The following is a 113,909-nucleotide window of genomic DNA, read 5'->3' on the forward strand; positions in this document are numbered from 1 at the left end:
CACTGATGTGCCTGTCTGCACACGATAAAACAAATGCTGATAAGTTGCAAATGCTGTTCTATCTCAAGGGCTGCTGGTTGCTTGAGAGCTGTATGTATCCGAGGAGTTCAGATTGATGCAAATTGCCAGTCAGCCTGATCGGTGTAAACAAGAACTCTGACACCAATGTGGGAGCAAATGAAGCCTGCACACTTTATTTATTCATTCATGCATTCAGTCAGTGTCATGTGCGACTCTATACTCATAAACAACAAGCAAGCAATACTCAGTCATTTTCAAAACATAAGCATTGGAATGTTTGTGCATTATAGACCATTTATGTGAGGCAGCCCAGTGCACAAAAGACAACATTTGACTAAATAATTTAAAAAAAACACAACAGCAGCTCCGGAAACATTTTAGCAAAAGTGACTGCAAGAAAGTAGAAAACAAGTGAAATGTAACACAGCAAAGTAAAAACAGAACATTTCACAAAACACATTTACAAAACCGAAAGCGATGACATCACACAAGAGGAGAGTGTACATACTTTGCTGCTGTTGTTTTATTTTTACACTTACCGCATGGCTCTATGGATGGCACTGTCGGTCTGTCGGTCACTCTTTTCGAGGCTAAAATATCTCTTAACAAATTTTGGATGGGTTTGACAGACATTCATGTTCCCCAGAGGATGAATCCTTCTGACTTTGGCGATCCTCATCTTTTGGCGTTTAGCTAAAAGCCTCGCAGATAGCGATAGCGCTTGTTAGACATTCTGTCTTTGCTCTGTGAAATGCAACTTTCAGTTTTTGGGGAAAATGTTGTTTTCTTCCACCATGTTTACAGTGCTGCAGACGCAGCGGAATACCAGGCCACAGGGGGGATGCAGTCATGTCTATTTGAAGTGAACTCAGCAGCGTAACCTAGAAGATGCTGAGTAACACCATGACTGGGGTTCCTTGTTGCGGCCAGCACGTCCCACTGTCTGAGACGGTAATGTGATAGGACGAACAAAATACCCTTGAGAGGGCTGGACACACACACGCGCACACACACAAACAATTACGCCTCTTCACATTCACAGTAAGGGTATGATTATTGGATACATTTCTTTCAGCTTTGAGAAACTCAACTCTTGGACTCTGTGAATGTGTGTCTGTCCGTGCTGCCATTGTGTTCCTCCGTACTTGTGAGTGGGAGCAACTCATTGGTTTGGTGTACATTACCCTCTGTTGTTAAACTCTGAACCAAGCTCACAATTATCCCCATGCATATTTCATAGAAGCCCGATGACAAGAGTGCACGTATCCGTTACTGACCTGACTGCTACTGCCTCGCCTGCTCTGACCACAGGAGAAAGATTAAGTTGGAGAGGGAGGAAGAGTCGACGGAAAGGAGAAGGAGGACGATGATGAAGGGTGTGACACAATGACAGGATTAAGTGGTAACTGAAGAGAAGATAAGAGGAGGAGGAGGAGGAGGAGGAGGAAAGAGGTAGAATCGCAAGAGAAGTGGTGACAAGCTGCAGAAACCTGTGCCATGTGAAGATGATGGATTCCCGGTAACAGATGACATATCTTTGGATTAAAGATGCTCCAGAGCAAGCGGGCGTCTTCGGTGTCTAGTCACTGACGGTGCGGCTGTGATGCATTTCCTTTCCCCACTAAGGTATAAAGCTGGTTTATTAAAAAGTGTGGAGGAGACACACTCGGATGAATAATCCCACGCATACAAATGAAGCTGAAATCTGTACGGCTGACATTCAGGTGAGAGCGCTTGAAGTTTGGAGTGCACTGATGTGATGAGATGTGATAGAGTGTGTAGTGAATTGAACAAACAATGCATGCGATTGTAACGGAGAGAGTACACAACTGCTACACGATCACAGATGTCCTTTCCTGCAGATAATAATCGCTGGAGGACGTACATCTTTAGTGACATAACTTTATTCTCATGAAAGTACTTTTTGTGGCCTTATTTTGCATTTCCTCATGTATTTATTTTTATTTTTATTTTTATTAGTATTTTTCTCAGAGCAAGCTTTTCATTTGAATGTTATCGCAGTCTTTTGGGAAATCATTTAAACTCTGACTCATAATTTAACAAAGTTTAATTGCCAAGATCCAATCTGACATTTGCTTAAAAATATGTAATTTACTAAACTTATTTTTTGAGCATTGAGATGTATTAAAATGCACATTTAAAAAGCCCTATTGAGACTTCTTCTCTATTATGTGAGCATATCAGCACTCAATATCTAAACATTACTCACAGAAACATTGTCCCAAGCTCATGATTTGTTGTCGCTTTTGTTTCTTTTGCAGGACTCAGCTGAGGTTTCAGGGTTTCCTTCCACGTCCGTGTCCCTCCACTCAGCTCAGCCATGTCTGATAGCGAGTAGATCTCATCCAGACCAGCACACACATGCTGCTAACTGGACCCCACGAGCTATACACTATCACGCCAAAGAACATGAACCCTAACTTTGAACAGACTTTGCATTTCATTGCAGCTACCAGTATGGATTCGCAGGTCAAAGCAGGCAGCACCAGCGCTTCTGATGCAGTTGTTGCGTCACTCTATCCGTCCCTAGAGCACTGGACATCAACATCTTTTCAAAGTCCAACCAGTCATGAAGTATTGAGTGTATCGTCTCTGGTCCCTTCCACAGTCATCACACTCATGCCTCACTATGGACCCTCAGCGAATGAAAACTTATACCAAGAGCCTCCATCTTGTTCTAAAGTAACCCCAGACCCTCAACTTTCAGGAACTTCCTCTTCTCCCTTTGGTTCCTCAGAACCTCAAGATCAAAGAACCCTGTCTTCTCCACTTCCCTGTGCTGATAATCCCCAGGTAGTACAGCAGAGGAAACCGTCAGATGGAGGCCCACTGGAGGAGGGATCGGTAGTTCTCATGATACCCAAAGCTGATGAAGAACAAGGTAATAATTCAAGGGTTTGACCCAATGCTTTAATCCAACACAGTCTTATCCCACTGAACTCAAACACGATTAAAACGTGTATATATGAGTGAACCACTACATGGACAATGAAACATTACACTCACATGTGATAGTTGACAGTTTCATTAAAAAAACATGGGCATTAATCTGCTGCTAGAACAGCGCCCACTGATCAGGGAGGGCTTTCCATTAGATGTTGGAACGTGCTATCTTCACTACACGGCCCAAAGTACGTGGAAACCTTTTGGTTTTGTCCCTTATTCAAATTGATTAAAAACTTTATGGGGCTGACTGGAGCTGGAGCTTTGGTGATCCTCTAACTTTTCATCTGGCGCCGCTTTTATGGATGGAATAAAATTACAGATCCTTTGAGGATTTAAATTTTAATGTGGTGTCATAATCCAACCTAATGTTAACCGTAATCTTGATGTGGCACACTGATTAACAAGATCATTTAAAAACGGAACTTCATGTCATAAAGGTTGCCGAACCTAGACTTTTAGTCTAATCATTGTTACATCAAAATAATAATCTTATACATATCTGTGACTCTATATCTACTGCTGGCACCTTTTAATACAGGTTTGTGCAATTCAAGGTGTTTCACAGAAAACACAGAGGTCACTTTGTTGCGTCTGAAATGAACAATAAACACACACTGGTGGTCTGCACAGACTAGCCTGTACAATCTGGCTACTCTTGTCTTTTTAAGTGATGACATATAAAGTGCATTATCTTTTGTAGTCACAATAATAAACAGCAAAGATTTGTCTCAAGATTGCACCGTCTACTAAGCCCTGTCAGTTCTTCGAATGTATTGGAGGCGCTCCTACTTCATCTCCTGTCAAGATGCTACTGATACAGAGTCCCCGGCTTCATATTGCACTCCAAGTATCTTACCAGCATTTTCCCTTCAAGATAAATCATTGCTGCTGTCCTTATAGGATTGTTTCCATTGTGTACTGCTCTCTCACTTCTGGAGTTGTCTGCAATTTCTTGATATAAGCTGTTTTTCAGCCTCCCCCACAGAAAGCAGCCTTGACCCATTGTTTCCACAAAATAACAGAGCCATCCATATGTTCCTGACTCCTGTTCCCCTTTCTAAAGTGGTTTCTTATCAGCTCTTGGACAAGATAGATACATTAACGTTTCTCAGAGTTTCACCAAAACACAAAGTGCTGAGGAAGCTGTTTATAGCCTCAGTAATGACATCATAATGTGACAGAGAGCTGGTGTGCAATCTATTTTATTACTATTCAACCTCAATGGCCTTTGATGATCACGGTATTTTTTAAAGGACTCATGGCAGTGGATTCCTTGCACCAACCATGATTGGGTTGAAAAAAAAGAAAAGATTATGTGTCAATTTGTCATCCTTTCCCAGCGACCTATGATATTAAATATCCCCCTTTGGGTGTATCGTATGTCATTTTAATTGTGCTAATAACCAATGCCGTGTCCTCCATGTTGACAGTTAGCTCTATTTAATGAGAGCTAATGATCTAGGTCGGTAGCTTTTGGCAAGGTTGCGGATAGATGCCACATCATTGTCTTGCAATTTTACTTAAAATGTAAATTAGCACCACATAGCAAATCAAAGTAGCCTACCATGCAGCATGTTAAGCAGTTCTTAGTGTCTTTTTTTCCCCTTCAAACTCTGCCCTAATCCGATCTGTTTATTGCTTCATGAGTTAGAGAGAAATATAAATAATTAAAGGCTTTTGTCTTATTGTCATTCATTTGTTTTAACCAATCCACTGTGTCGGCTTCAGGCGCAAAGTGGAGGATAAACCCAGCTTATCAGTCTGACACACTTTTCTCTTTAGTTTGGTACACGTTGTTATATATTATATATTCAAAGTATACAATATGTCACAGCATGGAGCATCAAATATAACTTATACAGGGATCTCTGAGGCGAAGAAGCATATTACTTTCCAGAGTTCACGATTGGCTCACCTTAACATTTACCTTATGCTGCCATGAGGCTTTTATCAGAGAACTAGTGAGAAGTTGCACATTACACCAGCGCTCGTCCGCCTCAGGTGGCTGTCAGTCAAGCATAAAGTTGATTCCAACATTTTCTTTTTTTTTAACCTACAAGGCATTGAATGCAGCTCATGCTTTACCTCAAATTGTGCATGTGCTGTGTCCTCAGTTCACTCAGGTCCTCTTAACTGAGCCTTTTGAACAAGCGTTCTAACAAAAGCCCTCCGGCAGCTCGCCTCTAAATGCTAGACTGACCAGCTCAGTCGCTTGTTTTGGGAAATGACTTCCATCACACCTTCTCTGTCGGGCATTCTCCTCCACCGTGTTGAACACATTTTGTGATGTGTGTATATATACTGTATATATATATATATATGATGCTGTTAGTAGTGTAATTGTGCAGGCATGTGCTAGACAAATAAAGTCTACACTAGCAGACTCTATATTGGCATAAACTATTCCAAGTTATAAATCATTTAGAGCTTAATAGTGAGTTTCACCTCGTTATTTAGCTGTCTGGTACATACATTTACTGTTTTCAGAGAAATAACTTTAAACCACTGTACACTACCTGCTCAACTGACAATTAATGCTGTTTAATTATTTAGACTGGAAATATGTCAGCTTTATTCACAAAGTTAACAGAACATGCTAAGACGTTAGGCTATATGACCAAATCATTACAGTTAAATTAGCATATTTGGATATTATCCACTCAGACTACACTGCATTAATACTAATAGGTTAACTCTGAAACATACGTACTGTAATGTAAATATTTACATAAAGCATTCCATACTTATTTAGAGCCTGTAAACTGTATTTTTTTGTTAGTTATGTTATAGCTTGTGATGCTACAGTGAATTTGCCTCAGAGGGCTTTACAATCTGTACACATGCGTCATCCTCTGTCCCGGGACCCTCACATCAGTACAGGAAAACCTGTGAGGCAAGAAAGCACAAAGACTGCGGGGAAATAGCAAAGTCAGTAATGTGCGCTAATGGGACAGGAATTCATCCAGAAGGAGAGAGAGAAACAGAGAGAGGAGCTCAGTGTGGGATGTCCAATTAGGACTTTGTAGGTGAGGAGAAGGATTTTAAATTATATTCTTGATTTTACAGGGAGCCAGTGCAGAGAAGCTAATACAGGAGTAATATCTATTTTCTTAATTTTTGTTAGTACACGCGCTGCAGCATTCTGAATCAACTGGAGCGATTTAAGAGACTTATTAGAGCAGCCTGATAATAAGGAATTGCAGTAATCTAGTCTAAAAGTAACAGATGCATGAACTAATCTTTCGCTTTAAGACAGGATGTGCCTGATTTTTAAAATGTTACGTGTTAGGTGAAAAAAGGCAGTCTTGATATTTGTTTTATCTGGGAGTTAAAGTACAAAAGATAACTCCGTGATTCTTTACGGTGCTGCTGGATGCCAGGGCAATGCCATCCAGAGAAACTGTATCATTAGATACAGTTTTTAGGACATGCTTGAAAGTTTAGTGAGCGGGTTGGTTTCGTCTGGCTTGATCGATGGATATAATTAAGTATCATCGGCAATGAAAGTTGTGAAAGAGTTCATGAAGTCATTTCTACTGAGGTCTATGTGACTCTCTGTCAGCCTGGCTACAATGAAGAGAAACTGGGTTCTTATTTTTCTCTATTTATGATGAGCAATATGCTGCTCTGGCACTACGGAGCGCCTGCTTATCTTATTACTTTAGTTGATTTCTTGCAATGCAACCTGATTTAGTAAATCTTTTTTTAGAATATATATATGGTTTAAAGATGTATTTATTTATTTTTAGACTCAGTGCCTCAAGCCTGTTCCTCCCGTGAGCTGCTGCTGATTGTGAGCTTCCTCATCATCATCAAGCTGCTCATCGCCTCTGCTCTCTTAGGTAACTGCACCTCATTTTAAATGAAATTCGGAGAAAATCTAGCTTAATGGGTTTTATACATTCAATATGCCAGTCAATATGTCCTCTCTCAAACGTTCTCCTGAATTCAAATGATTCATCAGGGAAAATGAGAAGTTAAAATTGACGTCCTTATTTATAGAGCCGGTGGTCATTTTGAAAATCTGGGAACCTGTATTGGGTGTTATGATCATTTGTATTCTGTAATTTAATTCTTTACTGTTTAAGTAAACTTAGTGTGTCATGACACTTGTTTCCTTCTCTCTTGAAATCAGTCAAGTTCCTGGTATTCCCCTCTGAGTTTGGTGAATCGTCTCCTCTCTGTGACGTGAAGGGGAACTGCAGTGTCCCAACTCAGCCGCCGTTTCTGTCTAAGAATCCAGTGAACCAGACAGACAACATCACTGCAGGTACAAAATTAATATACTTTTTGTAAGAACACTGATTAAGGGCTGTGGGGGATTCTCTGCTTATCTGTCTTGGACAGGAGATTATTGCACAATACATCCATCTGCTGTCTGGCAGATATGGCCACAAGCCATTGCTTTACTGCAATATCACCATCATTTAAACGGCTAGTATACTTTTACTGAATTCAACTATCTTTGTGGACGGATATGAAGCTAATTCTTACACGTGTTATTGCATGTGTCCGATTTTTTTTTTTTTTTCATTTGCATACATCCCGTCTTGTTCATCTCGCACCCAGAATGCCCAGTTCTGCTCAGTGATGGCCGGCGTATTGTTGGGGGGACGTTGGCAGCCAAGGAGAAGTGGGTCTGGCAGGTCAGCATGCACTGGAGAGGGAAGCACGTCTGTGGAGGAGCCATCATCTCCCCTCGCTGGGTCATCACTGCAGCTCACTGCTTTGTTGAGTAAGAGGTTGGACATGGGGGAGTGGAAGTAAGAAAGACGGGGAAGCGCAACCAGGCAGTTACACCCTGTCTGCATGTCGACAGTCCTCAGTAGAGAGGGCTGTACTCCAAATTCATTAAATGCAAGTTAATTCCATGTTTTTATCTAAATCAAGAGCAGGAATGAGAATAAGTGAGAGCAAATCAATTCCCCCATCGGTGCATTTCGCCCGGTCTGCACCAAGAACAATAGCTTTGAATGAAAATCACAGTTCTGTCTGCAGGGCCTCTCTACTACCCTTGAACAAGTATTTCGGATTTTGGGCAATCAATCATTTTGAGCATCACTTCGTACTAAAAAAAAAGCTCATTAAATTGAAGTGCTGAAGGAAAAATAAATTATTGTTGACCAGATTTGAGTGCAGTTTGGGTGAGAAACAGTGAGATAAAGTAATTGCATTTTAAGGATTTGTAGTGTAATTTCCTGCTTGAAACTGTCAACGCTGTATAAACGCTCAGTTTTTGAAACCTCTTTTTGACACCTCTGAATACAATTTACTTTTTCCAATCTAATAAAATAGAACATTTAAAGTGGATGTACAACAGCGTGTGCTTGGCTGGCAGAACTTACGATTTCATATAGTTTTTTGGACTCACCACCTGGACAAGAGAGGTGTGTGTGCGTTTGTGTTTGTTTAGTGTTACGTTTAGTGTTGTTTCAAGTACTTGTTTCCACTGCAGTTCTAATTTGATAATCAGCAGTATATATATATATATCAAGATCAGACATCATCAAAAGAAAAACAGCATGACCATACAGTAGATAGCTACACAATCCCTCACAGTAGAAAGACAGACATTGATCATTGCACATTGATCCACTTAACTCGAGCTCAGACTACAAACGTCTGTGTCTCCCTGCTGTTCCTGCAGGAACAACATGCTTGCAGTGGCTGACTGGCTGGTGGTGGTGGACACGGTCAGCATCGCAGACAACTCTCTGGGGAAACGCTACAGAGCACTGCAGGTCCTCTACCACCCTCGCTTCAACAGATACAACAATGACTATGACGTGGGCCTGCTGCGCACCATCACTGACATGGACATGAAAGGTTAGAGGCGGTGGCTCCATCTGTCGGCAGGGCCCTGCAAAAACACATCATGTGTCATGTTACTTTAATGCTGGAGGGTTATTTGCCTTTACGTGGATAGAAACATTCCAAAATAGGCCTCGCTGGCAAGAAGTGGTTAAAGTTAAATGATAAGGACTTGATTTTATGTTTTAAGAAAAAATAGGGAGTTAGGAGCTATTGAAGAATGTGCAAATAATGACTACCCTAAAATAGCTGATACCATTACTGCCAGAATCCATAATTCATTATTGTACATAATAAAAAATATATATTTATTTCTGTAGCAATTTTCTAAAACAAATGTTTATCATTTGCGTTTCAGACAATAATGTGTTGCTACTAAACCTTTAAAAAAAATACAATCAAGGTTATGGTGCACACCAACTTCCTGAGGCTAACTAGTTACTTTTTTAATCTTAGCATAAATCATAAAATATGATGCGCCTGTCTTAGAAGACATTAACTACTCGTGGCACGGTTTGCTCATTGTCTCCACCATCTGTCTGTTTTTACCCACCGTGGACTGGCTGGGCCTGAATATTTGAACATGCTGGTGTAACATATCCTTACATCACTGTATTTGCCATCAATCTAGTACCACCAAATAAAAGATTTAATTTCATAGACATTTGACACATCATTGATTGTTTACATATTAAAATTCTTCAACCTTGATGTAAACTAAATTACATATTTAAACTGCATAAAGTTTATACCAATAACAAAGAATATATATATATATATATATATATATATATATATATATATATATATATATATATATATACTGTATAAAAAATATTCATTTGGTTAAATACAGCTTACCTGTGTTGATTATTATTTCTTTGTAACAACATTTCTGTTTGAAGACATGTAAACCTATATAAACAGTCCAACAAGCAACTTATATATTTGTACAGCACTTTTAAAAGCCAAGTTAAAACCACCACACAAAGTAGAATACAAAAGACAAAGTCAGCTGTAAAAATGTCACATGCTTGTAAAGAAGGCAAGAGCAGTGAGCGTAGAGGAACTTGAAAACTTTCCAAAAATGGCGCCGTAAGAGGAGCACTAGTGTTAAGCTTTAGGTTATTTATTTAGGTTCTAGGCTACTTGATCAGTTTTTATATTACTTATTAGTTAAGCAGTTCTGTGTAGTTTTTGTATTTCATAGTAAAGGATCTCAGCCCTCATCAGCGTTCAACAATACAACCCAACCCCTGTGTAATATGCAACTTTTATTATTGTTTTGATGGATATTTGTATTGCTTCTATTTTGCTGCTATCTGTATTATATATATCGTATGTTTTTTTTATATTTACACTTTATTTTCTTTCTTCGGTGGAGTGTCCCAGTGAAGGCATTTCCCACGACTTTACTTGTATAACAGGAGAGACAATAAACAAGTTTAATCTTGCAACTGAGAATACAATACGTGGTCTCATGACTGTCCTGTGATAGCTCATGACTGTCCTGTGATAGCTCATGACTGTCCTGTGATAGCCTTTATATCTTTACTGCTTTGCTTATCAATCTAAGATTATATTACGATCTGATTACTGTGTGCTGTTTGTAGGTGGGGCGCGACCGGTCTGTTTACCCAGTCCGAGCGAGTCCTTTCCTCCTGGAGCGGCCTGTTGGATCACAGGCTGGGGATTTATTCATGAAGGAGGTGTGTTACACTGACTCAAACCCTCTGATTGTGCTTTTTTTTTGGGGTGATCCCACGTCCTGTGGTCCTCATGGTTGTGCCAAACAGTTAGGGGATCTAAAAATAATTTAACTCCACCAGCCACCCTTAAAAGTTTTAGCTCTAAGTCATCACATCATCCCCAATGGTTATTGTCGTTGCTTCTACTCCAAGAAGCTGTAAAGAATAACTGTACAGCAAAAATCAGGAGCTACATTCAACTACATTTAAATCAGTAAAGGGAACAACTTAAGACACTGTGTTTCAGTTCAAGAATATAGTTTAGATACAATTTCCTTCTGGCATATTAGAAGTTCTGATGCAAAGATACTTGAGAAGAAACATCATTTAAATGATCACACCAAGTGAAAAGCAGACTTGTAATTTGCTCCAGGCAGCTACAAGGCCTGAAGCAGCTGCTTCATTTGCTTTTAGGCTTGTCGGCTGCAGTCCGTCTGAACGATTTTACACAAATGAAAGGTCATTTTCCTAACCTCCCTTTGACTTATCCACTCACATCACAATTACTGTCTCATCTTTCTTTCCTCCTTTCTCTTCCTGCTGCCTCTCTGTCAGGCTTTGTGTCAGATGAGCTCAGGCAGGCTCAGGTCAAGGTAATAGCTCAACCCGTCTGCTCCCACCCGAGCGTCTACGGCGTGTACCTAACTCCTCGGATGATTTGTGCTGGCACCATGGACGGAGGCGTGGACTCCTGCCAGGTGATACTCCTCACCCAGTGATATAAAAATCTCCTTATCAACCTACCTGATACAGATTTAGGAGGAACATCCTTTTAACTTTACAATAGATTACGAAAGCAAGTCTTGCATCATGTCTGCCACCATTACAGGGATTGTTCACCTGAAAATGAAAAAAAATACATATTTGTCCTCTAACCCGCAGTGCTGATCAGTAATCTAGATTGTTTTGGTGTGAGTTTCCTAGTTTTGGAGATATCGGCCGTAGAGATACTTTCTCTCTAATATAATGGAACTAGATGGCACTCGACTTGTTGGGCCTAAAGACAAAAAAAAAATGTTTGAAAAACTCAAAAGCAATGTCTGTTGTGAACAGTTTCGTGCAGGATCTACTTTCTTTCGACTGAACTGTTCTTACCAACTGTATCACCGCACAGTAGGAAGCGTGCATCAACTCAAGGAGGAGGCTCATCATCGCGACACAGCGAGGTGCTAATGTCAATGGCGTCCTCCTCCGCTGAGCTGTAGCGTTAGCTAGCTTAGTGGTGCAGTTTGGTAGAAAAATAGATTCGTTTTTTTTTTTTAAATAGTTCCTGCATGAGACTCACAACAAGGTCTGCGGCTTATCTTGAGTAAACAGGTCATGATTTCTGGAAAGAGACATTGCTGTTGAGTTTTTCCAATTTGTTTTTTTTTGGGCACAAGCCAAGTGCCAAGTAGTCCAATTATAATCGAGAGAAGGCAGACATCTCTGCAACTAAAACCTCCTAAACTAGGCAAACGTGCACCAAAACAATCTGGATTAATAAATAGCACTACAGGTAAGAGGATGTATGTGTATTTTTATTTGTGGGGTGAACTGTCCCTTTAAGGGTGCAAACATTGTTTAAAACTTGGTGTATGATGTTTGGTAAATGAGTGGGTCTTGTTTTAAGGGAGACAGTGGTGGACCCCTGGTGTGTGAGACAGCCAGTGGGGACTGGAGGCTGGCCGGGGTGGTGAGCTGGGGGGAGGGCTGTGGACGGCTCAATAAACCAGGCGTCTACAGCAGAGTGACCCAACTGATCACCTGGGTTAAAGGACATATGGAGGTAATGTATAAAGGGATCCCCCTCTCTGTCTTTCACTGTATTCACTGTTCAGTGATTACATAGTTTAGTTATATCTGTGTCAGGTAAATTGCATTGTTTGTGTCCTGCTCTTACATTTTTAAATGGAAAGCATATCAGCCAGTGCCCAAAATGTATTTTATTTTGAATCAAATATTATTATTTTATTCTAACATTATATTATATTATGTGCACCTCCTTCACAATATCCAATGTTCAACCCAGGTTAAATTTTAAACAGGTTGCACAAGTGTTGTTGAAATCAGTCAACAGAAAGGACAGTAAATACAGGTATTGGCTCAGTAAGACATTCTGGGTGCCAGCAATGGATTAATGGTTATACAGACAGTGGGCTGTAACTTTGTATGCCTTGCTGGATTTATTTTATTAAACTATATTTCAGGCCATGCTGTCACTTTTCTCTTCTTGCTGCAGGACAAACCAGAGGAATTGGAGACCACAACGGCCGTTACCGACACCTCACAAGGACACTTATAACTGAAGACAATTGACAATAAAGAATCAAATCGCCTGTATCTGCTTGTTTTTTATGAAATAAAAAAACAACTGAAATGGGTATATTGTTATGGCAATAGGCTAAAAAAAGTACACATATCTTTGTCACAATTTTCCAAAAATAATTAACAAATATTAGGGGTGTCATGTGTTTAAAAAAAATAAAAAAATATTCTAAAAACAATCGGTTTCATTTATCAACTCTCACATATAGATCAATCAACAGTCACATAGGCCACTGCTGCAGTTGACGCTACTATATCGTGCACGTGGTGTGAACGTGCGTGCGTTTATGAGCGCGCACTGGTGATGCTCGTGCACTACAACAGACCTTCAGTCTATTAGGCCCAATCCCAATGTCCCCCCTAAAGCCTCAAACCCTGAACCTTCAAGGATTTACTGACCTCACCTGGTAAGTGGTTGAGTGTGAGAGACTGTGAGGGCTTGAAATGGTGTAAATAGGAATGGGACAGCAAAATAAGATGTACAATTGTGGGTATTTATTTTATACTTTGTACTCCCTGATTTGAAAGTCTTCCAGGCGCTTTCCTCACAGCTTGAGAGGTAATTCATATAATCTATTTACTCATTTTTGTCAAAACAGCTTCAATGACAAAATCAAATATTTGATGGATAAATAAATAAATATCCTCTGATTTCATGTTTGTTTTTTGTTCTACGTTTAACCCCTAATTAATGTTTCTGAGTAAATTGAATATGACAGGCTGTGGCTGAACACACGTGTGCCATCCTCTTTGTTTACCTTTTTTACGTCTCCATGCGTCCACTGGTTACCCCGTGTTTAACGTCACATTGCAATGATTTGTGGGTAATTCCCTTTGGCAAAGTCTGCATCTAATGCTGACTTAAGGAAAGGGTGCATAAAGGAATCAACATGTCTGCCTAAGCAGACAGACCTAAACCCTCACGAACTTTGCGGGAGCGCGCCTCAAAGCCCGTGGGTGGAGGGTGGAGATTGGGATTGGGCCAAAGGTAATGCCTCCGTGACTTTGCTGTAACCGTTAAGAGGTTAAGTGTGAAGAGCAAGGCTTCTTCTCCTCGCGCAACAACTGTCAGAGCGCGTCGCTTCCGCGTCCAGCGTGAACCCTTAAAACGAATCTGAACTGTGACTTTTCTTGGGGTGGGGGGGGGGGGCTACTGTTACAGTCTCATATCTGCAGCCTATCGGATTCCTTAGACACTAGCCATTTGTCCCAGTTGAGATAAAACAAAAAAAACAAAAGATATAGTCAGGCAATTACTATCGCGAACAAGAATGTGCTCGGTGATTCGCAGGGTGAAGCCGGTCCAGCTGGCTCAGGCTGTCACGCTTCGTCTCCGAGCCAACACCGAGGGCTCGGCCGACAACAGACGTTGCCGTCCGGGTATAAGTGCTGGCATTGTTCCGCTACGAGCGACCAGCAGATCGTACTGCTCCAGGATGGCGCTGACTGGAGGACTGCTCTTCAGACAAGTATGTGCACGTTAACGTCGTTTTGATACAGTTGACGTTAATGTTTTTGCTTCTATGACGTTAGGAAGTGAGCTAAGCCGAGCTAGCTAAATGTTAGCTCAACGTTCACTAAACTACTTGTCGTGTTGTGGCTGTAACATTATGGCACTACTTGTCGTGTTGTGGCTGTAACATTATGGCACTGCACTGGGCATGGAGGTGTGCGTCTTGTCCAGCCTGATACAGCGTTAAAGCAGATGACTGTTTCTGAGTTGTTTATTATTGCCTTTGGATGCAGCAGTTCCACTTACTCGTTTCTTTCTACAACAAGCCAGTAAGAGGACCTTGAGTTGAGACTTATCAAATAGGTATTTTTGTGTAATTACAGGTTTCCTCTTAAGGAGTTATTGAACATGTAGTATATCCTGTTTTTTATCACTAACACTGCAAACTTTACAACTGGAAAACACACATCTTTGTGTGTTCCACTTCATAAAAACGTATCTTTCCTCACTCTCGCTATCTCACACACATACAAACACACCCTACCAGAGGACGACAGGGAGTACGTGCACTACCCATCCTTTGTAATTTACTGCTGTGTCACTCCTTTGCCCACACCTGTTTTTTTCCCACCCAGCTGTTTGAGTTGGAGAGCAGCACCTACACCTACCTGCTTGCAGACACAGAGACTAAGGAGGCAATCCTCATCGATCCTGTACTGGAGACTATTGACAGGGACCTGACGCTCATACATGAACTGGGGCTCAATCTAAAAGTGGCAGGTATATTGATTAACCTCCTGTGGTTGTAGCGTTATTGTATCACCCTATAAAGTCAACCAACGTTTAAATATCAGTGTTCCATCTTCGTCAAACCTCACTTTTCCCAAGACTATGAACTCCGTGAAGTCAGGCTCAGAGACAACTGTACAGTGTAGGTTGTGAGTTACTCATGTCAATAGACTTCCAATGCTGCATAGAATCATCACAATATTAACAAAATTTTCTAACATCGCTATGTGTAACACAATATGGAATTACGTATAAAATGACACGGGTGTTCAATGCGATGGCCTACATGTCATCACAAAACTATCCTACGCATTTCTATACTTATTATTGATTTGTTGCCATGCCCTGTGGGAAAACATATCTTTTTCTTTGTCGGATAGTAAACACCCACTGCCATGCGGACCACATCACAAGCACTGGGCTGATGAAGAAGAGATTGGTTGGTCTGAGGAGCGCAATCTCTAAATTCAGCGGTGCCTCCGCAGACATCCAGCTGTCAGAGGGAGACAAGATCACCTTTGGAAGACATGTAAGAAGAACACACTACTATTAGTACTACTATAATACGCTTAAGTATCACGACCAGCTTGAAATTCACAAAATCGGCCCAAAAATAAAGACAATCTGAAACGACTGCACGAGAGTCTATGGAGCAGCCTGCTATGCTGTGATTGGTCAGTCTGCTCTGGAGGGGCAGGACTTAGCGACGGGGTCAGTTGCTTGATGAAGTAATTATTACATGCCTTGGGTTGATCTCTGTCTCTTGTCCCCCTGTAGTATCTGACGGTGAGAGAGACCCCGGGACACACTGATGGGTGTGTGGCGCTGGTGTCGGGCGATCAGAGCATGGCCTTTACTGGAGACGCTCTGCTCATCAGAGGCTGTGGCAGGACAGACTTCCAGCAGGGTAGACTCACACTTCTACTTTGCACTTATAATCTCCTATCAAATGCAATTCTTTTTTTTTTTTCTGGCCCAAAGAGAAAGCATTTATTTGTGTAATGCTGCTTGAGGAACACCAGAGGGCAGTATTGTGTCTGCTTTCTTTTGGAGTTGGTGTAACCTTAAAAATAAAATGTTGTCTCTCTAATTCAGGCTGCCCTGAGAAGCTCTATGAGTCAGTCCATCAGAAGATCTTCACTCTGCCGGACCAGTGCCTCGTCTACCCAGCACATGACTACTTAGGTTGGCTCAATGAAAACCCACACACCTGAATGTTTACCTAACATCTGTTGTAAAAACCGGTTGTGCAAATAGACCGATTTTAAGTGATTTTAAGCACCAGCATAGTGTTGAAAAGCCGTTGCCCGTATATTCCAACCAACACTGATGTGATACACATGTTGTTACACATGTACAAAGTGCAAACAGGTCAAGCTTTTCAGACATACCTCTCATAATACAAACAATACAGTATGAAAATACTCTTATAGTATTGGCAACAAAGTACTTAAACTTAAAGTACCAAAAGTAAAAGTTTGTATTATGCAGAATGGCCCAAGTATGGTACTTGAGTACATGCACTTCGTAACTTTCCACCACATCCGTTTTATTTTGTTGCTACTTTGATACTAAATAGATCAGAAAAATGACTTTCTTCAGGCTGTCAAATATCCATCAGAAATTATATTTGATGCACACTGATTTGTTTTAGCTGATATCTGATACAAATTGATATACTGTATCAGAGTATATCTGCCAAGAAGTATTTACAGTGTATCACATTTAGATGACATATCGGGCTGCATCTGTCTTTGTGTTTCAGGTCAGACTGCATCGACGGTCGGTGAGGAGCGCAAGTTTAACCCGCGCTTGACCAAGAGCCTGGAAGAGTTTGTGAAAATCATGAATAACCTGAATCTTCCCAAGCCTAAAAAAATAGGTATCAAAAAGTATTACACTCATGCTCTGTTGGGTAACATAACTCATTCTTGGGCCAAAGTAAATTACATTTTCAAGGTTGTAACACCTCAATGCACAGACTCGCACATAAATAGTTGAAATATTTTCTTTTCTTTTCTTCCTACTCTGCAGATACTTCAGTGCCTGCTAATTTGGTTTGCGGAGTCCATGAAGTCTGAATGTTCTGCTAACGGGAGGATTTTATTTGTATTCTTATTCTCTTGATTTTCACCTTTTATTTGACGGATGACAGAGATGGGAATGACATGCAACAAAGGTACTTTAGGATGTTGCAGTTATATGACAGAAAGTGAGGATTTTAATCAAATCAATTACACATAGAATCAGAATCATTAATACTTGCCAAGTATGTGCACATAGCAAACATATCCAAGTTTGTAGATCAGCAGAATTAACCAAAAACTGCTTGCCGTAAAGTGCTTTTCTGTGTGTATTTATGTAAATGTAAAGATATATATTTCATAGCTGTCTCTATTTGGAGCGCATCTAATGACATCATCGTGATAATGCTTCACATTAAAATACAATCATCTCTATTTAAACTATATTAGAAATGAGATCTAAATATCTGTACATGAGGAAAGAATATTGTAAAAAAATGTATTTTGATTACATTGAAATGTGAATTTGCGACTCTATTCAACTGTGTTATTATGAGAAGGAAAAGCTCAGATGGGAATGTTTCATTCAAGGTTTGGTTTGGTATTAATGAATGCTTAACTGGGACTATTGAGTTCTACCAAATGGCCTTTCCAGTGACTCTGGACCCAAGGCCTCACACACACACACACACACACACACACACACACACACACACACACACACACACACACACACACACACACACACACACACACACACACACACACACACACACACACACACACACCACTCAGACTACTGCCAACCTCGGCCTTTTGCATAGCAGGAAAATCAAACTACGCTATTTGCATTCAGAATCCCAGCGGGCCAAGTCTCAATAGACAACATGCCATTGTTTGTGCTCTCATCTGTTCCTCTACATGTTTAATAGACGAGAGTTATTGACATGTGTATCATTCTCTCAGTAAGATATGAAGAAGAGTATCCACGACGAGTATCAACACAGTGCAGTCTGCATTCAGCAGCCCATCAGCCGGTAAGACAGGTTTGTTTGGGAGTGTCGGCCACATGCCTCTGCCACAGAAGCTCATGTGATAGTATGCTGTAGGATGCTGTTGGACTGATTACAAGCTTTTTAAGGGCCAGTATGAAAATGTTTACTGTTGGGCTGTTTTTGAGTTCATCTAAATGCAACTCACCAAGCGACGAGTAACATTACGTGAAGTCAAAATATTTCTGCCTCTGCAGTGTAGGTTATGACCTTTTACTTACCCCGTCTCAAGTGAGTACAATAGTGTGGCGCTATAGAGTACCGTTACACTATTTTGAATGGATTAAGAGCTCTTGAATGGACCACAAACTACCATTCAGAAGCAGAAAAACACAGACAAGAGTTGGTTATTTTTGAAGAACATAATCGGATAACTTAATTGTCTAATATTTCAGTTATTTTGTTTGGTGATGGTGAGGGAGGATCCTTCATCATAGCAGTGGATGTGGCTGTTTACTAGTAAACTGGTGCCTGGCGCCGATTTGACACGCTGGATCGCACTGATACTGACCTTTATATGGCAGAGGCAGTATCGACCACGATGTGGCACATCCACATTACATACAGCTACTTTATCAGTCATTAAAAACAATTCCGTGTGTGCTCCATTAGTACATTAATTAAATCACAGTTTTTAGAGCAGCAGCTCCTAACCTCATGTTAACTTACATAAAAAGGATCCGAATGAATTTGACCCAATGAGGTTTACTGATTTTAAATTGAGGAAATAGAAAGCGCTGTTATCAGCTCGGCCTTCGGTATCAGGTTGGATTGGCGTATCTCTGTTTTTAAATAAAAAGGCCAACTTGTCCTGATACACAGTATATTGGTGTGCTGTATTTAATCCGATCCTGTTCCTTTCAGCTTCACTTTGTGTTCTTTCGGTGGGTCAATACGTGCATATCTTTGATGTTTTTGTGGGAAAATGCCTGCAAGGTTTTAAACTCCTCAAAAGATGCACAGCAACTTTGTTATAAATAAAAGAAGACGACTTGTTTATGGATGAAAGAAAGTCGGTGGGTGTTGGCTGGTTGCAAGTTAATACTGTCAACACACACACACACACACACCATCTACCAGCTGTCTCTGTCAGCACTTGAGACAAACAACATGATTTAGACCGCCTCCGCCTCACCTAGTGTCCCCACCGACAGACACCTGCATTGTTTTCTTTTTAAAATTCAAAACAGGAGGTGTGTGTGTGTGTGTGCGACCGTAGTCGCCTTCAAGCTGAAGATATGTTGCTTTAGAGAGACAGTGGTATCCCTATAAAATGTTCCTATTCACTCAATCCGGTTTTGCTGCTGGGAAGCGAAGTTGCCAGCTGTCCTTTCACCCAGTCTGTGTCACCCATCTGCCGACCCTCTTTCAGCCCACTTACACTGTGCCACCATGAACCTGCTGCCCATTCTCCCTCACACCGTCCACATGTCACTGGAGAGAATCTATTACACTACGAGCTCATTCAGAGAGAGCTATAAAGAGGCCAGTCGGGGCGATGAAGCCCTCAGAGTGAAGAGCAGATTCTGCCCAACAGACCTGAAAGAAAATACTCCCATAGGGACTGAAAGTGTATCTTTGTATACGTAGGATTGAGTCCAAAATGTTTTTTTTTTTTGGTATTCGGACATAATTCAAAGTATTACTAACATTTGCTACATATATTGACATTGCTGTGGTACTCCATGGTACGTTTACAGTGACTGTGTAATACTTTATGGTATTTTAATCTCTACTGGGATCAATATAAGACTGCTGGAGGGACTTACACTGTGACTCATATTATGTGTACATACCCTCAGTCATCCAGGTCACATGATTTCTAGTCGTAGTAAGTCACATTGCCTTGATGGTCATGAAATACCTAATAGTATATTTTACTTTATATTATTACTCTACTGTCCTATGGGGACGTTTGGGTAGTTTGATGTATTCTATAGTAGCATTGTACAACTTTATAATGCATTTTTATCATCATGATTTTTCTTTAAATACTCACTGAGTGAATTTATAGTCTTGAATGTGTTAACACTGCATTAATCCTGTGTTGTTAGGGGAGAACGGGTTTAGTTGTTACACCCCTTTCCGGCCCTGTCTCCTAAAAATGACCTTCCCATACAATAAAACTGCAAGGTGAATTACGTTCCGAGGGAAACTATTTAGTCGTGGATTACGTTTGCTTTGAGGTATCACAAAGAGAAAGGGTGTTGGTGGGTATAAAAAAACACAGACCGTACACTCAGCAGACTGCTGTTAGAGCCGATGTGAACCAAGCAGGTAACTGAACTAGTTGTGTTACCTAAACTTAACAAAGTAGAAGTTCAGTTGTATGGGAATTTAATTTAAGTGGAGACAGGATTGCCCATTCCCTGTTTGCACATCAAGAATAAGCAAAGCTCACATAGTTAGCTTATTCTAAATCTTAAACACCCTGCACATTTGTGGTAAACACACAGATGACTTCACCTTATTTGTCAGTAAATGTATTTAATGCTCTCAAAAAATGTCATAACAGAACAAACAATCTTTCTGCTAGCAATCCCACAATGCAATGCACTGCATTTTATCAATGTTAAATTCAAGGTGGTGCAACTCTACAGCCGTGAGTGATGATGCAAAATGACGATTGTATCTGAAGGTTATCTGCTCATTAGTGTAAACTTCCAATTGTCTATCATATAGGGAGTAGTGAATGAGAGACCGATTTACGCAGAATAATTTAAATTGTGCAGAGTTGTGTGTATAACTTGGAAATTTCCAATGTTGGCACCCTTCAGTGATAGTATCAAAAACACAAGTTCATCATTGTGTTAATAAACTCTAAACCCAAACTCTTACTGTCTTCCAAACACATTTTGGGAGAAATTCTGAGAGCGAGGTCCAAAGACACCTCATCCTGTGGTGCATATAGTAAAAGTCTTCAGGCTTAATTAGACAGCTGTGATCCAGGTGTCAAAGGTATTTGCAGGGTTACAAATCGACACTTGAACGCCATGCCATGCTTTATTTGACCCCGTGTGTTTGTGAAGTTTTACATTGCAACATATTGTACGAGTTATAAATATGTCGATTTTTGTAGGGCTGAGCTCCCTAAACCTCTGTATAACTCTCACTGCAGAGTAAAAGGACAAAAAGTCCTGAAAAACAAGAAACATTCTAAACACTCACTTTACGATTGTCACAAGAAAGAAGCCGCCATGACACCTTCAAAATGAGTGTTTATCCCCTGAGGGGTTCTCTCGGACATAAACAGGTCTGGAAGCAGTATAAGTACATTTATTACTGTTGTTTGGAGGTACTTGTACTACTTCATTCTTTTTTCTCCATTCCTTCTACTTTATACTTCTGCTTCACTACAATTCAGGGACACATTTTTCACTTTTGACTTGACTCCATTGATTTGACAACTTAAGTAACTCTTTGTGATTAGTAATACAAAGCAAAATCAACAAATTCATTTAATATGGTGTTTCGTTCGGTTAAAGTAACTGTATTGATTCCTGGTCATAAACGGACAGATTTCCAGCAGTACAGTAATTAAAATCGGAGGAGTAATGGTTTTAATGTCAGTAGTGGAAGAAGGCAGCTCAGGATTGAAGCAAATTACTTTTGTTCCCTTCAAATGTGTGAAAATATTGAAAATGTTTCAAGTGACCCCAAGTCCCCCCTACTCTATATTATTAAAAGATTCCCATGGGAGCTTGTCATGAAAAGTATTTAATTGGCCTTTTACTTGACAGCGTGCTGGCAATATGCCGGAGTGACTCTTTAGCTGAGCCGCTTCACAATGAGAAAAGCTCCGTCACTTCCCAGAATAGAAATCCCATTTCGGTGCAGGGACGTGAACGGGACTCCTCTTACTGTTTGTCCGTACAGCACGGGAGCCGGCGGTGAAATTTGCTCGGGCTGGAGGAACGCGGGGCTTTTCTTTTACGCCCACCACACAAAACACTTTTATTAGTCGGCCCCCGCCTCCGTCGTCGCCTTCCTCCTCCGCGCGTGCTTTCAGTTCAACCTCACCTGTTGAACAACAGCAGCAGCAGCAGCAGCAGCAGCTCTCGCTGCTCTGTCAGTTGTTCCTGGGTGGGATTGACTCAAACCACGTGAAGATAACAAAACGGCAGAAAGTATAATATAACGTGTCTGTCAGCCTCACAGCAAACAGTCGGCGAGCTCGAACGTAACGCGACTCTGACTTGAGCGTCTCAAAGTGAAAGCGCTTTAAAAGTTTCCTGAAGTGACGTTTCGCTACAGTTTTTTGTATTTTTGCCGCGTTTCGTCTCTTTAATGTCGCCCGGAGTTGCCACTATGTTTTGAATGAGGACCCACAGCTTTCAACCCTCAACGTTTTCCAGGTAAGAGCGGTTGTTTGCTTTCATTCTTGTGTTTTGTTGTCATAACCAAATCAGCTTCTCCCACCTCCAGACTACTTCCACAAAGCTCGCGCAGGTCCTGGTGTAAATAATACATCTCACGCGAGACAGAATGTTCAAGTGAGGTGGCCCTGACATTAACGTGTTAAATGACATGGGGACGTTGTGAGTCCCTCAGTTTTAGACTCAACTGCGTCTACTTTTTAATCCCTCTGCACCCAAAACAGAGCAGGAATTAATCCAGCTTCCTGATTGTTCAATGCATTCTCAAAGCAAACTGCCTGAATCTAAATCTTTGTCCGTGAGTGTAAAGTAGTCCATTGATTCATTCTCAATTATGTTTTTGTTCCAACCTTGTCCCATGACCAGTGGTGGACTCAGGATGTCTGAGGGGCATATGTGGGGGAAAAAGATGAATAAAAAGGGCTCGAGCTACATGTGGTGGGAACCAGCCTGCAGAAAGTGTTTTTAGCATTTAGAGCAGCGTTGCATCTTGTTTTCTCCAATTAAGTGCACCCATTAGTTCACTGCATCTTGTTTTCTCCACTTGAAGAGCCGCCTAAGGCACTTTATCATGTTGTATCTACCGTAGGGGCATCCAAGAAGGCACTTGGGGGCACCAAGGGGGTTATAATATTAATAATAATAATTCTACCTTACATACATTCCCCCCTTTTTGTGTACACTGACCCTGAGATACGAGAGAGGGAGTGTGGGTTGAGAGAGTGCCTCGGGTTTGGGAGTGTTTGCTGTGGAGGGACTTCTGCCTTTTAGTTATTGTCGGTCACACACACACACACTCGCGTCTTGTTTTGACTGTCTTCTGGACAAATCTGTGTCTGAGCCCTGCGTCCCAGCCTGTCATTAATGGATCACTCTCTTCTTGCATCACGAATCCCAAAGATTAACTCGGGCCTAATGAATCTGTGTCAGTGCGGTTAAACCAGTACTGATGCCAGGAGTTACTTCCAGTAGCAAGGATGGGGATTTATTACATGAGATTTTCTCACGGTAAACCTTCAACTCTGCATTTGTTGTTTCCATCAATGAGATTCTCTCATGTTAAGGCCTGATTAAACCCTACAGGTGAGTATGGCTTAAAGGGAGATATTTGCTGCATTTCAGTTGGGCTGCAACTAATCACAAGCCTTTTTCACAGCAGATATTTTCACTTGTCATAGTAGGAAAGTCACAGTTGTTACTTATAACATTAAAATATCCCAGTAAACTACAGCAGTAAGCCAGCATGCACAATACCAGGACCCTGAAACTGCTTCGTCAAATCTTCAAACTGCGTCTTTTGTCTGAGTCGTCCGAAGATATTCTGAGATATCAAACAGACAAGAGCAGAAAAATCTTCACAATGACACATTCCCCCTATTTATTGCCTATTTATTATTAATTTTCTTTTCACAGGAAAACACATTTAAACATTTGAGCTTCTTCCATTGGACCTGCTGAACTTGTTGCATAGTTTTAAGTTGGAGTAAAAATGGCGACAACAGAAGTGGGACAAGATGTTGATTTGCACCCGTAAGTGCAACATGTGCTGAGGCAGCATTGCATTCTGGTAAATTGAGGCTACTCGTAGGGATGGATATCGAATCTCAGTGTTTCTTTTCTTTGTACAAACCAAAATCTGATCATAAACTCTACTGGATGCTAGCATATAATCTGGTTTACTTATTTCTTAGATTGATAATGGGCTACCTGATTGGAATCCTGGCTTTTTATTATTACTTTAGATTTTATTCAAGCAGTTCTTCAAGTTCTTGTACGGCAGCTTTTGTTCGGACAGCATGTCATTGTATGGTGTTGTTGGCTCTAGCTTAAACAATCAATGCCCAGACCTTTTTATTATTGGTGCTGGAGCCGATATATCCCGAGGTGTACAGCTGATGATTGCATAAAGCTGCCGTTTGTAGTCACGGCATAAACATTTCACACATCAGCTCGTCCACAGGAATGTAGAAAAATGTATGTTGCTGGTACATTTTCCTTGCATGCGTCACATGAGCTTCACTAAACAGCATCTGTGGTTTTTGTCATATGTGTTGCCGCCCAGGTGTCAGGTTTGGTTTGGCCCTTTCTCCTCTCACTGTGACAGCTGAGTGACAGCCAAAACTGGCTCCTCTCACCTGCTTTTCCTGCTCACAAACTTGTACGGTGACGATAGCTTCCTTGTCCTCGGCGCAGAGCCGGCAGAAGCCACACAGCAGCAGGTCCAGAGGTCGCTGCCGGGCAGTCCTCAGCATTTCATCTGTCAAATGACAGCGTGCCCTTTGCCTGCATGCAAGAACAGGCCCATAAATATATCAGTTTTTATCTGTTTTGAGGAAGCAAATCTAGTGCAACATTTAAATATATATATATATATATAGAGGTTGACATGATTTACACATGCTGCTGCAGCCATTATTTCCCCTTTCATACAATCTAGCAGAAACCAATTAGTCTAAAATGAGACGTTATGTGTTTTGCAGCAGGGCAAAAGGAGGGACTTCAGTGTCTCAATTTTGACAATAAAAATAGGAAAATGACTTGTGCTCGCTGGAAACATCGTGTGCATAAGATACTAATGTGATGATGTCAGGCCTGCTATTAACCCAACGTTATAAAGACTGGAGGTTTGGTCTGTTAGCCTTTAATTGTGGCTAATTATAAGAATATGTGACTTCCTAGTAGTTCACGTGGCTTAATAGCTGGCTTTGGTCTGATGGCTTCTGCAGATGAGAACTAAAGAAGCACTTTGACATCTGGACTGTGGATGCCCCTCTGGTCTGTATCATGCCACTGTGTTTAGGGCAATGCAGAACAGTGTGTTGTGGTGAACGTGACTGATTTCATAACTTGCTAATCCTCTGAAAATGTTTGCGTCTGTAAACCTAACGTGACAGTCAGGTGAAGCAGAGGTTTTATTTTTCACTGTTTTCAAGGTCTGGTCAATACATCGACACAGTTTTTGCACACGAGAAAATCGTACAGACAGACGTGTCGAATAATAAATTCTGACTGTGAAAGAACCAGAAGCTTCCTGCACACTGTTGATCTCTCCATATATGTGTTAGATTTACCGGATGAAATGTCGCAAATATAACGAGTACAACGGATCCACAGTGTGCAGGAGGTTTTTGGTTTGGTCGGTTTTCACGGGAAACAAAATGGAGTTCGTGGCGAGATCAATCTTTCCCATATTGTGCCAAATTGGAAATTGAGCTTCAGCCCACAGAGCTAACACACATCAGCTATCTACTGTTTGCACTGCTGTGCACAGTGACCCCGAGATTAGTCCCCGTTAGTATCAAAGCTCAGTTCCTCTGTGTCACTCAGACCCACTTCTCGCCACATTATTATATCATTCAATTCTACACAAACCTCCGTTGATATCCGATAGATTGTACGTTTAGTTTGAGTGAACTGAGAGCGGCTTGACCTCCGAGCCCGGCTTCTGTGGATTAATCCGGTCATTGTACGTGGGCCCCTCTTTACGGGGCAGTTCTGCTCACATGCTCCGTGTGTGACATGTTTGTGCCTATACTGCCCTGGTATTAAACGCATAGTGACAGGCTGTAATCAGCGTCCACACCCACACAGAGCATACCACCGTCAGAGCTCTTTTGTCCTGTGTGTTGCTGATGGAATATAGCTGTTGTCGGTGTTGACTTTATGGGTTTGTGTACACAATGCTTAGCCACTCTTTTCCTTTTCCGTCCTGACCGGGACGAGGTCTTTTCAGAGTACTACTCTGTTATTTTCATCATTTGGGAGCTAAAGTATATGCTATGGTTTGTTTGTGTCAGTGAACAGACTGCTCGACGTGTCACTTGTTTGAAAAAGCGCTCGCCCTGGCTCTATTTCTGTATTCATTGGTCAAAACTACATTATTAACAGTAACTGACCGTTAACTAATATCCCTCTTTATTACAGCCGAAATAATTGTAATATAAAACATCACAGTGCACAAATCACAGAAAGTTATTACTCGAGCTGAGGACGTTTGGTCTGAAGAAATATTCTGCAAATGAATATTTCTTCAGACCAAACAATTACACAATTATTCAATTCAATTATAACATCACATCGCTAGTATACCTGGACAGTGTTTGAAATTTCCGACCCCACTGTCAGTGGTGGAGTTGCATTGTGGGTAATGTAGGTTAGACAATGTACTTCAATATATTGCTGTCTCTCTTTAGAGCAAGATATTTTCATATTGGAAAATATTTTTTCACGACACAATATTTTTTCAAACACACGCAGTGTGTTTCACGACACACTGCGTGCTTCCAGAGTTGAGGAGGATTATTAAAGTTTTATTTTGTCAACATCTCAGCTGTTTATGTAACAAACAACATGGCAGCTAATGTGATGTTCTGGTTCAAATCCATTGGTGTGTCTGTGTGTGACCACTGTCTCTGTAGGAAGTGGGTTTTCTATCTTTGATATCAACGCACAAAAGAGACCCTGATGAAGCAGCAGCATTGAACGGTGTTTGCTTGTACTGGATTTAGTCGCTCTTCTCATGCAGCAGAAAGTGTTTATTGACTGACTTGTATCTGGATTGTTTGAACTCAAACACACAGGTGATAAGAATGGAGAAGGCTGAAACTCCAGTGGAGCCCCGGAGTGAAAGGAAGAGAGACGAGCCGTTGCTGATTTGAGCTCCTGGTGAGACAATATGACACGAGAAGCATTCTGCTGCGTTGTTGAGCACATAACACTGGTCTGACTGTGACTGTGTGTTGTGGTGAGTCAGCTGTTGCCGGTTATTGCTTATCTGTGGTTGATAATTAGCACTGCAGACTGATACGGAGTGCTGAACTCTTCTAGGTTTCAGTTTGACAGTTTCATGTCCTGTGTTACCTCTCGTCATTGCATAACTCGTACACACACACACACACGCTCTGTTCACTCCCTCTCCGCTATCTTATTCTCCAGAGGCGCTCCCCTCCCCGCAATCAAGCCCAATTATTTTGGGCACAAAACTGTGTTTTGTTCTTTCCATCCGACTCTCAGGCTGAACTCTGCCCTCCTTTTTTTTTTTTTTGTGCTTATTTTTTTATCTGTAGTTGTCTTTCTTACCGTCTCCTACTGTCTCCCTCTCTCTTGTGTTTGTTTAACCTGTTGTTTGTTGCATTTGACAAACCACTGTGTTAACATGAACACGTGGACTTTACTCCTGCATGCGCCCCTCACTCACTCACTCACTCTCTCTCTGTCTCTGTCTCGGCTCCGTGGTGTTGATAGTGTATCTGAGTGGACTTTAGCTGGAGGTCAGATAGCGAGCGCCTGCACTGACGTCTGTTTGGAAATGAATGTAAGTCGGTGTGAAGTTCTCTCTGCCTTGTTTTCCCCAGAAGTCGTCAGATTTTTACCGGACACAAAGTCAGAGAACACCGTGGAAATTGTTAGAAGTGGGACAAATGATCAATACAGTCATTTGTTTCTCAAACGTTTTTTTTTCTGAAAACTCACTTTTAAGAAATGACAAACAATCGAGAGCCAATTCACAATGGGCCTTAGAGTGAATTTGTTTGTAAATGAGCGTTCCCTGAACATCTTTATTGCCATTTCCACATCACCTCATATTTCCTTAAACCAGCCATTTTAAAGAGATGTACGTTTGATAAATCAGAACTTCTTTTTTTGCATCCACTATTAAAAACACATCCACATGTTAAATGCTTTATAAATGATGTCCTTGACATTTTACACTCCACTTCCTGACGTTTTTTCTTACCCCCCCCCCTCTCTCCGTGTCAGTGTGCCAGTCGTTGTTTGGAAGCCCTCACTCATATCTCGGCTGTATATTTATCTCTGTGCTCCCACTCCGCCTGCATTCCCTGCAGCCTAATAAGGTCTGGATACAAGGAGAGAGAGGGAGGGCATAGAGGGCGAGGGAAGATGGTGGGAAAAGGTTGGACAATAGCAATCAAAAGTATTTTCCCACAAAATAGTTTTAGGTCTGTGTGTGCGTATTTTAGTGTAACGAGAGAGCACACAGTAGACCTTTAGGTTGACACGTTGTAAAGCACTTTGATGCAGAGCAGTGTAAACACTATGCAGTGGTGTTTGCTCTGGTAAATGCACATGAATGTGACCGACGGAACAAAAAAAGTACGACATAAAAGTACTTCAAAGTCGATCCTGATGTGCTCCAGTATTTTTGTGGGCAATGTCTCCTTGTAGTATTTCATTGATTGTTGTCTGCCGATGCACATCAAAAGCCTTCAATGAAGAAGACTATTGTTCATCATGCTTTGAAACACACACACACCAGAGAGCTTAAAACACAACCACAAACCACTGCCACATCCTGAACTCTGCCCTCTCTTTCGCTATTGTTTCCTCTAGTGTTTTCTCCATCACAGGCTGGTTTCTGGAAGCCGGGGGGGGATTTCTGTGTTTTAAAGTGCTTATGCAGTTACTACTCAGCTGTGAAATCCCCTCTGTGAACGGTCACCCGATCTCTGATACGCCTTCAAACATGCAGCAGATTACATTACCACTATATTCACCAAAGTAAGTCGCTCTCATTAACTGCCTCACCTGTCTTTTTTTAAGAAATGCCCCAACATAACATGGAGAGCACCAGGAGCCCGTGGCAGCAGGGGCTGCGGCCGCCGTGGATCACCAGAGTGGCCGGAGTTCAGAGCCCCGCCTCCTCGGGGGCGGAGTCGGATACGGAGAGTAGCAGCACGGAGAGTGAGCGGGTAAGTGAGTGAGATGAAGCCGTTGATGATGCTGATGCAGCTCTTTTATGCCAAACGATGGGGTGTTGGGACATGAATTCATAATCTGTAGCTGCATGTTAGAAGAGATATGCATCTCGCTCCATGCAGTTGAACCAGTGAATCCTCCCCCATTACTAACTTGTTTACTGTTTTATTAAAGCTTGCATGTGGTCACCTCATCTACTTTTCCCTCTTTGTTTGTCAGTTTTGCATTAAAAAGCTGGAGGTGGGCTCACTGAGGGTCCTGCCGTCGTCGCCCTCAATGCTCCGACAGCGAATCACAGAGATCGACCAACAGAAGGAGGAACTAAAGATCGAAGTGAGCATGTTGGACGTTAGTGGCCCAATCAAAGACGGGCACAAAAACAACAACTGATGATTCAATTTGCCGTAAAATGTATAGCAGACTACTGAATGACTTAAAGCTGAAACAATTAAATGATAAAGCTTGCTAAAACTAGTTAATCAATTTTGTGGCTAATTTATTTTTTCTGTCATTTATTTAAAGCAAAAATGCCAAACAAGCGTTTGATAAAAAATATATAGAATTTTACAGATATGATTGTATGAATATCTATGGTTTTTGGACTGTTAGTTGGACAAAACTAGCTATTTAAAGATCTAACTTAGCTCTACCTTTTTTTTCTGACATTTCATAGACTTAAAGATTAATTGAAGAAAAATGAAAACTTTAGATAAATGAATGTGAAAGTATGTTTCAGCCCTAGAATGAATTTAAGAATATGCAATCTTCATCAGCTGTTGCAAAACAGGTGGTTAAAGTCATACTTAAATCTCTGTGTTACCTAGATATCTTTAAGGAAGCGGTACTCGCGGGGACAAGTCGTGAGACTGTTTATGCAGAAGTGTTTTTAAATAGTACGATTTTAGTGAACATGCATGCGTTTGGGAAGTGGTGAGCATATGTCTGGATATATTACTTCACATAGTTTCGCTGCTAAATGCTGTTTTACTTCAGTTCAACAAGACTTTCTCCGTTTTTTTTATTATTTGTTCACCATGGAGGTGAACTAAGTTTTCTTCAATAATTTAAGGTAACACAGGGTGAGTAATTGGTCATTTTGGGGGTGAAGTATTCTTTTTAAGGTTTCCTTAAGGGTTATTTTAACTCACTATGACTGCTGCTACAAATGAACAACCAAGACCGTGTGTTCAAGGAAACAGTGAAATGACTTTGATTGTGTTTCTGCTGAAGTCTGCACATCTCAGTCTCCAAGCCGTCTCCAAACATCGACACGGTCACGGTAAAGGAATGCATGTCTCTGACTTGCTCAGGCTCTGGTCAATATGATTAAGCTCCGTGGTGTCTGCTGTCCTTTCAGCTGCAGCTGGAGATCGCCCTGCTGCAGGGAGAGCTGCAGACGGAGCAGACCCAGCTGCACAGACACACACAGAAGCTGCAGGCTCTACAACAGGAGGTCAGACAGAAGGAGAAGCACAGACACACCGGCAGACAGAAGGTATCCTGTAATGTAATTCATATCTAAGGTTTTCACTGGTTACGAATATGCTGCATTTCTGATGTGTTTTCCCACGACTGTTCTTCTGTCCTCATTAACGACCAACGGAATAAGAGTGTTGATTGTAATATTTCAACGACTTAACATTATGGAATGCCATTTAATTCATTATTAAATAGATAAATAAACAAATATGCCTATGAAATACACCCTGAAGTAAATAAATGAGGCTATGTATATATATATATATATATATATATATAAATATATAAATAAAATCAACAAATGCTGATATGAATATATAAATAGGTTTTTATTTAAACAATAATTTAAAGGACTATTTTTCTTTATTTCAGGGGACTTTTATTTCATAATTCCACATTTCTGACCCCAATAATGTAACAGACAAAAGTCCCCTGAAATGAATAAATGTCCTTTGAAAAACGTCCTTATTGTAATAAAAACATATCTCCTTTTTATATTTTTTAATTATGTTGACGCATTTATATATTATACATTTATATATGTTTTACTTCATTTATATACCTCAGGATTATTTTCAAAGCCATATTTATTCATTTCATAGGCTTTTTTGTTTATTTACTTACTTACTTTTATTTATTTTCTTATTTGGAGTGAAGTTTTGAGTACACAATCACAACAGAAAAAAGTTGTCTAAAGGATTGATACGTAGAAATGTGTGGGCTGAGTAATAGTCCACTAACATCAACACAAGATCATGTCAATGATAAGTCGATTCCCATGAAATGGCTGTTGGAGGAGAGCTGGTTTAAACAAGTTGTCTGCAGTCATTGTCTGCAGAACAAACTCTGTAAACACGGTTGGGAAATTGAAATAGTTGTGGTGGTGACTCTACTCTTGCTTTACCATCTGTAACTCTGCAGGAGCGAGAGAGTCTGGAGGAGGAAAGACGGAGGGTGGAGGAACTGAAGCGGAGGTGTGAGGAGAAGGAGAAACTGATCCCCAGTCAGCCAGAGAGCCAGAGAGAACAGCTAACACTGCAGCTGCAGAAGGTGAGTGGCTGAGCTGCACACAGCCTCTTTAAGAATGAAGCAACATAAGAAGACGATGGCGTCTTTAACATATTCATGTTTCAAAAAGTTCAGCTCGCTCTTTTTCAAACTGGTCTCGTTAATGTGATTGCAATTCAACGTGTGTGAATAAGCACCCTGGTGACTTTTACGTTAAAGGTCATCGTGGATTCAGATAGAACTGAATGCTGTCAGATTAACGTACACTGCAGCAGCACAAAGTAAAACATGCAAAAGAAAATCTCTCTTTCTAAGACCACTGGAATGCATTTCATCTGATATGCACAAAGAAAATATAATCTGTTTAATTAACTGAAGTTGTTGAGGAGAAACTATTTTACCCCCCCCAGCAGTGCAAATGGGGCAAAAAAGGTTAAAACCCCGTACAACAACAGTAATAATCTGCCAAATATCACACTCACTTTATTCATGTTGAAATAAAACCAAAGGAACATTAAAGTAAAAGACACCCATGTCTGAATCATCACTTTAACAGATGGAAGATGTCTGACATATGTCTGACACATTCCTCGTTCGACAACGGAAACTACTCATTAAAAAAATGTATTAAACACAAACATGACAACACAAGTGATCAGTGCAGCTGTATCTGGCTGTTTCCGAGACATTTTGGTCAAACCAAGAAAGGAAAAGAAAAGAGAACCAGCACAAAAATGCTTTTGAGAGGGTTTAAGTTGTGAATTGCATATTTAAAAACACAATCGGCTGCCCACAGCTGTAACTCCAGATCTGAAACTTAATGTCATGTGGTGAACTATCTAATCTTGCTGAACTTGCTTATTTAGGAGGAAATGCAATAGGTGACGTTGTTGGCAGCGACCCAATTGAAATCTAAAACTGATACTGATACTTGCTGTGCCTCGTTGGCTCACGACAGGGTGTCTCAGATGCAGGGTGTGTTACTGTGGCACAGCTTCTGACTCCTACACATAATGTGGTTTTTTGGTTGCACAAAAGTATGATTGTTCAGTACCTGTTTAACCTGATGTGTCAACGGTTCAAATGTGTACACACACACACACACACACACTATTCTCTGAGAATGTGACAGAACAAGATGGGAGACCTACTTGTTTTAAAAGCTTTGTTCAATGACTGGTTTGGATGCAGTCCAGTTGCCGGTTGTTACTTTATGTTGTGACAGGACAGATTTATTTGGAAAGATCTTTTTAGAAACTGGTTTGTCTAAAATTGCGTCACAGAGGAAAAGACACACATGCGCACAAACAGGGAACACATGCACAAGAAGAAGAGCGCAGGTATTTTGGTTATGTGTCAGTGAGGCTGTACAAGTTTTACTTTCATTTGTACTTGCACTTTTATACACCAACCCATATTTTGACTCTTTGAAAAAATGCACTTCAGGTTCATTTTAGCATTAAAGTAATAAAACCAGTGCTTGTATACACGAAGTATCGCTAAATACGGATTCCCAGAAGTTCAATTATTTATATCTTCTGTCTATATAAAGTGTTTGATTCTGTACTTAGATAGCTTCTACCTTGAGGCAACATCTGTGTGTTGCTGCACACAAACTCATCTGGCATTAAAGTAAAAAAATAAAGAATCTGGAGATTTTCTTTAAAATTACTAGCCATCTTAAAATAAACACAATATTGTACTTTTTGGAAAGACTTCACTTTTTAGTGAATATTGGAATTATCACTATTTTCATACAGAATATTTACACCATTAAAACAACTTTGTAAAATGATTTTAGTAGCTGTACTGCAACTAAAACATATTCACAGATTAGTTTGGGGGAGAGGTTAAATGACAAAGAACTAGCAACAAAGTGTTGCTCATCAAAAATCTGAGCGCAGTTTATTACCCATTAGAAAATGTATTATCCAGCATTTAAAAAAAATGAACCTACAGTACAAAATGAAAACAAAGGCTGTCACAAACTGGTCATATTAGACTAATTGCTCGGTTCTGAATGCAGGAGAAAGAGGCGATGGAAGCGGCCGTTCGGACCTTTGACGACTGGGAGTTTCGTGTTCTGGAGCAAGAGAGCGGCATTGATGAGGACGCCGCGACCACGGCGGAGGAAGAGAAGGAGGGGGAAAGTGATAGAGACATGGAGAAGGAAATCTCTCATCGGCAGCATGCCATCAACACCTCGCAGGTAAACCACAACGTGCGGTAGAAGGAATTCCCCCGAGAACTTCACAGCTTCTCCTGACGTGTTTTACAGGTTTGCAGCTTCTCTGCATGTCATGTGCTTCATCTAAGTATGTAACCCTGCAGGCTGACATGGGATTAACCCTCCAACAAACTTCCCTTTAATACAGACTGACGTCAGACTTGTACATAGAGCAGGTGGACAAAATAACAGGAATAATAAAGTCCAATACAGCAGCCCTGCAAAGACATCTACAGTTTGACAAAAGATGTGTAAAGGTCCAATTTACAAGCTCATGATGTGTCCGAGACATGTGGTGCATTTGTTTTGGAAAATTGTGAATTAACTTTTAACAACCTCTATTCCTAAAATCTTGAAGGATTCTCTTGCACAGCCACCCATCTCTCTATTATTTGTGTCCATTAATTGACACAATAGTATGTATATTGATGAATGGGAAGAGAAACAAACCATCACAGAGACCCAACAGAAACATTTACTGAAGCTGCTTTTTCTTGCTGAAATGTTCTGCACCATCCTCCATTTGTAAGCATCTGAAATTAATCTTCTTCTTTGCAGAGTTAAATTAAGGAGAGGACAGACCAGAAAGTGAACTTTTAAAGCCACAAATCTGAGCTCCTCCTACAGTAATCACAGAGTTGTTGGCAGTTATCAACAAAGCTATAAATCTTGCTCAGATCCTATTTTTGCTCTGCAGCACAGTTAAAATCATCACTAATGGCTTATTGGCCCTGAAGGACTCACAACCACATTATTTACAGTATGCCCATGCACACATACACACATACACAATCTCCTCAACTCACAGCCCATGGTTGGTACTGTAGGCTAAGTCTTGCCCTCCTTCCACCCCCACCCCCTTAATCTTGACAAGAGCATGAACTCTTTTCCTCATTCTCACCAGCATCACCCTGACACTGTCACATGACTCTGTACATCAAGCCTAATTACATCAGAGGCCACCATGAGCGAGAGAAATCAAAAGAACAAGCGGAAAGGAAGGCAGAGCAGCGACAACAGTGGAGAAAAGTGAAAAAAGATTAAAAACACGAGTATTAGGAAAGTTGTTCGGATAAAATGACAATTTAGGATTATTTTTATTTATCTGTGAAGTTATATGTGAAGAATTTATTAGCTGTATCGGACTTGAGGATTTTGAAATGGCAGAAAACTACTGCTTATTATTTACAGGTTGATTTTAAATGATACAATTAACACAAAATATTCTTAATAAAGTACAAAACATTTAAAGACAATAACAACAATAGTGTCACCATATCATGCGACTAAATAAAAATGATCTATCCACGGCAGTCGCCATAAACTTAAAACTCCGTTTCTTGGAAGCAGCGTGCATGAAAAAGGCCTGTGATCGGCCAGACAGTTTTAAACAGAGTAGGCTTGATTGGACGCACCAGAAAAGGCACTCTAAATGAAGAGAAACAATATACCTCCACATTAATCTGATTTACTGTAGACACCAAGATAATGATTGTTAAACAATTCATTCTGCAGCTTTGTGATGGAGGGAGTCAAGAAAGAGAACAATTTGGAGACAGTAAAACTCTTCAGATTTGGATTCAAACGGTAATTTGAAGAGGCCTGGAACATGTTGAGCATAATAAAACCCAAATGTATAACTGAGACATTAGTCATTGAGACATTAGTACCATAGTGTGTTCTTTGTCTGGATAGTGATTTATTGACCTGAACATATGTTTTCAATGTCTTGTTGTGTAGGGAACTTTGCACATGCTCGTCCCACTCATATTTACAAAGACACCACAATCGAGTGCTTCTCTGAAACGTTGAGGAGGTGAGAAAGAGCCATAAGTTGTTTGTTTTGAGGAATAATTCTTTGACAGTGTTATCGATCTTTTGTAGTATTAAAAGGACTCATATTCTACTTAAACAAGGTGGTGCTTTGAGCTGAATGCTAACATCGGCATGCTTAAATGCTCACAATGACAAAGCTATAATATGCTCATTTATTTATTTATTATTTGATGAGGATGTAAACCAAAAGATTGGACAAATTACAAACGTTGACGTGATGATGGCGCTGAATAAAAAGTCAGAAGATCCTCATAGTTTTAGCAATTCATCCTGAGAGGGACATGAATGTCTGTACCGGTTTAAAAGCAATCAGTCCAATTGTTTTCAAGACATTTAAGTCAAAACCAACGTCATAGTGGTGCAACAGTGAAAGTCCGGGGATACCCAAAGTAAGAGGGATTCATCCCCTGGCGACCATGAATGTTTGTACAAATTGTAATGGAAATAGTTGTTGAGATATTTCAATCTGGACTACAAAACAGATTACCATCCATGGAGCCATTTACCAGTAGCATGGATAAAACAGGGTGGGTAATACATGATAAAAGTAGCTTTATTGACAAAACTCTTTTGTCATTCTCCCGTGTCATGAGTCCAAATGTCCGAAAAACATGTCTTGAATCTCATGTTTCTAAATCATTTCTGAAGCCTCCACAACTGCGAGCAGCTTTTGACTTGTGATCTTCGTTTACATTCTGACAGGAAGTTCCAAGATGGCTGTTTTTTTCCGTTCACATGTCCAATTCCACAAGAACACATGGAAATCGACAATAGATTAGATGGTGAAAATAACATCGAAATTGTTCCTCAATTAGCTGGAGTATGTAAGAGGAGGAGCGCAGCTTGGGAGAAGAAGAGGAGGATTGTGTGAGAGGGATGGTAGTTGACTCAGCTGCAGTGAGGCCAGATGACAGCTCCTCTCTGTACCCTCCGTCTGTCTCTGTCTGTCTCTCACTGTGTCATATTTGCTGTCCTAAGGTGCTGATTTATTATCAGACCGTCATTACTCTTGAGTTCCCCTCTCAGCCCTGCTGTCACGTGTCCCTCTCGTGTCTCTCATTAACTTGCAAAATGGATGTTTTGATTTGCATCGTGTCCCGGCTCAGGAGATCAACTCGGCTCGTGGGCTCCGCACTTGCTCGCACATCGGGGATGTTTTCACCACAACATGATGAAAAGATTAAGTAGACTCGGGCCAGCCCAGATGAATCGGATACAGCACATGCCGTTTCTCTTGAGGAAAAGAGACCATATGGCCGTCCACGCTGACGGGAATTATGTTGTTGTGAATTTCCAGGAGCGAGTCCAGCAGTTACAGAGACAGCTGAAGGAGATGGAGAGGGAGAACGAGCGGGATCTGAACGCCTTGAGGAAGGAGAGGAGAGACCTCGTCCACACTAATCAAACAGTAAGATTCATGATATTGTGGTCTATCACTATTGGCTGAATGTTTACTGGGATTTATTAGAACACATTGCATTGTTTACCTGGTAAGTGGTTTTCGACAGAGAGAGAGATCTACATTTTCACATTGCCTCATAATAAGTTGGAAGTTAGTGATTTATTTTATTTGATTACTATTACAATTGTTACAATAGTGATTGATTTCAGACACAGCCTTGGGTTGCTAAGCTTCATAACATGTTACTGTGGACAGCCCAACCTGCCGTGCTTTAACAGTGTTTATTATGAATACTCACAGATTTGACTGAGCTAAGACTTTAGCACACAGCCAGTGGCTTGCCTTTGATCTGATTAATGGCAGCACAAGTTGAAATGAGGAGGAGATGAGATCTGGATGAGGAAAATGCAAATCAGACATGGAGAAGAGTGAGAGAGAGCGAGAGGGAGGGAGGGAGGGATAGAGGGAGGAGTAAGCTATGTGAGGGAGGGTGCTGCCTTTGTGAGTGTGTGTGTGTGTGTGTGTGGACATGTGAGAGGGAGAGAAGGCACGCTGGGAGAAGTTCCACATCCTTTTGACGAGCGGTAAGCCATAAAAGAAATATGCACTTAAATCGATCCGTGCGGCCGACTGGTGTTATTATTGCGTTTGTCAGAAAACTGACTGAATGTTTGGTTCATCTGCTCTAGTAATTGAGAGAATGGGGGAGGTCAGAAGGGAGTGGCAGTACAGAGGAGGAGAGAAAGAAGAAGACCGTGTCAGACAAGTGTGTATGACTACATTATGACCTCGTGCAGGATGTGGTTCACTTCTGAAACATGTGCGGTGAACTTTTAATACTGAGACGTGGTTGTATCGGATAGAAAATGACTTGTGTAGTGGATAGTTTGGGCAAAATGAATCTGATTTGGGTTTCCTTGTTGCAGAAAGGGACATCATCAGTAACTTGTTGTATAAGTCTTCACTGCCCACACATTCGCTGTGGGTATGGACTGGTGTAGAGCAGCGAAAGAGACAGATAAGGGTTAAACTGTGGACTGCATGTGGAGAACTGAATTGCTCGTGTGTTCGTGAGTCAAGCAAAGAGGGAGGGTCAGAGGGAAAGATAGAGAGGCGATGATAATTCTTTCTTTTTTTTTTTTAACTCATTACGATCCCTCTTTAGAAGTGGAGTTTTAATTCTCAGCCAGATGTGGTATGTCGAACGCAGCAGCTTTCATTAGTCACCGTGTTTGTCATGTTCCCCGCCGCTCCAATTCATTTAAACTGTTACCTGTGCCTTCCAGTTTTCCCATTTCAAATGAAATTTAATCTGGTCCTACAGGTTCTCAAAGAGAAGAAGCCGCTCACCGATTGGTCCAACGTCACCGGCTCGGCCCCCTGCATGATGTCACTTTCCCCTCTGGCCGTTCACAAGCCTCCTCAGGTGTGCAGCGTGTTGCTGTGGATACAGCACGTGTTAACAACTAACCGTTTCGATTCATTTTATTATTTATTTATTTTTTTCTCAAGGAAGCTTGATTTGGAAAAATGTGTTAGTCTAGGAAATGTTGAAAAATGTCCATCGCAATTTCCCAGAGAGCTCCTTTAAAACGTCTTGTTTCGTTGAAGATACTTTAAAACAGTTTAATGTCTCGTAAGAAGGCCAAGACAACCAGCATTTATTTACATTTTAGAGGCAGGAAGCTGTGCACTTTTGCATAATCGATTATAGAAATAATTGCAGATTAAACATCTGTCAATAAACTAATTGTTTCATCGCCTACTCGCTTCAGCTCTAGTTTACAAGATGAAGTAAAAATGTTTTCCAATTTTATTTAGGAACCATGCAAAGAATCGGCCAGTTTGCCCAGAAGACGGAGCTCGCATCGCAGCAACAAGCTCCACGACAGGCCGCTGTCAGCACAAGGTGAGCTACCAGCAGCCACCTTCTTTCTATTCTCTATTGCGCGAGCGCCACGATATAGAACAATAAACACTCTTTCTCTCTCTTCACTCATTTTGTCTTGACTGTTTGTTCAGTTCCCTCCCTATTAGTCAAATCAAAGGTGTGTCAGGAGAGACGGCAGGCTGTTATTACGTTGGTAGAAAGCAGGATTTTCCTGTACAGACCGGATGAGCCAGTGAAAGAGTCTATATACTTAATGTCCTCAGTAGTATCTATTTTTCACACACACCAAATATCCTAGTAGCCTGATCTACAAGGTCACGTCGCGTCTTGCCAGGTGTGCTTCTCCTGAGTCCGTTCCTGAAAGCTGTAACTGAAAATTCTGGAACAAATGTGATTCATCGCACTACATTTTGTCACGCCAGATCTTATATAAACTTGTTTGCGCTGACCGATGCATGTTTTTTTTTTTTTTTTGTTCTTGTGTGTCTTTCTCTGTCTCCTTCCTCTCTCTCAGGGCTGGTGAGGACGTTTTCAGACAGCCGGAACCCTGAGGCTTTCACTTCCCCCCCCCCCCTCCCATAGGCTCAGCAACGGCCACAGCAGCAGCCATAGACATGGGAACAGCAACGGCGGCGGGTTCCTCACTCCGTGCAACAGCGCAACAAGCTCCCGCGCTGCCAGGTCAGCAACTTCACTGCATGTTTGATGAGCTCTTTTTTTTTTTAAAAGAGAGAAATGAAGTGTAGCTTTTTAATATGCTTACTTCAGCATTTACATGCAACAGTAAGGGCATTTTTCGTAGTTTGGGCCGGCATTGGTTGTGATATCAATGTGCTCAACAAAGTAATTGTTATGGACTTGTCTACCAGATCTTAACAAAGTCTGACAGGTTAACAAACATGAGCAGTCAAGACGATCAGGTAGATGGAGAACAAGCCCAAATCGTCCAATCCCAGAAAACAGACTACCTAGGAGTAGTTGAATATTCTGGCCCAGCCCTACTTATTTTGTGATAAAACTAAAAGTGAGCAAACTGTAGAAGTCTTTCATCAGTTATAGTAGGATAAAATATGTTGATTTACACATTCCCAGATATTGTCTTGGTAAGGTCACCGTTATCATTAGGGATAAGAATGATGGCCGAAACGACAAACATTAGAACAACCAGAATAAACTTTTTAAAGAATTTTACAAATTGTGGCTCAGGAACAAATAATATCAACAAATCGACAATGAGGTGTGGACCCTCAGAGTTTAACTGTCTATGTTCATAACTAAAGCAGCAGCAGCAGCAGCAATAGTTACTGTAGTTGAAGAGTATTGACTTAAAGGGAGTCACTAAAGGGGAATAGTTAGTGTCAAATTTTTAACAAATGGATATCACTATGAAACTTACCCAGTTTATTACTTGTATTAAGACAGTTCATTTTTGCATAACATGTTTTCTGAAATGGTATGTTTAAATATGCAAATGAGGCATTATCTATTGCTATTAGTAAGTAGACAAATATACATACGCAAATAGACAAAGCAGCAAAACTAACATGTGTTTTCTTTCACCAAGTCTGAAAACGACTTATAGAAGCAAAGTAGTAGAATCTCAAAACTGACCAGTGCATTAAAGACAGAATGTTTTCTGTTGATTACACAAGCTAACTTCTGAAATGATATTCAAAGTTCAAATATAATTTAAATTGCTTTGATATTTTGCCTACATTGTACTGTGTCTGATTAATAATGCTGTGGGTTTACTGTAATTCCAGGTTTGTTTAGTCAAAGCAAACACAGTCGATGTGCTAGATGTGGAGTTTTGGACTGATCTCAGTGGCATGTTTGTATCTCAGGAGCAGGACTGCACTCCAATCACACGAATAAACACTGACATTGCAGTTCTGCTCCTGATTTTTGCTGTGTCATACCCTTCTCCACATATTAGGGTATCTCAACCTTAACTGTGTTTAGCCAATGCAGTTATTTTTTATTGATTTGATGAATCCTCCTCTTCCTCTCACAGCCCGTCTCTGTTGGATCTTGTGGAGATCGAGAAGAAACTGAGGGAAGCCAAGGCAGAGAGAGAGAGGCTGCTCCGAGAGAGGGTGAGTCACCTGCTGTGGGAAACGCTCGCCGGCACCTCTAATCGCCCGCGACACACCGCATTAGACACGGCTGTCTGATCACTGACACCCACTCAGCTCGCACATGATGGAGATAACAGCCAGCAGATGTGTGGATGTTTGTAATACATGTTTGCAGCATTGGCGAATGCCAATACTGTGAAAAAATGTTAAGCCAGATGACTGTGTGTTAATGTGAAGTTTTGAAAGGGCATTGTTCACTTTTCTCTCTTTGGACACTCGTATCAAATAATTCATCGTACATACAACTGTTAGAGCGGTGTCGTCTTTCTAAATTCTTTACCCTGAAATAAGTCTTCACATTGTATTCAAAGATGATGAGCTAATCATTTTCAATGTGTGCACCCAGGAAGAGCGACGGTGGTTGTTGTTGGAGGAGAGAAAGCAGAAAGAGGACCAGGAGACCCCACAAAGACCAGAGCCAGAGTCAGAACCAGAATCAAAGGAGCAACCAAAGGCCAGTTCTCCCCCAAACTCCCCAGAGGTATGTATGAAATGACAACCATATGGTAGTGATCAAGATATTTTCTCAGCCCCCTTCTTTCTCTGAACAATGGACAGTTAAATAACAAAAAGGACAAAGATGGATGCAGTAGAACCACAGATAAAGTCTTGTTTATTCCACTCACCTTGTCAAAATCTGCCATTACCTACATCAGCTATTCTCAAACTGGGCCGAGGCCTCAGAGCGACATCTAGTGGGAGGCTGGAGGTGTTACCAAATGGTTAGATTAAATGATCTGTTATGGTTGTACACAAAGGTAGTTACTTTTCTAACAGGGTCAGATGTGTTGTGTTAGTAGCAGCTAATGTAGCCGTGAGCTGCTAGCCTGATGAGGAGTGTGCTGCAGGGGTCTCTTAAAGTTTCTCTTCTTTCTAACTCCACACTTCCAGATTTCTTCTAATTTTCACACTTTGCAGTCTTCAACTTCACGGAACGCTTTATACAACAGATGCAGCAGTACTCCCTAAAACCTGTAGACACACTTTGATGTATTCGATTTGTGGAATTCCCCTTAAAGGGTGGAAACGTAGTTTTCATGGGACTTTAAATTCCACTGCATTTCTAGATTTCATATTTAATTTAAATAGGATTCTGATTTCACCATCATTTTGTTGTTTGCCAGAAGTAATAATGAGTGGAGCAAATTCAAATTCATCATGTGCACTTCAACAGTTTAATCTTAGAACTAAAAACGATCAAATAATGCATTTTTGTAAGTGTAGCTTACATTAGCAAAAGAGAACTTAAGTGATGTACACTGTACTGTGGTGTCCATATAGCGTTTATTCCTGAGCGCCAAAAATGTTCTGTTGATTTCACTGAAGCTCCTCTCCAGGCAATCCTCTGGTTGGAGTTGATGGTGAAAATACAATGTCAAACAAACAGATAGTAGGCCGAATAAATAATGAAAAGAAAAGGGCCGATACCAGTCTATCACACATCGGCGTTTTTATAGTGTGTGTGGGACCAGGAAAAGGTTAAGCAGACACACATTTACATGCATGCACTAGAAAAGCACAACGGATCTTTTCAGGCTAAACGGACATGCTCAGTATCATGATCCCTAACGATAAAATATGTCTCATTTGATAGCAGAAGGACGTCCAGCAGCACAGCCTGCCCCTCTTCCTCTCTCCCAACTTTGACCTCCGGGCCCACGTGGAGTCTCTGGGTCACGGAGTGTCCGGCTGCACGGACCTGCGGCTGACCCCTCGACGCTGCGCAGGCTTCCTGACCAAACGAGGGGGGAGGGTGAAGACCTGGAAGAAGAGGTGGTTCCTGTTTGACATGGACCACAAACGACTAGCCTACTATACAGGTTAGACTGTCAGGGAGAGTGGTGTGTACACATACTTATTGCTTGTTTGCATGAATGTGTGTCACACTAACTCGGTAATGTTGCGTCAATAACATTATTTTTCATCTTTATCCTCCATTTTTTTTGTTGTGCATTCTATTGTATTTCCCTGGAAAAATAGTTTAATTTAAGAGAAAACTATTTAAAACTGGCTATATTATTTACTTATGTGTAACTTCTTTATGCAGTAAAAAGAATGAGGACTTAAGATGATTATGAATCATTTTTTAATTCATAATAAAGTTGCAGAGTAGTCGTATCTTTTATGACTTTTATTTCCTAACTTGTTTCTCCCTTTTTGCTGCAGATTGCGATGAGAGGAAGCTAAAGGGCGTCATCTACTTCCAGGCCATAGAAGAAGTTTACCTTGACCATCTACGAACGGCCGCTTCTGTGAGTTCTAATGCACCAACACACCAACTGACTCAGAAAAATCTCTCAAACCCTGTGAAGTGATTCATCCGGCAAGGGTCTGTGCCACATCTCTGGACTCTATAACCCCGGGGCAACAATTTGATGAATGCAGTTTAAATTGGATTTCTGGAGTCTCAAATATGATGTACAAGCCAGTTTAGTTGAGTCATGATCCCAATCCCAAAAATAAAAAAGGTTTGTGCCTCAGAAAACATACATGAAATACAATATACATTTTAACAAAGAGACTTTCCCCTTCAAAATGTCTTAGATGGTTTCATTAAAATAACAGTTTAACAGAGGTAAAAAAATGATTCAATGTTTCTCAAAAACAGCAAATTATATGAACTTTTATTTCTTCTTTCCAGCCTCATTAATCATCTCACGAGCCCTCAGATTTATCTTCTGACCCTTTGAAGAGGCCTGAGCCCTAAGTTGAGAACCACTGAACTACTAAACAGTATATTAAGTCATTTAATATATAGAATTATAAAAATAATTCTTTCAAACTAAAGCAGCCTTTTCTGCTTCTGAGAAAAATAAAGACAGAACCGTGAGAGCAGGAATGATAAATAACGTACAGAAGATTTGTCATCAGTCATTTATTTTTAATAACTTTTGAGTTTCGAGTGAAAGAATGCAGAATCTCGATGGTGAGATTAGTGACCTCTTGAAACAGTCTTCAGTCAAAATGCTTCTTCTCCCTCATGTCTTTGTTTTTCTACTCTCACTGTTATTATTGTCACATCATTGCTCGTCTGTCCCTTCTCTTCAGTCTCCGCGGCCCACTCTGACGTTCTGCGTGAAGACGTACGACCGCCTTTTCTTTCTGGTGGCTTCCAATCCAGTGTCCATGCGGATTTGGATGGACGTCATCGTCACGGCAACAGACGAGCACAGCCGTTATTGACCTCTTGCATAATTGCCTGTAGAAACCCTCGAGTGAAGCCACTGAGCGGACAATGCAGTGAGACATTTCACTCGGTCCGAGGAGCTGGTTTGGCTGGAGATCCACCTCAGGCTCTGATTCTGCAACCCGGACCGACGGATCTGTGGAAGATTGTGCGCTGCGGAGGTGCAAGTGGTTCGAGATGCCGGACAGATGTGCTCGAATCACAGCAGGGGAAACTGTTACTTGATGTGGCGGCAGAGGTTCACCCGCTGAACCGGCTGCAAACCACAAGGAACTTAACACACCCGGTCTGCACACTGGGAGTCTGTTACTGGGAGGTTTCACTTCTAACCCTACCTCCCCCTGCTGGTCATAGTCCAGCATCACAGGACTGGTGTACAGTACACTACACACTACAACAGGGAGTGGACACAATAATAGCAACACTGTACAATATAATGCAATCCAATAGAACAACCCGGCAATAAAATGTTGTGTTGGATTGTTTTATATTGTCAGCTGTTTCCACTAATATGTCCATATCATGTATCTTTGTTTTATAAATTACATTTTCATCACTTAAGTTATTATTTGGAAATTTATATGGGTTTGATATGCAAATAAATGAAGACATACACTGTTATGAATGCACTATTAAATCATGTTTATTCATAAAAAACGTTTGCTCTACTTTGCTCTTTTTTTTTCTATGTATATATTTATTGGCATCATCAAATAATAACAAAAGCTCCCAAAAGATATGTTACATTTATTTTTCAATCTTTCATGCAGTCTTCATGGATTAATATGTCCTTATTTGGTACCTTTCTTCGCATTTTTCTTCCAGTAGTGCTTCTCAAGATATGTATAAAATGTCAACAATTACTAGTCATTAGTTCGGTGTCGAGTGCCCTATTGTTCCTCCCTTTTTAAATGGAGTTTTAACCAAATATCTCAATATACATTCTTCCGAGATATTAGGGAAATCCCATCCAACTCACAGGAACCTTATGTCCTGCAGGAATATTTACTGTAGAAGTTTACAAACCATTTCCCAAAACACTGTTATTTTCTCTATTTTCTTATTCCCAAAAGATATATGAGTGATCTATATCAAATGATCCACACACTCTAACATACCTGGCATCTCTGTGACTTCTTACTTGTTTTCTTATTTGAGGTATCTGAACACTATCGACTATTTCCTTAACGCAGTGTGCACATTGCAGCACCAGTTGAACGATAAGCTGTTGTTCTTTTATTGACACGCAATACAAACCAAACTTTTTTTTATCATAAAAAGTAACCAGATAAATGTGATGTTTGTCTGTTGACTTTCTTTTGTTTTTTTGTTAAATATGAGAAACAGTTCACTGTATAAATCACATTTATATTGTATTACAACTTACTTGGAGAACATTCTTGTGTGATTCGCTCAGAAACGAACTGAGGGGACTATACTACAGTAATACATACTGTAGTTTACAGAGAGAATCAACACCCTGTTGTGCTGATCGCCACTCCCCAGACACATCTTTAAAGAGATGTGCCATCCAGACACACCACCAGTCTGACATGACTCAGTTGTTGGATTATTACCGCTGACCCTTCAATGCTGGTAAAACCTCTATTTGTTTCAGACACATAGAATCAAGTATCAGTACTGCATATACTGATCAAGTCAGGAGTTGTGTATTTAAATCTCAAATATGTTGTATTTTTTGGCTATAAGGTAAGACCAAACTTTCAGAAAACTAATGATAGCAAGCTGTGAAATGTCTGACTTACCTTGTTAGTTCATGCAGTAGATGTGTACATTTAAACTCAAGTACATCAACTTAAACAGTCTTAAACTATTTCAAACTACTGGTATTCGTAACATCTTTATCATTTGCCAGATTTGCATACTTTTACTCTGCTAAATTTCATCTATTTTCTCTGCTATATTACTTTCCATTACGTTATTTAACACATTTACATTTTTTATAATCCTTTATTTAACCAGAAAGACAAAAATATAAATAGCAATATCTTCTGCCAGGGAGTCCTGGTCAAGATTAAATACGCCTTTCAGCTCATTCCAAGTTTGCTGTAATACAGTTGATGATTGATATGTTAGTAGTAATATATAAGAAGTCAACATCTTCATGTTTGCCTCCTCATTTGATAAACTATCAGTGGAGAGAAGTGCATTATTCTCCAGCTACAGTAATATTAAACTGTCCCACACGTTAATGTAATAATGTTAAAATAATTCTTCTTTTTTTTTACCACAAATACCTTTGTTAGTTCACTACATTTTACTCAATTCATTTTTCTTAAATTCTGAATGTGCAATATTTATTTGAAATAAATATAAACTGTGGTATTGATATAATCAAGTAAGTGCTTCTGTGCTGTTAAACATGTTCACAGGCAGGGATAGTTTAGTAACCACTTTTACTTTGTGTGACAATAACCTAATCTAATTTCCCCATTAAAACAGGATTTATTCTGCATTACCCTGGCTATTCATATTGTAATAGTAAACCGGAAAATAGAAATTAATAGATATCCCTTTGTGTCCAGTACTGTACCTCTCTGTAGGATCATCAACCTGACATTGAAACATGACCGGTGCTGGAAAGGTTCTCCTCATATGCTGTCTACTCCAAGGTCGGCTTTTCCACATATTGTTGGCACATTTACTAGGCTACTTGTTTGAATTCTTATTTTTCTGTGAACCGTGGCAGATAGTTTTATTGTCGCTATTGCTTCACCTCAGGTAGCTTATGCCAACACTTTGAAGCCTTCCTGCCTCAGACGGTAGAGGGACTAAGTGGATCCTGTGTGATGGTCCCCTGCGCTTTCAGCTTGCTCTCGGGTTGGGATCACAACCTGGATGATTCCTGTAAAGCCATTTGGAAGAGAGGCTGGAGTCGAACGCAGGTGTTTGACTCCAGCCTCACTGGAGAACACGCGAGCTTAAACGTCCTGCAAGGAAACCTAACGGGCAACCTGCGGGAGAAGGATTGCACCACCGTCTTCCACAACCTGCCGTGGGACCATTATGACAGATATTACTTCAGACTGCAGTGTGACAACAATTTGAAGTTCAACTTTCCAACGAACGTCCTTATCACCACCCAAAGTTTGTGGAATGTCCCCTGTTACTCTTACACATGTAAACAAACCCCACATCCCTTTGGTATCTCTCTTGCCATTTCCTTGTTGTTTTTTTTACTCCTCAGGTTCAATGCCTAAACCGGCCATAACTCCGTCCAGACTAGAGGTAGAAGAAGGAGCTCCAGTGAGGTTGCAGTGCTCGGCTGTAGCTCCCTGCCCCGTTCTTCCCCCAGCTCTGACTTGGACCCCCGCTATGGGTGACACTGAGGAGAACACAGAAACTAAATCTGTGACCTCTGTTATGAACTTCACCGCTTCTTACCTCCACAATGGACAGAGGTTCTCGTGCACTGCTCTCTACAACCGACAAGCTGGCAACAGTGACCTTCTGTATGAAAAAAGTTTGACCCTCCGTGTTCTCTGTGAGTAGGTTTCTCTAGATTTCTGTGAGATATTTGTATATTATGGAAAGTACACATTCAATTCATTGTCTAGAGCTAGATGAGAAGATTGATACCGCTCTCGTATCTGTTAAATATGAAGCTACAGCAAGCGGCTGGTTAGCTTAGCTTAGCACAAAGACTTGAAGCAGTCTAACAGCTAACCCGGCTTTGTCCGAAAGGCAACAAAATCTGTCTTAAGCTCACTAGATTTTCAAAATTCTCTTCCAGATCCTCCAAATAACACATCGGTCAGCTACTCCGGTCCTGTGAAAGAGGGCAGCTCAGTGACCCTGACCTGCAACACCAACGCAAATCCAGCCGTGGACAGTTTCACCTGGTACAAAGTGGATGGAGATCAGGTGACAGCAGTGGGTTCGACGAACAGGCTTTCAACTACGGTCTCCGAAGTGGACTGCAAATTTTACTGCCAAGCCAGTAACGGATATGGAAACCAGAACTCATCCACCACTCAGATAGACGTACAATGTAAGTTAGAGTGAAACAGAAACACGGATGACAAATATTGACCAGCAACATGGACTGAACCCATACTTGTGTGTCTTTTTTTTTCCAGTTCCTCCCAAGGAAACCACAGTAATCGTCAACCCCAGTGGTCCCATACTGGAGGGCAGCTCTGTTTCTCTGCTCTGTAGGAGCCGTGCGAACCCACCCGTGACCAACTACACCTGGTACAAAGATGACGAAGAGGATAAGGAGCCTGGATCAAGCTGGGTTATAAACAGTGTTGACCCGAGCCACAGTGGTGACTACCACTGTGTGGCAAAAAACGAGCTGGGAGAGGAAATGTCAGCACCGACTCAGCTGGACGTTCAGTGTAAGTTGATTTTTCCACAGTAAAGACATTGATTTACACTGATGACAAACAACAAAACTTTCCAGTTTGTTCATATGCTGAATATGGCTCTACTGTTTATCCAGCTGTGGCCACCCGAGCACGATCTGAAGCCAAGACTCAGAGCGCTGCACGACAGTGTCTGGACTGTGGACAGTAACACATTGTTGCATCGCGTGACAAAACCTCAAAATGCTTTCTATGTCAGTGGTCCATCATGACTGAGCTCTGTTGTATGACCACATGTGTGCTAGTGTGTAAATGTATGTGTAGATGTTTTTGTTTGGTTTCTGTCCTTATTCAGACGTCATTTCCAGAAAATGAAAATGTTCTCTCTCCCTTTGAGTTTCTCTGCATACTTGGTGATTTACTTACTTGACTTTCTGCTTCTCAAATTGAAGTTCATGTTCTCGTAAACTCTGACCAGTGCAGCGCTGTTGTCGTTGCAAGAGATGTGAGTTTTTGGCACCATATCTGGTTGTGTTTGTTATGTCGTAAATCTGAGTCCGCCATCATAACTGGTCTAGAAAACCCTATTTTGTTTCACTCCAAAAGGCCCCAAAAGGAAAAATGTGAATATTGTCATAATCTCAGTATCATCCAACACTCTTATTCTGAAAGGTATCACATTGTGTGACACCAACTTAAGGTACTGAATCAAACCATGAAATTACAAATCTTTACAGCCCAAAAACCTGTTGGGGGGGGGGGGGGGGGGGGGGGGGGGGGGGATTGATTATGTATTCCCATTTAAACTAGCAAAAACCTTGGATGACTAACACAAACACTCTCTTTTCAGATCCCCCAAAGAACACCTCGGTGTCAGTTGACCCCTCTGGTCCAGTGCTGGACGGCAGCTCCGTTACTCTGACCTGCACAAGCATCGCCAATCCAGCAGCAGTTAACATCAGCTGGTTCAGAGTGGCTGGAAGAGAAAAGGAGGTGATGGGCTCTGAGCGAGACTTCACTTTCAATGTGACCAAACTCTCGGAGGATCAGTACTACTGTGAAGCTCTGAATGTCCATGGAGCTGAATACTCAGAGCTCGCCAGTTTTGATGTCACATGTGAGATTTATGTATCTATTGTTCATTTTAAGCCTTTACTTTTCCCAACATGTTTGACAAAGCGTGTACAAATAGCCAATTGCCTTTTTCCGTCTCAGTTGCTCCAGAGATTCTGCCTTCTTCACGCTGTGTCAAGATTTTATCCCTGATCCGATGTTCCTGCGACAGCCAGGGGAACCCATCTCCCTCCCTGATTTGGGAATTGGCTGGGGAGGCTGTCAATCACTCTGCCGCCATCCCAATCAAGGAAGTTCCTCTTGGGAGTGTGGGTCTGAGGAGCCTAATCACCCTGTACCGTCTGGACGAAGGCATGCCCTCTCTAGCCTGCCTCAGCATCAACTCACTGGGCTCCCACAGTTTCGTATTCAACGTGTCCTCCAGCGAAACTCAGCTAGGTAGAGGAATCTGCACGATGTTGCATTTGTATTTGGCTTTTCTTTTGTATGATCTGGCTCTCTCTGGTTTTACTGACTGATGTGGTTTGTGGGGACTTTGCAGGCCTCCATGCTTTGTCTCTATTAATCGGATCTTCAGTGGGAGCCCTGGGGATGCTGCTGGTGTGTGTCCCGCTGTTGCTATTCTTTTGCAGGTGAGAAGCATGAAAACACAACTGAAAAGACATGCAGCTAACCCCCTTAATGCTTTACTGTCAACAGGACATTTTGGAAACTGGTTTCAAAATGAGACAAATGCATTTTGAGGTTGTCGTCAGCGATGTGACTTCAAGTTCAGTGGGCAACCATTGCTGCCACAGAACATTGCTAAATACAACCATTAAATAGGAGACTTGTACATTACTGCACATAAACTATTTGCTTTTGTGTTGGTTGTAGGAAAAGGAAAAGAAGCCTTTCACCAAAAAAGGGATTAGTGGACACTTCCGACGTTTTAGTTGCTAATGGGGTGAGTTTACGTCTTACAGTTTCATTTCGGTGAAAACATACAGACGCATGAAAACAGGAACCTTCACACATCCACTATTTAAAGTACCAGTCAAAGATTTCAGGAAATAAACCTGCAGTTGAATGATAGTTTCTTCTCTGTATGTCATGAATATCATTAAAAAGTCAGAGTATATAGTACGCTGTGAAACCATAATAAAAATTCATAGTATAGTATGTTATACAAAATGTCATATGAATGTTAAAGCATAGTATGCCACAAAAATGTCATCATGTACTATGTCATTAAAATTGCATAGTACAGTATGTTATAAACATGTAATAATAGTATGCCATAAAAATGAAATATATGCCATAAAAATGCCATAGTATTTGCATAGTATAGTATGCCATAGAATGTCTGTCATTAAAAAATGCCATAAAAAAAAAAAGTCATAAAAAGTTTATTATACTGTGAACAAAATCTAGCCGACTCTCGGGTGTATTGTTCAGTCTTACTTAAAAGATATAAAGATGAAATGTTGACTTAAATGAAGGGGATGCAATCTAATTGGGCCTAAGTGTGTAAAGAGAATTACTGTCTCTTCTCGTCTCCATTACTAAAGTACATCTCTTGTTTTCTTGTAGACCAACTCATCAAAAGTGGATGTGATTTATGACAATAAAGCCATTCTGGAAGAGGAAGGAACAGTTGCGGAAGATACTGTTCACTACACCAATGTGGACTTTGCTGAGCTCCAGGCTATGTCAGAGGGGAAGCTTGGGGAAGGCGAGATCAGAGGCCTGGCCTCCAAGACGGATGAGTATGCTGAGATCCGTCTGCACTCCAGAGGAAGCAATGAAGGAGACGCAAAGGAAGAAGAGACAGTTGCTGACACCTATTTGGGAAAAGGGAAAGACACTGATGGTCTCATATGATCGGTCAGTGAAAGGGTTATGGCTTAACTTTAAAGGAAATGATATCCAGGAACAAAGAATTCTGGTCTTCAAACAGCTACAGGACTCTACCATGTCAGGAGAGCTCGGTCTGCAGCTGTGGAGGTAGAAACTACTGCAGACGACTTTATTTAAATGAGTAATGCCACACACTTGTGGCTTCAAGTTTAGATCTCAACTTGTGTCACTGTAACTCTTTTTCTTGTTTCTCTTTACAAAACAAAATCACCGTGAAATGAACTTAATTTAGTAGGTAGTTACCCCACAATCAACCATAACAGTAAATGTTTCCTTTAAACTTATGACCTTTATTCTTCTGTGTGATTCAATACTATTGATGAATGCTGCCACGTTTATCATGTTACTGTTTGTATTTCATATTCTAATTGTAACTCTTGTCTCACAGTTCTGTTGTTTTTATCTAAAACCTTTGTGCAGAGTGAAGATGTCACCACTGAGTATGTCACACGTTTTTTATTAATCACTTTGCATTTGTTTTCTCTTAAAATACATACATATGTTTGAGCTTGATTGTAAAAAGAAGAAGCTATTAAGTTGGCAGTTATACAAGAGCTGAATAATTCAAAGCGTGTTATGAAATGGGGCATTATGCATGTGGTGCATTGTTTCAAAATGCATATTTTGGAAACACGCCTCAGTAAAGGAACTGCTGCACAACATTACAACATTAAAGCCACGTCATCTTGTACTGTCCACAAATGTCATAGTAATATCAATACACTTTACAAATATGTTCATTGCCCATGCATACTGTTTTATAGTCATAATTTAGGTGCCATAGGTTTGGATTAAGCTCAAACATTGGTCACTTACAGAACATCAGAGTAGAGTGATAAAACCCTTATTCATCGATTGGCTGTACCTCTAAAGTATCTCAACTATCTCAAATTTTGACCTCAGAGTACTGTGTCTCATCTTCATCAGAGCTGCTGGAGTCTCTGACGGCTCGCTGATGTCCAGGCTTTGCCTTGAAGCTCACCTGTGAATAATTGATCTCTACTTCATCCTCACTGGTGTCTGTGTCATAGTTTATTGGATTTGGAGCTCTGGCTGCGCTGGCGTTCTCGTAGTCCGGCCTTTCTTCATTCTAGGAGAATAACAGAGATTGTCACCCAGATCATTTGTGTCATAACTTCTTATAGTATCTGGATTTTATGCCAGCAAAAATTCATATCAACACACATGTAATGCTTGTGAGGACTGGAAGATGTTTTCCTTGCTTAAGTGATTGTTTTTTTAGGGAATTAATTAAATTAAAACAGGAAACATCTTCTTTGCAACAGTGTTGTGGACACACCGATGTGATATACAGGACATACTTCTTCTTTTCTAGATTTTGAAAAGTAGCATTCCTCTAATTTATTATAAGAGCAAGCACAAAATAGATCAACCATCAACATGATTTAGACATTATTGCCATGATAACACATAATAAGTATTTGGTTCATAGGTTTCTGACCTTTTTAGGAGGCTTTTGCTTGGACACCTTAGCATACACATCATCTTCCGCCTTTGCCGGACGAAGAATTTTGTTTCTAGAATAACAAATACCATCATATATTACATATATTCGCCATGTATTAATACAGTTCTTGTTCTTCTTGTTGTGTCTTAAATAAAAAACATATTCTCACTTTTGCTTATTTCCAAAGTCTAAAGAAGCGTAGTTGAGAGAATCGTCCTGTGTGTGTCCACCTTGCTGTCTGATTATTTTTTGTGCAGGACGACCCTGAGCGGAGACAGACAGAAGACATCAGTGAATGTACTGTAACGAATGAATGGGTTAATTCATGCCTTGAAGAGCAAGCTGTAGGTCCTCTGGTCATTCATTGCTCCACAATACTGAATGCTGAATGCTTTCTGTTCTGAAAACCAGTGAGGACAGAGCTCCAGCACAGCGGGCAAAGCAACTTCAGCTTGATCATTGAAAGACACATCCGGCTCTCTAAAATAGAGCTACACAAACAACAACGGCCAATGCAGATGTTTGCATCGTGGTTTTGCTAACACTAATATTTGTGTTTTATGTGTCTAACTGATATTGTATGGATGCTATAAAAATGCTAAATGCAGTCTTAGTATTAGTATAGTTTTTTAGTAAATTCTTCCATATGCAACTGCTTTCATGTATTGTTTTTTGTGGAATTTTAAATTGCTTGACTCACTTGTTGTCCGGAGGGCAGATTCACAGTACAGTAAACGCTGTTGATGTTGGATGCAGGCCTGTAGAACAACAATGGCGACAGGAATAAAAACATGCATACTCATAATAAATGACAGGGAAGACTGTCATTGTGCCATTTGTGTCTGAAGGTTCTTAATTAAATGGATGCTTTGACTGCAGCATGAGCAGCAGCATCCAACTCTCTGTCCCACAGAGTGTGCCTTGTCCTGAGTGGGGACAGTGTGTGTGTGTGTGGCTGCTGTCTTACGTGCTGTCTGGACGAGGCTGGCATCGTTGGGCATTGGGACGGTGCGTCTGGTCTGGCAAGAGGTCATCTCTGCTCCTGAAAGGCTCTACCATACGGGGGCCGCTCACCCGATTCCTCCCCCCGGCGCCATTCCACCAACCCTGAATTGTTGTACACCGACACACAAACAAAGAGGGTCAGTTTTTTCTGGATCCGTTCGATAAAAAAGTAGAAAGAATTGCACAAATGAGTCATCACCAGAAAACCAAAACAGGGCAGGGTGTTTGTAGCTCCTTGTTGCTCTAATTTCTTCCTCTTGTGTCTGAAAACATAGAGGGACATGATGGTGGTTGTATACACCATTTACACATGCCAAATCATCTGTGAAATGTATTTGTTTTCATACTTTACCTGTAGACGACGGCAATCAAGAAAATGATGAGCACAATAATAACAAAGAGGATGATGAACAGGGTCTTCATTACGTTTCCTGTCGTTAGAAAAGAAAGCATCAGTAGACACAGATGTGTGAAAAAGAAGTAAAGTTTTAAACAGCTGTGATTTAGTCAGATGAAGACACACGGCCGTGAAATTCACTCACGTTCAAACAGACGGACTGGCTCAGACGCTCTTTGATTTATTTCATTTTTTGCGATGCAGTAGTAGGCTCCCGGTTGGTCTGAATACACTGTGTAGTTCTGATGGTGAGACACCTTTTCATCCCTTCCCTCAGCCTTCATCTTATGCCATGAATATTGTGTGACTGGGGGCTCGCTCTGACTGCTGCAGCTCAGCGTCACAGAACTCGTCCCGTCAGGCTGCTGAGGCTCTGCTACTGTTGTGATCTTTGTGTGCTTTGGAGCATCTAAGCAGGGAAATTTAGGATAAAATGATTTACTCAATATCTAAGTGTTCATAGATCATACAGCAACGACGGCACAAATTAAAAAACAATCGAAAGCTTCTGTGTGTAGAGTTAGAAAATGTCTTTTTGGCATCCCCCAGTGGTGTTTTTTAAAAAGACACTGTGGCAAAGCAATGAACCGCCCACACCATTTAACATATGCCACAAGAACAACTGAAAGATGCTGTAACCTCAAATCCTCAAAACCTACAAATCCTCAAAAGAGTGGCTTTAGATGTACTTATAGTAAAATTTCAATTGTTTACATTTTTCTGCAATTGAATAAATAGAACGCTATAATTAAAAAAAAACTGTTGTGCTTGTTATTTTTACTTGGGGGGTTTTGAGGCCAGACATGTGATTTAAAGAAATGTGTCAACCAACAGCAATTCTCTACATCACATTAAACGGTGCCCTCAGAGTTTTAAAAAAAAAATCTAATAGCGCTATGGAGCAATGTTTTTGCGGTGCACTTTCCTGCCAGGTTCCAGGTTTTTTCAGTGACCGTGAAGCTGATAGCGCACCAAAATATGTAACAATGCGCTAGAAAAAGGGAGCCAATGTGGATCTAAACAGTGACTTTCAAAATGATGGAGAATTCAACACGTTTACGAGAATGTGTGGATTCACAGTGTGTTTTGGGGAGAGACACTGAATGTAAACGTAGCTTTGTTTACAAGAAAACTCTACAAGATACCTCAAACATCAATCTTTAAAACAATTTCCATATTTTTATACATCTGTGTGAAATTGGCTTACATCCCTACAGTAACAGACAGCTTAATTCACATGTTCTGCTTTGTGTCTGAAACTTAAATTAAAATGGTTGTGTGTATTTTCTGTGTCATATTCCATCTAGTTTGAGGGTTATAGAAAATCTAATCCAATCTAAGGACCCACTACATTATCTTTTTGCGCTCAGCCCAATCTGTATTCACAATATTTACAATAACGTCTTGTATCTCCTAGTGTGTCTTTGCACCATCCTGAATGCATCAGTCTACTCACACTGGACTGTAACCTCAGTTTGCTTTGAGGCTCCAGTTCCGATGACATTACTGGCTTCACAGATGTACAGTCCGCTGTCGGACGGACTGACAGAGTTTAGAATGAAGGTTCCCGTCTTCTGGAGGATTTTACTCTTGCCGTCAGTCATCTTCATCCAGGTGACAGAGGTCACAGGTGGGTGGGACCGAGCGCTGCAATCTAGAGTCAACGGCATGTTCTCGACCACAACAAGGGCAGGCTGAGCTTTTACGGTCACGTCTTTGGGACAATCTGCATTTACCAAAAAAGATCGTAAAAAAGAAGTGAGTCCGGTATAATGGACGGCATAGTTATTACCATGAAATCAAGTTGTTTTTCTTTTCATACTGAGATTGAATGATTATAACTTTATGAAAATATTTGGTTTTGATGATTTGTTTGATCAGCAAAGAGACAATGTAGCACTACTGAATTACTCACATTCCACCACCAACTTCCTCTGCTTGCTTGTCTTTGAACTTTCGCTGTTTGTGGCAGTACAGGTGTAAAGGCCTGTGTGGGTTGAAGTTACATTAAATGCATGCTTGAGAGTGTTGGGGGGCTGATCATTATCAGGTTGAGTGACATGCAATTGTGAAGACTGATGATTTGATTCGGAAGTCCATTTCAAAGTAAGCATCGAGGGTGGGAAGCTTTCAACAGTGCATCCGATGGTGATGAGCTGACCCTCCCTGACCTCAGTATCCATCGACAGCGTGGGCTCGGTGGGAGCATCTGTAGAGAGAAAGCAGCTGTAAGATTTTCAGGAGGATTCATTCATTGTTTAACATATTATAGCAGCAGTCCATGAAGAGGAGGTCAACTTATGTCTAAAGAGCAGTGAAGAGTTTAAAATTTCAGGTTATGCACTCATGTCTGTCTGTTGAATAGGGCCACAACTATCGGAAATTTAGCTTAGCTTAGCACAAAGCCTGGGAACAGATTCAAACAGCTAGCCTTGCTCTGTAGCAAAGGTAACAAAGATGGCCAACCAGCATCTCTAAAGTCCACTAATCAAGTTATATCTGTTTTGTTTTTCTATTTGTTTAGATTGTTTGAATCAATCAGGTGTAAATGCTGATTTTCTAATGATTAAACTTGATGTAGAAATTTAAAAAACATACTTAAATATCACAGAACATAGTCAGCATTACATAATTACTTACAGAGTACGTCTATGCACACTGGCTCACTATCGTCCCCTGTATTGATGATGTTGGTTGCATTGCACATGTAACAAGCGTCATCTGTTCTTTTTACTGTGCCCAGGTGTAGTTGTTCATTTTTAGTTGTCGTGGACTTCCACTGTGAGGAGTCAATCTGTTTGTTGTTCTTGTTGTATCGGTACCAGGAGTACCTAGACGGCGCAGGATTGGCGTCAGTTTTACAAGAGAATGTAAAAGAGTTACCAACTCCCACACTTTTATCATTTTTACTGATGGTAATGGTTGGCTTCCTCGGGCCGTCTGAAAGAAAGAGTTAACTGTTAGCATGCTTTCTGTGGTGATACAGTCTGTGGATTTATTTCCTTTTCTCTGTCACGATCAACTCTCTGACACACATGCAGCACAAGGAGCTGTGAAACTTACATTCAACTTTAATTTGAAATGGCACTGATACTCCAGTTCCCACAGTGTTAGTGGCTTTACATGTGTAGGAGCCTCTGTCCTCGGGCTCGATTCTCTCAACAACATACTGCTGCGTGTGCTTCTGAGCAACAGCTTTCCAATCTTTAAACCAATCATAATTGTGAGGTTGTGGTTGTGGTTTGCTTCTCTTCACATTACATGTCAAAGTCATTGTATTTCCTTGTCTAACTATGGAAGCAGATGACTTCACCTCAACTTCAGGAACATCTGAAACAGAAGACTTCATTATTTCTTGAGGCTGAATCACAATGAGAATCCTCAAAGATATCTGTAATGTACATCAACTTAATAATTATCGTTCACGATTTTACTTTTCTTTTTTTAAATACCTTAGGAAAATGTCCAAAACGTAGAGTAGTATTAGAAGAGTTAAAACTACTGAGAATCAGAAGCACAAGGAATTAAGGAAAATTAAGGAAAACATAAGAAATACTCACATTTCACGTTAATAATGACTGGATTTGATTCTCTTTCCCCCTGTTTGTTTTGAGCTTCACAATGGTATTCTCCATTCTGTGACTCTGTAATGGATGCGATATTCCATACTGCCCCTGTTCCAATTACTTCCTTTTTATTTTTGAACCACGTAAAGTTTGGTTCTGGATGTCCTTTGGCGGAGCAAATGAGAGTCACAGTACGTCCTTCCACAACGTTTTCAGGGCTTATTTTAGCCGATGCGTCTTTGGGAGCATCTGTGTAAACACATTCAAAACAAGTCAGGAGAAATCAGTCAACACTCAGCAAGATTGGGTGGATTGTTTACAGAAATGAAATATGAATAACAATAGAGCCGGAGTATATATATCCTTCTCAGATACAAAATGTAAAGGTGCATGCAAGTGCAATCGGCTGCCAAAAATGTTTTTATATCTTAATATTATTGCTGAAAACCTCAAGACAGAGTAATTCTGCGATCTAATTCTGATCCTAAAGGAAGGAACATTTAAAAGTAGCACTTTTTATACTTAAGTGAAAGTAGGCCTACAAAAGTATTAGCATCAAAATGTATATAAAGTACAAAAAGCAGTCAATGTGCAGAATGGTCAATTTCAGAATATGCATATTATATTGAATCAAAATGAATGATGCATTAATCTGTACATCACTTTAAAGTTGCAGCTGATAAAGGTGGGGCTTATTCTTTTTACTGTATATTCAGCTGGGTTACTTGTGAATTTCACCAAAGGATCAATAACGTTTTATCTAAGTTACCGTCCATCACCGGTAACGATAGACAAGACATCAATAGACTCCATTCGTCAACTTACATTCAACAGTTAAACTGATATTGCGAATCAAATATCTGTCTGTGTCATCTGTCTGGCATGAAAACGTCTTCCCATCATCCTGCCAGTTGACAGTAAAACTGACTGTGGTTCTTTTCTGGTTTTCATTATTGTGTCGAGCCGCTGAGAGCTGAGTTGGAGACAAACCTCCAATTTGTGGAAGACATGAACTCAAAGTGGAGCATGTGAGGGTTATAGTCTCATATTCTTTTACGACAGCCGGTTTCTGAAAAGTGATCAGGCACGGATTCTCTGAAAATATATAAATGAGGCAATATCAGCAGAAATATCACAGTGAATACACAGAATAGCCAGTGTTAGTAAACTATGATTAATTCAGTACAAATACATATTATAACACTCATTATGCCCGTAGATACATGTATCATATCATCTATCATTGCATCATTACTAAGGCCCACTGACATACAGGAGGAGGAGGGAGAGCTGGCCCCATTCTGATTCTTTTATATTTTTGAAATTGTTTACACTATGACATCATGACTCTTTCAAAATGTTTTGACATCCTGTAACTGTTTTCACAAACAATCTTTTTTCAATTCTTGAAATATGACTGGTTTCTTGTAAAATTGTAAATATGTTTTTGAATGTGTGACTTGTTTTTCATGTAATCAAGACTTTAATCCTGCAGCAGAAGGACTTTTAACTCTATAATTATTGGTCTCAAAATATAGAAAATGTATTCTTGACTTTTTTTTTTTAAACATTGATCATATTACTGAATCTCAACTCAACCAAATCAATCATTTCTGCCTCCAGACCAGCTCATCTTTTAATATTTGAATAACTCATTCATTGCTATCCATTTTCTGAAAACATCTTCCAGTATTCAGTATTACCTTCAACTTCTAGCCTCACTGGTTTGGTATGCCACTTTTCATTTCCAACAAATCTGAAAGAATAGTTTCCATTGTCAGTTTTTTTCAGATCGCAGATTGAAATACCGCACTTTTGTGTGGTTGCAAGATAATCGCTCCAACTTGAAGATGGAGAACCGATATATTTCACTCTGTCTGCAAAGCCTGCACTGACAGGACGTTTTGTGTTATTCGTGCTGTAAATGACAGTGCCAGTCAAAACTTCTTTATCCCAATGTCCATCCTTTATCCAAAACCAGTATGCATCAACAGCATTCATGCTATAAGTGACTCTGCATTTGATTTCAATGCAGGACCCCTCTTTAGCTTTCAGGGGAGTGCCATCGAGTGTGAAGAAGGTTTTTTGGCCAGAAGAAAAATCTGTGATGGTGAAAACACAAGTGGAAAAGTCATAAAGTAAGTGACTTACATTATTTAATACAAATCTTCTTAAAGTATACATTGTTATCACAGTGGAGTAATACAATTCCTACTTTTTATTATTGCCAGAAATACCAACCACCCGACTGTCTGAGCATTCATCGTTGTGTGGCACTAAAGCTTGATATCTGAAACACAAAAACAAAACAAAGAAGTTTGTGTACATTATTGTATCATCGTAACGCCATAGAGCTGCTTCTTCTTTTTTACTCTGTAAAGTAGCCTTGATACCAAGTATCAAGGCTAGGTTTTTAGTTATTTATTCAATGCAAATCAGCTTCTCTCTCTTCTTCTTCTTCCTCTTTTTTTTCTTTTCATTTTTCAAGTTGTTTGAGTGTTCTGCGTTTTCTTCCTCATTTCAAGATTGTTGGGAATCCTCCAGCAGTGCAAACATAAAAGCGATCTTATCTTTCATAACTTGCAAAATATCATTATGTTTGAGTAAGAAAAAAAATGATATTAGGCAAAATATTAAGGCTCCATGTTGTTGTGATTCCCAGCGTAGTTGCAATTATTGTGACTTGATACATCAGAAGCCAAACATTACATTTGAATGGTTTACTGGTTCAGTTTCTTTTTTCTTTCAAACCTGAAATAGGACTTGGAGGAATGTCAATGATATTTGACATCAGCTGTTTGTTTCAAACACTTTCTTTTCTGCTTCACCAGGCGTACATTTAAAGAAGACCCATAATACACTTAGAGAGCAAACAGTACAATTAATTTATTTTACAAAGTTATTTATCTCCCCAAATATGTACACAGTGTTTTAAAGGCTTCATATACAGTAAATACTCCACTTACACATGCCACTGTATGCTTGTGCATACAGCAAGAAGGTAATTTGCTGGAGAAAGTTGAATCCAAATCACTGATAACTTAATACATTTTCCCATTCAATGAAAAAAAAAAATACTTCAAAATCATAACTCAACTCTCTCAAGACACAGACATCGTACCACCTTGATGATTGAAATAAACCTTCACAGACATAGATGACGATTTTCTGTTATATTATAGTCAAATAAAGGAAATATTTTGGACAGAAAGATGTAAAAATAAGCTTGTTCTTACCTCAGATGATCCACTTAAAGCACTCTGTAGCACACACCATCCCTCCTACAGTAAGAATAAGATTAAGAAAAGGAAGTTTTCACAGTTGACCTAAACTCTTGTAAAATTTGCATACCCCATCATGCAAGCCAGAGAACACCATCTTTTATAGTTGTACTGATGAAAATATTGTAGTATTTTCTCCTTACACTTGCCTGCTGCATGCATCTTCCTCTCACTTCCTCTTTAATGCTTTTTTTTTTAATAGTGAAAGTTACGGTTCAGGGAGGGCCAACTCTATTACTGGCACTGATCAGCACTTACAGTATTTGACATCTATCTGTAGGATGCATGCTTACACACTATTAACAATGTCCTTTAGTACTTCAAGCTCATCAAAAAGAGTGAAAACTTTTCAAAAGTGTTCTGAAGTACTGTGTAAATGGTGCGTTTCTCATATTGCAAACATTAAAGTAAAGGGAAACCACACATAAACAGGAAACCTTACACAAAGACAAAAACAACAGACTTCACTTCCCCTCCCTAAATGCAGCAGCCACAATCTTCTCGGCATCAGCCGCCATTTCGTCGATGGCGCCGTTTAAAGCTTGCAGCATGGCAGTGAAGGAGCGGCTGGCAGAACGGGCATGTCTGGGCATCGCCATCTCCACCAGCTTCGACGAAACCGTGGCCAAGTCCTTTTCTGCCGCCGCCAGACGCCTTTTCACTTCCCCTTTAGTGACCTCCACTGACAGAACACAGGTCCGCAGCACTTTAAGTCCCGCCGGTTCCATTCCTCGCTGTCGGGCCAGTCGCTCGACCGATTCATCATCCAGGCACAGAGATAATTGTGCTTTGCTTAGAATCCGCACTGCTACACTTGAGTCCACCATGGAGGCCACAAAGGGAACGGGGATAGCTGACACCCCGCCAGATAGCGAGGCAGCTGCCCATACTAGTGCTTTGAATGCCTCCTTTTTCTGGGTGACCAGGGTGGAGGTAAGCGTCGGGAGAGCCAAGAGAAGTGCGTGGGCTCGGATCTCTGGAAGGTCTATTCCCATGTCCTCCAACAGGCCGGGGAAGTCAAACTTCTCCAAGGTGGAGGGTCGCACCAGGTAGACTTTAGGCAGTGCCACACCCTGTGATGTCAGCGCTTCTAAACTGGCTTTCCTCTTTTCTTCTAGGTTTGTTTCGGTGCCTTTTTCTGAAGCTAAGAGAATAAAGTACACTGTTTGTCGCTGTTGTGACCGGGCCTCGAGAAACACCGCCACGCTGTTGGTTTGGGGCGCCTGGTTGAACGTGATGAAGACGGCGTTGTAGCGGGCGAACTTAACTCTGTCCATGTATCCGTTGGGTTCAAATGGAGAGGTGGATGGAACAGGTGGCAGATCCCACAGGCGAAAGTCAGGGTGTTTAGGGCTCGGGTAGCCTGCCACCTCATCCGGGGCAACGGGGGATTGAGACGGCGCTGCTCCATCGTCCCCCGAACTGAGGCCACGTAGGGAGTTTATGAAGGTGGCCTTTTCATCCCCACGGTCCCCTATCACAGCTAAGTTGATCCGGCTGATCAGGAGATCTTCCACTGCATCCTTGACATCTGATAACTTATTGTGCTCTATGGACTCTTTGAGGGTCTCAAGGAGGTTCAGGCTTCTGAAAACATCAGCCATTTCTGTGGAAAGACAGAGATTGATAATATACTGTGACAAACAAAGCATTAAAACTGATTGACTTTACCACACTGGTAAGTGTAACAATAGACATGATGACATCTAACATATCAATAAAAATAGATAAAAGTGGCAACTTTTCAAATGGTACTTTGCAACATAATCCTAGAATAAATCTTAAAGCTTATTGTATTTCTCGTGTAACTGGAAACCTGCTTATTCACCACTGGTTAAATAAGAAACAATAAAAAAAGAAACACACCCCTTGTCCAATGGGATGGGTGCTGGATCAAAGAAATATCTAACAGAATTAAAACAGATAGATCTGCACATCAAGTACCTCCCGTTATAAGGCTTTTTATTGCTGACAGCAATTTATCTGTTTTAATTCTAGAACACATTTTCAAACCTGTAATGAAGGTTTCACACATAAAAGCAAATATCACAAGCTAAGGTCCGTGTACAAATCATGAAGTGAAAGGTTAGAAATGCATTGCTGTCAGTTATCAGTTTTACTCTTTTTACAGGAGTTCAGAAATTTTGCAATTTTTAAAGCAATCAATTACAATTATTTTTCTGGCAATGCAAAGTTTCGATTCAACACAACACTGCACATATACTCACCGGCGGATCTGGAGGAGAAGCAGCCCTGCGGGTGAAGTATTTGTTCTCAGTTGTCAAATGTTGATTCTTCGGCAGCTCTGAATTCTGAACCAGCAGCGTCAGGTTGATCTATTTAAAGGTGTCCGTCCAGCTAGTGGAACATTCTAATCCTGTTAGCTCAGCCTTAATCCAAAATCACTTAAAGCGCATTCATGCACACTGTGCGTGAATGTAAAGCTATCTGCTTTCATGTACAAGAAGGCACACACATTCATGAGCGTATAAATAAAGACACAAGCATAATTAATGCTAGAATCTTACATTATTATTATTACAGGTCAAATCTTTACTAACAAGCACAACCGTTCTCCAGACAAGAAAAGATTCCACAATTCATCAGTATGACCATATAGGACCTTAAAAAACATTTACTACTTTTGTTCTCCTCACTGTCCACAATGATGAGATATGGGGCAGCCTGATTGTCGGATAGTTAAGGTGCTTCCCACATTGTTCAATTAAACCACGGAAATGATGAAAGACTACCTTTTTGTAATTTTGGTATGAAGACTTGTGTAAGGTTGGAAAACAACCCAGAAAGCGCAATCAGCAATGTTACAGTTTCATTTTCTTTTCATTAACATTGAAAGCTGTTACACGGATTTGGTGTTTCTCCACACAGGCCTTACGAAGGCATTGACCATAAAGAGGAACAACGAAGTAATAATTAAGTTGAGGGATTTATGCATACTGTATGTGAGACTCTTATGAGTAAAGCTGCACAGTTTAGCTTTCTTCTCTTTTTATTTTAAGAGGAACCCAGAATGCAAAACATCTGACACCTGGTTGATGTTTCGGGTGCTATTTTAGGCTCACATCCTCTTACACAATGGTTTCCTGTCTTTTTGAAAGCAGAAGAGTTGTGAGTTCAGGTTTACAGTATGTGAGTTCATTTTGAAAAACAAAGCGATTGGACTTGAAATCAAAACCTAAAAAATGATCTAAAGGCCAATATCAGATGAAATGAAATGTACACAGTGATGTCAGCAGCGTGACTCCGCTCTAAACAGACTCTTCCTCTCAGAACTCTTCTACCTCTATCCTCTTTGTGGAAACAACGTTAATGCAAAGTATTGTCTCCTCTTGTTAGACTAACACAATTCCATGCAGTTATAATCTCACAGTAATATGCATCATATATCCTTTAGGGAATTTGTATCTATGGCAGTTGCACAATCAATAAGAAAAAAAGATGCTGGTCATCTTGAGACACATCTTGTGTCACAGAATGCGTTCCTCATTTTAGCTTCAGCTTTTTTGAAAGCACTTCTGTATTTGTATAATGTGCTGAGGTATGGCATCACTGTATTTTCAGTGTCTCTGGTAACTTCCTGTTCTCACATTGGGCTCCTACACTTCGACCATATTCAGTTAATTAGCTCACTGCTAATACTGAGAGTAAGGTTGATTTCTACTATAAAGTATCAACAAGAACTGTTCTGGAGAATATTTTTGAAGTCACATTAAATTGTTTATTTTTTCTCTCTAAAGAATTAACGTAAATTCTCCTCACCAAAATGATGTACACAGAGTGACTCTGACAGTAAAATAAAATAACAGACACGTTTTCTGTTGCTGGAATGAGCGTTTATTTGTCCACAAAGCTGAAAAGCAGTAAAAAGAACAGAGCTGCACTTGCAAACATAAGGGCACTAGTGATCCAGCAGAGCACTTAGGATACAGACATATTACCACTGAGAGGCATCTCAGTTTAAATATTTCATATAAAAGCATTTAAATAAGCTATTGTCAAACAAATGATGGAAATATTTAGGGTTCAGTGTGTCACCCTGCAATTACTGGACAACTCGGTCACTTTACTTCATGAGCCACAGCTACACATATTGTGGCTTTAAATAAAAGTTCAAAACAAAAGTGCTCTTTGGTACAAAAAGAGCTGCATTGCCCCCTCAGTGCGCGACAGTACCGCGTTATTATGAATTCCACTGTGTAGCTTTCAAGTGCTAGGATTGGCCAGATGTCGGCGGTTTGTTCAGGTCTCCTCTCCTTTCTGCCACGACCCCTTTAAACACACCTCTGCGTAACATCTGTCTGCTTCTTTTAAGTTATAAATCTGCAAGTACTGACAACAGATGTATTCACACATCCATTTCAAACTTCTCCTCGTCACCTACAAAGCTCTATATAACATGGCCCCCTCTTACCTATCTACACTACGACACGTACCCTCAGATCATCGACTGCAAACCTCACGCCCACAACAAAGGACCGAGCACTGGACCCGGGGTGACGGGGCCTTTTTCCTGCTGCTGCCCCACCCTCTGAAACTCTCTTCCCAATCACATCCAGACTTCAGGTTCACTCCCTTGCCTAAATCACTAAATCACTCAAAACACACCTTTCCAAGTCTTCTTTTACCATTTAACTTGTCTGTCATTCCTGCTTATTTGTATATTTCTATGATGTGTGTTTTTAAATATTTCTCTCTATTTCATTCCCTTTGGAAAGTGTCTGAGTTTTTTGAAAAGCACTTATTAAATAAAAAGTATTATTATTATTATTTATGTTTAATTTTCAATGAATATGTATACACGCTTTCCTTTCTGTAAAAGGAAATCTACTTCGGCCTCTCACACACACACACACACACACACACACACACACACACACACACACACACACCAGCATCACATCTAAAACATGAGTTTCTGCACTATATCGACCCTCTCTTGCACTAAAGCTCATGTTTAATGTAATGCTTGTCTCACTGCATACTATGTCACGTCTGTCTACGTTGAATCACCTGTCGTGTTTTTGTCTTGCTTCCCCCAATTTAAAAAAAATGAAAGAAACTAATTGTTAAGTCACTCCACCAAGTCACACAGTCCGTCTATCTCGCCCATTATTTCTTTCACATTTGAGTACACGGCCACATCCTCACCTCCCTCCTCCTCCTTTGGCATACTCTCTTTTGTCTCCTTATCTTCCCCTATCATCACCTCCTCCTCTTCACTGCCCTCCACCATGTCACTGGCCTGAGCACCATCGTCTTGTCTCTCCTCTGTTTCTTTCTTCTTATTAATCTCGGCATACTCTGTATCTGTGGTCTCTTGCGTATCCTCTGCCCCTGTGGGACTCTTCCTTTTCACCAAGGAAAAGTCGATGTCAGAGTACTCCACCTCTCTCGGTTCCACGTCACCGTCAGGGGCCGATTGCCCAGCAGCCCGAGCTCCTCCTTCAGATTCCTCTTGGCCATGGGTCCCATCGTCTTCCACTCCTTGACCAGCGCCGATCTGTCAGGTGCAATTCAGAAATTAGAAATCATCTGTCAACTCTAAATCCAGGCTACAACTGGTTCCTACTCAAATCTGTAAGGTTTGAAATTGTGCTTGAAACACTTAAAAACTGAAACATGAAACTATTTCATCCGTAAGCCGTTAAAATGATCATGACTGTTTTTATCTTCATTGTTAAGAGAAGCTGCTGTGCGATAATGCAGCGCCGTCCTTTTAAAATCAGTCTATACTTACAACCGCATTGCGGTGCAACAATAAGAGCACTCCGACAGTGTGAAAGTAGGTGAAACAAAAGAAGAACAATAGCAATGCATGTCTCCTCACAAGACTAATCTTTCAGCAAACATTTAATTAAAATGTAAGTAATATATTGTACACAGTAGTAGGCAGCTGTGTTAACATAAATACCAGTGGAACAGCTTGAGTAGTCACCATCTTCAGAGCCTCAGCCATATTACCAGAGTTCTTCCGTTTATTTCTGGTGAGAAAATTAAGTAAACAACAACAAATGTTACAAATTTACAAGCAATAATTATTTAATTAAAATGACTCTTAAAAGTGTTTTTTTTTTAAATAAAAAAGGCCAAACATGTGATCTGCGTTGCGTTACCAAAACACTAAAGACACAATCCTCACAAGACAATCAAATTCAAGCAAGTGTCCAGCCTATGCAAACTGATTATGTATACTACATTTATATATTCATATATTTATATATGCCTTTATTTTGGAAGGACACATTAAAAAATGTTTGCACAATATCTTGGAATAAGGTTAGCATTAATTAACATACGTATCATGATTTGCTGTAAAATGGATTGAGTATGCTAAAACACATGTGGTCCTTAATGACATGAATAATGCCGAGAATGTTTATAAAAAAATAAAATAAAATAAAGAAGAGGAATGCATGGATGTCAAAAAGATCAAATATATTTAAAAAGGGTACCTGCAGCATTTCATGGTGAAGCAGCAGCAGATGGTTGCTGAAAGGAGTATCCCCATCAAAAACGCAATGATGGCTTGCGGCTGTATGAAGGTTATTAAAAATGCGTAGAGTAGATCTGGAATGGAGAGGAACGAAAGTCGTGATTGCTGCTGCTTCATAATAAAAATATATTTATAAAAAAGTATTGAAAATGTCATAAAGTAGTGGTCTAGAGTCGGGGAGGTTTTGTATTTTTTAAAACTTACCGTCTTGTTTTAACTCATTTATTCTGACTGTGAGGTTATTCTTTGCTTCCCCAATTTCATTGCTGCTGACACACTCAACAGTGGTGTAGTCGTGGTGTTTTACAGACACAGTGGAGCTGATGACTGTGGTGCTTGACTTATTGGTGATGACAGAGTACTCAGTGTGAGTCTCCAACATCGGCCATGTGATGGTGGGTAAAGGAAACCCTTCACTGATGCACACACAGGTCAGGACCTCCGACTGAACCTCACATGCAGAGATACTTAAGAGCTTTGGAAGAACTGCAAACACAAAAGAAGAATCTCAACAACATAGCAAAGAATAAAGAAAAACAATATGAACATCTTTCCATCTACAGCCGACTTACATTTCACGTTTACTTCAGCAGGTGTAGTCAGAGTGGTGATCTGGTGCTCTGCTGTACAGATGTACTGTCCAGAATACTCTGCTGTCACATTAACGATGACAAGAGCAGCTGATCCGGTGTCGTTCTGCAGGACGATTACATTTTCACGTTGCACGGTTTTGTTGGAGTTAAGTTTGGTCCAGGTGATAACAGAAGGAGGGAAACTTTCAACACTGCAGGTTAGATTTAGAGCATCGCCCTCTTTAACTGTTGTCATTCCGGTGATCACAGGTTTCTTCACATCTTTAGGACAAAATTTTGGACAAACTGTTAGAATTTGTCTGACAAAATTATTATCCCAAATATGTGGCTCCAAGCTGAGGCTGAAAACCACCTCAATAATTGTGAAACCTTTTTCATAAAATGATTATGTTGGTTAGAGCCCAATATGTAAGATAACAACTCCATCCAGACACAACAGATAGTATTAAAATAGAAGAAAAGCTGTTCACTTTGTATTAAAGGTATAATATGTCGTCACATTGTCAGTTGCTGTTTCCAAAGACAGCACTCAAAATGTGCCCTTTCTGCATATGTGTAAAATCCAACACACTTTAGAAAACCATCAAAAATGACTAGACAACAAATATTAGATAGTAAATAAGGTGAGAATGAAGTGCAGTGTATGTGTTATACTCACAGGTCACATTCAGAGTCACTGTCTCCTCTGTAGTGATGTTGTTTGTGAAGCTGACCTTACAGGTGACGTCGGTGCCGTGCTGTTCAGCTGAAGAGTTAAAGGTCAAAGTTGAGCTGTGTCTCTGTGTGACAGCAGTCAGATCCTCAGTATGGACAGCAGTGATGTTTCCTGTGATGTGAGAGTCCTTCTCTCCTGCTCCGCTCCACGTCCAGGTGATTTTAGGACCAGATCCAGAGCAGAGACCAGGAGCAGTGCAGGTCAGTGTGGTCTGCTGTCCCTCTGTCAGAGGAGGAATCATCACTGTGGGCTTCTGGGTCAGACCTAAAGGAGAGCAGTCGATGAGTGGAATCAGGTGAGCAGCCTGAAGGTCACCATTCACTGATGTTCAGGCTAAAATAATCTGATACTTTGTTAAACATCTTGATGGGGCAATAAGTCAGAGTTCTATCAGGAGTTTTATTCTACTGTTTGCCCACAGAGGTTGACAAATGCCAAACATTATTTCATTATTATTCCATTAAAACTTTAAATACATTGAATATGTTGAATAGAATGAACATCTTCACTGTATGTATTTGTTGTAGCTCTTCATACCTTTAACAGAGACATTTGCTCTTGGAGAGAATGTAAATCCATCGTTTTTCCCATTTCTCTGAACTCTGAATTGATATGATCCAGAGTCTGACTCAGTGACGTCATTGATGATGATGCTGCAGTTCTTCTGTCTCAAGTCAAGCTGCAACAGTGAAACTCGTCCCATAAACCCAGACTGAACTTTGTTGTTGTTGTTAGTGTGGAGTATCACGTCTGAATCACCACATTTTGTTTTAGATGCTTCACATTTGTACCACACCATATGTTTGGGTGTAAAGTCATCAGCAGTGGTGAAAGAACACGGTATCACAACACAGAGTCCAGCCTCTGCTGTTATTTCTCCTTCACTGAGAGTGATACAGTATCCTCTGTCACAGTTAGGTTTGCTCCTCACTGATGCACCTGTTAATAGAAACAGTGAGACAAAAACAGGGACAGGAGACATTTAAATCTTGATAATACATGAATTGTTATGTTTAATAAATTCTCAAGAAAGGCTCCTACTCGGACTGTTTTGTTTTAAATAACTGCTGTTGTAAGCAAAAAAACAAAACTTATATTAACTTACATCCAACATATTTCTTTACACATCATTTTGGTGAACAAGTCAAATACTGTAGTCAATAGATGCTTTGAGTAAAGCTTCTAATAAAGACATATATCACAGCAAATTGTATCTATTTTGTTCATATCTTTTATTGTTGGCATCATAACAAGATTATAATAAAAGATGCATACCTGGGTCAGCAGTGATGTCTCTCACAGAGAAGAGCAGAGTCGTCCAGATGAGAACAAACATCCTGATTCTGATGATTGAGACAATCAGTGTCTTTTCCTTTCAGAAGTACAAACATTCAAATGTTTAACTTTATGAAACCGGAGCAGAAAAATCTTGATGGTTGACAGCACAGATTTAAATACATGAGGTTGCAGGTTCAGGTTGTCTGTAAATGTGGCTAACATCATCTTCAGGGTTGTGATTCCCACAAAATGTTTTATTTCCAAGAACTTTTTAATATCTTTTCCATAAAACTGCTCAATAAATAAACAGAAATGATCTGTGTCAGCTTTATCTATAACCCCTCCCCCAACCACAATGAAATGCACACAACAGTAAGTAAATAAGTAAACAAGGAATTCTAAAAAAACATTTCATGACATTAGTAAGGAGTCAATGGCTTCTACTGTTTCTATTTACTATTAAAAAGATGATTTAAAAAGCAGGGTAAAGGTTGTGTTTTACCTCTTTTTGTCTTGTTCTCTTCTCTTCTCACCACAGTGATCTCTGCTGAGAGTCTCTGCTCTGAACTGACTCTTCCTCTCTTCGTCTTCCTTTTGTCACTCGTTCCTCTTTGTGCTACAACAATTTTAAAGGAAGTTTCTCTTCACATTGCTGGCCACACTCACACATCTCTAAAATGTGTGCATATGTTGATATAAATATATACTGTGTATCAAGTTGATAATGTGCAACTTTAACGCTGAATAATAAAACGTGACTGTCTTGCTTTTTTTTTTCTTCAGGACTGTAAATGTGTGAGGAACTCTGAGAAAGGGGAAGTACCATATGTGTTTGAGAAGATTGTGTCACCTTAAGAAACCAAATATCTCATCTACCAACTATGCTTCTACATCGTAATGCACAAAACAATACATACATGTGCATATAGGATGGTGAATGTGCTTACATGTGAATGGTCTGTACTACAACTGCCGTCTCTAATAAAGTGCATGAAATACCAGCAGATAAAAAAATAAAATATTTGTTTTAATCCTAGTTCTGAATTCAACTGCAAGAAGCTCCATATTTGTAGCAGTATGGTTTTTATGGTTTATTGTGTAACAGTTGTGTTCTCAGAAAAGTCTCTGAAGTGATTATTCATTTAAACATTGCCTTACATGGCATCACTGTATTCTTTCTAATAACGTCCTGTTGACACTTTGAGATGGTAGATTATGACTATAACTATATTTAACTGGCTTCATATTTGTCCTCATCTGTTTCTATATGTCTGCATATTCAACACTCACTACAGAACCTGTCAACATTGCAGAATGTATCAGAAGGAAAAAAGGTTTTGTTCTCACGGAAAACTCATGATTTCATCTCAAACATACATATTTAAAAGAAGCCAAGTTGAACCCTGTAACATATTAAAAAGAGAAGTAATCTATGACTTCCTAATTTGTCTAAATTAGAGACAAATTGGGTCAAACATTGTATCAGTTTGAAAAAACAGATCAATCCAAAAAGCTAAATTAAATTAAAAATGGCATACTGATCTGCAATTTGTTGTTTAACAATTCTTCATATTTTATAAAATAATGAATGCATGAATCCACACCAGTTTAAAGGAGAGTGTAAATATTTGTATTAACATGCATATGTACATCAACATTTCTGCAATTGTTGTTCCTGTTCACACTGGCCCTGAAGACATCCCATCATAATTCAATTCCACTGTAATAGATTGAGACAAAATCTACAGTTTTGTGACAACATGCATCATTAAATTCAGCTGAAGCTAAAATGAAGCTTCAGCTGTCTGAGTTAGAAAGCTCCACATCTACAAAAGCTCTTTTAAGTATGAAATGTGCTCTGTGTTACTACCCTCCACTGCAAATCAGCAAAAAGAAGGTTCCCTATCTTTTACACTGGAATTGCTTTAGGAAGGGATTAATATATCTTTCAATATATATTCCAGTATTATATTGAGACAGAATTGTCAACATTTCAACCTATCCTTTGAGTTTCTTTGCTGCAGATACTTTAAATGAAAATCAAACAACATTAATACACAACAGCAGCGGTGCTTTAAGCTAAATGCTAACTTACTTACAATACAATGCTAGCATGCTATCATTTGCTAATTGGCATTAAACAAAACATACAGCGGAGTCATTAGTTTTGCAGGTATTTTGGTCATATGTTAAAACGTTTAGGGATAACCAATGTTAATAACATGTTATCCTGAGGTGGACATATATGTCTCCACCAGATTTCATGGCAATCCATCCAATAGTTTAGACAGTTCATAGAAAACCACATGCCAACCTGATGGTGGAGCAAAGGAAAAGTCACTGATGAACAAAGTCATTGGGATGCATCCCCTGGGAAACATGATAAACACTTAATGGGAATCCATCCAAAAGTTTGGAGGTATTTCAGTCTGGTCCACAGCGGTCAGACAAACCAATCAACAGACTGATGTTGTCATAGAGACACGCTGAGATAGAGACACCTCTTACCTACACAGGGTGAAAGTGAGGCTTCATTTTGACCTCAGACAGAGAAATGTGGGCCACTCAGAAGAGCTTTGGGCCGACCAGAGAAAGACTGAAGGCACATGTTTATCCTAGTTAAATAATATGTTTTTTAACAAAAGCACACTTCAGCTCTCAGAAGCAGAGAGGACGGAGGTGCTTGTCCCTTTAAACGCCAGTCGAGGAATGGCGGATCAACTTCTTCATGGATGTGGGTGCTCTTATCTGGCACGTCTATGAAAAGTCAACACATTTAAGCTCAATAACACTTGAATGAATGGATGGACAAAGCCCCTAACATGTGGAGGTGTGAAGCGTCTCCGTCCCTTCGCCACAGGCTGAATGTGGCGTTTGCAGACCGCAGCTGTTAGAAACCGTTCACAGGACCGCCATTCATTCACTGGAATAACAATCCATCATCAGTCCGTTGCATCAATCCATCACAACTGACGAGAGCAAAGAAACTTTATCCTCAAGCAACTCCACAATGCAACAGTCCTCAAATCTCAGACATTATATCCTTCACGTTGGAGTACACCGCAACGTCGTCCCCGTCGTCCTCTTCAGGAACACAAGGTGTCGTCTCTTCATCCTCCGTGCCCATCTCCCCCTCCAACACATAACCTTCCTCTTCGCCATTGTTTTCCATTTCCTCTTTTACTTCTTTCTTAATTTCAGCATACTCGGTCTCTGTGGTTTCTTGCTTCTTTGCTGCATCCCTGGCAGTCTTTCTTCTCAAGACGGAGAAATCAATGCTGGCGTACTCCACATCTTTAAGTCCACCATTGAGATCAGGGGCTGCTCGTTCTGCTGCCGCAGCTCCTTCTTCTCCTTCAGCCAACTCTTGGTAGAAGGTCTGATCATCGTCGGCTGCTTGACCAGCATCGATCTGTCAGGAACAACGTCATTTATACAACTCATTCAGCAGCTGCTACACAAATTAAATAGTAGCGTTTAAAAAAAAAATCAGCTTGAAGCTGCTTGGCTTTGAGCTGACTAAAGTTTTCAAAAAGACAACGAGTGTAACCCATAGATATGCCCATAGACTGTGTAACTAGCCTCTACAATGAAGGGTTTAAACAATTAACTGAAGCAAAGCTATTCTTAAAAGGTCACATATAAATAATAAAGCAGGGTGTAGGGTTAGCATTACAGGAATTGGATCACAGAATATCAGCTGAACAAACTATGGACTGACAGATTACAGTCTAAACCGCTATAATCTATTCACTGAGCAGCCTGCAGAGGGCCCAAAGCAAAAAGGCTGTCCAAAATATTTAGAGACCAGATATGAGCACCGTTATAGTTCCATAATAGTTCAGGGTTACAACAATATTTCCCCTCACATTTAACACTCTGGGGACTTCGACTTAATCGTTTAATTTTTCCTTCTTTTGGGGCAACAACTCTCAAATGTAAACAATACATTTGGTGTCCGAATTACTCTTTCTGTCTCTGTTAAAATAGTCATTTTTAGGAAAGAAGAAAAACATCAATATAACAGGTGATCCCAAAATGTTGAGCAGAATGAATATAAATACCAGTGGAGCCACTTGACTGGTCACCATCTCCACAGTCTCATCCAGATTTCTGGAGATCTTCTGATTTTTTCTGGAAAAATGTATTAAAGACAGTAATTATAGTAACAAATTAACATTCATTTCGACATATTATCCACAAACAACAGCCGGGAATTAATAGTTAATAATGAAATAGTGTACCTGTGGCATTTTGTGGCCAAACAGCAAAGGACTGCTGAAAGAAGAACCCCAATCAAAAAGGCAAGGATGACTTCCAGCCATGAAACCAGTTCTTTGGACTGAACTGCTATCAAGAGGAACAAAAGAGAAATGTCTGTCCATGTCTTTCTGAACGCTAATATGCAACATTTTATTTTTTTTCTGACAGCTTGCCCAATGGTTTGTCCAAATAGAAAAGGTCACAGTGAAATAATTAGGGTACTAAAGATGTCACAAGGCAGTGGTCTACATAGCTTCAGTGTTTTAGTTGAGAACACTTACCTTTTCCTTTTTCTAATATGGTCATTCGGATTTTGAGGTTTTCTTTTGCTTCCCCATTTTCATTGCTGCTGACACACTCAACAGAAGTGTTGCTGCGTTTTTTTACAGTTAGGGTGAGGGTGCTGTTGACTGTGTGGTTTGACACAGTGGTAAAGATGGAGTACTCAGTGTGGTTCTTCAACAGCGGCCAGTTGATGGTGGGTAAAGGAAAACCCTCACTGATGCACACACAGGTCAGGACCTCCGAGTGAACCACACACCCAGAGTTTTTTAAGATCTTTGAAACCCCTGTAAGCACACAAGCAGAATCACAAAGTCAAAACAAAATGCTGGCAGTGTGAACACGAACTTCCTTTAAGTACAGTCTACTTACGAGTCACTGTTACATCCGCATACGTAGTCACAGTCCTGTCCAGGTGTTGTGCTGTACACATGTACTGTCCGGAATCTTCTGTCGTCACATTTGGGATGACAAGTGTGGCTGATCCAGTGTGGTTCTGCAGGTCGGTGTCAAGTCCATTGTCCGGCTTTGTGTTGGAGCCAAGTACAGTCCATGTGATATGAGATGGAGGAAAACTCTCAACACTACAGGTTAAATTCAGAGCATCTCCCTCCTCCACTGTTGTATTACCAGTGATCAAAGGTTTCTTCATATCTGTGAAGCAAATCATGAAGAAAATATGTCAAGTTAAGACACGGTGAAGAGGTTGGAAACGGATACAAGATTTATTGTCATTGCATTCATGCGTCATCTGTAGTATGTTGTTATTTAAATACTACCACAGGAGGGCGCCAACATCTAAAGATGTTCAGACTCTACACACACTGGTTTAAACAGACAACACAAGTTTTTATGATTCTAAAGATTTGGCTCCAATTTTGCTGAGAACCACCTGGAAGTCTTCGCAATGCCTCAATAGATCCAAGGGCTTTAAAAAAAAACTAATTTCCATAAGAAGCTAAAGCAAATACTACATTTTTGCTGCAGACAAATATGTAATAAATGCCCATTGAGGTGTTCTCACATATATTTAAAGGTGAGGGGCAGTGAAGTCATTCAGAATTAACTTAGAAGACGTATCAAGGTTGTTCTCTGCTCTAAATATAGTTTAAAAGAAAAATACTACAATAAATGTTGTCTCAGAACAGCTGTAAAATGTACTTACATATGACTTTTACATCAACATCTGCCTCCAGGGTTTTATTCAGATATTCTGCGCTGCAGATGTAGAGTCCAGAATCTTCTGTTGTCACATTAGAGATGGAAAAAGTGCCGAATCCACTTTCTCTCTGCACGAAGGTCTCAGTGTTGTTCTGCCAATTTGTTTCTGTTGCATTTTGCATGTTTGTCTCAGAAGGTTTTGTCCACGTGATGAGAGATGGAGGGAAACTTTCAACACTGCAGGTCAGATTCAGAGTCTCACCCTCCTTCACACTTGTATTCCCAGTGATTTTAAATTCCTTCACATCTAAGAGACAAAATGACACAGTGTATTATATGGAGATGTGCCGATCATTCATAGCGGCACAGACAGTAATGTAACAGCCACACACGCGACATGTGTCGGAGAGTGAAGAAGACATAAAGCTCATTTGTCAAAACTTCATGTCTAAAATAAGCCGTGGAGCAAAAACCTTAAAAACATCTGGAACAACTAGCTTGATCTTGATACACTTATTATGTTGTAATTCATTCCCATGCATGCTGCTCAGAGTAATCACAGTGATTTGCTCGTCTGCAGACATCACAGAGCTAACAGCTAAGGTTAACAGAGGTTACAGTGCATCGTGGTGCGTTCAAGCTCTACTCAGATAAATTATAACACTATCGTGATGTGTTAAAATGTAGTTTTTGGCAAAGAAATTTAATGAAAACTGTTGTTTGAAGGAGACGATTTTACCTGAAAATAAAATAGGAATTGGAGAGGGAGCTATGACATGTTCAGCTTCCTAACACAAGCTTTAATCTGCTTATAACAACTTAATTAAAACTAGTAATGCCAAGATCTCGTTTTAATCAAAGCAAGCATTTCAATATGTATATTTTTACGTGTTGCCTTATCATTTGAATTGTGTGTTTTGTACTGATAACCACAATAGATGACAATAACAACGTAACATTTACGGGATGGTTGAAATATTTTTTGGGACGGTTCAGGGATGGTGAAAAAAAGAAAATAAGTCTGGAGCCTTGCGGTCAATAATATCTCTTAGAAAGAAAAACGGAATCAGCAAGAAAATTGCAATTGGTACATCTCTAGTATTATATATAAATATTAAAGCACCCCAAACTCACAACTTTCCTGTAAGAACACTGTTGATGTGATACAATTCCAGACAGCTCAGAAAAACATTAGAATTTACATGACAGCACATCTCAGAAAATATTTTAGATAGTAGAACGTAAAGGTGAGGATAAAGTGCAGTATGTGCTATACTCACAGGTCACATTCAGAGTCACTGTCTCCTCTGTAGTGATGTTGTTTGTGAAGCTGACCGTACAGGTGACGTCAGTGCCGTGCTGTTCAGCTGAAGAGTTAAAGGTCAAAGTTGAGCTGTGTCTCTGTGTGACAGCAGTCAGATCCTCAGTATCGACAGCAGTGATGTTTCCTGTGATGTGAGAGTCCTTCTCTCCTGCTCCGCTCCACGTCCAGGTGATTTTAGGACCAGATCCAGAGCAGAGACCAGGAGCAGTGCAGGTCAGTGTGGTCTGCTGTCCCTCTGTCAGAGGAGGAATCATCACTGTGGGCTTCTGGGTCAGACCTAAAGGAGAGCAGTCGATGAGTGGAATCAGGTGAGCAGCCTGAAGGTCACCATTCACTGAAGTTCAGGCTAAAATAATCTGATACTTTGTTAAACATCTTGATGAGGCAATAAGTCAGAGTTCTATCAGGAACTGATGCAGTTTCTACTGTTTGCCTACAGAGGTTGACACATGTGCAACATTATTTTATTATTATTCCATTCAGACTATAAATACATTGAATATGTTGAAGAGAGTGAACATCTTCACTGTATGTATTTGTTGTAGCTCTTCATACCTTTAACAGAGACATTTGCTCTGAGAGAGAATGTAAATCCGTCTTCTCTCCAAGTCGTGAAACCATTAACTCTGAGTTTATATGATCCAGAGTCTGACTCAGTGAGGTCATTGATGAAGATGCTGCAGTTCTTCTGACTCACGTCAGGCTGCAACAGTGAAACTCGTCCCATAAACCCAGACTGAACTTTTTTGTTGTTCTTGTTAGTGTGGAGTATCACGTCTGAATCCCCACATTTTGATTTAGATTGTTCACATTTGTACCACACCATATGTTGGGGTGTAAAGTAATAAGGAGTGGTGAAAGAACACGGTATCACAACACAGAGTCCAGCCTCTGCTGTTATTTCTCCTTCACTGAGAGTGATACAGTATGCTCCGTGACAGCGTGTTATTTCCCTCACTGATGTACCTGTTAATGGAAACAGTGAGAGAAACAGGGATCCAGGTTATTTTAATATACCAACCGAAAATAATATTTAATAAATTATGATTTAATAAATGATGGAGAAAGGCTATTACTATGCTTTTGCTTCATATAACTGCTGTTGGAAGCAGCGTTGATCAGACAACAAAACAGAATTTCTGTATTTAACTAAGTTTCTTTATCCATAATTAAATTGCAAAACAACATTTTAAATAACTATTTAATCAAGTCAGAGTTTCCAGGTATGTAAATGAATGCTGGGAGGAGCTCTACTAATGAGCTGGGAGGAGAACTAACTTGTAATTTGGCAGCATGTCAGGGAAACATAAGGACATTGATCATTATTGCTATCTATTTTGTTCACACTTCAGATCTCTAATGTAGGCATGATAACAGGATTATAATTAAGATGCATACCTGTGACAGCATTGTTGCCTCTCACAGAGAATAGCAGAGTCGCCCAGATGAGAACAAACATCCTGATTGTCGATGATTGAGACAGTCAGTCTCTCCCTCCACCGGACAAACTTTACACTAAAAGTGCAACAAACATTAGAGGAACTGAAGCAAAGGAAGCTCCACAGCTGACATCACAGATCTTAATACAGGATGTTGCACGTTCACTTATTCCATAGTTGCAACATCTGTTCTCAAAAAGATCCTTTAAACCGTAAGTAAACGTTTTAACAATAATCTTTACAGCAATCGAGCTTTGTGAAAACTGAACCTTTTACTGAATTCACCACCAACTCTGATGAACACAAATGAATACTCCCATCCCCAAGCATTATTTCTCAAGCATCGTCCACCTTTACTGAACCAGCAAATCCAGTAATGTCAAAAGACAATTGCAAGAATGACTCAGTTCAACAACTTACATTTACAGTGCAAAAATATATTTAAAAAATAACTATAAATGTTGTTTTTTTACCTTTTCCTGTCTCGCTCTCCTGCTCTCTTCTCTCAACAGTGATCACTGAGTGTTTCTTCCTTGAACTGATTCATCCTTTCTTCACTTTTCTATTTCTTCTCTGTTTGTGCAACAACTGGGTTTCAGGAAGTTCCCCCACTGCTGAGCAAAATGTCTCCTCTCCTGTGACCAACAGGCTTTTATACTCTCATACCTCATAATATCACGATATGTGTATATCTCTTATGAGAAATTTGCACCTTTAGCATCTAATGATGAAGTGTTTTTTGATTGCTTGTGTTTTTTAGATCATCTCCCCGACTGTGAAGTAATATGAAAGTTTTTGAAAAGGGAAGTACTTTAAATTGTTTTTTTTCCCCAAAAAATCTTGAAATCTTGAGAAACCACCAAACCATTTGAAGCACTAATCACTGTTTATGTGTTAATGTTGAACTACTGTATGTAGCGATTTTAATTGCTAAAGCAACTTACATACAGCTTAAGAGCTAATAAATGCAGTGAAAGTTGAATCATGAAGGTCAAATGTTAACATTGTTATAATCTTGTTTTAAAATGATAAATTGTGATGAATGAAGTGCATTAAGGACCAAGAGAGTCAAATAAAAAGCTTTCATCATTTCCTCATTACAAAGGAAGCCCTTCTGCATATCTGGTTTATAATTAGGCAATGTTTGTAGTTACTGTTCACAACAAAGTCAATGTAGTGATTATTCATTTTAACATTGCCATATACAGCACCACTGTGTTCTCCGTATCTCTGATATCTTCCCGTTTGCACTTGAAGGTGCGAAAACAATTTCTTGCAAAGCACTGGCTCGAATGCGTCTCAATCATTTACTATATGTCTGATGCCTCATAGCAGAACCTGTAGAAATGGATGAGTTACCAGAGGTTAGAAAGACAGACTGCAAATCTGTCTCAACCAATAAATCTGCGTATTAATAATCATCGTAACAATCAATTGTGAAATCTTAATTGAATCTAGGCTAGGGTAAAACCTTGTATATGGCTTGACTGTACATGGTCAATGGACTAGTGTCTATAATGTGAATTCCTGGATGTTGAATGTTCATCTGTAATTTGCTGTTGTGGTCCCAGTAATGTTTGTCCTTAAAGTGCATTTGTCTAAAGTGTTATTGTTCTACTTCAGTCACTGTGTGTGTTCATGTCCCAGGCAGCCAAACTGTATTTGTATTAATATAAAGCGGCCACGAGATGGCAGTAGCTACATTTAAAGTACCGTAAGAGAACCATTGAAGTGGCTGAATATTCAACATGTTCCTGCTACTGTTTCACAAGAAAGGCCTTGTATGTAGAGATTACGTCCACTGAAACGCTAACAAGCTTTTAATTTAAAATGAATACAGTAAGTTTGTACTAACAGGATAATGCAATAACAAAATATGTAATAGGGCAATCTGAAGCAGATCAGAAAAGAAGGAAGCTTCATACTAAATATCACCAAATAAACAATCAAACACAGTGAATCAGAATTAAATTCCTGTCTCTAATATAAGCCTGTTTCAAATAAAGCCTTGTTCCCTCTTCTTTCGAGGTACATATAAATGGCAAACGGCTAAATGTTATTGACAATTCTTGAAAATCACATTCAGGGAAAAGGCATATAAACTGAGAAAACATGGAGAAGTGAGACAAGGTCCTTAAAAGGGACGCAAAATGTGACCGTCAAACCATATATGGTTTATCAACTTCAGGTAACATCTAGATAAGATACGGCATTTTCAAAGTTTACGATTACATCAAAATGTGCAGTATCACACATCAAATACATGACTCACATATCGTAGACATCTATGGGATGCAAATAACCAACATGTAGCCATTTGCTTACAAAGCAAATCCCAACACGTACCAACTACCTGCTACAAACTATCAGAAATCACATCATATTATTTGGATGAATTGACCACATATTGGGAATCTTAAGGGTTACTTTCCCGCCTGAAAACATATTAAAACTTAATTACGTGACATATTAATAGCTTTTATTAACAGTAGTCCTACTCAAAACTTTCTTTCTATTAAAAACGGTTAATACTACACAATAAAAGTCTTGCATTCAAAGTGAAAGAGAGGCATTATCAGCACAATGTACTTAAATGTACTTAACGTCTGTTCAAGGCGGAGCTTTCATTTCTATGATGGTGGATATTTTAGTGAATATTAATGAATCATATTTGAATTGTTATATTTAGAGTAAAATCTGAAACAGAACCAGGAACATCTTCCTGTCAGGTAAATGTATTGGTATAAGGTTTTCCTCTGAAGTACAAGTATGTGTCGCAATGTTCCACAATAAAAGTCTTGCATTCAAGATTGTGAAGTATAAGTACACAGTAAGTAGTATATAGCTGACGTACATATTTTATAATTACTTAAGGGTCCTTTTGCAAGTTATTTCGGGTTATAATGAGTTAAAATAGTAACATAAGTGAATATTTATACAATACTTTAATTAAAAGACCTAAATACTTCTTACATCACAGCATCAACAACAATGTTATGATCCTGCATTAGCTGAACTGGATATATTTTCCCATCAGTGAAACTACAGTAAAGTGGGTGTTTGTTTAACTGGTGTCTGAAGAACTGCGAGCTGTCTTTCACGTTGGCAAAATGTCCATTAACCATGTAAGATGAAATCCAACTGGGCTTTTATCCTTCCAACACAGACGCTCCATTGATATTTTGGTTAAAATACAACAACACGTAACTGATAACATTAACAACACAGACACTTCTGTAACTATCATAACTTATTTATTAGAACAATGTTGCTGTTTTTCATACATTTTCAGTTCAAGTTTTGCAAAAAAGCCTCACTTGTTTTCCCTCAAAGTCTCTAAACATCCACCTGAAGTTACTGATCAACGGATCCCAACTTCACCTTCAGGTACCTGCCTGACGTGACTTCTCTCTAAAATACTGCAGCAAGAAAACTCACGCAAGTAAACATAACACAAGACAATAAAAAAGCATCTTCATGAAGTTGACAAAAAACAACTACAGAAACAGGCAAATACAACAACTAAATACTTAAATTAACTCATAAACATCGGCCCAATCAAATGGTCAGCGGACCTCCATAAAGGTTCATGAAATGTAAACAAAGAAATAATAATACTGTATAAAGCAAGATATAAATTACTGTTGAATTAAAAATAACTCTAAGAAATTACATATTCATAAAACTCTACGCATGCTGAATGGAGGTATGGAAGCACCATCTTGTTCTACTCTCAGTGGAAGCTGACACTTGTTAGTTCAGAGGTCGAGCAATAACGTCGTACTCTGGTGATTGGTCTGTTTTCCGCAGTGACATGTAAGTTCTCTCCTCTTGGTTTGGTTTCACCTTTCTCTTTGTGTTCCTTTGGAGAGAAGAACGAGTGAGACATGATGTGTTGTCTAAGAGTCTCCACAGCATTGACAGAGGGATCAAAGCATAAAATGATGAAGTAGTAACATACCAAAGGAACATCAAGAGGATTATGAAGAGGATTATGAAGATGACATTCATAAGGAGAGAAACAACAGCAACGATGATCCAGGGAAGTTCTGCACTTGGTCCTTGATCTGCTATTACAAATGACATCATGGAGATTGTATAACTCTTCAAGTGGTATTAAAGCCGTACACTTATTGGCTACTGTGTGAACTATACACTCCAATAAACAGTGTTAGCTGTAAATGATAGATAACAAAAATGACATTAATGTATAAATGGAATTACTCAAAAATATTTAAATGATAGCCGATAGTGTGGTTTCTGTTACAGCTGAATGTTACAACAAACAAGCAAAATTACATGTACTCTATTGGATTCAATTATTTATGTATGTATACCGCCCATTTTAAGCCAATGAAAACTCAACTATTCATATTTTCAGGTGATTTTCATGTTAAGAAAACATGTGTATTACTTATATTCCATGACATGTGTTCCCGCTACATCTATTGTTCATCTGACTCACGTCAGGCTGCAACAGTGAAACTCGTCCCATAAACTCAGACTGAACTTTGTTGTTGTTGTTGTTAGTATCGAGTATCACGTCTGAATCCCCACATTTTCTTTTAGATGCTTCACATTTGTACCACACCATATGTTGGGGTGTAAAGCCAGAAACAGTGGTGAAAGAACACGGTATCACAACACAGAGTCCAGCCTCTGCTGTTATTTCTCCTTCACTGAGAGTGAGACAGTGTCCTTAGTCACAGAAATGTCTTCCCCACACTGATTCACTTGTTAATGGAAACAGTGAGACAAAAACATTGAAAGTAGATATTTAAATCTCTATAATACTCCATGATATTTAATAAGTGGTAAAGGAACACTTCTACTGGGACTGTTTTTGTTCTACAAAACTGCTGTTTTCAGCATTTAACATGTTTCTTTACACAAAATACTTAAAAGAAACAAGTAAAATATACTATATATTATGAAATTATAACGTTCTGTCCCAACGTTCCCAAATTAGTCTTAAAATGCTTTGATTAATGCTACTAATGAGGACATTTATTACAGCATATTGTTTCTATCTATTTTGTTCATATCTTAATTGTAGGCATCATAACAAGATTATGATAAATTATATATACCTGTGCCAGCAGTGATGTCTCTCACAGAGAAGAGCAGAGTCGTCCAGATGAGAACAAACATCCTGATTCTGATGATTGAGACAATCAGTGTCTTTTCCTTTCAGAAGTACAAACATTCAAATGTTTAACTTCATGAAACCGGAGCAGAAAAATATTTAAATACATGATGTTGCAGGTTCACATTTTCTAATTTGAAAAGATGATTTAAAAAGTAGGGTAAAGGTTGTGTTTTACCTCTTTTTGTCTTGTTCTCCTCTCTTCTCACCACAGTGATCTCTGCTGAGAGTCTCTGCTCTGAACTGACTCTTCCTCTCTTCGTCTTCCTTTTGTCATTCGTTCCTCTTTGCGCTACAACAATTTTTGGAGAAAAACATCATATGCTGAAAACAGGTTTTGTAACAGATATCTCCTAGAGATATGGGAGCCAGCATTCCTATAAGGAAGGATGATGGCATTAGGAAACTGGCATGAGTAAGATAAACACTTCCCGTACGTACTTAATGTTTGGCCAAATTGGTCCGTTATCTGATCCGGACGTGGACAAATGCCTTATTTGGAGAGCAAGAAGTGCTTTGGTTGTGGTTCAACCGACTGGTTTCACTGGTGGAATGTGACATAAGGGTGCTGAATTTAGACTATAAGAGTGAGCTGTAATAACTAATACATCGGACTTGTTGGACGTTGCCGTGTGCTCATTAAAACACTTCCCGCTGGTTGCTACTCCAAGAACTCTTCTCTTCATTTCAGACACAACCTAATGGTCGTGTTTCTGCCACAACATCATTATGCAAGGAAGTTTCTCTTCACACTGCTGGCCACACTCACAAATCTCTAAAATGTGTGCCTATGTTTATGTAAATATATATACTGTATATCAAGTTGATAATGTACAACTTTAACATTGAATACTGATTTTAAACTGTCTTGCTTTTTTTCTTCTTCTTCAGGACTGTAAATGTGTGAGGAACTCTGAGAAAGGGGAAGTACCATATGTGTTTGAGAAGATTGTGTCACCTTAAGAAACCAAATATCTCATGCAATGGAACAATTCTACTATATATATATATATATATATATATATATATATATATATATATATATATATATATATATATATATATATATATATATATATATATTATGTATATATTTTTACTTTGTATATTGTGTAAATGCTTCAGTACTTGTACTTTTGCTCTGAACTCAGTAGATCGTCATCCTTTGAGTTAACATACGTGCTCAAATGTATCTTACGGTTTGTGTAATAGAAACTTGATATTCTTATGTGTATTTTATATTCTTATAAAACACAACTGTTTTATAACTTGTGTAAGAGACTAACATAAGCTTACATCATGTAACTTGTGATCCATGCAGCAGACTGCCTGCACACATGTCCGCTTCTTCTTCGTGTTGGATAACAAGTACCTATTGTCTGTTCACATGTTCTGTGCCTTAAACAAAGATCAACACTGTATGTGTTTTATTAATATTCTATATTTAACTAAAAACAATTCTAAACAAATGTATTCATTTAATAAATTACATTATTACCAATAAAACATTTTAACATCAATTAATAAAACCAGATTAAACTTTGCAAAGCCTTGCTTTTTAAGGTCGGTGTGTCACTTTGACAAATGAGCCTCCATTTTAGGAGAGAGTCCATTTTTGAGGGGCTTTGTTCACAAACCAAAAAGTAAAAAGAGCTCAGCACATGATTCATAAGGGTGATGTTGCTTTGCAAAACAATGGAAAGAGACAACATGAGAAATAGATGGTTCACAGTTTGTTTTCTATCAATAACAAACTTTTTCCAGTTTGTGTTGTTTTCATTTTATTTATGTTTGCATGGAACTGAAGACAGATGAATTTGCTTGAGGCGTGAAAGACTTGTTTAAAATAAAAGAGCAAGCAAACTAGAACATTGTAGGAATCCTACTGTCATTAAACCCTGATCTGAATTACTGTGTCAAACAGATATGTTGAAAACAAAAAATCTCCATAATGATCATTATGATTACCAAGTATATGACATACACATTTCCTTTACAACACACTTTGACAAAAGATTAGGTAACACATATTTGATATTTCTACAAAAAAATTAAACAAAATCCCCCCCCCCCCCCCCCCCATGAGGCTTTCAAAGAAAGGAACTGGTTATTGACTTTGAGCATACAGGCAATTTAATAATGCTAGCCAGCATTTCCATCATTAAGTCAACAGAACATTGTCATAATAAAACTAATTGCTTGAAGTGTGTAAGTAAAGCTCAAAACTAGCTTTTTGCATCACATACCACATTTGGTGTCGACCTGCAGGTTTGTCTGCACTGTGCATTTTTAATTATAATACTTCAAACATAACTGAACAAAATCAAGCTTTCCAAACATTTTATTCCAATATAGAGGTAAAATATCTTTTTAGAATGGAAAACCTGCATCAAATTGTCTGTTACAAAAGTAACTGTTACATGACAACTAAAATAGTGACAGAGATTCCTTCCCTTCGCACAGCATCATGGGTATGTTTTGATGCCAGAAGAATCATCCTATACATCTTAGCCTTATCATCTTGCTTTGCCCTGTGCCATACACACACCTGAGGCTTCATCAACACCGTTTACTAAAACTGGGGTTTTGGCAGAGAGGTTTGTTTGGGTTCATGTGAACAGATTAAACTGAAATACTCCTCGTAGTGTAATTTTTGTTTTCATATTGCCATTACTGCTGAACAGTCTACCCATGTATGGAGTTAGCACAGTGAGAGGTGTTTGCTGTATTTTGTACTCCTACTGATTGTAGAATCAATTGGAAACAGCTCACAGAGACACGCTGCTGCCTTGATTCACTTAATCCATCATTTTAAATGAGAGTGCCACAGAGCGGCGTCGTTTCATAACATACATTTATAAAGCCTTAGTCAGAGCATGTGTATCAAAAGTACTTTCAATCTCCAAGAAGAGATCATTGCACAGCTCTAGCTAGAATTTATTTCCCACTCAAGCCTTCTATCGACATCAATACATGCAACGTAACATCTGTTTAGGAGAAAATCAGTGTACGAGTTGTATACTTGATGTTCAACACACTGTTGCAGATGATTTTGGAGAGTCAAATTATGGACATTACTTTCAGAATTTTAGAAATCATTTCTTGCGGAGAAAACTGACGAGCTCATTCGTTGCACAATTAATTTCGAGGACAAGATTATTGTTCATGACTTACATTGTTAAAACAATCGAACATACAATACACAGTAGATATAAATTTGCGTTTTCACTACATACGTAATTGAATGGATGTGAAAACAGAGCTATTAAAAATATCAATCAATCATGACCCGTTGTCTTATTCAAAACGGCAGACCATGTTAGTCAGTTTAGGTTGCAGTGTGTCGATGAGTTATTTTTCAGCAGTGACGTATGACCTGTAAGACGTGATGCAAAGGAGGGGAGAGGTGGAGGAAGCGCAGTGGTGGCTTCATTGGTGGGTTGAGACTATTCGCAAAAATTAAAGGGGAACTCCACTGACTCACTGGTATTTGTCATGGGCAGTACAGTACAGCTCAGCCTGTGAAAACTGTTCTACGATAATGCCACTCTGGAGAACCTTTATATAGTCTGAAAAAACACAGTATTATAAACTAAGTGCATGGAGTATGAAAGACGGGCGTTTACCAGATGTGGAGGGTCTATCAAAAACATGCTTTTGGTTGCATTGTGGGCAATGTAGGACCCAGTTCCTTTGGAACTTGACCCATACTATGGAGTTCAAGTCAAGACACCTTGACCTTTGCTTTATGCCTCTACAGAGTCATCTAATTCAATGGGCGTACAATATTAATTGATGGAGTTCCCTTTTTGAGGTTTCATAGAAAAGATAGCTAATTCTAGCAGGTATCGAACTTCCAATCAACCGCAATCACAGTAAATAAGAAGGTCACTCCCTGCATGTAAGCGCAGCCTCTGATTTGACTTAGTGCACACTAGTTAGAGGTTGATACTATTCACTAAACTCATTAAGACAGAGTCCAGCCAAAACTTTTTGTATGATGTATAACAGGGTTTCACACTGGCTTTTGTCCATAATTTAATATTTATATTTGTGCCTGCTGGCAAAACAGTCATGCAGGGTATTTACTGTACATACTGGCATCCATTCCCTGTCAATAAACATCTTATTAATATATATTACTGACACCATCATTGTCACGTTAGACCATTAGTACGCTTTGATATTACATCACAGGTTCATCAAATGTCTTTGAATAGCACAACCATGTTTGTCATTCAAACATCTGATGCAATCGTGAGAATAAAGCCTCAACTTCTCAAGTGAAGTGATGCTCAAACTTCACAAAGACCCCAGTGATGATCAGTGATCAGTGTCCTATGATCTTTCAGCACTATTTGAACACACACACACACACACACACACACACACACACAGACACACACACACTTATATACACACACACATTGTCTAAAAGAGATAACACTTTGGCCACTCGCGCTTACATATTTTGTGCTTTAGGTCTGTATTTTCCAGATCAATCAAACAGCTAGAACCCATGCTTTAAGGAGAAATCCCCCAAAATCTCAATACATTCCTCAGATAACTGGAAAATGTTTTAAAGAAGCTGTGGAATTTCTTCAGAACTGGGCAGTGTACCATTTGAATTTACAAAACTTTTCCGATTATTATCAAAAGTGATGGTGACATTTTTTTTCATCTATTATGAGAGGCCAACGAGTCACAGCACACAATGAAAAAACAAGTATGTGGCAACAGGATGCTGACATGCGTTTCCATCTCTCGCCTAAGACGGTTTTCCTCTCGGGATGTAATTAACCAAAGGAAAGAGAGAAGAGAGATTTGCTCTCTGCTGATAGACACAAACATGAATATAAGAAAACAAAAAGCGCAGGAACTCCTTGCCCTGATGCTTCGACTGGCAGCAGACACAGTGACGGTTATAAGAGACAGGTGTAGAGCAAATAGTGAGACAGATGTGAGCGCTTAGACGTCTGTCGTTTGACAATAACATCAACAATCACGAGGAAGAACATGTAGAAAGCAACAAAACCACGGTCGCTGGTTAACACTGCATGTTTTAGAGCCCATGTACTACAATTGAGGCGAGACGTTTTATTTCTTTGACATTGTCCAGTGGGTCATGCTCTGACCCAAAAAAGTACAAGTTTTCCCAAATGATGGCATGTGAAGGGGCGTCCAATGGAGGAGGGGCGGGGAATAAGAAACAAGGAGTCACTAAATGCAGGGGGAAATCCAGTAGAGGATGGGGGGTTATTACACAGTATATGGGGCAGAACATGTGTTGGGGCTGCCACTGCATCTCGCATAGCCGAGGGATCAGGGAAGGATTGCGATTCATTTGGCTTTGATTTCCGAGTAGTTGCTGCCATCATCCCCCCTCCCTGAGGCCCCCTCCCTGGGCCTGGCCCCGATAAACTCCAGCGCAGCGTAATTCAGCTCTTGCCTCTCCAGTCCTGCCATAGAGCCCACAGGTTGATAATCGCCGTCTTCTCCCTGCGGACACAAGGACCGATCAGCGGCACAAATCACTGGCAAGCTGCCGGTGACGACTCAGATGACAGAGTAGCGCGACAGACGACATAAAGAAAAGAGGTTACTGGTTACTGGTCGACAGTTGACAAGGAGACTGAGATGTTTCTTGTTAGTCGGGGCAATTCGTATTAGCAATGAGGCAGCCATGCAGAAGGCAGATTCGGAAACAAACGGCAGTGTACAGAACACAGAAGCTGATATGCGAGCAGATGCATCTGTCACTGAGGTTTGTGTTTTTTTTTAATGGGGATTTGTTTAGGAACCTTACCGTAGTCTCCTCTAGAATGGAGTTAAACTTTGAGCCCAACAGCTCTGTCTTAAGCTGTGCAAGAGTTAGGGGAGAGAAAAAACAGACAGAAAAACGCAGAGAAGCGATGAAAGCAAGAGAAAACAGTGTTTGGAAAGGTCATGGTTGGAGCTACTGGACTGGTAGTGGGAGAGAATCCTTCTATTACCATATTTTCAGGGGTCACAATGGGGTCTCATAATTTACAACGTGTTGCATTACACAAAACTGAAACCCCAAACAATTTGAGAATGGTCAGCCAACCCATCCTCCATCATAATCATGATCATTGACATCAGCATGTCTCACCACTTTCTTCCTCAGATTTTGTTTGTCCTTCTTGACTGCGCTGTAGTACAAAGCTGGGTTCTCCAGGACCACGTCCTGCCTAGGGTTGCCATTCTCTCTGGGGGACGGAGTCACATGATCAGACTCGGTCTCGACTGCCACTAATGCAGGGCGACACGCCAAGCCTGGGCATCCATTTTAAAACGACAAGCTCTGTAAGGTTATGCTGGAGGCCAAATGTGGTAGTGAGTGACGTGGTTATTTCAATGGGTTTAGTCGCTGAGCTCACACCCAACTTCAGGGGTGATTTGTCAGGGAAAGCGTGCAAATTTCGGGGTCCAAATATGCCTCGAGGCTAAAATAAAGCAACTTGGTTAAGAGGGCTACCTGGGTTTTATTTAGCTTAGCAGGTCAAGGATACAGAAGCGGTGTCAGAGCAGGGAATCTGGCCTGCAAAATATAAGGTTAGTCCAGCTCGCTAACCCACTTCACAAGGCAACCAATGTGGATCTTCAAGGATCTCTTGGCAAATAAACTGCTAAATTGCTCTGGAGAAATGGTTCTCACGTCCACAGAAATCCCACATTCACTCATATACAATGTGCGTCAATGTGTTTTAGAATGGATGACTAGGCTTAAGTGTTTCCTTGGATTTCAGTAAATATTTAGTGAGGAAAATGACTACTTCCGCCTCGCCATTAGTTTGTCATTCATACTCACTTTTTGTTGTTGTGGCCAACGTATCTCACTGCTGCGATGATGAAGGCTATGACCGCCACTCCTCCAATGGTGCCAACTATAACTGCCATCATGTACTTTTCTGAAAACAAAGATTGAAATGAGGGCATTCACATTAAACTGCACAACAAGAGGACATCATACAAGGAAAAGAAGAGCATTGGGAAGAGGAAGACGCCATTTTAAACCTCCAATATGTAGCCTACAAAACATTAAGGGACTGTTCACTTAAACACAGCATGATTGCATCAATTTAGGGTAAAAAGCTGTTTGCTTGACCAATGAGAAGACTATACATAGTAAGGGGAAGAGCATATGAGTAGCATTTCAATGCTGGAGTCCAAAAACACAATCAAACGTTTACAATGTTTTTTATGTACTTTTATGAAGAATGGAGAATTTAAAGGACGAGGCTGACGTCATGATCTATATTTTTCTTATTGTCATAATCCCATTAACCCAAGAAAATAAGAATATGTTATGCAGGTTTCAGACCAATCCCACAAGAGCAAACAGTAACAGTAAACAGTAGTGCACATTGAAGTGAAGTAGTCACAATAAGTATTTTCAAATTAGTAATACAAATATTTTGCTATTTCTTTTTTTTAAATGTAGTCCTGGTTGGATCAGAGAATAGAGTTGCTGAGGAGAATTCAGAGATGCACAAGGAACATGTCACAGTGCAACAGTGAGCGTGACGACAATGGAACTCATTGGCACAGAGAAATCGGATATATCAGGATTTGGCTACATGGACAAAACTTGTTATTAGGATCAATCTGCTGTTCATGGGATTTTTTGACAATAACTAAATAAATAGATATTCTCAACTCACTCTCCTGCTGTAGCTCCAGGTGTACGCTCTCTCTTCCGTACATGTTGTAGGTGCTGCAGTGGACGTTGACGGCAGGGCCGCCGTTGTCGACGCGCTCGCCTTTCTCCCGCAGCTTGATCATCCCCGTGGAGGTATGTCCATCTGTGTGCGTGTAAAAGTTGTACCGGCCATCCGTTTCGTTGATGGTGATGTTCAGGTCGGGCAGATAGAACTCGATGGTGGGTTCAGGGTTTCCTGTGGCCATGCAGACACACTGGACACCCTCCCTCACCACAGTGCACTTTGACTCCTCCAGGAGGACCGGAGCATCTATTAAAGGAGGCAGCAGAGGAAAGAGCTACAATAACAGCACTGAATATGAAAACATACAATACGAAACATATATTTTTCTTCTCAGTTATGCTGCTTCTTGTCAATTGTCAAATTGTTATTCTCGCTTTGAGACCATCGGCAGCCAACAATTAAAATCAAGGAACACCCCTTGGTATCGTCAGCCACCTCAAACTCTTCTGGGTACAAATTCTGTGCATCGCCTAAAATTCTGAGGGATTTCTACTTCTGCACCCTTGAGAGTGTCGTGACAGGAAACACCACTACCTGGTACGGAAACAGCACCGAACAGGACCGCAAGGCCATGCAAACAGTGGTTAGTTTGGCTGAACATACAAAAGGCGGTGCTCTACCCTGCAGGATATTTACACCAAGAGTAAGACTAGGAATATAATTATGGATCCCAAAGATCCAGATAACAGCCTTTTCTCTCTGTTGAGATTAGGAAGAAGGTACCAGATACACCAGGTTATCACTGAGAGGCTCAGGAAGAGTTTCTACCCTCAGGCTACTAGGATCCTAAACGAGACGAGACCTGCAGGTCGTTCATCATTCTACGTCCTACTTCTTTACACTACCGTGGTGTGAAATGCAGGTGAGTGAAACACTCACACTCAACAGTGATGTTGAAGGAGCTGCTGGCTCTTCCGTGCTCGTTCTCGGCCAGGCAGCGGTACTGTCCGTCTCCCTGCGGTGTGATCTCTACGATCTGCAGCACCGACAGCTCGTCAGCGGTGATGGTGCCCACCAGCTCCCCGTCCTTCAGCCAGGTGAGTGTTGGGGCCGGGCTGCCCTGGGTGCTACAGTGCAGAGCCAGTGAGGATCCCTCCTGCACCGTCATAGAGTCGTTCACCACTGGCTCGCGGGGAGGGTCTGCAAAAAAATGTTGCGTTTTTTTAAATTTTTTTATTCAAATTTGTGAACGTCTCTTTATTATTTACACAGGTAAACATACACCTTACCTCTACCTCTTTAATATCAACGACAACATTTTGTAATCATTTTTTTTTTTTGGCCACTTGGGGGCTGTGGAAACACCGACAACGCCTGTTTAGTGAACTTGTGCGAAAACAGTTAAAGCAGCTTCAGAGCAACATAATCGTTCATTTGGAGTCTTGTTGCTGGTCATCTAATGTAAGCCCATTGGGTCTCTGTTATGGGTCTCTACCAACTCCTGAGTCAGGGGTGTCAAACTCATTGTCGCTCTGGGGCCGCATCAGCATCATGGTTGCCCCCAAAGGGCCGGTTGTCGGCAGGGAGGGGGGCTGCTGCTGCTGCTGCTGCCACATACGCTGGTGGAGGTGTGCGCGCGCGGATCGGGGAGGAGCTCCGCCGTGCGCGATACAACGGATATTTGTAAATTGTCCGACTTTTAAATTTTTTTTTTTTTGCTGGCGGATTCGCTGGCCACATAAAATGACGTGGCGGGTCAGGCCGTATGTTTGACACCCCTGTCCTGAGTGAAATATCTGGCTCTTTAGCAGCTAGACGCCCCACTGTGTTCACCAGCTATGTGCCAACTGTGTCTTTCTGCTGTTTAGTGTTGAGCAGGTTAGTGCGAGTGAACTTTTAGACCCTTGAGCTAAAACTCACCATAACGCTCCATTTGGGGGATAATTGTGTTTTGGTTCATCGTTGTGAGCGACCCCTTTCATGTGGTTTTCACATTTTCATTTCATACATTGGGATTTTTCTTTTTTTATATTGACGATACTTTAATGTTGAGCAGCTTACAAACAGAGGGATGTTATCTGCTTCTGTGTAACATATATATGCGTTTTAATAAATGTAAATGTTAAATGATTACTTAGGGCAGAGATTTCTGGCTCTTGTAACACATTACTCCTACAACCTAGACGAGCTATTCAAGAGGATGGTCAAAGCACTCATGAGCTGTGTCCCAGTTCCAGACCAATGATCAGCAGGTTTTGAGTATGTAGCACACAGGAAAAAAAGAAAGTTTACTAAATAGTGTGAGTTTGAACACTAAATCCAGTTGATGTTTTTATACGTTATTGATCAAAACTATTGTGTCACAAAATGCAAAAAGTAACAGATTTGTTTTTTTCTTGTGAAGTTTAATATCTGGCAGTGGTATTTTAAGGTCACAGTCTGATCATGTCTTGTGTCGTCCTGTGTTTGTACAAAACAAAAAAAGTACATTGATTTATGGTACCATTAGTATGTTATGGATTTGGGACACAGCTAAATTTTTTTTATTCCACAATATTGTCCAACACACTTCTTTGTTATTTCGCCATTTCCTTCTCTTGGCTCCGAAGCTCTGCGGTGGATATTGATTTATTGGTGGATGCAGGATAGTTTTGTTAAACACTGAGCATCCGTATCAAAAGCAACTAAAGGGTGATTGGAGAAGTTTCTGTTTTCATTTGTTCCCTGTTCCATTGTAGCTGTTCCAGCTTCTGTCCTTCACCCAGATGCAAGCTGGAAACTTTTAAGCGTCACATTGTATTCAAGCTAACTAATTTTAAATCATCATCTAAAAATGCAATTTACTGTTTCCTCATTTCCTACTACATACTAATCGTATACAGTATGTACAATATGAATGTTGGAATTGTCTCAGAGACTTACACTTGACAGCCAGGTACAGGGAGGTGTTCATGATGCCGTAGCCATTGTCCCCGATGCAGGTGTAGATTCCCTCCTGCGCAGGCGTCAAATCGTCCAGAGAGAGGGAGACGTTGGACGCCGTGTCCCACAGCAGCTCCTGGTCTCCGAACATCCAGGAGATCCTGGAATGAGGGTTACTGTCCACCTCGCAGTGCAGCATCACAGAGCTGCCCTCCATCACCTCTGAGGACACGTTCACCCACACAGCGCGTGGAGCATCTGGGGCGGAATGTAAGGTGGAGAATTTAATTATTGTTTGGACAACACTGAATGACAGCCTTAAAAAACAATGGGTGGATTTTTCCTGCTGAAATAGATTATGCAACATAGAATAGAATATAAAAAATATATGCATGCATGACGTAAACACTAAACAGGATACGGTTCCAGTTTGGGACACCTTAAATTCACTCCACAAAGGACTTTGAACTTGGAAAAGCATCATCACTTCTTATTGGCCTTATAGTGTGAGGTGCATTTTAACTTACACTTGACGTCGAGAGAGATGAGCCTCTCGTAGACCAGTGTGGTGTTGGGGTAGTAGACCCTGCAGCCCAGGAGCTGCCCGTTGTGCATGGGTCTGGGTGTGAAGGTGAGCGTGCTGGAGAGTACCGCTGTGTTGCTCTCCTCCAGGGAGTCGGAGCTGAACTCCGGGTCGGGCAGGTAGTCGGTGTACATCCACTGGATCTCTGGAGTCATGTCGGGGCAGTTGTCTGGAGCGTAGCATGTCAGCTCCAGACTCTCATCGCTGACGATCTCCTCTGGGACGTCGATGTTGGGTTGATCTGGTGGACAGCAAATTAGTTGATTTCTCAATGACAGTAAGAGGAACTGTATTAGTAAAGTTAAGCAAAGAACTAGAGAAAAGATATTGTTCCAATCAATGAAATATAACAGTATCCTTAAAAATGAAATTTGTTACAGTTTTAACGTATACTCCACTCTGATCAGTGACTTACCGAGGACTTTGAGCTCAGAGAAGTCTGGGTACGTATACATGTTGGCTCCACCGAGGTCAGCACGAAAGTAATATCTCCCTGAGTGCTCCGTGCCGATGTTGTTGATGAGCAGAGTGCAGTTCCTCTGGTGCAGGTCACCCAGCAGCTTGGTGCGGCCCGTGTAGCTCTCGTGCACGACGTCTGTGCGTGATTTGAAGACAACAGGAGGGAAGAGCTGAGGGTACGGCTGGCCGAAGTACCAGATACCGTGAGTGCCACGGTACGGCCTGATACCAGACGGATACATGAAGGTGCACGGGATGACCACACAGGAGTTTGTCATGGCCGAGATGTCCCGAGGTACCCAAACGTTCCACTGGCAACTGCCATCTGAGAGGAGATCAGACACAAAGTGAAACATCGCCGCATGCATAGTGAGAAGTGTGAGTTACAACGGAACTGTGGAATGTATTTACCGTTGATGAGTAACAGCAGTGGTAAGAGCAGCTCCAAACACCACATGGTCTCTGCTCAACGTTGGACCATAGACCTCTGGAACACATAAGATCCTGTCAGTCACAGCAAATGCATCATCAAGAGAAAAAAAAAATGAAAATGAAATGTGTTGTTTGCTGCGTGACTCAGAGACTACATCTACCTCTAAGAATCACACAAATACTCAAAATGTTTCATGGTAGCCAAACCACCAAGAACCTTTTAACGTTTTTTTAAAGAATCTTTTAAACATTTGAGAAAAACAACTCGGTTTTGACCTCTAGGACTGTAGATTTTTAAAATACTTGAAAGTCCCAAAGGTTGTACAATTTGCTCGTCCTTTTTACTGAATCACTAATCACCAACATTGGACTCTTTGATCCTTTTTTCTTTCTTTGTTAATATCAACAGCATAAGAATTATATTTCTCTTTTCCATCCAATATTGTGTTTCAAACTGCACATTATGGACCATGTTACACAGCCTAAATAACTGGATCAAGTGACAGAAATGTTGCATGTTGCAATACCAAATTACCAAAATAACATCAGAGATGTCCCATTGTTATAGATGGTGAAGAAACTGAAACTCCCTAAACATCAGGCGCTCTCCACTGAATGGTAATAGTTGCTTTTTCCCAGCTTAAATGAGCTATTTTGACCTGTTTCCATTTTGAAATATGTGAAGGGTTTTGAATGTATTCCAGTATCCTCAAGTAGCTGCTTGTAGTCTGAGTTAGTTTGTGAATTAGTATTTCTGTACCAATCTTTGTCCATTTGCTATTTCAGTGTAAGTATATGTAACTTAACTATTCAGATACTTAGCTGTAACTCTAGCTATTTACATTTTATTTCAGCTACAGATCAATTCAAGTCAATTCAATTCATTTTATTTTGTATAGCCCAAAAACACAAATTTGCATCAGAGGGCTTTACAATCTGTGCACATACGACATCATCTGTCACACGACCCTCACATAGATTCAGGAAAAACTCCCAAACTCCTTTTTTTTAAATAAAAGAAACTCAATTGAAAGATATTTTTAGTATCTTTTTATTTTAAAAAAAACCTGTACTGTGACTTTTAACTGAGGTTTTACCTTGAAATGCTGATGAAAGAAACAGACAGAAGCTCTGCAGGACAGCTTTTCAGCAGCTCCACTAGAGGGTGATCACTCACACCCAGACAGCTTGACAGCCTTCTTCTCTGTAAGAACAAGAAAGGAGGGGGGGGGGGGGCGGGGGGGTGACATCAGCATCAGCATCATCATCATGCGGTGACATCACTCACAGCCCACTCGCTCTCACGGAGCCGTGGTAAGTGACACAATGACACACAAACTCAGCGTCATCCAGCACCTGCTTGCTCCCCCTCGGTGGAGTCACTCATTACGGTCGCCATACGTAAGCCCGTCCAATGAATGACACTCACTGTGTTGACTGAGCTGTGACACAACACCAAACTCCAGCTACCACACATCATGTCATCAGCAGATAACTGATACTGTACTAGAAATAAATGCTATTCAGTGATTGACCCTGAAAACAAATGACCCTGTATTTATTGTTTTTTTTAAAGCACCAGCAATAGCACATAAATCATTTAGTTAAGATAATAATATATATAATAATCTTTATTTATCGAGCACTTTTCAAAATCCACATTCCGAAGGGCATAAATCATCAGGTTAGCAAACAGATAAAACAAACTATTTGGTGTATAAATAACAATATCGTATAGGAAAAGGTTAGAGTAGGACAAGAAAAATTTTTTTTCTAATTTCCTCGGGCTGATCTTTCCAAAGATTTAAGCCTCCTATAGTTTACTGCCGGGCCTCAGGAACAGACAAAAGACCTCTGCTCGAGGATCACAAAGTATGTACCAGAGCATGCGGTACTAATAGGTCAGAGATAGGGAGAGAGGCCATGAAGAGCCCTGAAACTAATGAGTAAAAACATCTTAAAATCTGTTCTAAAACATACTGGGAGCCACTGTAAAATGGCTCCACGTCTCTTGGCTCTGGTTAAAAGTCTGGCAGCTGAGTATAATAGATTGTTGGTGCAGCCAAGTAAAGAGGCTGTTGCAGTAATCCAGGCGTGATGAGATAAAGGCAAATAGTATCTCAGCACCATTCAGTTTCCTTCCAAAATCACATTACAGATAGTTTTGCTCACTTGATATCGATATTAAATGAGAAAACTTGCACAGGTTTTCTCTTCTCTTGTCTCTCTGTTTATAATCTATATAGATTTTGAACATTATTGCTTTTTAAATACATTTATATAAACACTTTTTTTCACACACTTGTATGTACATAATAGTTCTATGGTCAGCTTTGTTGCCCTTGTTTATTTTTATTTAGCTCTGTGACTCTGTGTCTTAATTGTGTAACTGTGTGTAAGTACATTGAAAGCAACTTAAAACCGGAGTAAAATTCCTTGTACGTGGACACATGTTTCACCAATAAAGCTGAATAATCAAAAATATAACCAATGTATTCAACAATACTTTATTTAATGTAAACAAAGTCAGTCAGTTTATGTTAACTATGCACTATTGTAACCTTGTAATAGGTGCGAGGGTGAGTGAAGTGTACATGTGGGATTGGTCCTCCCACTGCGGGAGGAACTTCTTGACCTCTTGGGTCAAGAACCCACTGAGCCCAAAAACATATATCAATGTTTATTGAGTCACAATGTAGTGGGAAACCATCTTAACACCATGTTTGCCAGTTTTCCATGCATTGCGTATTAAACTCCTATTTATTGTGACAAGACGCATTTATAATTTTTATAAAACCAAGTCAATTTCAGCCAATAAAATCAAACAGATGTGGTCCCTCTGACTAATAACTATTCACTTATGATGCTAACACTAAATACATCATCACTCTCTCCAACAGATGTTTCATGATTACTTTTTGTCACACACCGAGCATTGAAGTGATATTTGTGTCACTGCTTTGTCTATTACGTGATGAGCGTCTAGTTTATATTTACATTTTCACCATGCTAATGAGGCGGCGTTAACTTCCTTTAACACAAAGAAATGTGTGTTTAAATGCTATGTTAATAAAATGTATACTATTATCATGACGACTGTTACTTGTGCAGTGGGTGTCGAATAAATGCATGCAGAAGTAGAAGCTGAGGATTTTTGCCTCATGCTGCAGCAGCCGGTGTGTGCAGATGGCACACCGAAAGTGGATTGTGTATAAGAGCTTCTTGATTAACATGTCCCAACATCCCCCGGAGAATCCACAGCCAATATTAGTCTTGTTGGTGGAGAGAAGTGGAAAATGCTGTTGTTTATGACATTGCAAGAGGCCATGGATTTGTCATGCTGCTCATCACAGTCACAAATGCAGAGATATATGAACACTTTTACAGGAAGTTTACTTGGCAAGTAGTTGCCGTCTACTTTCTCAATTGTCACTCTTCTTTAAACTTGCAATAACTTTATATATATCAACTTTTAAGTTGACACGGTGAACTTGTTAGTGAACAAACTCCAGCAGTTACAGAGTAACATTATAATTCATTTGGAATCATGTTATTGTGCACCTTATAAATCTAATATTCACTCTTATTTTAGCTCTGTTTTGTTCTCAAACAACAACTCCTGAGGGAAATATCTGTCCCTTTAGCTGCTAAAAGCTCCACTATGTTCACCAGCTAGTCTCATACTGTGTCCTTCTGCCGTTTGGTGCTGCTGCTACAGTGGGTTTTCAGAGCTTTTTCGCTGTCTGCTGTGGTCGAATACAACGCCGTGAGGGCAGTGAGACTGAACCAAAACAGTAAAGTTGCAGGCCGGACAGATATACAATGAGCTAAAACTCACATAAAGCTCTGTAAAGCTAAAGGGAGCTGCAGATGTAGGTAATAATTCTCTGTAGGTTCAACCCCTTTCACTTATATAGATAATATATAGGTCACATTTCGAGACATCTTAGCCCATAGTGACACAACTGTTGACTGTGACAATCCCAACTTTTCTCCAATGTTGCGTCAAGCGCCACCATCTGCACTGCAACAAAAGGCCAAGAGATGGGCGCAAGTGTGTCCGGGCAGAGAGGCCGTGCATCAGCAACGGCAGGAGAGAATGGAGCCGAGCAGCCAGGCAGGGCCGCTGACACCACCACCACCACCACCACCACCACCAACCCCAACAACAACAGCCTCATTGATGGGGCAGACAAACGGCTGGCACTGAGCACACAGCATACGTGTGCACACTTAGACACACACGCGCGCGCTACACGCACACAAAACACTTGCCTCATACCAGCTTCAGCACCAGGCTCCTGCTCCCTCTCGGTCCCGACGTCTTCGTCTTCCCGCTGTGTTTGTTCTCCCTGAGTTGGTCGTCTTGCTCTGAATCCTAGACGTCAGATTCTGTGGGAAAGGACAGAAGAGAGAGAGATGTCAGAAGGAGACAAGGGGAAGGGGAAAAGAGGGAGTCTGTGTGAGCTCTGGTTTACATGTGTCGTGGGCAGCTCTGAATATGCGTTCAGGCATTTCTGGAGCTGTTCTTTGGCCCACTCAGCATTCCTCTCCTCCACCATTTCCCTCATCTGTCCTGTGCGTTTTGATGCCTTAGACTCTACGCCTTGATCATAGTTTCCTCTGTGGTCAAAGCAAAGTATGTATGACATGAGTTGAACCGTTTCATGCTAGTGGTGCCCAAAACACAAGGGCAGCTGCGCGGTGAAGGATGATGACTCAATATCACTTTGAGAAAGGCTGCGTTAGAGCAACATACAGCATGTAGGAGATCCTTAGAACTTGTGAGATGAATGTGGTTATGTAAATTACAGATTTACATTAGTTTGATACAGATTTGGATCTTAGAAATGTTCATTTGTTAAACATCACCATATAAAAGAGCTTAAATCATACAATTTAATGCAAGACAATTTGAATTTTAGAGAAGAAAAAAGGCTTCAGGGCATCTTTGATCTTTCAAGCCGTATGCAGATCTAATATGTTCCCTGCTGAGGAATGTATGTGGGCAGGGAGCACAAGCATGGATTCACTCAGATGTCCACCTAGTTTACATATAAGAGTAACAAAGGCAACTTTTCTTTGCAAGTGGCACTTTTTTCCTCCCCCCACTCTCATTGTTACATGTTAGGGTGAGTCACTGTGTCCAAAAGCCTTTCGGCCACCAGCCAAGTGATGGCATCGACTGAGCCGTGGATAACCTCAAGGGAATCCCTCCGTAAACAAGAGCTGAAGAGGAGAACGCTGCACTGGCGCTCTGGAGCCGAGTTCAAACAAATACGCGGCGTGCCATACCGCCCCTACACACACATGCAGCATAAGGCAAGCCAACACACTCCTCAGTGTGGGGTGTGCAGATATGTGACCTTCCTCTGCATCCTGTATGTGGCGTTTGTAAGCTCAGCCTGCTCCATTGTCCTGCTGGGGACTGTAGTCATTGTATGTGCACATGAAATGTACGAGAGCAGACTGAGTAAGTGTCCAGTTAAACAGACAGTTTTGTCTCTGTCACGCAGAAAGCAGCTAAACGGACCACATTTTCTGCCGGTGCAGAATGTCTTCTTCTAATATCTAAACCTCAGCATGATCACTTATTCCACATCGCGCTTCAGGGATACAGACGCTATCTGAACAATCAGCTCTGCTAAATCAGGCCGTGACACCTTTTGTGAGTCATTTTACATTATTGAGATTGCTCACGCACACCAAAAGGCTCACACAAACAATCGCCTGTGCCAAGAAGAACATTTTCATTGTGAATATCGTCTGCGGCCCGTGTACAAGAGCTTCGCCGAGGCTCTTGGACACGGGGGGGAAAAAAAAGAATGGGAACCTTGTATGCAGAACACTGCCCATTGTGCGAGGCAGCAAGTGGAGGAATTTTTTTTTTCCGGAACAGGCCCGCTCACAGCTTGCGCTTTGCTGTTTGCCTGTGACGCGCGTTGGTCCACCACAAGCTAAGGCCCCCACTAAAATACTCGGAGGAGCAGATGGTCTTAAAACATGACTGCTCCCCCTCCCACACATGGCGCGCTGAGCTGCGATGAGCACAGCGCGCCGCACACACTCATGCACGCAAGATACAAACATAAACACGGAGATATGCCAATATTCAGTCACACAGTCTGTCCAAGGTACTGCAGAGGGTGCTGGCATAAATAAAAGATTCAGGCTGGACTTTGAGGTCATCAAAGAAAAGAAAACCAACCTGCTTGCCCTCTTACAGAAGATGCTTTGAAGTGTTAGATGCTTTAAGTACTTCTATTTTACTTTTCATGCCCATAACGTATGTGGTTCTTCTTTTATTATCCTTCAAGTCCTACATGTCCTACAAGGAAACGGTGATGCAGGTGTTATTTTACATGAGACTGTTAGAAACCACAGAAGATGACTTGATGAGTGTTTTTCTTGGTATTTCTTGGTGTGTGCATGTGTGTTTCACTCCCTGCCTACAAATTAGTGCTGATGCTACATATATTTGTGCATTTCCCCTTTTACTTTCTGTTTGGTTTGCATCAGCTTGTTTTTTTTTCCCCATTTCTAGACGAGGCCTACAGAGACAGATCACATTTTAGGAGTATTTCACCAGGAGTACATGAAGTAAGCATGACAACAAGGTAATCTTCAGTTGGCAGATCACCAACATGTCGAGAGACCAATAGCGACCAATAGCTTATTTCAATCTTTTCTACCTGGCAAACCAAGTGACTCTGGCAATCCCCGGCCCAGTGGGCAGATGGTGAGCCACAGGCGTCCTCTCTCATTAGAGCGCTCTCCCTTCCGCTCTGAACAAAAGGGGGGGCGGCAAACAGAGCCGTCACCTGTTCGGCCACACAGACAGAGAAAGTGTGGCCCCATCCCAATGCTCACTAAAACCCAATCCTCTTGACTCGATGTCCAAAAGTGGGACAGCAGAAAAATGCCCCAAATCCAACAGAAAGTCTAATTGGCTGGAGGAACTTGATGCACACGTCCATCGACTTTTATAAAATACATTAAATGGCCTAAAGTTGAAGCTATAATTAAAAGGTCAAAATCTGTAACTCAAATGTGATGGGATTCAGCCTGTCCTGGAGGGATTGTGCTTTTTGGCATTTGGTCTTATTAAAAATTCAACAATTAGGCCATAAATAAGAATTTTAAATTGCACTGCTCCACTACCACTCAGATTTGTATCTTGAGTGGTGGAAACACTTGTGTTTCCCTTTTTGAAACTGCACCATCAGTTGTTTTCTCTGTAAGCCTTCTATTTTGTAGATGCAGTGGGAAAACTGTCATTAAAGAAAACATATCTTTCACTCATTTCCATAATGCAGTCCACTGCTGTTAAATCACTTGTAAAAACTGTTTTGGTTGGCTGCGTAATCAGAGGCTCTTCTACCTGGCATCAGATGTTTGGATGTGGTAAGAAGCTCTGGTAATTACAGGAACGGATCATCGCTAATGGCACAGGCAGCAAAATCTGTCCAGTAATGATTGGCTGGGCTTTTTAGCAGCCCCCGCCAACAACGTACTCACACACACACACACACATACACACATACACACACACACACACACACAGAGAGAAAACACACTGTCTCACTCATGTGTCCATGCTTACACATCATCACAAAACACGTTCGCTCATGCACGCATTCATTACCTAACTCAGTCTAACTTGCGACTCATCCAACTCTCGATCTTTTCAGTCACGCAAACAAGCACACATTCACCCTGACTGCAGGTGTTTGACCCTGAAGAACAAAAATAACAAAACGATATAGATAAATGTTGATAATTGAAAGTTATTACTTACTCATTCTTACCTTTGCCCTCGCCTATTCTCTTCCTCTTACTAAAACATCTCCAATTCCAAAAACTCCCAAAGGCTTCAATAAAAACAAACAAATCAGAAGTCACTGCAGCTGCTCACCTGTGTAGGTGACCGTGGCCGACCTCCAAGCGTTCAGCAGCTCCTGTTTGAGCAGTTCCAGCAGCCTTCCCTCTGACACTCACACGCAAAGCGTCACACCAGCCCGTTACCAGCAAGACCTCTCGCCACTCTCTGTACCAAGCCCCAACGGTGGAGAATAAACTGCCCGTCCCACCACCTCCTCTGCCACCATCATCATCATCATCATCACCCCCCCTCCCGTATGAAAATCGGTCCTTCAGTGTAGCAGCATTGTTCTAAAGCTTCGCCCCGAGGCTCAGCCATTCATAAATACACAGGGGGCCACAAAGGGCCACACTGTCACCCCCTCGCCCCAGCAAATATGGGTGAGGCTTTGAGCTCCGAGGCCTTTCTATCCAACATGGCCAGTTGCTGTACGCTGGATGGAACTGAGAAATATTTGATAATCTTTGGACTGATGGAGAGCACAGCCACATTTTTGAGGTCATTGTAACAAAAGACAGGAAGTGAGTTTGAGAGGGGCCGATGCAGATGATGAGGGCCAATATGAGGGAAAGTAGTAAGGGAGTCTTTTTGTCAAATCTGCTACTGTTTTAGGTGTAAAAACGCTTCAGAGACGAGAGAAACTAAAGAACAATAATAATATAATAATGTGTTTTTTGCATGTTTTACCCCTGTGACCACAATCTGCTTTTCAGAGCATAGCAAAGTGGTTCAGATTTTTTTCATGTGTTTTCCCACCTTCCAGTAACGGGTTTCCAACAATTTCACTACCAAAGAAAAATCAACTTGCAGATACTTAATAACTCGCTTTTATAATTGCTAAAGCCACATACTGTAATGTAAAGTGTAGCTCGCCCTTAAGAATCTAAAATACATAGATGATGAGAAAATGTATCTCTGCATGTCGACCGATAAGCCTGGAGGCTAGTAAAAACATCTTGGAAGTCTTTGCTATGCCGAGATCGAAATGCAGGAAAACACTGTTCCATATTAATAATGTGTAGTAAATTGGCTAAAACATGCCCAAACTCTAATATGGTTCTTTACACAAAGTCAAACTTGTCGGCTCCAACACTAAAGTTCTTTAACTAAATACAGTAGCTTGCTAACACATAGCTAACATCATCTCGCTAACAGCTGACTAATCCCATCCTCATTTTAGTTATCAACTGCACCCCTGGTAGACACAGAGTGCTATAACAACCCTTTGGCATTTTCTTAGCATTTCAGCTCCTGGGTGCATATTGTGACGTTGATAGTTTTCCCCGCCGGTGGATCACTTCTCGTTTGTTTCAAGACAGTTGTTTGGTTGCATGAGGATTAAAAATAATAATAATCCATTGAATTTGGATTTAATTACATTGATTGACAGATATTAAACTGATGTGAGGCGTCCATGTTGTTTGGCACATTTGTATTATCAGTTATATCTGAGGTCTCAGGAAAACGAAAGCTCTCCAGTGATAATTATAGCTTAGATGTTGACGTGAACAGTATTTACAAGTTGGAAAAGCATAATTACAATAACTCTGATATGACGCCGCATTCGTGCTTATGTAACTGTAATTATCATTCGGAGACGTCCGTGTCTTGTTTTAGAAAGAAATCATCGCCTTTGTTCTGTGAGAAAACCACAATTATTATCACAGATGAGTACAAATCTACTTAAATAGACTAAAAGTAAATGTTTTGTCTTGAAGATACTTTTGCGCTAATAGAACTGGGCTCCACGATAAAGCGGGAGGTTGTGTGTACAAACATCTCCACTTGCCTCTGTGATCGAAGACACTACTGACCCCTCCTTGATGTCCTTTAATTGAACCACACAGTGAACTCAGGTCACCCTGAAGCTGCTTTTAAAAAACATCCATTTGGGTTTTCTTCAGTAATAGTTCCACTTTGCAACCGGTAGATCACCATAACTGTATCTAAGTTATTGTGATCATACTGGTGAGGTTTCCCTAAAGCCTATTTTAAAGTTCTATTTACAACTTCACCACATTCTCGTTTGGCTGTTTTAAAGCAATCATACATCAAATTGGGGAATATGCTTGTAACCGATAAACCTGCCAACTACTCCTTCCTGCGACTACCATCTATAAAAACACGACACATTACTAAGCCTATACGTAGCATTAAGAGTATTCAAACAGTTGCATGGTGCTGTGACCGTGTCATGAAACCCCAAGACTTTGTAACGCACCCCACCCCCCCCCCCCCTCCTCCTCCTGACACAGTAGCCATTGTCTCCCGAGGCCTTCTGGGACAGAACAGCTCAGCTCGAGCCTGACACCGCACAACACTGGGAAGTCGATGCACAGATAATTGTCTTTTAATCACAACAATCCCCTTTTCTCTGGCCTTGCTCGTTTGTTTCTGCCTCTTGTTCAACCTTTCTGTCTTGGTTGCAACTCTTGTGGCTTTATGCAAGTTTCGAGTTATCGAGATTTTGTGATGGAAGCGGGGCAGGAACTAGGAATGATGGGTCCCCATGAAGTTTTTGAGCAACATTTCACAGAGCTTGTCCAATCACGTTTGAAGCACCTATAAAGCAAAAATAATTTGAACTTGTAGAGATGTAGATACTCTTGTACATGCTTTTATCTCCTCGCGCCTTGATTACTGGTATTCAGTAATTCACTTAATTCTCTCCATAAGAGGCTCATTGTACCTTGTTTTGATAAGTGCTCTATAAATAAAGTGTATTATTCTATTTTATACAAGAGGAGTAAACTATTAAATCCATCAAAAGAATCTTTGTCTACTTCTCAATCATACCTTAAACATTAATAAACTCAGTTATCAAGCCTGTCGCTGATTGAATATATGTCTTTTGATAATATTAACTGTTTGGTGGCGGGAGGGCATTGGAAATCGATCATAAATAAATACAGTGCTGAAAATTGACTTGCTGTCGGAATATTTCAAACAAGGCGGAACTCAGTAATTACATGTCGACTTGCTTGGAATAAAAAGTGTTAACGTTAGTTGATTCAGGAAATTAAAGGAAATTAATAGACTTGTGTTGTGGCGGATTACAAGAAACAAAAGATAGAAATGAAGTTTGTTCAGTTCAGTTTTTTCCCCGGAGTAAATCCTCTTCTCAAACAAATGAATACATAAACAAATAACAAACAAAGGATGTCTCAAAGAAGCTGAGTTGCAAACATTTTGTCAAAAAGTTGAGTCCAAAATCATCACTTTTGTGACTCAAGTCCGACTCGAGTCCAAGTCATGTGACTTGAAACCACACCTCTGCATAATAAAGGTGGCATTACACTGAAAGTGACACTGCACAACACTGGAAATGGCCCTGAAGCTATTCTCAACCACTGGTCTGGGGCCAAATGGTTGGGTTAAAATTAAAACATTATTTCTGGGGGGGGGGGGGGATATCATACAAAGCTAGTTACCTTTATATATAAACATGCTCAAGAATTCATATCAATATAAAACGTCAATTTAAAATGCATCATTTCAATGACCAGCTGCGTTTGAATATCACCACACCGATCACGATACATCATCACGTGTTTTGCCATAGCCAGCTGGCTAACGTTCCCTCACATGCAGCGACACAAAACGGATCGGGTTTGTAAATTTAAAAGTGATGTGGGAAACAACCCTGCGCCAGTAAAAGCTACGTGTGGTGAGGAAATATGACTTCATCTGGATTCATGATGGCAGGCAGTGATGGGTGAGCCTTCACCTGAGCTAACGTGTAATCAGCCAGCAGAACTTAAAACAGCAGAGGGGGGGCAGGGCCTTAAAAACCCCAATGAAATACCTCCAAAATACATTGTTGAGCAGCTTAACACACGGCACTGTTGATACAATTATGGGGGGTTTTCAGATGACAGTGATAATTTGCTTGCTACTCATATTAACAAATTGGATTTCAAACAATAAATACACAAACAAATATATATATATACACATATATAAATAAAAATGATATATATATATATATATATATCACAATAATGCTGCAGCTGGCAAAGGTGGAACTCAATTGATGGGTAGCTTAACGTGTAATAATACAGTACATCATCATTTATTTGTTGACTTATATTTTGTATTACCAATCAGAATCTGCAAAGTAACTAGTAACGCAAGTTATCAAATAAATATAGTGGAGTATAACGTACAATATTTAGCTCCAAGATGTATAAAGTAGCATAAAATGGAAATACCCCAGTAAAGTACGAGTTCCTAGAACTTAAGTATTTAAGTACAGTACTTGAGTAAATGTGCTTGGTTTTTGGGGACACTGGGTAAACACACAAATTTAAAATCAACAGACAGACTTTTGTAACAGCAAGCATCAATCCTTGTGGCTGTACTAAGAGTAAAACACACAGCAGGATCTGCATTGTAAACATACACATGCATTTACAGTATTATAGTGTAGACATGGAGGGTGGCGTGGGGGAGAGACGGTGTGTGGGTGGGTGAGGGGGTTGCTGGGATTGTGCTGGACAGAGACTGGTGACAGAACAACACACTGAGAATGGATCCATTGTCTCTCTGTCCACTTTACTGGGCAGCACTGGATATCTGCCATTTGCAAAACTGCATTCTGTATTTCTATCGCTCCACTAGACGGTGTTCACCTAAAGCGTTTTCACATTCTGGTCATTTATCTGTTGCACTTAGTTGTCTCTGACAAAGTGGCAAGAAGTTCAATGTGTTAATCTAGCAAACGAGGTCTTAAACTTGTATTGGCCATGAATAAATAGATGGACACCAAATTACCAAGAACAGGCAAATAAAAGAGGAAAATATAAAAAATATAAAAAGTCCCAATTTAAATTTCACAGTCAATACTCAAACATTTAACTTGGGGAATTACCAAAATTCAACTCAGTGAGACTGAAACATTCAACTTGACATTGATTTCCTTTCAGAATGAAAATGAGATTGTATTTATTTATTAGGTTAATGGACACTGTTTACTACAATTAGGGATTATTGACCCAGTTCAGGATTTCATATCCACAGCCCTAACATGCTGCTGTCCCTGTGTTACATGGGATTTCTTATTCCCAAAGGTGCAACTAATCCCAAATGTGTCCTACTTGTTCTAAGTTCCCATATTGCACTCCAACTGCCATTTGGGGTGCGTTTGATATGTACGTCCATTTGATGTTTTTTACATCTTCTATAGCTTTTTCCCATTTTAGAGCTTGAGTTTGTTCACAGCCATTTTGTAGAAATGAAACACTGATCTCAAAATGTATCACTGTTGGTCTTAAAAAGCTGTTTCTGTGATTAAATGTCACTTCATCAGTATTTGTCCAATGACTGAAAAAACGGCGAAATGAGCACCACAAACATCTAAAGCAAGGAGAGCTATACATTTGTTCTTTGTTCTTTAACGTGGCTGTGATGACAAAAAATGTTGAACATGATAATTGGGTGATAATTCGTCATGACGAGAACAATATAAAACCTAATGTTCGCTTTTTTTTTGGTTTATTCAAAATATTTGACAAATGGCGTCACCAGTCTCCAGTCAATAAATACTCAGATAAATGCATAGTCATCAAACAGAACAGATGGACCATTACTTATTTCCTGCGTATCATTTTTGGTTGAAATCTATTAAACTGTGTTACAGCATCAAATGTATAATGGAGGATTATTAACCCCACACTGCTGTGAGATATCTGCCCCTTTAGTGTTGCCACTAAATTATCACATTAGTCAACTCTCTGGCGTTCTGTTACAAAGAAAATACGAACTCAAAACCCAGAAGAGAAAATAAAAATAGAGTTTTGGCTCAGAGTGAAGCAAAACCCAGCAGCATTTTGACAATTTACAAATTTAAAAGTAAAGAATAATAATTGTAGATTAGAAAGCAGCAGAGCTCTTACCTTATCAGCTGATCTGAAGCCAGTGAGGAGCTCAGAGTCGTCTTCTCTCCTCCAGCATTTGCTTTCTCTGCTGCTCTCCCTCCTCTTTCTCTCTCTCCGTCAGCAGATTGGGTCTTTGGCATACAGAACCTGTGAAGGGTTGGGGGGGGCAGCAGCTTTCAGCTTTTAGATCTACACATTATTTATTATTTCATTAATGGATAATTATGTTTTTTGTTTTTTTTTACAAATTTTGTTTAATTTTTTATAGATTTGGCAACCATTTCTATCATTGCTGAAATCTTGAAACGTGACATCAACAACAATAAAAGTTAAACAATACGTGATCAGTCCGATTATCTAAACCACTAAATTTGGAGGAAAAACTGAAAGCAAGCACACCTCAAGTGTAAATAATCCCTCAGTGCACAAGAAAACTGTGTGTGTGCACGACATCGTACAGTATAGTAGAAGGTCGAACCAGGAAGTCGGTCTTTAAAGTGTGAAGGACAAACATTTTTATAATTCTTTGTCTGTTTATCTGTCCCTTCTCCACCCGCTTCACTTATTTTTCTACAGTTCTGCACAGGATCTTAGCAATTACTATATTGAGTAAAATGGCCCAAACTTGTACAATGAAGACTAAAGTTGTGAAATATCCTACAAAATGATCATCATACATCTTGACAAACCAGCACATTTTCCCTTTTGCTGAGGACTCTGCACTTCACAATATCACTGCAATCTCAACGCTCAGTGCCAACGCAGGAAATTCTGTTGGGTTTTATGAAGCAGAGGCTGTTTTGAGGGTGCAGACGGTTTTCTAGCATCTATGGCTGCCTACTTAAAAATGAAGGCGCTTGTTTTATCTACCACAGAGGCATCAAAGCGTTACGCTGCACAGCAGATAGATTCTCGTGATGTCACGAAAGAATCCTGGGATCACACATCACCTGAAAACGGAGTTTGATCGACTGAAGGTTCATTCAATCACCTGCCAAGTATCTTTCAGCCAATGGCGAGGTTGAGGTTGTAAGGGTGTGGAGGTTGTGATGGTAGACGGGCCGTGTAGCGCGTCACACTTTCATGCATTATCCTGTTGTCACAGACCTGCAATTGTGTTTTTATCAACCGTAACCATTAGTACCATCAATTAAACCATAAAATAGTTAATATTCTGAAATAAGGATGTGACAAACATCCACTTGGTGGTTCATTGGTGCAGACGTCCGTTAACACCCTGAGCTGTTTCTCCACTACAGCAGTCGAGGAACCTCACATTAGCACCATTCGTTACTGCTCCATCAGGTGTGTCTGATGTGGGTGTGATAAAAAACATTCTGCTGACAGCTTTGACTATAAAGCCAGTGAAACTAATCTCTTCCTCTTTCTTTGGAAAATCTCTGAGGGGAGACGCATGAGCTGAGCTGGAAAATATGAGGAATAGCTCAAATAACCCTCACTTCTTGGCGATAAGAGAAAGTATATTCATATAAAATATGACTTAAAAAAGACGTATAAAGTCATGAGGTACAATACTGAATGACAGAGAAATGTATTAACACACACAAACATTCTTATATATTCCGTTGGAAATTTAAGTTTGTAAAATAAGGTCATTGTCACTCAACTGTAGCAGATACTTTCTGTTATTAATCCTGTGGGCCGATATGTCAGAAAATATTTGCTGTTCACAGTATCGGTAACTGCCTATATGTCAACAAATGAGTAACAATACAATGTAGTACAGAAAGGCCAAAGACGTTTGAGGCAACGTAGCAATAGTGTCTCCAGTTTGTTACTCTTACAGTAATTGTTAAAAGCGATTTATATCACATAATTGTAGCCTCTAACAAACTGAACCAGCTCTACATTTTGTTTCTGTAAAAACATCTGGATGGATAATGGTTCCTGATGGCAGTCTAGATTACATTTTAAATATACAAGAGGCCACAAAACAATTCCTGCATCCCTTCATAATACTGTGAGCATAATGTATATGAATTTCACTCTCCAATGTGTATGCAGGTGGAAAGGGAGTTTGTTAAATATGCTACTTTAAATTCAAATGAGGCCGTTTAAAAGTTTAATCATCGTAGGAACTACAGCTTAGCCGATATTTGGTATCACCCAAACTCTTTAGGCTTGGAGAGGACACATTTTGGGTGAGTCTGTAGTTGGCGGCACTGTGGAAAATGTAGGATCCAGTATTTTTGGAACATGACCCATAGTTACTATAAAAGTATCTCAGCCTCTGCTGCATTTTGATCCTTCTTTTTAAAATATGGCTCTTGCGATTCTCCAAACTTTGATGAAATTTTATTTTTTTATTTTGCACAAATCAAACAATGAAATTTAAAATAAACAAACATAACAGAGATAAATGAATATCACAGTGCAGGAAGAGGCAGAAAGCCAACTGGGCTTATTTGAAGCCTCCACCTATATAATATTTAAATTTTACTAAATTACAAACATAAAGTATGAATAAGACATTACATTACAACGAAAGAAAGGAAGAAAGAATGAAAGATAAGATAAAAATAATGTAATTGTGTGTAAGTGTGTGCGAGCATGTGTGTGGATGTGAGAGTAAGCATTGTCCTGTGTTTGTTCAGTGATGTTGGATTATACACCTGCAGTAACTCATAAGCAATGGTAATACAAGTCCCTATGAGTGAAACAACTGTAAATGTAATGTAGCAGCTAAATACATAAAAGACTGTTACAAGACCGCAAAGAAACGCAACACTAAATCTCCACATCGTCTCCTCGAGATGAAATCGAAGCCAGTGTTTCTCCTCAGATTACTGTGCAGGAGCCGTCACTCAGGTAAATGGTTTATTTCCTTTTCAGGAAGTTGATGGATCTCACTGGTGAAATTAAGCTTTGAGTAAAACTATGAACTTTAATAAGGTTCATGATATCAGTAGCCTTGTTTGACAGCGGTTCAATAGGTGTGCACTTAAAAGGCACCAGTCTGTGGAGCCTAAATTGAGGTCTGAGGACCATTAGGAGTCTCTCAGAGGGTTAGTGTCCCCAGAAAAATACAATGAAATACTGTTTTTTGGTGCTTCCTCTAACCTACAGAACAAATATATTTTTTGTATGCAAAAATCACATTTATCAGTAATAATAGCTGTGTATGATGCCCAAATCAAGGTATCATTGTGTAAACTCAGGCTTGATTTAAACAGCTGCCATTTGTTTTCATGGGCTTGAGTAGTTATGAGATTAGGTCAGTCTTAATGCAATCAGATACTTTTATCTATTGGCTGAAAACCACTGTAGTGTGGTAATGTGGAGATGATCAGCACAAACCTTGAACACTGTAACCAACCGTTAGTATCGGAAAACTGTGTGTGTTGATTGACAGCAGGAAGGACGTACGTAAGGAGACGGTCGCCATGGAGAAAGACACACAAACTGCCCGAAATCATGCATGACACCTGGAGGAGAGGATCATGGGAGCTCTGAAAAACAGAGTTAGTTAGATTCGCTGAAGTATTCTTGCCTGTTAAGTAACTAGTGATAGAGCCTCGGTCACATCTTGCCTGCTGCTTATGTTAAACACCCAGAGTAGCAGCACTGCTATCTAAACACTAAGATATCACTAGCTAAAACATTAAAATGCTATTTTGTGTAAAATCACATTTGACATTCTACTATAAGCAACTACAATCTCACTGGCCAGTCTATAAAACATACAGTATAGGGGAAAGTGAAAACATTTGTAAAATATACAAAACCTTCTCAATGAATCCACTTGATTGAATGAAAGTATTTATCACAGATGTCTTACGCTGAGATTGTTTCAGTTCTATCACAGAGGAAGCATCTATTGCAGTTTTCTGATCATAGATTGTGTAACATCGTGCTACTGTTGTTGAAATTGTTGTGTCGT

General features: G+C 40.2%; 8 protein-coding genes across 10 annotated transcripts; 3 read left to right on the plus strand and 5 right to left on the minus strand.

Moving 5' to 3' along the window:
- The first annotated feature begins 13,734 nt into the window (after window positions 1-13,734).
- ethe1 (ETHE1 persulfide dioxygenase) lies at window positions 13,735-18,996 on the plus strand. Its single transcript, XM_079163945.1, has 7 exons — window positions 13,735-14,323; window positions 14,943-15,087; window positions 15,477-15,625; window positions 15,874-16,003; window positions 16,192-16,281; window positions 16,862-16,978; window positions 17,131-18,996. The coding sequence occupies exons 1-7, from the start codon at window positions 14,126-14,128 to the stop codon at window positions 17,175-17,177; spliced, it is 876 nt and encodes a 291-aa protein (XP_079020071.1). The 5' UTR covers window positions 13,735-14,125; the 3' UTR covers window positions 17,178-18,996.
- Window positions 18,997-22,082: 3,086 nt separating this feature from the next.
- Window positions 22,083-45,104, plus strand: phldb3 (pleckstrin homology-like domain, family B, member 3). The gene is given in 16 exon segments (XM_079165498.1): window positions 22,083-22,527; window positions 29,110-29,258; window positions 29,485-29,598; window positions 30,623-30,760; window positions 31,666-31,794; window positions 33,779-33,961; window positions 37,113-37,223; window positions 38,542-38,643; window positions 39,039-39,126; window positions 39,623-39,677; window positions 39,679-39,789; window positions 41,123-41,204; window positions 41,593-41,727; window positions 42,841-43,066; window positions 43,413-43,498; window positions 44,295-45,104. Coding segments are annotated over 15 exon segments (1,842 nt in total). The 5' UTR covers window positions 22,083-22,527; window positions 29,110-29,111; the 3' UTR covers window positions 44,430-45,104.
- A 1,916-nt stretch (window positions 45,105-47,020) lies between these two features.
- Window positions 47,021-51,698, plus strand: LOC306699714 (myelin-associated glycoprotein-like; the record flags this gene model as incomplete). The annotated part of the gene is made up of 10 exons (XM_079164435.1): window positions 47,021-47,066; window positions 47,176-47,541; window positions 47,642-47,938; window positions 48,188-48,445; window positions 48,534-48,794; window positions 49,612-49,878; window positions 49,977-50,273; window positions 50,377-50,467; window positions 50,712-50,781; window positions 51,408-51,698. 10 exons carry the CDS (start codon window positions 47,021-47,023, stop codon window positions 51,696-51,698), a joined length of 2,244 nt encoding a protein of 747 aa, XP_079020561.1.
- A 483-nt stretch (window positions 51,699-52,181) lies between these two features.
- On the minus strand, window positions 52,182-61,449 carry LOC306699973 (B-cell receptor CD22). Of its 2 annotated transcripts, XM_079164821.1 has the most exons (17): window positions 61,407-61,449; window positions 60,386-60,460; window positions 59,874-60,272; window positions 58,996-59,265; window positions 58,165-58,419; window positions 57,668-57,934; window positions 57,245-57,544; window positions 56,520-56,813; window positions 56,061-56,330; window positions 54,750-55,013; window positions 54,560-54,638; window positions 54,407-54,470; window positions 54,170-54,309; window positions 53,903-53,960; window positions 53,372-53,466; window positions 53,197-53,272; window positions 52,182-52,824 (listed from the first exon to the last, which is right to left on the minus strand). In XM_079164821.1, the coding sequence occupies exons 2-17, from the start codon at window positions 60,432-60,434 to the stop codon at window positions 52,621-52,623; spliced, it is 3,084 nt and encodes a 1,027-aa protein (XP_079020947.1). In that variant the 5' UTR covers window positions 60,435-60,460; window positions 61,407-61,449; the 3' UTR covers window positions 52,182-52,620. The 2 variants fall into 2 exon arrangements, with proteins under 2 accessions (XP_079020947.1, XP_079020948.1); XM_079164822.1 differs by lacking the exon at window positions 61,407-61,449 and having other exon boundaries at window positions 60,386-61,133.
- A 466-nt stretch (window positions 61,450-61,915) lies between these two features.
- irgq2 (immunity-related GTPase family, q2) lies at window positions 61,916-63,055 on the minus strand (the record flags this gene model as incomplete). Its single annotated transcript, XM_079164823.1, has 1 exon — window positions 61,916-63,055. The coding sequence occupies one exon, from the start codon at window positions 63,053-63,055 to the stop codon at window positions 61,916-61,918; it is 1,140 nt and encodes a 379-aa protein (XP_079020949.1).
- A 2,243-nt stretch (window positions 63,056-65,298) lies between these two features.
- LOC306699715 (sialic acid-binding Ig-like lectin 5) lies at window positions 65,299-70,609 on the minus strand (the record flags this gene model as incomplete). The annotated part of the gene is made up of 8 exons (XM_079164436.1): window positions 65,299-66,972; window positions 67,408-67,453; window positions 67,925-68,039; window positions 68,170-68,451; window positions 68,538-68,819; window positions 69,217-69,537; window positions 69,811-70,212; window positions 70,549-70,609. The coding sequence occupies 8 exons, from the start codon at window positions 70,607-70,609 to the stop codon at window positions 66,544-66,546; spliced, it is 1,938 nt and encodes a 645-aa protein (XP_079020562.1). The 3' UTR covers window positions 65,299-66,543.
- Window positions 70,610-72,164: 1,555 nt separating this feature from the next.
- On the minus strand, window positions 72,165-79,539 carry LOC306700219 (myelin-associated glycoprotein-like). 2 transcript variants are annotated; one of them, XM_079165172.1, is made up of 10 exons: window positions 79,494-79,539; window positions 78,980-79,096; window positions 78,137-78,547; window positions 77,538-77,858; window positions 76,262-76,564; window positions 75,469-75,750; window positions 75,096-75,383; window positions 74,796-74,898; window positions 74,616-74,685; window positions 72,165-73,963 (listed from the first exon to the last, which is right to left on the minus strand). In XM_079165172.1, the coding sequence occupies exons 2-10, from the start codon at window positions 79,038-79,040 to the stop codon at window positions 73,574-73,576; spliced, it is 2,229 nt and encodes a 742-aa protein (XP_079021298.1). In that variant the 5' UTR covers window positions 79,041-79,096; window positions 79,494-79,539; the 3' UTR covers window positions 72,165-73,573. The 2 variants fall into 2 exon arrangements, with proteins under 2 accessions (XP_079021298.1, XP_079021297.1); XM_079165171.1 differs by having other exon boundaries at window positions 74,796-74,901.
- Window positions 79,540-88,904: 9,365 nt separating this feature from the next.
- Window positions 88,905-97,459, minus strand: mag (myelin associated glycoprotein). Its single transcript, XM_079164938.1, has 11 exons — window positions 97,348-97,459; window positions 96,230-96,305; window positions 95,775-96,143; window positions 95,304-95,600; window positions 94,777-95,034; window positions 92,794-93,054; window positions 91,852-92,160; window positions 90,999-91,098; window positions 90,300-90,396; window positions 89,973-90,026; window positions 88,905-89,665 (listed from the first exon to the last, which is right to left on the minus strand). Exons 2-11 carry the CDS (start codon window positions 96,273-96,275, stop codon window positions 89,507-89,509), a joined length of 1,950 nt encoding a protein of 649 aa, XP_079021064.1. The 5' UTR covers window positions 96,276-96,305; window positions 97,348-97,459; the 3' UTR covers window positions 88,905-89,506.
- Window positions 97,460-113,909: the final 16,450 nt, after the last annotated feature.

This window comes from Pholis gunnellus (genome assembly GCF_910591455.1).
Source record: "Pholis gunnellus genome assembly, chromosome: 8".
In the NCBI taxonomy this organism is placed as follows: Eukaryota; Metazoa; Chordata; class Actinopteri; order Perciformes; family Pholidae; genus Pholis; species Pholis gunnellus.

What these genes read in the sequence shown, in the direction of transcription:
- ethe1 (XM_079163945.1), top strand. Translation starts at nt 14,126, where the DNA reads ATGTGCTCGGTGATTCGCAGGGTGAAGCCGGTCCAGCTGGCTCAGGCT. An exon ending in GCTCAATCTAAAAGTGGCAG is followed by an intron (nt 15,088 to 15,476) that starts GTATATTGATTA and finishes TTTGTCGGATAG; the next exon opens with TAAACACCCACTGCCATGCG. An exon ending in CAGGACAGACTTCCAGCAGG is followed by an intron (nt 16,004 to 16,191) that starts GTAGACTCACAC and finishes TCTCTAATTCAG; the next exon opens with GCTGCCCTGAGAAGCTCTAT.
- LOC306699973 (XM_079164821.1), bottom strand. Translation starts at nt 60,434, where the DNA reads ATGAATGCTCAGACAGTCGGGTGGTTGGTATTTCTGGCAATAATAAAA. An exon ending in ATTTCAAATTAAAGTTGAAT is followed by an intron (nt 57,545 to 57,667) that starts GTAAGTTTCACA and finishes TCTTTCTTTCAG; the next exon opens with ACGGCCCGAGGAAGCCAACC. An exon ending in TTGATTGCCGTCGTCTACAG is followed by an intron (nt 54,471 to 54,559) that starts GTAAAGTATGAA and finishes CTATGTTTTCAG; the next exon opens with ACACAAGAGGAAGAAATTAG.
- LOC306700219 (XM_079165171.1), bottom strand. Translation starts at nt 79,040, where the DNA reads ATGTTTGTTCTCATCTGGGCGACTCTGCTATTCTCTGTGAGAGGCAAC. An exon ending in AGTGACTCTGAATGTGACCT is followed by an intron (nt 76,565 to 77,537) that starts GTGAGTATAGCA and finishes TTTGTCTCTTAG; the next exon opens with ATGTGAAGGAATTTAAAATC. An exon ending in CATATTAGAAAAAGGAAAAG is followed by an intron (nt 74,902 to 75,095) that starts GTAAGTGTTCTC and finishes TCCTCTTGATAG; the next exon opens with CAGTTCAGTCCAAAGAACTG.
- mag (XM_079164938.1), bottom strand. Translation starts at nt 96,275, where the DNA reads ATGTGGTGTTTGGAGCTGCTCTTACCACTGCTGTTACTCATCAACG. An exon ending in ACTGCTGTTACTCATCAACG is followed by an intron (nt 96,144 to 96,229) that starts GTAAATACATTC and finishes ATCTCCTCTCAG; the next exon opens with ATGGCAGTTGCCAGTGGAAC. An exon ending in CCATTCTAGAGGAGACTACG is followed by an intron (nt 89,666 to 89,972) that starts GTAAGGTTCCTA and finishes TTGTGTCCGCAG; the next exon opens with GGAGAAGACGGCGATTATCA.